The sequence below is a fragment of the Pleurodeles waltl genome, chromosome 1_1, assembly GCF_031143425.1.
Source record: "Pleurodeles waltl isolate 20211129_DDA chromosome 1_1, aPleWal1.hap1.20221129, whole genome shotgun sequence".
Classification (NCBI taxonomy): Eukaryota; Metazoa; Chordata; class Amphibia; order Caudata; family Salamandridae; genus Pleurodeles; species Pleurodeles waltl.
In genome coordinates, this window is record NC_090436.1 from 411001536 (window position 1) to 411145714 (window position 144179).

The window sequence follows — 144179 nt, forward strand, 5'->3', positions numbered from 1 at the left end:
ACATCTTTTTTTGCAGGTACCACCAACACAAAATGCCCTAACCTCACATCAAGATACTTTCAGACAGAGTCCATGGAAGGGGCTGTAGGGAGGAGGGAACCATCGCAGATGGTCGTCGTTGTAGAGCAAAGAGCAGGCCGGGCATCGCCGACAGTCATTGTTGTAGCATGATCCTGTTTTCATTGCAGACAGTTAGGCCGGACACTCACGGTGGCGCTCCACGCGAGCCTGTTGATGCTGTAGCGTGATGGGTCAGAATGCTGGAACCTCAGGCTGGTGATCAGTGCAACCAACAAAGATCTGGCATTAACGGGCCCATTCGGGGTCCCGAGTATCCAAAAACTTCAATTCAGCTCCACTGAGGCCACACCAAGGGTCCAAGACCTGAGCGGCACCACTTGGGGGTCAGGGGCTTACTCCAGCTGTATCTGGGTGCTGGTTCGGGTGGCTGGGAGCCTGTTATCTGCCTGTGGCTCTGAATAGGAGGCCAGCAGACTAGCCCTTTGAGTAACTCTAGGAGTTCTGGGTCCAGGTGGGTGCAGGTCCAATCCCTCTGACTCAGGCACAAGGGCAGCGCAGCAGTAATCCAGCAGTCCAGCAAGGCAGTCATCCATTAGAGCAGCAGTCCAGCAGAGTGACAGTCCTTTCAGAAGCACAGCAGTCCTTCTTCGCAGAGTCTCCACACATCCAGAAGTTTACTGCACAGTTGGGGTCTGATGTCCAGTATTTATACCTGCTGCCCACTTTGAAGTGGAAGAAGGTTCGAGAGGTTTTAACCTCCCTGAGGTGTCAGGTATCGCCTTCCTCCCTGTCCTGGCCCCAACTAGTTAGGGGTCACAGTAGACTACTGTCAAACCTTGTGAGAGTGCTCAGGCAGAGCCTTGGTTATGTGCAAGTGTGGTATGGGTTCTCCTCAACTCCTTAACTCAGAGTGGTCCATCCTGCCAATACCTATATTCCCTTTCTCTCACTGTGTGTGTGAGACCCAGGAACAGGCTGCAGGCACCAATTAGTTAGGACAAGAAAATGCCAACTTTGTAACAGTTCCATTTTCAAAATTGTGACTAAAAATCTGACTTTAGCATTAAAGAGGGCTTGCAATTACAAATCTTTCGACACCACTCAACCTATCTACCTGGTTCCAATTGGTAACTACAGCTTATTAGATGTAATAAGATACCTCCAATGTTATCCTATGAGAGAGTTAGGCCATGTAGTAGTGAAACATGACTTTAGGAGTTTTTCACTACCAGGGTGTGTAAAACTTAAAGGTACATGTCCTACATTTGAAATACACTGTACTCTACCTTCTGGCCCGTTCAGGCCCTACCATAAGGGTGACTTATATGTAATAAAAATAAAGGTGTAGGCCTGGCAAAAGGTTTATTTTGCCAGGTGAAATGGCAGTGTAAAAACTGCACACACACAGGCTGCAATGGCAGACTTGAAACGTTTAAAGGGCTACTTGAGTGGGTGGCACAATAAGTGCTGCAGCCTCACTAGTAGCATTTAATTTACATGCCCTCGGTACATGCAGCACCAATTTACTAGGGACTTACAATTAAATTGAATAGGCCCTTAAATTTTGTAGATGAGCAGCTACCACTGCCATGCAGTTTGAAAAGGTGTGAGGTGCTTGGTTGAAGCTGAAGGGAAGAACTTTGAATTGGTGGTGATATTTCCATACAACAAATCTTAAAAACGTCCTGTGTTTCTCTATGCTTTGACTTTGGAAATATGCGTCTTGAAAATGTATTGGACACATCCAATCTCCCTGAAGTAACTGGGGATAAATTTGGTGCAAAGCCAACATTCTGAATCTTTTTTTATCCATTTGTTTGGTAGTTTCAGATTTAATGAGTTTTACATTATGTGGCCTGTGGGCTGGTAAGGTACAAGTAAACAAATTGAAGAAAACTTTGTGTTTAACATCTTTCACGTAACTATGACTCCATCCCACCACCCAACCACCTGACCCCCAATCCTTATCCAGGAAATGACATGGCATTTGGGTAATGACCTCTGCAAAGCCTCTGTATGTCTCATCATCTGAGTTTCTCCTCCAAACATGTAGTGAGGGGTGGCCACACTATGCCTATCTTTGCCAAATATGGGGATGTTTTTGTGAGCAGCCTGGCTTGGAACACCGGCAGCTCAAGTCCCGTACAAAAATCCAGGCCTTGCTTCCACATGCCCAGGGAGAGTGCAGTTGGAGACTTCCATGAGCACGCTATATCTCTCTTGCCCGTGGTGAGGCCTAGTAAAAGAAGCACCTGTTTGTATCGATTTCCAACAATACCCTTAACAATGTGTTGGACAATTAACTTAGGATCCAGAGGGAACTCCCAGGCAAGCACCTCACTAAGGCAGCGAGTTAAGCACTGCCAGAAATGAGACAGAGAGGGGCACTCACATACAGTTTGCATGAATGTTCCATCGTCCACACCACAGCGGAGGCACAGCAGGTGCCCAACAACTCCCATTCGCCACAATTGGTGCCTGGTGTAGTATGCCCTATGGAGGAATTTTAATTGGATGAGGTGCAGCCTAGCTGAAATGGCCGCATCCCTCGGGGCTGTCAGTGCCTCAGACCAGTCATCATCATCTAGGGGAGCCAGGTCTGAATCCCACGCCTACCTGAGGGAAATCAGTGGGTGTGTGTCATTGATTAGTACTGCGCAATAGAGTGAAGAGATTTTGGCTCTCATTATGACATTGGCGGTAAATGCCACTTACTACCATGCTGACTGCCACCAACATACCGCCACCACCGCGGATATCCGTTCACCATATTATGACACACACACACCAATCCGTCACTATACAGCCAGAGACACAACTCCCCCACACCAAAGGTCAGTGATAAACTGGCGGCATCAAAACCAATACCGTTACGCCAACAGAACTACGCCCATCACATTATGATCCACAAATCACCACAGCAGACATTCAACTGCGGTAAACCACTGGCAGTACACCCCACCAAACTCAAAATATACACACTCAAACAAAACAACACCACATTGGACAATTTAAATTACACACACCTGACACACATACACACACCACACCCACACACCACTATAAAACACACACCCACATTACCCACAACCCTTCACGAATACAAATCATTGGCACCAGAGAGAGACAGCAAGACCACTCACACAACCAGGGCCACATACCACCATCACCTATACACCACACACGCACCTCACAACACACACCCCAACACATCACCCTACATACCCTCACCCACACTACTCACACAACACCCATGACACCACAACAACACCCCAGATTCTCTGAGGAGGAGCTAACGGTCATGGTGGAAAAAATCATCCGGGTAGAGCCAAAGCTGTTTGGAGCACAGGTGCAGCAAATTTCCATTGCTAGGAAGTCGGAGCTATAGGGGAGGATCGTGGACAGGGTCAACGCCGTGGGATAGTACCACAGAACAAGGGATGACATCAGGAAGAGGTGGAACGAACTACGGGGGAAGGTGCGTTCCATTGCAGCAAGACACCAACTCGCTGTACAGAGGACTGGCAGTGGACCCCCACCTCCTCCCCCCAACTAACATGGAAGGCGCAAGTCTTGGCAATCATGTATCCCGAGGGCCTGGCAGGAGTAGCAGGAGGATTGGACTCTGGTAAGTCACCTCTATACTACTATCACCCCCCCCACCTGCATGCCATCACATACCCCCACCCTCACTCCCATCACTCCACCACTACCCACACACCGCACCATCACATCTCACTCATCCCTATGCCAAGCCCTCCATGCACCACCAATGCATGGACATCACTCACAGACCTGCATGGACACCTATCACTAAAGCATGCACACTAGAGAGTACTAATCATCCCACCATGCACTAACAAACACAAGTGAAAGCTGCCAAGGCAAAAACAACCATAGAGAGCAACCCATCTATTTACAATATGTCACACACACAAACAATTACACTGTATTTACATCCTCACAGGTATCCCAGCTAATGTACCGGTGAAGAGGTGCCAGCAGCATCCAGTCCCCCCACAGAAAAGGTTCACAGTGATGACAGTGACTCTGGTCGCCTGGATCTGGATATCCAACCTGGCCCATCAGGGACTTCCGGACAGTCGGTTATCCAGCCAAAGTCACACACCCCCAATGAGCCTCCCCCTCAGGAAACACCACCACAGCACCAACTCAGAGCGCCCATGCCTCTGTCCCCAGGACACGTCAATCTGCAGTGTGTCCACCACTACAGGGACCTCAGGGCACACCACAAACCCAAGACAATCAGGGACCTTTGGTCAGTGGCAGTGGGCACACAGTTCAGAGGACAGAGGCACAGGACAACAGGGAAGCTGGGAGGATTGCTGTGCGCCACGGGGAGGACAGGCCCAGGGAACCGACTCTCCAGAAGGCACTTGCAGAGATCCTGGGAGCATACCAACATTCCCAGGATACGCTGGGCCAGATCCTGGACAACGTGCAGGAGAACAACCGGCTGAAGGAGGGACAGTACCAGGGGATGAGGGAGTACTTGAAGGCCATTAACACCACCCTGGTCACCAGTGAAGGGGTGCTGGCAGACATGGCCAACATTATGAGAGAGGCAGTCGGGCCCCTGCCACTAGCCAGACTACTGAACATCCCTCCACCTCCACTGCTGCTAGTGGACAGGAGGCCCCACCACAGGACCAACAGGCTGCCAGCACCCTTCCCCATGCAGAAGGAGAACCACCCCACAAACGTTTCCTGCGATCCAGGCAGAAACCAGAGACTATTGCCAAGACCCCGCCAGGAAATAAGACTCTCCTGATAGTCACCTTTGTGTCCCACTCTGTTACCCTGTCCACCTTGAACTGCCATTGCTCCCCTTCCTATGTCCTCATGGACAATGCACCTGTGCTACAAATAGACTGGAACTATACCCTGAACTTTCCTTCATCGTCACCCCAGCCCATTGCACTACCCCCTTTTCTTCATAGCACTGCAATAAACACAATTTGAAAGTATGGAGTATGTCAAATGATTGAAGTATGTATTCGTTTAACAAGGTTTAAACATTGCAATTCAAATGTAGAGTAAAGTTAACATAGGATAGACCTGTAGCTGGCTGCAGTCACAACACAAGGAGCAATAGTGGGGCACCAACATCTGTAAAAAGAGTTGGCAAAGGGTACAGTGAGTGGCCATAGAGGTGGGAAATCACAGCCTGCCAGTGACAATGTGAAACAAAAAACTTACAATGAAATCTGAAGTAACTCTGTATTACCTGTGTGTCATTGGAAGTATTGCCTAATCACTGAAGATCTGTTGTCCTCATCCCCTTCCTCTGCATCCTCATCTTCACTGTCCACAGGGTCCACTGCTGTCACATGGCCATCTCCAGCCTCCTCCTCCTCCAGAAAAGGCACATGGCATCTCAAGGCAAGGTTATGCAACATGCAGCACGCCACGATTATCTGGCAGACCTTCTTGGGTGAGCAGCACAGGGATCCACTAGTCAGATGGAGGCCCCGGAACCTCGCCTTCAGGACGCCAAAGGTACGTTCAATAATCCTTCTTGTTCGCCCATGTGCCTCATTGTAACGTTCCTCAGCCCTTGTCCTGGCATTCCTCACAGGGGTCAGTAGCCATGATAGCTTGGGGTAACCTGAGTCACCTGCAACTATCGAGGGAGAACTGTTAGCCATACACTATCCCTTAAGGCCCACACCATACCCATATACCAACATCCACTGGGTGGGAACGAGGGCTCACCTATCAGCCACACACGGTGCCTCTGTAGTTGGGCTATCACAATTGGGATGCTGTTATTCCTCAGGATAAAGGCATCATGCACCGACCTAGGATACTTCGCATTGACGTGGGAGATGTACTGGTCCGCCAAACACACCATCTGCACATTCATCGAGTAAATTTGTTTTCGATTTCTGGAGACCTGTTCATTTTGTCAGGAGTGGGAAAAATGCAATATATGTTCCATCAATCGCCCCATTTATGTTGGGGATATGTCCCATTGCATAGAAGTCAGCCTTCACCGTGGGCAAATCCTCCCTCTGGGGGAAAACAATGTAGCTGCACATATGTTTAGTCACAGCACCCAACGCTCTTGCCAGTACTATTGAGAACTTTGGCTGTGACATTCCTGCTGCTAAGCCCACTGTCACTTGGAAAGCACCAGTTGTCAAGAAATGGAGCACAGATAGGACTTGTACAAGAGGGGGGATCCCATTGGGGTGACAGATAGCAGATACCAGGTCAGGCTCCAATTGGGCACACAGCTCTGTGATAGTAGCCCTGTCAAGTCTGTAGGTGAGTATAATGTGCCTGTCCTCCATTGTTGCCAAGTCCACCAGGGATCTGTACACGGGGGGATATCTCCATCTCCTATTCACCCGCTGCACTCTATGGTGCAAAAGAGTGAGGTGCCAGTCATAAAATGTACACTTTAGCCCCTACAGTTCAATGCATGATGTGATTTTTAAAAGTATTACTGGCATATGTCCTGTATGTACAATTGTGATCTGTGATGCAGTTTTGTTCCATGCACTGCCCCCCCCTTGAAATTATGTCTACCTGTCCTGTATGGAGGGACAGGTGGAAGTGAGGTAATTCCGCTGACGTAGTGCGCCGTTGCGGGAGGCAGTCGGGAACCTCCGGGAAGCTCCTCATTGGTTATAATTGGGCCCTATGGGATACAGTGGCCTATGGTGATGTACGCCGGCAGAGACGGTATGCACCGCCGTGGATGTCACTGACATTTTCTATCTGTTCACTTACTTGCTGCCTGACCTTCAACATTAGCGGACCTACAGTGCATGTGCTGCTGTGACCTGTGTCTGGAACCTACCATGGCGCACATGACTTCAGGGCCCCTGCCTTCCCCTCGGCGGAGTTGGAGAGACTAAGGAGGTCATTACAACCCTGGCGGTCGGTGTTAAAGCGGCGGGAAGACGCCAACAGGCGGGCGGAAAAAAAACTGAATTATGACCGTGGCGGAAACCGCCAACATAGACAGACACTTTGCCACAGTGGTATAAACAAACAGCACGGCGGTCACCGCCAACAGACAGGCGGAGGACAATGTACCGCCCACAGTATCACAACCTACCAATCCGCCACCTTTTCCGGGGCGGATTCACCGTGAACAAAAACACGGCGGGAACAGGACTTCGAAGGGAAAACGCTTACCTCTACACACCCCACGAGGAACCAGGACGCCATGGAACCAGAGCTGCAAATTTTCCCAGCCCTTATCTTCTTGCTCCTCTACCAGGAGCACGAACGCCGGCGGCGAAGACCACGGTGAGTACTGCACCTACGACACAGGGGAGGGTGGAGGGAAAAGAGAGTGACACATACACGCAACACGCAACACCCCACCCCCACCCTCACCCACTACAACACACACACTAATACATATTGATACATCACAGTTACACCCCCAAACCCCCTGGAAGAATGCAAAGACAAAAGGAAATTAGTGTAACCATTGTAATATATTAAAATCCAGTAAGCAAAAATATATATACACTATTAACAAATATATACACTAAGAATAGTAGTCCAAGTATTGCTCCATTGAAGTCCGTGGAACACTGGGCCCACACGGCATGGGCGAGGCCCACACAAGGTACCCGAACATGATGGAGAGAACACTGCAGGGGCATCAGATAGCAATAAAACAGGCACCTCAGGGGGAAGGGAAAGGAGGGGCACATCAGCCAGTTGAGTGCACGACGCCAAATCCACGAGGGGACCCTAAGCCACTGTTCAGTCCTGGGGAGTGCAAAGCCACAGTCTCTCAAGTCTCTACAGTGGGTGGGTTGCCCACTGTTCAATCCTGGGGAGTGCAAAGCCACAGTCTCTCAAGTCTCTAAAGTGGGTGGGTTGCCCACTGTTCAATCCTGGGGACTGCAAAGCCACAGTTTCTCAAGTCTCTACAGTGGGTGGTTTGCCCACTGTTCAATCCTGGGGAGTGCAAAGCCACAGTCTCTCAAGTCTCTACAGTGGGTGGGTTGCCCACTGTTTAATCCTGGGGAGTGCAAAGCCACAGTCTCTCAAGTGGATAACAGTCTCCACTGGTTCTGGAGGGGGCTTTGTGCCCAGAGTGCTTCATCCTGCCAAGGACTGAGGTAGTGGATGTAAATCTCCACTGGTTCTGGAGGGGGCTTTGTGCCCAGAGTGCTTCATCCTGCCAAGGACTGAGGTAGTGGATGCCTTTCTCCACTGGTTCTGGAGGGGGCTTTGTGCCCAGAGTGCTTCATCCTGCCAAGGTCAGAGGTAGTGGATGTAAATCTCCACTGGTTCTCGAGGATGCTTTGTGCCCAGAGTGCTTCATCCTGCCAAGGACTGAGGTAGTGGATGCCGTTCTCCACTGGTTCTAGAGGGGGCTTTGTGCGCAGAGTGCTTCATCCTGCCAAGGAGTGAGGTAGTGGATGTAAATCTCCACTGGTTCTGGAGGTGGCTTTGTGCCAGAGAGCTTCATCCTGCCAAGGACTGAGGTAGTAGATGCCTTTCTCCACTGGTTCTGGAGGGAGCTTGGTGCCCAGAGTGCTTCATCCTGCTTGTGGCGGACACAGTAGCATCAGTGCCCTTGGCGCTCATGGGCCAGCGGTGCTTGTGGCGGCGGTGTCCTGTTCAGCGGTGCTTGTGGTGGCGGTGTCCTTGGCAGCGCTGCTTGTGGCGGTGGGGTCCTTGGCAGTGACTCAGCTGCTGACGGTCCTGTCTGGCCCAGCGGTGCTGGTGCTGGCAGTCCTGTCTGGCCCTCAACCGAAAGTTTGGATACAAACAAATCCGAATACAGCAATTTTGTATCAGTCAATAACATTTGCTTATTAGCATGCGGAGTAACTTTAAAATAGTAAGACTTAGCATTCTGTTGATTATGCCCAGAAAAATATGCAAAATTATCATAATACATTTTAGAGCTCCCCTGTGGAGGAGTCGGGCAATGTTCCAATTGCATATATTCAAATATCGATTTAGGGCTACTAGCTTTATGAATAAAGTGGTGTCCATAATAATTGTAGCAAAACATGTCACCATAATTATCTCTAAATAGGTAAGCATCTTCATTTTCATAGACAGTATAGTATTGCAATTCCATCAACATAGAATCCACTGTCTTTACATCCCAATCATCAGATACAATGCCTGGTATAACGATATCATTCATTTATAATTTGAGAACATACGGTATTTGAATTATTTCAGTGGGACCATATATATCAAACATTACTCTATCCCACACAATCCCATCTGGAATCGGCACTGCAGAAATGTTCACCAAGGATAAGTCTCTTCGAACCATATGTGATGAAAAATGTGGTTTCAACACCGTCTCCACGTGCTCAATGTCAGATCGTTCAGGAAGAAAATGACCATGTATTATCAGAAAGAAGGTAACTAGAAACCCCAGCCACAAGAAAAGAGTCATTACAGTCATAGAAAGCCACAGATAGATCCAAGTAACAACAAAGTATGTGTGTTTAAGCCAACACAGCAGCTTACGCGGACCCAGAGCTGATGTTGAAGAGGTCGAGGAGTCCGACACAGTATCATCAGTGGTGTTGAAGCAGCCGGAGGCAGTTCTCGCAAAAGGTGCAACCGTAAACATAGAAGCAGATGGTGGCTATCGCCTTGGCACGCTATAAACCACATGTTCAGCAATATCAGTAGAACGTACTGCAATTTGATTTAAAGATTCCAAATCATTCGGCGTCTGTGGAACAATCGCAAGATCAGCTTCCACCCTCCCCAAGCTCGGAGAGGAAATAGCATTGGTGCAAATCACCTGTAGTGGAACTTCTTTCCCAGTAGTGAGAGAGATTCCGAAACTACTGGGTGTCCCCCTTGGTCTGCTGTGCAGAATCGGCCACATGTTGTAACATGACATTATCAATGGAAGCAAAGTGATTTCCTTTGGCCCCTTGCAACGGTGGCAGAATTACAGTTCTTGTGCCGCTGATCCCTATCACAGGGACAGGCACTCGATAAGAAGGACCAAATTCTTTTTTTACTGCGACCTTTTCACGCACAAGATCCCCAATCCTGGGAATCCAACCAGTAGATGTTACTGGTTCATCCTTAATTCCTGTGGAGGCAGCACTTGCAGAAGAGTTTTCCTCACGGAATTGCTGTAAATCCTGCAAGACAGTGACACGTTCATTTATGTCAAAGGGCGTATCCGCCGTCTCCACACCAGGACCATCTAGATCAGGAACATACATTTGTGTTCCAAACAGGCACTCATATGAAGTACGACCCCCCAGGGACCTTCTCGGTAAGTTATTAAGTGCTCTCTGTACTCCATACAAGTGGGCTAGCCAACTACGACCCGTACCTATAACCTTGGCCGTTAAGGATTGCTTTAAATCGTGATTTAAATGCTCCACAACAGAATTTCCCTCGGGATGGAATGGAGACGAGAACTGGAGCTGGACCCCCAACGAAGCCATGGCGTCCCTGAATGCCTTAGAGGCAAAGGCAGGGCCCTGGTCCGAATGAAAAGCCGCAACTGCAAATGTATTGACAAAGATGCGCAGATCTTTAATAACAGTTCGAGCGTCAGCCGAGCGCTGTGGCCAGACCCACACAAATCTGGAGCACGAATCTACAGCAACCAATATATATTTGTATGCACTATCTGGCGTCAGCGGACCACAATGATCCAAGTACACACACTGTAAAGGTCTATTTGATATGAGAAGGGGCGTCTGCTGCGGGCGTCTAGCCGTGGAAATTTTTATTTGTTGGCGGACACAACAACAAAGAACATACTGCTTTGTCTCTTTATAGAGACCAGGCCACCAATAACGAGCCTGTAAGAGTGAAATAGTGGCAGCCACGCCCGCATGTGCAGAAGCCGCCCCCTCATGTGCTGCAGTAATTAATCGAGGTCGCTCAATTTTATTGGGCATTTCACGTACACCAACGCCTGGGATATTAACTACAGCGTTCAGCATACCACCCATACAGTAATTATATTTAGAAGGGATTCCTTTAGGATATGGCGTGCCATCAGCCGTAGCTTTTATGGCAGCCAAAATCTCTGTGTCTGGTTTGGAACTCGAACGAGTTACTGCGGCCACAGTTGCAACAGCCACTGACGATTTTGCGGCTTCATCAGCCAAAGTATTCCCAGCAACGTGTATTCCAACGCGCTGGTGTCCAAGTGTATGCACAACATGGACTTTAGGAAGCGTTTCTTTCAGATCCGCAACCTTCCCCCACAGCAATTTGTGTTTAATGGTGTTACCTTTGGAATCTCTGAACCCATTCAACCTCCAGTAGTGCAAATATTCATTGAAAGACTGAACACAGTAATAGGAGTCACAAACCAGCAATGTCAATATCGCCGGATCGCGCCATGTCGCGTGGGCTCTCATTATCCTAAATGAGACTACTGGATTTCTAGGTAGCAGGATCGTTCACGATGTGAGCCTGACCCACTTGGAAGGACCTCTGTCACCCTAAATCCAGTTTTGCTCCGGCTAACTAGCAGTGCCTCATCTCTCCCATGGGGAAGGGATGATTGGGCAGCCGAGCACATGACATCTTTGGAACCTCTCAGGGAAGTCGTGGTCACTCAGATCCAAACCAACTCTCTCATTTACAGTATGATTTCATATACAAATGACAAAGGCAGTTTAAGTTTTATATATTGTTTTAATAAAACTACTGCATTTTAGATATTAAGGCGTGAGCCGCAATAACCAGAACCATACAACACAGTAGGATTGAAATAGTCACGAGGAGAGTGAAACATAAGAATAACGCTATCATGGTGTTAACAATTTCTACTCTCTATCAGCTAGTCCTAGTTCGAGCACAGCATGTTAAGCTTCTAACTTGCCTTTCAGATTCTCTGGGAAGCCATCAACCCTCATACCTGAGCAAAGGCCTGTGATCTGTTTCAGCATCTGCTACGAGGCAGTCAGCGTCTAGTTGTGGTTCCCTGGTCGGAATCTCCCTCTTGCATGTATTGGGACAAGGAAGTGTTTTTATAACAAACATGTCAGCGTGATCACAAAATGTCCACACGCAAGAACGCCAAAGACTAAACTCGACTAAACTCCTACCACGTCTATCGCAATGTACCAGACAGTATCCTTGACTGAAGCACAGAGTGAACAGGAATGTGTTATTGAGAACTCCAGTGCTGAAGTAGGCTAAACAGTGTGATATAAAAAATAAAACAAGACCGTAGAACTGGTTATTTGAAAAATAACAGTACGAAGCCGAATAAAAAGCATGTAGAGCAAAGTTCACAGAAGCTCTAAGCTGCAAGCAAAGGAATAAAATACATCCAGGGCAAAGTGCACAAAGGCCTAAAGCCTGAAGCTAATGCGCAAAGGATACATAAAACTGACCACACTACACTCCCATCTCTTACGGCAGTGGGTGCTCCCTCTGTGATAGACCTCCAGGGTCTGGACGTCCTTGGCGATGGCACACCAAACATCCTTCTTCTGGTGGGCGCTGACCTACAGGAATTGTACAGGGGAAAAAGAAAAGTTATTACCAACTGCACCGTCACAGTCATTGGCCCCCATCCCTACCCTTGGCATAGCCCATACAGCATGCTCCCAGGGTACTTACCTGTTTGTCTGGAAGACCGGAGAGTAGCGTGTACTGGGGGAGGACCCCATCTACGAGTTTCTCCAACTCCTCCGATGTGAAGGCAGGGACCCTTTCCCCAGACGCACGAGCCATTGTCTCTTCCAGACTGAGGTCACAGCAGCACTTGCAGTGTAGGTCCTCTCTTGTCGAAGATCAGATATCGAGTGATTGAACAGATAGAAAATGGCGGCCACGTCCGCGGCGGTGCGTACCGTCACCACCGGCGTACATCGTCATTGGCTCCTGGGACCCACAGGATCCAATGTTAACCAATGCAGAATTGCGCTGCGGTCTTTGACCGCCTACCGCGACGGTGTACAACGCCAGCGCAGTTACCTCACATCCCATTGTCCCACTTTACAGGTCAGGCAGCTGCCATTTCAGGGGCCCACATGGCTTTATTTTTACCTGCGTCACACATACCTAGGCCTTGCCTCAACACTCATACATATAAATTTTGAAAGCTCTGTGTGCGTACCTATGAGTTGGTTGACTCTGTGCTCTCTGTTGTTCTTCATAGGCCCCGTCCGCTGGGACATGTGAGGAGATGGCGGCATCCTCCGGTGTACAGACCGCTGGTGGACCTGTCGAGAATGGAGGAAAGACATGTAATCATCACATACAGACTAGATTGTGCCACAATCCTGGAACTGTGTGCCCAGTTGGAGCCAGATCTGATGTCAGCTATCCGCCATCCCACAGGGATCCCGCCTCTAGTGCAGGTGCTGTCAGTACTCCATTTCCTTGCAAGTGGGTAATTTCAAACAACAGTGGCCATAGCATCAGGGATGTCCCACCCTATGTTTTCCAACGTGTTGTCCAGAGTGTTGTCTGCCCTGCTGAAACACATGCAGAGCTACATCGTTTTCCCTCAGGTGGAAGATTTGCCTGCAGTGAAAGGTGATTCTGGGACATATTCCCAACATCATTGGTGCCATTGGTGCCCCCACGCAGGAGTGAACAGGTGTACAGAAACCGGAAGAGTTACCATTCGATGAATGTGCAGATGGTGTGTTTGGACGACCAGTACATCTCCCATGTGAATGCCAAGTTTCCTGGCTCAGTGCATGACGCTTACATTCTGAGGAATAGCAGTATCCCTTATGTGATGGGGCAACTTCAGAGGCACCGTGTGTAGCTATTAGGTGAGGACATGGACCCTATACAGTGTGACTAGGTGTCTGGGTCTGGGGATATCCCTAAGAGTTAGTGTGTGTCTAACAGATTCCCCTCAACATTTGCAGGTGACTCTGGTTACCCCAACCTGTCATGGCTACTGACCCCAGTGAGGAATCCCAGGACAAGGGCAGAGGAACGCTACAATGAGGCCCATGGGTGAACTAGGAGGGTTGTAGAGAGGACCTTCGGCCTCCTGAAGGCCAGGTTTAGGTGCCTCCATCTGACAGGTGGTTCCCTATTCTACTCACCAAAGAAGGTGTGCCAGATCATTGTGGCCTGCTGTACGCCTCACAACTTGGCTTTGCGACGACAGGTGCCTTTTCTGCAGGAGGATGATCCAGATGGAGGTCTTGTGGCAGCTGTGGAGCCTGTGGATAGTGAAGACGAGGAAGCAGAAGAAGAGGTTATCGACAACAGAAACACTGTGATTCATCAATACTTCCAGTGAGACACAGGTAAGAATACATCACTGCCTGCTACATCTTACACCCTTGTTCTACCTCTCATATGTCTGTCACTTTCACCCAGTGTATGGACCCTGAGTTGTCACTTTCCCTTTCAGTTTCACAGATGTGGGTCCCACTGTGTGACATATGCTTTGTTTCCTCGTGGACTAGAGCTATGTGAGATAGGTATGTTGACAATAAAATGGATATAGCAGTTTTCCACATTTATTGCAAATACACATCTTCGAAAGCACAGACTGACTCCAGATAGTTTTGTGATTTAAGGGTGTTTATTTAAGTGCTAAATAGTGGAGGGGGTTGTAAAATGGTCAGGGGTGATGGTGGAGGAATGTCCATGGCAGAGTCCAGTCTATTAGTCTCACAGGTGCATTGTCCAAAGGGGCATAGGAAGTGGAGCTGGGGCATTTTAAGGATGGATAGGGTGGCAAAGTGGGACAGAAGGATGACAATCAGGGTGGTCCCATTGTTTGGCTGGGGTCTTGGCATTGTTCTCTATCTTTGTCCTGGATCTCAGAGACCGCTTGCGGGGTGGTTCTCCATCTACAGGGAGTGGGGTGCTGGTGTCGTGGTCCTGTGACGGTGCCTCCTGTCCACTAGCGCCGGCAGAGTTGGTGGGCAGTTCATCGTCCAGGCTAGTGTCAGGGGCCCCTTGTTGTGCCACAGTGTCCCTCCTGGTATTGACTAGTTCCTTCAGCACCCCTACAAGTGTGCCCAGGGTGGTATTGATGGATTTGAGTTCCTCCCTGAACCCCAAATACTGTTCCTCCTGCAGCCGCTGGGTCTCCTGAAACTTGGCCAGTACCGTTGCTATTGTCTCCTGGGAATGGTGGTAGGCTCCCATGATGTTGGAGAGGGCCTCGTGGAGAGTGGGTTCCCTGGGCCTGTCCTCCCCCTGTTGCACAGCAGCCCTCCCAGTTCCCCTGTATTCCTGTGCCTCTGTTCCCTGAACTGTGTCCCCACTGCCACTGCCCCCAGGTCCCTGCTGTTGGTGGGGTGGTGGGTTAGCCTGGGTTCCCTGTAGTGGTGGACACACTGCTGCATGAATTGCCCTGGGGACAGAGGTATGGGCCCGCTGGGTCGGTGCCGTGCTGGTGTTTCCAAAGGGGGGAGGCTCTGTTGGGCCTTGTGCCAGTGTGAGAGGAACCGACTGTCCTGAGGTCCCAGATGGGCCGGGCTGGTCATCTAGATCCAGTTGGACAGAGCTGCTGTCATCATTGGGGGCCTCTTCTGTGGGTAGAGTGGACATGTCTGGAACCTCCTGTCCGGTGACGTCGGGTAGGGGTCCTGCAGGGGTGTAAAGGCATGATTATTGCATCTGTGTGTGCCATGATGTGCAATGGGTGTGTGACCCTGTACCCCAGTGCTTGCATTCTTGTGTAGGATCTTGTGTGCTAAATGTTTAGGGGTGTGTGTGGGTATGTGCAGTGGCCATGCATTGGTGATGGGTGTCCATGCTTTGTTGTTGCATGCAGGGCTTGGTGTTGGGATGTGTGGTTTGTGATAGTGGGACATGTGTGAGGAGCTGGAGTGATGGGGTGAGGACGAGGGTGTGGGTATGTGATAGCATGCAGGTAGGGTGGGGGATGAAGTATTTAAAGATTTGCCTTACCAGAGTCCATTCCTCCAGCTACTCCTGCGAGGCCCTCAGGATGCAGTATAGCAAAGACCTGCTCCTCCCATGTTGTTAGTTGTGGGGGAAGAGGTGGGGGTCAGCCGCCAGTCCTCTGAACTGCAATCTGGTGTCTTGAGACCACGGAACGTACCTTCCCCCGTAGGTCGTCCCACCTCTTCCTGATGTCATCCCGTGTTCTTGGGTGCTGTCCCACTGCGTTGATCCTGTCCACGATTCTGTGCCATAGCTCCATCTTCCTAGCTATGGTGGTGTGTGCACCTGTGATCCGAATAGCTGTGGCTCTACCCAGATGATTTCCTCCACCATGACCCTGACCATCCTCCTCAGAAAACCTGGGGTGTCTTTGCGGTGCCATGGGGTGGTGTGGGTGGTTGTGGGGTGGGGTGTGTTGTGATGTGTGGGGTGATGTTTAGGGGTGTGTGGTGTTTTGTGCGTGGATGATGTGTGAGTGATGGTGTTGAGTGTCTGTGGATGCTAGTTTGTAGATGGTGGTGTCTCTCTCTGGCCTTCAGTCGCAATTGTGGTCGTAAGGGTTTGCGGGTGATGTGGGTGTGTGTTTTATATTGTATTGGATGTGTGGGAGTGGTGTGTGTATGTGTATCAGGTGTGTGTATTTCGAATTGTCCAATGTGGTTGTGTTTTGTATGTGTGTGTGTATTTTGAGCACAGCGGTGTGTACCGCCAATGGAATACCGCGGTTGAAAGACCGCCGGATGGATTCGTGGGTCATGATAGTGTGGGCGTGACGGTGGAAGTTTTGTTATTGCCAGTTTATCACTGACCTTTGGTGTGGCGGACTTGTGTGGGTGTCTGGATTTTGGCGGATTCTGGGCTGTGAGTCGTAATAGCTGTGGCGGAATTCCACAGCGGTGTGTTGGCGGTCTTCTGCACGGCGGTAAGCGGCATTTACTGCCAAAGTAATGATCCCCATTATTTCGTATCAATATAATGTACTTAGCTGAATAGGATCACTGGCATAATTTCATGGTAAATAAATCACTGTCAAAAATATTGGTTACCATATTATCATAACCCTATAAGAAGAAACGTTTCTGAAAAAAATATGGTTGACAGTATTATCATCCAAAAATAGACAAAAATGTTGATCTTTTAATATAGAATTTAAAGTAGTAAATGTTAAATATGTACGGATAGTCTAAGATAATTAACATTTATATTTTCTATCATATTAATTTGTTATGTTTAATGTAATATTATGAAAACATATCTATATGTATTAATAAATTCAAAATATTATAAAACTGAATTGCTAAAACAAATATATTTATATATACACACACACACACATATATACGTATATATATGTTATATATACATATACATACACTCACACACACACACACACACACACACATATATATAAAACATACCTACATAAAGAAAACATAAACATGCAAAACAGTTAATAAGATAAAATATATTAATGAATGTACACAATAAATAAAATATTACAAATTAAAAAAAACAAAAAGCATATTTACAAAAAAATATCATAAGCATTAAAATAGTTGTTTAAAATAAAAAAAGTAACATTTAAACAATAAAGCAATTACAGCTATAATCTCTATTTAACCAACATTATTAAAACTATTGGAGTCTGATAATATTAAATATGCTATCCCCACTCTATTTTATGCAGGTGGGAAAATATTGGCATTTGGAGGTGTAAAATGTACTATTCCCACTCCAGTCTGTGCAACAGTAGGGAAAGCATTGGATTTCAGATGGGTGGAATTTGCTATTCCCTCTCCAGTCTGTGCAACAGTAGTGAGAGCACTGGGTTTTGGAGGAATGACATTTACCATTCTCACTCCACTCAGTGCAACAGTAGAGAAAGAGTTGGCCTTTGGAGGGGTAACGTTTGCTATTCTCACTCATGTCTGTAAAACAGTAGGGAAAACATGGGATTTTGGAGGTGTGAGATTTACTATTCCCAATCCAAACTGTGCAACAGTATAGAAAGTGTCAAATTACAAATTTACTACTCCTACAGTGGTCTAAACAAAAGTAGGGAAAGTACTTCACTTCAAACACTTGTTTGAAGTGAAGTACTTTCCCTACTGTGTAAGTAGCACCATTAATAAAATATTTAAAAATCTTAATGTAAAAATTATTAATTAATATAAATTTATATATATATATATATATATATATATATATATATATATATATATATATTTATACATACACTAGAAGATGAAGGATCACAAGAAAACAACAGCCAGCCAGGGCAAAAAGTCTGGATCCCAAAGGATGCAACAAGTCACAAGAAAATGTAGTATCCATGAAAGAAGTGACTCAAACAGATGATCTCACCAAAGAACAAAAATATATTTCTACTAAAACGTTTCACCGTCTGCCTTCCTCAGGTAGTATAGTAGAAATATATTTTTGATATTTTTGTGCTTTGGTGAGATCATCTGTTTGAGTCACTTTTTCTTATATATATATATATATATATATATATATATATATATATATATATATATATATATATAATAAAAGATTAATTAATTTACATAATTACTGGTCATCAAACGAATTATCAATTAATAAAAATGTAACTTCCCACCCTATACCCTTACACACCTAGCAGCCCGTACCTAAAATATAACTAAAAATAACTAGGCATTCCATAATTTGTATATTTCTAAGTAATTAAATAATTAACTAACAATTAATAGTGTTAATGATTTTTTACTTAACTTCCCAACCTAGACCCTTGCAAACCTAGCAGCCCACAACTAAAATGTAATTAAAATTGTACATATTCCATATATTAAACATTTAAAATTAAATTAAATATTTAATTTACAAAACATAATTAGCAATAAACTAATTATTAGTTATACAACATCCATAATGATTAAAATCAATTAACTAGGTAATTAACAATTAATCAATAATTATTAACTAAATATTACTTAATTTACTTCCCATCCAATACCGCAGCAGGTGAGTGGAGGTAGGAGAGGCAACAAATTAACCAGGGGACACTGAACCATGGGTCTGACTTGGTCCTAACTGCCTTTGCACACGCTGAGCCGTGAAAATATTTGGTATGGACCTCATGCTACAAACATGATGAAAAGTATGATAAAGTCTTTTCTAAGTTCATAAAAGTGCACCTTAGTACATTGCAATATCAGTTTATCAAAGCAGTATTAAACACAGACCTACGTCAACTCAACTGATCCTGTTGCTGGAACAATTACCGTTTTGGTTAGAGTAGTAAGGAAGAAAGGAGGAAAGAAAGTGGAAGGCAGGAAAGAAAGAGGAATACCAGAAAGAACGCAAGAAAGAGCATGGCATGAAAAAAATACAAAAGAAAGTAAGGAAGGTAACAGGAAGGCACGAATGAAAGACATAAAGATAAAGGTAACAAAGTAAGAGGGCGGGAGGAAACAAAAAAAGAAATGGGAAGGCAAAAAAGAACAAGCATTTGCAATGCAACGGGTCTCGCGTATGCTCTTGTTAGAGCTGATAGCGTTGTAAACTCCTAACCCGACTATTCACCTAACGGCAAAAGTGCATTTATGTACATAACCCGAAAAAGCGCAACTAACTGTTTCAAGCGCTCGATTTCTGCCAAGCAAAATCGTGCTAGGTAAATAGAGAAAAAGTAGTCCACGACAAGGACAGTAAACAGCGAGCCTCGCATGTTTTCTGTACTTGGTGAATGCGCTTGAGGAGGGCTAGCCACTGGAAAAGGCATGACGTATGCATGCCTTCAACTAATGAAAGCAAGCAGATTTTAATAGGCAAACCCACGAGCCAATGAAAAGCACTGACGTGACGTCGACAGGGCTCCGAGCCCTTTTCTAATACCTAAAGCGTCTCGCTGCGATATGCATGCATGAGCACATGCGACGCAGGCTCGACCCTAAAAAGGGAGGCAAGAAAGAAAGGAAAAGAAAGAAAGTAAGAAAGAAAAGCTAAGCCAGAAAGAAAAGAAGGAAGGAAAAAAAGTAGAAGGAATGAACAAAGGGAAAAAGAAAGAAACGAAGGAATGGCAGGGTTGCACCTTCATGAGTAAAATTGAGCGTTAATGTGAGCTGCTGATTTGGTGTGAAAAAGCAGCATTCAGATAAAGGCCAATTAAAAAGGGATTTACAACAGCAGAAGACAGTAACTGATAAAGACGGAATGTGCCCTGTGCTCACTTCAAAGGTATTCTGCTATCACATCAGGTTCTACGCAGAAAGATAACACTAAAGTAATAATAAAATAAATACAAAAATACTGACAGATGCGCAGATGAGCTCCTGGTGAAGGGCTAAATACAGTCACTCGAACTGAAGTTAGCCAGTGGCTCAAGAAGGCTGACCCACTGCCCCACGCTGTAGCGGGCAGAAGCAAAACGTGAATGACACAAGAACAGAAAAATGGATGAAGAGAGGTGGCTGGAAGCCTATTAATGTAAGTATATTATTCATAAAATTTCAGTAAAATCAAAAGGGCTCGGGTAATGACATTGGCGCCAAAACATATTACCACACCTGGGCAACCTGGGAGCACTGGGGAATTTTGATCGTCCTTCTTTGCTATTAGTGCAGAAGATCTTTCAGAGCTACTTAGTTCAGAAAAATGTGGCTCACCTCTTGATCCTGTCCCACCTTACATTTTGGAGCACGGGGCAGAGCACATCTTCCCAGTCCTGAAGGAACTGATTAACCTTTAAAGAGCAGGGTAGTTCCCTCCTCATGGGAGCATGCAGTAGTGAAACCTGTGCTGAAGAAGCCTATCTTGGGTCTGCCACTTCCCAAAAACTACAGACCTATTTCCCTACTGGTAGGGAAGCTACTGGAGAAGTATGTGAACCAATATCTTTCGCTATTTCTAGAATCAAATAAGATCCTCCACCCTATTCAAACTGGCTTTAGGCCACAACATAATACTGAAACTGCACTATTGGTGGTAACAGAAGAACTTAAGATGCTCCTGGATCAAGAAGGTTCTGCAACAGTCATCCTTTTAGACCTAAGTGCTGCATTCAACACTGAGGTTCACCCATTCCTTACACAGAGACTTGCAAATGTGGTTGTAAGTGATAGTGTGCTACAATTGCTGTCATTTCTCGAGGATAAGAGTTTTCAAATGCTAGACAAAATGTGTTACTCAAATATATACCTCTTGAAATGTGGAGTACCTCAGGGCTCCTCATAGAGCTCGACTCATTTTAATCTCTACATGCGTCAGTGGCAGAATGAATGGCTAAGTGCTGTCTTAAACTTTATGGTAACAAAACTGAAATCATGATGGTGGGTAACAACCTCAGCAACCAGCCTTTGATTATCTGGCCATATTTCTTAATAATTCTGCCATTCCTAAAACACCTATAAAAAACCTTGCTGTCTGGCTGGACAACACAATCCCCCTGGTATTTCAAGCTAGGAAACTGTCCGCTAGTCGTTATGTGTTACTTAAGATGCTTAAGAAAGTGTTAGATGTTCTTCCTCACCCCTCTAGAAGGCTTATTCTACAGGCATTTGTGTTGTCATGTCTTGTCTATGGCAACTCCCTCTATGTAGGCACCCCTCGCTATATAGAAAAGAGGCCACAGTCCATACAAAATGCGGTGTGTCACCTTTTATTGAACATTTCAAGACATCAGCCAGTACAGAGCTCTCTGGCAGTGCTACACTGACTCCTGATTGAATAACGGGTACAGTTTAAGGCCCTGTGCATTGCTCATAGGGCTTTTCACAAAAAAGGTCCTCAGCTCTTGCAATCGCTATTGCAGCCTTAAGCACTCAGTAGGGCTTTGAGGTCTGAAAACGTACGACTAATGATCATCCCAAAAATGTGTAGGATGAGATGCGGAGGATGCTCCTTCTCTTACGTGCGCCCTAAACTATGGAATTCTCTTATGAGTAGGATGGACAAAATTGACAATTAACTTAATTAACCCCTGCTGTCACAGGGTCAAGTGGGGGGATAGAGCCTTCTCAGTGGAGGCGGACAGACTCTGGAATTCGCTACCACTGACAATTAGACAGAGACGTATTTTGTTTTTAGAAATAAAATAAAAACTTGTCTCTTTTCGCATTAGGTTGGATTTTCAGTTACCATTACCAGGGAGGGTTTCAGTCTACCTATAACTCATAAGGACTAGCGCTTTGATGCTTTTTGCCGGAATGCGCTCTATAAAAACCGCACAATACAATACAATACAATACTTTCCGGAAGACGTTAAAAGCTTGGCTGCTCATCAATTAGATTGACCCTTGGGATTTAAGTCTCTGACTCTGGGGGTCATTTTGAGTTTGGTGAGCGGAAATGCCTGCCCACCGATCTCCCGCTGTCAGATTGCAGCCAGTGCGGCCACCTTCCTGCAGGCCCCATTACAAGTTCCCCGCTGGGTCAGTGGGCACAAATGGTGTTTCCACCCGCTGGCCCAGCGGGGAACAGCCCACAACATTGATGCCTGCTTATAATGGAGCTGGCGGCAATGTTGTGGAGCATAGGGTGTAACAGTGGAGCATAGGGTGCAACAGCATAGCAGACAGTAAAAAGCGCAACAGGGCTATCCATGGGGCCTTTGCACTGCCCATTGCAAGTACATTGGCAGTGAAGGGGCCCTCCATGGAGCCCCCCGCACCCAGTCTCCACCAGTTTTTACATGGCGGTGCAACCACCATGTAAAAGTTGGCGGACAGGGGGTTCGTAATCCCCAGGGCAGTGCTGTATGCAGTGCTGCCCTGGCAGATTAGAACCGCCAGCACCGACAGTCCCTCCAATGGAGGGAAACTGGTGGTACTGGTGGTCTGAATGTGGCCGAACCACCACGGTCATAATGTGGTGGTCTGACTGCCCCCAAAGCAGTTGGACCACCGCTTTGGCGGCGGTCAGACTGCCACCGTATCCCTGGCGGTCCACAGCCATAATGACGGCCTCAGTGTTGTATTAGTGTTGGTTGGTCTTTTAGCGCTTGGAGGCCCATTGGGTAGCCAAGCACATTACAAATGGAACAGAATAGAATAAAATAGAATAGAACAGAATAGAATGGCAGACCGAAAAAAACACATTTCCACAGTATATTCATTCAGCATCACAGAGGAGGTATTTTATGTGGGCAAGAGAAACCAGGGGGAACCTTTGAAGAGGGCGGGGGTGCACTTTGGCCCAGATTTACAAGAATCTGGTGCATCAGTACTGATGCACCAGAATTCTTGTGCCACTGCCACCTAACTACACCATGGGTGCGCCGTATTTACAATACAGTGCACCATGGCACACATTAGGCCAATAGTGTCAAACTTTATGATGCAATTGTGGCGCTTTGCTGCACTAGCGTCAAAAAATGTTACTGCAAGGAGACCCATTGATTTCAATGGGTGTGTCATTTTAATGCCTGCTTTGAGAAGGCGTTATAAATGATGCCAAAAATGGCGCAATGAAATCTTGTATAATGTCCCCCTTGCATACATTATGCCTGGTGCTAGCATAATGTGGCGCAAGGGGTCGCAAAGTGGCGCAAGGGGTAGCAAAGTGGCGCAATGCATGCATTTTGTCACTATATAAATATGGTGCTGCAATATTTGCCCCGTTGATCCACATTAGCATAAAAAAAATGATGCTAATGTAGTGCATGGAGGGTCTAGGGCAGTGGTTCCCAAACTGTGCGCCGCGGCTCCTTGGTGCGCCATCAAAATTAGCCAGGGGCGCCGCACACAGTCTGGAAACCACTCGGAGGTGCTTTTAATCGGTAGCTTTTCACCGTGGTTTTGGAAACAAAACCCCCTGCATTAATTATTGTGACCAGCGGAGGGTGCCAGAGTACCATTAATAATATCCCTATGACAAAAGAAAAGAAACCATTTAAAATAAATGGTTTTCAGGAACCTGAACGAGAGAATTAAGAAGTCAAACTGTAAATAGTGTAGGTACAGGTACAGGCTGGGATTACGTTCCCCCACCCGCCAAAAAAAAGTAACATAATGGGGAGCCGTGGCCAACACGGCCAATAGGTCAAAGGAGCCGGGGATCGAAAAAGTTTGGGAACCACTGGTCTAGGGCCTTATAAATCTGGCTCTATGTGTTATAACCTCACCATGAACTATCACAATGCAACATGGAAGGCCCATGCAGAGTGCAGGATGCTGCAATTAAATATAACAGATTTTAGCTATGTCCAACTTCTTCAACAGAAACTGCTGTAGAGTGATACAAGGCCAAATGTTACCATGGCCTTGTGTTGTCAGAGCGAAAATGTACACAGAAGTTGTAATGTGGAAATTTGTGCAAGGTAGTTTTAGAATTTCAAGATGGTGATAGGCAAGTGATGTGGGAAATACAATAGACGTTGATGATCTATGCCTAGACCCAGGAGGGATCTTGTGGAATAGTGTGGGGCGGCATGGGCACAAATTCTTCCCGCATGATAATTCTATGAGATGACATGGTACCTTTCCACTTGTGAGCACATGTATAGCAGCCACACTTGTAATATTTCAGCTTCCTGTGCCAGTCTGATGATGAACTGACAGTCAGCAATACATTGAATGAAGGCCATACTTTCAGTCTAAGGGCCTCATTACCTCTCTGGCAGTTCCACACCAGACCCATTACAATGTTTCCACTGGGCCGACTGGCAGAAACCAAGGTTTCCACCGGCCAGCCCAGTGGAAATTGTGTGGTGGTGCTGGTGTCTGCTCCATGTAGAGCCAAGGCCAATACAGTCGCACAGGTGGCCCCCCAGCACCATCAGTGCAGTGCAGACAGTGTGCATTCCGATGGTGCTGGGCAGGGGAGACCCCGGCACTGGCTTTCCGCCAGCCATTTCTTGGCAAGGTTCCCACCATGAAAAGACTGGCAGAAAGTGGGGTTGTAATCAGCCAGACAGCGCTGAGTTCAGTACTGCCATGGCTGGTTACAGCCCGACTGCTGTCACCCCACCGGTATCCATGATCAGTCCATGGTGATCCGACTGCCAGTATTGTAACCTGCCGGTTGGACCAGTAGAGTGGTCCAACCGCCATCGCAGGTTTGGCAGTCCTCAGACCGCCAAACTCGTAATAGGGCCCAAAGTCCTTATGAAAGTCACCCGGTTTGAATTTTGGTGTTAGCATTCCAGTAATTTCTGAAACTGAATTAATAAAATGCAGTTTTTAATGTTATATACCATTGCATCATCCTAGGCTCTGCTTAAATGTTATGTAAACAGAAGGGATGTTTTAATGCATTAGATGCATCTGAATGTTTATATTTGTAGACATCATAGCACAGTCATGCTTGTGCTATTCATGTTTTGGCTACTGTTTTGACAATAAAGCAATAGTTGAAGACTCGTTGAATAAAGGCAAAATTTTCAATCTGAGATTTTTTTTGGTGTTGTATACGAGGGGTCAAAGGAAGAATATGGGTGACTGGGCCATAATTGTGGTGGTTAGGGTTGTTTTCCACTGGATATGCCAACTGGGCCAAGTACACCCCTTTCACACTTGACTCTAAGGGAAGCAAGGGTGAGCGGCCTAACTAAGCCTTCTCATGGAGGTGGTGTATGTGGGGGCAGTGAGGCTCGGACCTTAAACAGACAAACAGCAGCCACGTTAAATCACTGTCCAGCCCATTGCTGGTCTTCAGTAAAAAAGTACTTTAATATCACTGAAAAAACAAACCCTATACAACGAGATGTGAATGCAACTACAGGGTACATGGTTTCACCTACTGATTCTTAGTCAAGCCCTACACCCTCTATGGTGACCTCTCCCACTTTAGAGCACATTCTTGGAGATGTGGATGTAGGCAAGGATTAGTCACAGGTGCAAGTTCACTAACAATTACCACACTGGCAATTTGTAGACCAGTTCAAATAGTTTACAGTGACAAACTGCCAACTCCCCAATAACAGGATTATGGCCCTCATTACGACCCTGGCGGTTGGTGGAGAAGTGGCGGTTTTACCGCCAACAGGCTGGCGGTAAAAAATTTGGAATTATGACCATGGCAGTTACCGCCATGGCCATCGGCCACTTTTCCGATCATGACCCGGCTCACCGCCATGGATTTCATGGGGTTGGGAACCGCCATGAAATCCATGGCAGTGAGCACTATCAGTGCCAGGGAATTCCTTCCCTGGCACTGATAGGGGTCTCCCCCACTCCCCTGCCACCCCCCAAAGGTGGCAGGACCCCCCTCCCCACCCCTAACATCACATTACTGATTCACACCCGACACGCATGCAGGCACCACCAACACACATACCCGCACACACACCAACAAACATGCCAACAGCCACACACAGTCATACACACACAGCCACATTCAGACATACACGCACACATCCATACAGACATACATACAGACAGACTTGCACACATTTCCGAACACACAAACCCCCGCATGCATACACACACTCACACACCCCCTCTTCATACTCACATGCACACCCCCATGCACACACACAACACCCCCCCACTCCCCTCCCCTAATGGACGATCAACTTACCTGGTCCGTTGATCCTCCGGGAGGGGATGGGATCCATGGGGGCAGCTCCGCCGCCAGCACCCCATCAACAGAACACCACCACGCCGAATCACAGAACGTGTTTCGGTGGGTGGTGTTCTGTTGACGTGGCGGTGGAGGTGGAGCAACCTCCACTTCCCCGCCGACCGCCAGTATGGCTGCTGGCGGCTCGCCATCCAGAAAAGGACGGAGGGCTGCCAGCAGTCATAATGAGCCAAGCGGAAAACCGCCTGCACTGGCGGTCTTCAGCACGGCGGTCCCTCGGCGGTCTTGTAAAAAGACCGCCGAGGTTTTAATGACCCCCTATGTGTGTTCAAGACATAGGGCCTGATTACAACTTTGGAGGAGGTGTTAATCCATCCCAAAAGTGACGGTAAAGTGACGGATATACCACCAGCCGTATTACGAGTCCATTATATCCTATGGAACTCGTAATACGGCTGGTGGTATATCCATCCGTCACATTTGGGACGGATTAACACCTCCTCCAAAGTTGTAATCAGGCCCATAGTCTTGCTGACTTTCAAGCCCAGGTCTTCTGTTATATGCTCAGTGGAGAAGTGGCTATTCTGGCACTGGATGGTGAACTCATTAGGATTGCACGATCTGCATCTTTTCTGTTTTTTTGCTCCTGACTTGGGCTGCTAAGGTGATGATCAGCACAGCAGGCCTGCTCAATGAGTGCTCATCCTTGGCTGTTAAGGACTCCAGGAGCAAATCTTCTACTTTGGTGGCAATGATGGTTCTTGGACTGCGGGTGGCAGCCTCATTTCACTCTGGCCTCAGAGGTGATCAGCACAACAGGCCTGACTGATGAGTGTTCATCTTCAGCACTTAAGGCCTCAAGACAGTAGGACAGCTTTGGCAACAATGAGGGTTTCTTGGCAGGATATGTTGGGCAGTGGCAGCAACAGCACTAATGCTTCTGGCACACTGCAGTGGTGTTGGATTGCACACTGTTGTTTTGGCTTTAGTTTATTCATACAGTCTTGCAGTTTGGGTCACCCCCAGCTTTGCTCCCGATGACAGTCCACTTCTTTTAAGTGCTCCCCACAACAAGAACATGGATGGGATTCTTCTCCTTGACAGTCTCTCTTCCTGCAGAGCCAGGTAATCTTCTTCCCTCTATATGCAAGCAAGCAGGCTTCTCAACACTATGCAGATCCACAGCTTTTTTAGCAAGCTCTGCAGACTTCAGGTGATATCACTTCACAAGTCCAGGAGACTGGCTGCCACGCAGACATCAAAGCTGGTCTCACATCAGCTCTTGGAGTACAAAGCAGAGCACTTGATTGCTTGGTCAAGAGTAACCTGAAATTGGAACAAAGTGGGTAAGTTTTGGTCCAAGTCCTGGAAATGGTTTGGGGAGTTCCCTTTCAAATGCCATTTTCAGGCTGTGGTTAGGGGCAGCCCCTTCGCTATGGTGGAGAAGTGTTGTTCCGCTGCTGAAAGCAGGAAAATAAAGGGATAATAAAAGTATTTTGCTTTTGTAGGGCATGACAGGGCCAGCCTCTAACATGTTAAAAAGTGGAGGAGGAGTAGAGGTGTGCTTCTAAATGCACATTTCAGTTTGGCCGGCCGTCCGAGGCTGGCCAAACTGACATGCACACTTAGAAACTCTCCGCCCGGCTGTATTTTACAGCCTGGTGGAGATCAAGCACAGTGCCCCACTCCCTCCTTGAGCAGCATTTCTGCCCATTCAGGCCAATAGTGGCACTTCTTTCATGCTGTGCAACAGCATGAGAGAAGTGTCGGGATTGGTTGTGGAGGGAAGAAGATGACAGGCAGCTGGATCGGGAGCAGCGGATCACAGAGGGGCAGGTAAGTTTTTTTTTTAACTGCTCCCTGCTCTGCACCCCACCCCCTGCCTCCCTACCCGTTCCTGGCAGCAGTCGCGACTGGCTTTAGTGCAGACACATCCATTGTGGAAGGTGAATGCCCTCACAGCAGGTAGTAATGAAGCAGGCTCCAAGCAAGAGAATGCACAAAATGGTCACAATTAAATGTCAAGACTCTGCACATGGCTGTTATTAGCTTTCTCAAATACCAATCAGGAAATACCAAAACAACAGACCCTACCTAAAAATGTCCTCATCCTTACCACTGGAATCTGCTAACTTAACATCTCTCTTCTACCATCCACCAAACGGCAGTGCTCAGGAAAATCTAAACAGCAACCCCTTAATAAAAAGGTCCTCATGGAATTTTCAACAGTACCCCTGTCTCCATTCTAATTTTTTTCAGTATCTGGGTCACCAGCTTCGAGCCACAGTAATGCTGGTAATACACTTCCAGTGTCTACGGAGGCTACAGCCACCTTCCATCTTGTGCCACACTAAACTGGTAGGAATTCCAAAATGGATCCCACTGGTCCCAGTAATTATACATCTCACATGGAATAAAAACATCTACCATTTGTTTAGCACACACATACCATGAATACACTTGTGCAACATGCACACTTAGGGTCTCATTACGAGTTTGGCGGTCCTGGGACTGCATTGTTGGCAGTCCGACCACCAACTGGCTGGCAGTGTAGACTGACACATTATGAGTTTGGCCGTTGTGCGCACAGAAGACCGCCACCAAGCAGGACAGACCGTAGCAGTGGTCTGGAGGTATAAACAATCCGACCGAGACCATGTTTCCGCCGGACCTATTAGGAGACTGCACACCAACAATATGACTCGGTCTAACCACAACGGAGCGCCAGGTGGAAACGAATAGTATAAAAGGAGACACTCAGCTCCAGGAAGCTATACACGTCCGGAGCCACCATGCAAACAGAACTAGAAGTCATCCTGCTGCTCCTGCTGGCTGAAAGATAACAGAATCATAGCTGATGAGGATGACAACAATCGCAAGTACACACACTCACCTGATGCATACATGAAATGTATAAATTTGTACAATTACATAACTTAACATAGAAAGGGGGTGTGAAGGGCTGCACACACACATAACAGCATAGTGACACACACACTCACATACTGCATCAAGGACACCCACACATACACATCACACACATTTCAGCAAGCACACACACCACACATCAATACCACACATTTACGCACGGAAACACAGTACAGGCCCAGGCACACAGATTCCCATACAACACATAAACTTGTAACAACAACATAAAAACTGCACAACTATAAAAACATGTCACATACTCACAGCCAACACTGGTCAGGGATTGGACCCACATACAACACACATGTACATCCATGTGTAATGGAACACACACAACACCATCATGCAACCCAGAAACCGTAACACACATCACACACAAACACACAGCACATCGAACCTATCATGCCATGCACAATACACGCAGACACACACACAGTCAAAACATAAAAAGCGACACATCCCTACAAGACTGGCACAACAGCGATGAGAGCAGCACAATTATACATGGAAGGAGGCCGTCCTGGGACACATCTCATGTTGAACACGGCCCACAAAACATGCCCACACAAACAGGCCTCATTCAGATTTCATGGACAAGCAATCCCAACAACAAATGTAATGCACAGTCACATATATGGGTGAAGCGCAAGGCTACAAAGCATACACTACTCCAAACGCCATGCAAGACACCAGGTAGCTCTGAGGGACACACACCTAAATAGTCAAAGGCACACAGAAGCAAAGCACACTTCCACAACTCAACACACTCCATGCCTGCAATGACCACACTTCATAACACACACTAGGGGCCAGATGTAGCAAACGTTTGCGAGTCGCAAATGGCCCAAAGCGCTATTTGCGACTCCGCAAAATCGGAAATGGGATGCAAAAATCCCATTTCCGACTCGCAAAAAGCGATGCGAGCCGTTACCGACTCGCAAAAATTGCGACCCCATTTTGCGAGCCGCAAATAGGAAGTCGCAATTTGCGAGTCGCAAACCATATGCAATAGCAACTCGCAAATTGCGACAAGTCGCAAAAAGCCCATTTTGCACTTCCAATTTACCACTAACTCAAAGCAGGTGGTAATCATTACCAAAGTATAAAAGGAGACCCAGAAGGCATCTGGGTTACTCAAGATGGCGGAGATATACCTGATAGCAGTGAGGAGGAGAGCCCACGCAGACCAGCAGAGGAGGAGGAGGAGCCAGAGACAGGAGAAGATTTACAGAACAAGGCAGACACTCTTCCAGCAAACTGAGGAGGAAATATACGATAAATATAGACTTAGCAGCGCAGCTATACTAGATTTAATTGAATTACTCAAACCACAGCTAGAACACCAGACTCTGCGCGGCTGCGCCATCCCTACGCATGTGCAAGTGCTATGCTCACTGCACCTCTTGGCCTCGGGTAGCTATCAGGGGGTCATTGCTGTGGCAGGTGGGGTATCCCAAAGTGCACTATCAAGGTTCCTCAGGGCATTCCTAGATGCCTTACTCACACACATGTCCCAATACATATACCTACCCAGGAATGAGGCTGAAATCAACAGCACCAAGTTGGACTTTTACCGGATTGCCAACTTTCCCCATGTCATAGGGTGTGTAGATGGGACACATTTTCAAATATGCCCTCCTGCAAACCTGGAATATCTGTTCCGCAATAGAAAGTGTACCCACTCACTCAATATTCAGGTTGTTTGTGACGCCCATTATGTAATCACTGACATTGTAGCAAAATTTCCAGGCAGTACTCATGACTCCTACATTTTTAGGCACAGTGGGATACACCAACGCCTGGAACGTGGGGAGTTTGGAGACGGATACCTCCTAGGTAGAGCTGCATACACCTTATAGACATGCACACAGATCAATGTGCACACCAACCAGGACTTCCTAACAGTGTACTTTTGTGCCCAACAGGTGACATTGCATATGCACTACGGCCATGGATATTGACTCCGTAAATAACACCCAGCAATGAATGTGAGAGGAGATACAACAGTGCACATAAGAGGACCAGGAACCTGATAGAACAAACCTTTGGATTGCTGAAAGCACGGTTCAGATGCCTTCACCGAAGTGGAGGTGCCCTCCAGTATACCCCATAACGGCATTCAAAATAGTTGTCGCATGCGCTATCCTGCACAACATTGCCACCCGACGTGGGCTACCTCTCACCCCTGCAGACCCAGATTCTGAGGATGAAGAGCAAGAGCAACCACATCGCCATCAAGGCAGACGGGAACACATTGCAACACAATACTTTGGAAGGTAAGTGCCAACTTCTACCATACTCACCAATTGAACATACACTCCATTTGTTAAGTGGAACAAAAAAATTATTTAATATGTGCAGAAACCGAACTATATACAGTGAAAAACTGTTCAGGGACTTCAAAAAGCCCACCTGGCATGGGACACATTGCAATCATGTGCCCCAACATCAGGGACAGTTGTCAGTTTACAGTTTACAGCCTACAGCGGCCTCTGCCAGCCTGGCTGGTACCAGGTTGCTCAGCAGTGCTCTGCCTTGTACTCCCACTCCGGAGCACCCTGGTGTCACCAGCAGAGACACTGGTGACAGTGGAGCCCTCCTCGCTGTCATGTGGGGTGTCCCCTGTACCCCTGGACACCTGCCGTGCCTCAATGAAGTCTATCACCTGGGTGATCCGGCCCAGGCCCCTTGCCACATCACCCGCAAAGTGGCCCATTTTTACCTGGAGGCCTACTGTTCTCCTGGACAGCCCAGTAGTGTTCACTACCAGTCTGCAAATAGAGGAGGCCATCCTGTCCAGCCTTTGGAGCAGCTGGTGGCCCCTGCGCCGCGCACCCTCAATCTGTGTAAGCAGGCCAGCCACCAGGTCACGCATTGACAGGGCTAGGTCACCAGTGTTGTTGCCAATTACCTCCAGTTGTGCATGAACCTGCTGCATGCTGTTTTCATTGTTCCTTAAGAAGAGCTGCAGAACCCCACTAATCCGCCCTAACATTTGATTCTGCAGGCGCTGACCACGTAGCAGTTGTGCCTCTGTCGGTGTGGTGGATGGAAGCCCTGACTCTGCCTGCAGCCCTGCTCTCCTCATCCTGCGTCGCCTGCACAGCGGTGGAGGCCCTGTGATGTTTGTAGTGGCACTCCTGGTTGTTGCTGGTGCAGGCTCCGAGACCACTGTTGCAGCGGGTGTTGCCATGGAGGGGATGGTGTGACTGGTGCAGGTGGGAGTGGTGGCTGCTCCTGTTGTCTCCTCATGGGGCTGGCTGACCAGTGGCACCTGGCTGCTGTGGCTGGTGGTGGTGTCTTGTGGGAGACCTGTGGGACATGGGGAAAACACTGTCAGTGTCTACTATCTGTTGCACACTTCCTAATAAACATTTGCCTATTCACTGCCTACTTGACTACATTGCCCATAATGCATCATGCTGGTAAATGCAACTCTGAAATGGAGCTATCTTGGTTGTGCATGCCCCTGTGTACATGGTGGGTGGGGGTATGGCATTGATGGGGGTACAGGCATATCCCATGGTACTCACCGGTTAATGGTCCAGGCTCAGAGGTGTCCAGTTCTCCAAATTCTGTCACAGCCTCTGGCTCCAGGGTCTCCTCCACCCTTTCCTCCAGGGGTGTGGGTGGTGGTATGGAAGATGGTCCCCCTCCTGTGCCTCTCATCTCCCGGAGCCTTTCTGCCACCCTCTCCTTGGTCCGGGAGCAGAGGTCGTACCACCTCTTCTTTATTTCATCCACACTCCTGTGGCTGACCCCCAGGGAGTTTACTTTCTCCTGTATTTCCTGCCAAATTCTTTTTTTGGTAGAGTCTGGCACATTGAGGGCTGCCTTCCCAAAAAGCTCATCATGGTGCTCACAGCACTCCACTGTGAGCACCTCCAGCTCCTTCTCTGCAAACTTCAGCTTTCTCTTTCTGGGAGTGTCAGCCATGGTTGCTGTTGCTCTGTTAGCTGTGCTGCAGTTAAAAAGGGTGTGGTCCTCCCTCCTCCCAGGTGTATTTGTAAACTTCCTGGCTGTGATGTCATCATCATGTGCCAGGAAGTGTTTTCCAGAGTGTTCTGGAGTGGTTTCTGGAGTGTTCTGCAGCACCTGCATTCAATTTCAGCGCAGTCGCAAAAAGCGACCTCGCAAACAGCGGACTCGCTATCTGCGGTGCGACTCCGGGTGCGAGTCGCAATTTCTCCCCGCAAATTCTACCTGCATTCCAGTTAGCGACACGTAAATTGCGAGTTGCACATGCTCGCAAATTGCGAGTCGCTAATTTTTTTGTACCTACATCTGGCCCTAGATGTACACAATAGCCACATCAGGGGAAAAGGCATACACCATACAGGACCACATGGAACATCACTACAACAAATATATATCACTACAAACACAACACATTACCATGACACCATCACTTCAGCTACAAACACACACCTATCACACAACACACACCCTAACCCTGGGGGACAACAGCACTGCACGCAACCTCACATAGTGCTCAAATGATACATGTAGCAGCAAGCTGCACACACAACAAAATACTGGCACACAACCAATGTCAGTCAAAAACAACTCAAACATAGGAAAGAAAATGCAGGACCAAGATGTAACCAGATAACCAACAACTGGTTGACTTTAAAATTTAGCCAGTACAAACCATATGAAAGTTGAAGGCCACTGGCCAGTCCATAAGTCCAAAATGGTTTTGCATCAAAGGCACAATATGGTGCCCCAACTTGACTGCCTGACTGCCATGTAACGTCCACAGGTAAGGGCATCAAGGGGGCAGGCAGGCACCTCAGAGAGTATTGGAGTGTGTTTTGGGCTTGGGAGTGGTGGGTTTTTGCTTAGGTTTGGGAGGGAAACCTTTTTGGGAGGGGTGGACCTCTTTTTCGCAGGGGAGGGGCATGGGTGCTCGCTGAGGAGTTGGTAGGGGAGGCCTTGGAGGTGGAAGGGATGTCCTTGGGGAGGGAAACTGATCTTTTGGGGATGTCAGGGGGGTGAGGGGTAGAGTACCAAAAAGGTCAAGGTTAGAAAGGAAAACTTTTTAGACACACAGGGACTGTCATCAGAAAGGGAGTGGTTGTCTGACGTTGGGTGTGGATGTCTTGGGTGCGCATGTTTGTGGGAGGTGTGCTTATGTGTGGTGGGTCTCTGTTGGGTGGGTGAGTGAGGGTATTTATGTGTCTTGGGCTGAGGGGAGTGGAAGTGCTTGGGCCATGGTGGGTGGCTGTCTGTTGGGATGGTGACTGCAAGTATGGTGGATGTGCTGCATGTAGGCCCGTCAGTGGTTGTGGTGTTTACGAGCGTGGTGACTGGGGTGGATGTCTGATGGTCTGCTGGGGTGGTGTCTGCAGGTAGGACAGTTGTGATGGCTGGATCAGTAAATGTTGGTGCGATGTCTGCGAGTGTGTCAAGTGTTGTGTCTGTGATGCTGTAGGTGGTGAGGGTGTCAGGGCAAGCTGTGACTGTTGTTGTGTCTGCAGGTGGATGTTGTTTTTGTGCATGCCGATAGTGTGTCTTGTGGTGCCTATGTTTGGATGTTGAGGTGGATGCATGCCTATCTATTTGTGTGCTTTGGCTGGGTTGGGGTGACTGGCTGCCGTCATTGTGGAGGCAAGAGCCTGAAATGATCTTTGTAAGCCAGAGCCTGCCATGTGAATGCCCTCCAGGAATGCACTGCTCTATTGGATCTGGCTTGCCAGACCCCGGATGGCATTCACTATGGCTGTCTGACCCACAGAGATAGACCTCAGGAGGTCAATATCCTCCTCGCTGAGGGCAGCAGGGGGAACATGGGCTGGGACAGCGGTCCCTGTGGCAAAGGAGATGTTCACCCTCTTGGGTAGGTGGACATGGCCAACTGGGTGGGGAGCTACGGGGAAGGAGGTGATAGAACTGGGTGTGGTGGACTGAGATGGTACAGGAGTGGTTCCCGATGGGCCCACCACCACTAGGGAGTGGCCACTGCAGGAGGACTCAGGTGAAGATGTTGCAGATTCAGTCTCACCCATGGCACTCCCTTCACCCTCCGGGCCACTGGGTCCCTCAGTGTCTGTGGGGTTGTGACTGGAGGCCCCGTGACCAGAAGCTTCCTCACTCAGCTGTGCCCCATCTCTTTCACCTGCCGGTGCTGATGCTCAAAACAGATAGTGAAGTAGGGTCATCACATACACATGATAACACCTCCATTACAAATCAGACAGAAATCACATACCATCATGTCAACTGACCCCCACCAGGAAGATCCAGTAAAGTTCCAACATCATGTAACAATACAATACTTTGCATGTCCCTCAATTTCTCAACTGTCACACAACAGCAAAGCAAGCTAACAGAAACCTACAATACCATGAATGAAGTACACAAATCACACTGACCATACCATGACTAGTTGGTGACTATTCCACTTAATACAGGTGCCCTAATCACAACACCATAGTCAACCAGTAGGCAAGCAATGGATTCACAATTACACAGACCCAATCCTTACCACACAAATACATTTCCCTGATGTCATGTACCAGGCAATAACATATATTGCAAAGTAAAGGCAGGCAAACTTGGTACAAACAAGTCATACCTACATCAAGTGTCATAGATACAACCATATCACTACGGACACATACCATCAAATGACATATCAGCATGTCACACCTGCCAAATGTTGGTCAACGAGGAAGTACACATGTCACACACACATACACCAATTGTGATGTACAAAGAAGTGGCAATTAACTCAGGTCCAAGCTATCTATGAAAAATGTCTCCAGAAGACAAACAATAATAGTCATGTAAGGAACAACTAAGCTCACACCAGTGTCCCACACACACTTAGCAGTTTACTATATTGTGTATATATCCAATAGACTTCTATACTGTGCAGGAAGGAGGGAAACAGAACTTGCTAACACTAACATGAGTAAACCAATTTGTCACAGAATGAGTAGCAACATCACTACTCGCAAATCAGACATGGCAATCCTGGCTCTGTCTGGTGCACTCCCAGAGGCAAAGCATAAGTGATGCTAATATAACTGGTACAACAACCATGATCCAAGCCAACAGTCAGGTCACACTTACCAACCTGCACACAGGTGTGTATGAACTACCACAACTGCACCACATACGTTTATTGTCAAACAGGAAGTTCCCAAACACCCTGGCCTCATTTGTCATATCCTTCGTAGCTACAGCAAGTACACATGATAAATTCCAACACTGAGGTATGAAATTTGTCTTCATAATACACATGATGTTGACACAGTACTGTCTGGGTCATAGCTGTGAGTGGACAACCATTGCCTGTGTATCATACCTACACAAGTATACAATGGTCAAAATATGTGTCCAGTTTCTGCTATCAGGACATCAGCATGGCAATCACTTTCTTACATCTGATACCAACATATGTGTCCCTGTAGAAATGTAGCATATGCACACTGGTAAGCAACATGCATATTGTCAACTCTGATGGGACATCATACATGTCAATGTACATTCCTCACTTACCAAAGGGAATGACCTTGCAACAGGTGTGAAGATGGGAGCTATGTATGTCATGTGACATATCTGATGGACACCAATGCATCACATAATGCTGTTACACATCAGAAACGAACGAACACAGGACATGACTGGCCCCTACCTGACTTCAATTCACAGATAGACATACCCCCGATACATAGCAGAGCAAGAATCACACCACCTCTCTACAATGACATTAGGGAGGAGTGATCAGATCATTGGAGAACAGAAAAAACTCTCATATGTTCGCCATTCTGTGCCATAGGGCTGAGGGCCCCCCATAGTTAAGTATTATGGGGGTCATTATGACCCCAGCGGTCTGCGATAATGTGGCGGTAGTACTGCCAAAAGGCTGGCAGTACTTACCACCACATTATGACACTGGGGGGGTTGGCTGAAGCCAACCTGCCCATGTATCACTCCGACGGCCATGGCGGTAGCAGCCGCCGGGCTGGAGATAACCACCTCCAGCCCAGCGGCCGCCATTGTGCCAACTTCGGGATTATGACCCCGCCTACTGCCATGGTTTCCGTGGTGTTCATAACACCACGAAAACCATGGCAGTAGGCCCTATCAGTGACAGGGAATTCCTTCCCTCTCACTGAAAGGAGGCCCCCACCCCCCTACCTCTCCAAACACCCCTCCACCCCTCACCTCTCCCAAACACCCCCACCCCCTCTACCTTTCCAAACCCCCCCACCCCCCACATCCACGCCCCATTTACACACTCATTCACGCATACATACACGCATGCATTCATCCAATCACACACACATCCGCACGCACTTCAAAACACATGCAGACACGCATCACGATTTCTACACATACATGCACTCACACTTCCATACATTCACACATGCAATCAACACTCAACACACACCCACAATCACACACACAAATACATGCACACACCCCCACACACACACACAACACCCCCCACCCCCCTCCCCTGTCGGAGATCCGACTTACCTGGGTCCAAGGGGTCTTCCGGCAGGAGACGGGACGGGGCGCTGCTACCACCAGCAGCGCCCGCCAGCGGAAATCCAGCTGTGGTCATAATATGGTGGAGGACTGGTAGCTGCAGCGACAGTCTTTTGGCGGATGTCGCTGTGGAGCTAGGCGTTTTTTACCACCAATGTTGTAATGAGGGCCTATGTCTCAAAATATAATGAATGTGCATACCTTTTGCCAATACATGAATTGTGTACATCAATGTGATCACAGAAGATTTGTGGCACATTACACTTACCACATTGTCAGAGCTAACATCCTGTCCCTCCCTCAATTACCTGTTAAAGGGTCAAACATGTGTTTGGTATGTACTTCCTCCCTTGTGGCTGCTATGCTGCCCTCAAACGCCCATCCATCCCAGGGTAGACCACTGCCAAAGTGTGGCCATTAGGGGGGGGTCATGGTCCGACGGGCACCCCGCCCTTGTTGGGAGGTCAGCTCTTGCTGGGCTTCTGCGATCTTCCAGGCCCAGTGTCTCAGGTCCTCCCACCTCTTCCGACAGTGGGCACTCCACTGGCTGTGGACCCCCAAGGTGCGCACCTTCTTGGTGATAGCACGCCAAATCCCCTTCTTCAGATGGGTGTTGACCTGCATGGATGCAAAAGACAAGAATGAATATCATGTCCACAAGTACCACACAAAAACAGGCACAGTTAACTACAAGTTAGTCCAACAAGCCAATGACAAACTATCTTTACCATCCTGGCCACATATGGCACATAGCAGACATTGGATAGAGGGACATTACTGCAACACTCCCCACACGGGCACCCATCAGAACCAGCAGCTCAGACCTTGCACTTTCTAGGTATGAGAGAAGTGTGTGACATGAGCTATCCACATGACATTGATCAGGCACAAACTGGCAGGTGACAGCTGCACCAAATAGCAAGTATTGCACACATACATCCATAGACCCTGATGATCATAAGCTGCATATGGCACACATAGGACACAGCCAGGCTACATAAAGGCCCATATTACCAGGACAACATACAAGGGAGGCACATGTTGTGCAAACAAACGTGCAAGCCTCTACATGTGTGCACCTATGCACATAAACATGCACCCACATGCTACTTCTGGAAGTGTGGGTGTTTGTGTCATTCCAAACAAATTGCACTATACTTCCAAAAAATGCGTGTACACAAAAACTGTGTCTAAGGAAGATACACCTAGCCTTGCATTTGACATGTTCCATATCATGTCCAATACAATGGGTCAAATGTCATGGAACATCTGTTCACAACACACTGTTTGCAGAAGTTCAATGCCCAATAAACTAGGAGCATGCACAGTACGCATCAGAGCTGGATTAAGGAGCCAGCAAGGCAGAGTGATCATAGCACCTGTCAAGCACATGTAACACAAATGGTCAGAGTTGTCATGAGCACATCTGTCACAGCTCCCCATCATGCCCCCAATGCCATGACAATGGTACACACTAGGCATAGACTGAAGTCGATGAACCTTAGTAGTGAGGCATGATTATTAACCATCACAGGCTGTATATGGATACAGGGTGTGGGTACAGGCTCATACATACAGCGCAGAAGCTATACAATGGCAGTCCAGATGGCAATATTTACAGAAAGTGGCAATTGAAAGGCAACTTTCTCTGCAGGCAGAGTACACAAATCAACACAAACTACCATGTCCCAAAATGTTAGATACATCAGAATACTTCACTTATCCTATAGCCAACTGGCCTCGAGCTGTCATTGTGCAGAGCTTAGGATGACAGAGTGTCATTAGTTGGCTTCAGTACAACACTACAACAATGCCAGATGTGTCCATAGATGTATGTGCAGATACACTGAGGGCACAGGTATGTTGACAAACAACATTCATGGACACCTCCTGCTGTCATGTTAGCACATATGTCCACACATCAAGCACACTTGATGATGGGATTTACCTGGTGATGGATGGCATTACACCACAGCTAACCATGTGCAACAGTCACAAGATAGGTCAGGGAACACTCATTGAACACTCTCCACAATGTCTCACGACTCTACACCTGTCACTTCACATGGGTACATGCACAGGTACTCAATCATTTAAGCACACTGATAGTACCTAACAGGCTTTAAGGACACATTCTGACATATTGCCATTAAGCCTAGGCTAACAAATCAAAGCTTAGTCGAGCTACAGAAACATATGTGAACATGGTACTCTTACCTGCTCCTGTGGTGCACCATAGAGCAGTATATACAGGGGTAGGAACTCATCCACCAGCTTCTTCAGCTCTTCTGGTGAGAAGGTAGGGGCCCTATCACTCATAGGATGTGACATGGTTGGTCTCAGAGGCAGTACACAGCAGCTCAGTTTGTGGCGGTCTTGCTGGCAGCAGTGTCAGGAGTCAAGTGAGAGATTCATCAGGAGATAGTCGTCACATCCACCATGTACACGACTGTCACCGCCGCCGGACACTACGATTAGGCGAAGACCACCACAGGCAGCAATGTGTTCCAATGGCAATGTCCGCAGTGTTAGCATCCACCTACGGCCATGACGACTTCCGTTGGCGGTCTCACTCGTTTCCTATTGTCCAGTGTAGTACGTCAGGCAGTTGCCATTTTAGAGCCTTTTGATCGTCGGAAAAGTTACATTTATGAGGCGTCATGATGTGGGAAACATTTCTAACACATAGGCCCTCATTACAACCCTGGCGGTCGGTGTTAAACAAGCGGTAATACCGCCAACAGGCCAGCGGTAAAAAAAATGGAATCACGACCACAGTAGAAACCGCCATCATAGACAGCCACTTTAACACTCCGACTGCCATGGCGGTAGCAACAAACACCACGGTGGTCACTGCCAACAGATAGGTGGAAAACAATGTACCGCCCACCCTATCACAACCCGCCAATCCGCCAGCTTTTCCAGGGCGGTACCAACACCATCAAAAGCACAGCGGAAACAGTGTTCTAAAGGGAAACCACTCAGCTTTCAACACTCAACGAAAAACCAGGACGCCATGGAGCCCGAACTACAGGTCCTGCTGATGCTGGTGTATCTGCTAATACACCAGGAACACCAAAGACGGCGGCGGCGTCAAAAGGAATTGAGTACAAATAGTGATATTTAGAAATATGCAGATAAAGTTAACGATTGGAAAAAACAGTATATACAAATATTTACAATATGTACAGAAGGCCACTGTCCTTAGCAAATGTTTATGGCCCAGTGGGCAAAAAAATAATGGGTGAAGCCCATACTTGCCTCCTGCCTCAAAACGGAGAGAACAGTGCAGGGGCATCAGGTCGAAAACACACAGGCACCTCAGGGGGAAGGGGGGGGCATCTCAGCTGGAAGATGTACAACGCCACTGCTCCTGGAGGTGGCAACATGGACACAGCGATGTCCTGGGGAGTGCAAAGCCACAGTCTCTCAAGTGGGTGCTTTGCCCACTGCTTGGTCCTGGGGAGTGCAAAGCCACAGTCTCTCAAGTCTCTCAAGTGGGTGGTCTGCCCACTGCTTGGTCCTGGGGATGCTAAGCCACAGTCTCTCTAGTGGATGCCTTCTTCATTGGTCTGGAGGGGGCATTGTGCCCAGTGTACTTGATCCTGGCAAGGATTGGGTGAGTGGATGCCTTATTCCACTGGTTCTAGAGGGGGCCTCATGAATTGATAATATAGAGTCAGTAGTCCATGTATACTGGATATCAAATCATCTTCACAATCAAAGTAGACCAAAAAAGGTTAGCATAACTCCAATTTATTCTTGGAATAGAATATTCATCTTTTGTTAGGACAGAAAACAGCCAACACGTGTTTCGTCGTAAGAGAAACTGATCCCCGTGTCTTCCTCAGGGCTGTAAAAGATACCAATATTACTCAAAATAAAATGTAAGTCATATATTACGAAAGTAATACAAAGAAGTGATGTTTTTACAATAAGATTAATATATAGCAAGACCCACGTGACTTAGTGAGAGCAGATCACTAAGTGTCCCCAAAGTGGCCCTGTGACAACTTGTGTGTATCTAAACGTACATAAGCCACAATTTAAATTATAGATTAATTGTAAATTTACATAACAAAAATTCAAAGAAACATTCTATTGTTTAATCCGAGTTGGAAAAAGCATGAAAGCCATGACACCTGCGTGAAGAGAAAGAAAACCACGGAAATAACAAAACCCAAAAAACAAACTTCAAACTCTTAACAAGTGTAAAATCCAAATCCTAAATGAAAGTAGGTCGTGCAATAAAAGATATACCTCCAGGTTGGAGGACTTCGAAGGGAAAACGTTCACCTCTACACATCCCACGAGGAATCTGGACGCCATGGAACCAGAGCTGCAGATCCTGCCAGCCCTTATCTTCTTGCTCCTCTACCAGGAGCACGAATGCCGGCGGTGAAGACCACGGTGAGTACTGCAGCTATGACACAGGGGAGGAGGGAGGGAAAAAACAGTGATACACTCACGCAACACCCCCACCCACACCCTCACCCACTACAACACACAAGCTAATACATATTGATCCATCACAGTTACACCCCTCAACCCCACCCTGGAAGAATGCAAGGACAAAAGGAAATGAGTGTAACCATTGTAATATATGAAAATCCAGTACGCAAAAATATACATATATACACTATGAACAAATTATACACCAAGAATAGTAGTCCAGGTTTTGCTCCATTGAAGTCCGTGGAACACTGGGCCCACACGGTATGGGCGAGGCCCACACAAGATCCCCGACCATGACGGAGAGAACACTGCAGGGACATCAGATAGCAATAAAACAGGCACCTCAGGGGGAGGGAAAGGGGGGGCACCTCAGCCGGTTGAGTGCACGATGCCAAATCCACAAGGGGGCCACATGCCCACCGTTCAATCCTGGAGAGTGCAAAGCCACAGTCTTTCAAGTCTCTACAGTGGGTGGGTTGCCCACTGTTCCATCCTGGGGTGTGCAAAGCCACAGTCTCTCAAGTCTCTACAGTGGGTGGGTTGCCCACTGTTCCATCCTGGGGACTGCAAAGCCACAGTCTCTCAAGTCTCTAGAGTGGGTGGGTTGCCCACTGTTCCATCCTGGGGAGTGCAAAGCCACAGTCTCTCAAGTGGATAACAGTCTCCACTTGTTCTGGAGGGGGCTTTGTGCCCAGAGTGCTTCATCCTGCCAAGGACTGAGGTAGTGGATGTCTTTCTCCACTGGTTCTGGAGGGGGCTTTGTGCCCAGAGTGCTTCATCCTGGCAAGGACTGAGGTAGTGGATGTCTTTCTCCACTGGTTCTGGAGGGGGCTTTGTGCCCAGAGTGCTTCATCCTGCCAAGGACTGAGGGAGTGGATGTCTTTCTCCGCTGGTTCTGGAGGGGGCCTTGTGCCCAGAGTGCTTCATCCTGCTCGTGGAGGACTCAGTAGCGTCAGAGCTGTTGGCGCTCATGGGCCTGCGGTGCTTGTTGCGGCGGTGTCCTTTGCAGCAGTGCTTGTGGCGGCGGTGCCCTGTTCGACGGTGCTTGTAGCGACGGTGCCCTGTTCAGCGGTGCCCTGTTCAGCGGTGCTTTTAGCGGCGGTGCCCTGTTCAGCGGTGCTTGTGGCGGCGGGCTCCTTTGCAGTGATTCATGGTCCTTCATGGCCCAGAGGGGCTGGTGCTGGCGGTCCTCTCTAGCCCAGCGGGGCTGGTGCTGGCGGTCCTTCATGGCCCAGCGGGGCTGGTGCTGGTGGTCCTCTCTGGCCCAGCTGGGCTGGTGCTGGCGGTCGTGTCTGGCCCAGGGGGGCTGGTGCTGGCCGTCGTGTCTGGCCCAGCGGGGCTTGTGCTGGCGGTCCCCTCTGGCCCAGCGGGGCTTGTGCTGGCGGTCCTCTTTGGCCCAGCGGGGATGATGGCGGCGGCCTCTTGGGCAGCAGGGCAGGTGCTGGCGGTGGCCTCCTGGGCAGCGGGGATGATGGTGGTGGCCTCTTGGGCAGCAGGGCAGGTGCTGGCGGTGGCCTCCTGGGCAGCGGGGATGATGGCGGTCTTCTCCGCCGTGCTGCTCTTCCCAGACCTGCTAACTTTCTTGTGGCCCTTCCCCACCTTGGAAGGTGTCGCAGCAGACTCCCACCTGAACCCATGGGAGCGGCTTTGGTGGCTGGAGTCTTACCCCTCTCCCGCCGGGCACTGGCCAACTTTTGATGCTTCACAGGTGGGGGACTGTCCGTGATGTGGCTCCATACCAAACTGGATGCCCTGGTGGTCGGTGCACTCCAGATTCCGGTGACTACAGGCACCACTGGTCCCGGAGATGTTGTGGCTCAGGTGCTAGGTTTGGACCTGGAGAGTCGGGCCCTAGGAGACGGACGGGGTGGGCGAGGTTTTGGAAAGAGGTCAAGGTTGGACAGGAAAAGTTTTTTGGAGACACTGGGACGGGTAGCTGGAGAGGGTTTGGGAGTGGAGGAAGAGTGTGGTTGTAGGAGGTGTTTGTTTGGTGACTTTGGGTGAAGGTGCATGTGCTGGAGGCTGTTGTAAGGTGGATGGCTGTTGGGTGGGTGTGTGCCTGCGTTTGTGTATCTTGGTAGGGGGCATCACAGACACACTGGGAGAGGACACGGGACGTGTGAATGGTAGTGGGGGTGTGACTGCACGTGACCGGGGTGTGGTGGTGTGTGTGCTGGTGATGGCAGTAGTGGCTGTAGATGTAGTGCATGCAGGTGTGAGTGTAGACGAGACTGGGAGGGAGGAGGGAGACGAGGAGGAGGGGGATACAGTGGAGGCAGTAGATGTTGGTGTGTCTGCATGTGAGTGATGCTTGCGTGAGTGCCTGTGGGATGTGTGGTGCTTATGTTTGCCTGAGCTTTCCTTGTGTGTTGACGTGTGTGCATGCTGGTCTGAAGGTGGGTGTGCTTGGGATAGGCTGAGGTACAGGGGATTGGGTCTGGGTGGAGGAAGTTGGAGGGGGGAGGCTAGACACAGGGACAATGGCTGCCATCAGTGCTGAGGCCAGAGTCTGAAAAGCTCGCTGAAGGGCCGCCTGACCAGAATGAATGCCCTCAAGGAATGCATTTGTTTGTTGCAACTAGCCTTTCCACACCCTGGATGGCATTCAAAATGGTAGACTGCCCAACAGTGAGGGACCTGAGTAGGTCAATGGCCTCCTCACTGAGGGCAGCAGGGGTGACTGGGGCAGGGGCTGAGGTGCCTGGGGCGAAGGTGATGCCCACCCTCCTGGGTGAGCGGGCACGGGGCATAGGCTGAGGGGCTGCTAGGAGGGCGGTGTTGGTAGGACTGTAGATGCGGGAGGCACAGATGTTGTCACCACCACAAGGGAGCTCCCATCAGAGGACGAGTCCATGTCACTGGTGTCAGCTCCTGTCCCCGCTGTGGAGCTCCCCTTGCCCTCCGTCCCACTGCTGAAATCAGACTCCGTAGTGTCGCCCTCCAGGGCCATGTGGGATGCAGCTCCCTCCTGCTCCGGTGCCACTGCTCCTCTGCCTGATGAAGCTAATGCACACAAGAACAGTCAAAAAAGGGGGGGGGGCGACAGAAGAAAGACATGTTGAGTGCATGCATTTCCGCTACCGTTGGTGGACCCGACAGACACAGAAGCCCCCTGCACTACGCTGTGCACTTGGGCTCCACTGTTCAATCCCTGGGACATGGCCCACAAGGCTATGGACGACATCTGCACACATAGATGACACAGGATCATGACTAGGTGTACTTGGCAGTGTACAGAGGTGGGGTGCCACATGGCCTGCCTTATGGAGGGACCTTGCCTACTAAACTCGCCCTGGCCTAGGGAAACACACAGCCCACCTCCTCCACCCAGACACCTTCACTGCATGCAAAATCAGCAGGATGAGACTGTACTCACCCCCTTGTGGCTCATGTAATGCTCCCAAGCGCCCATCCAACTCCAGGTACGCCACCGCCAGGATCCTGAACATCAGGTGGGTCATGGTGCGACGGGCACCCCTCCTACGTTTGGAGGCCATCCCCAGCTGAGCCTTATCCGTCTTCTTGCTCCAGCGGCGAATGTCCTCCCATCTTTTCCTGCAGTGGGTGCTCCGTCTGTGGTAGACCCCCAGGGTCCGGACGTCCTTGGCGATGGCATGCCAAATATCTTTTTTCTGGTGGGCGCAGACCTTCATGAATTGTACAGGGGGAAAAGAAATGTTATTACCAAATGCACCGTCACAGTCATTGGTCCCCATCCCTACCCTTGCCATGTGGCACATGCACTCATCGTTGGTTCATGCACGCCTCAATCTCCCCCCCCACATCTTTGATCCACCCCACTCCACACAGGCATAACCCATACAGCATGCTCCCAGTGTACTTACCTGTTTGTCTGGAGGACCGTAGAGTAGCGTGTACTGGGGGAGGACCCCATCCACGAGTTTCTCCAACTCCTCCGATGTGAAGGCAGGGGCCCTTTCCCCAGACACTCGAGCCATTGTCTCTTTCAGACCGAGGTCACAGCAGCACTTGCAGTGTAGGTCCTCTCCTGTCGAAGATCAGGTATAGAGTGATTGTACAGATAGAAAATGGTGGTCACGTCCGCGGTGGTGCGTACCATCACCGCCGGCGTACATCGTCATTGGCTCCTGCAGCATTGCGCTGCGGTCTTCGACCGCCTACCGCGATGGTGTACAACGCCAGCGCAGTTCCCTCACATCCCATTGTCACACTTTACAGGTCAGGCAGCCGCTATTTCAGGGGCCCACATGGCTTAATTTTTAACTGCATCGCACATACCTAGGCCTAGCCTCAACACACATACAGGCCACTTTTCGGATTATGATTCGTGTTCTGTGTAAGCTGTGGGTACGTACCTGTGAGTTGGTTGACTCTGTGCTCGCTGTTGTCCTTCATAGGCACTGTCCGCTGGGACATGTGAGGAGATGGCAGCATCCTCCGGTGTACAGACCGCTGGTGGACCTGTCGACAATGGAGGAAAGACATGTGATCATCACCTACAGGCTTGACCGTGCCACAATCCAGGAACTGTGTACCCAGCTGGAGCCAGACCTGATGTCAGCTATCCGCCATCCCACAGGAATCCCCCCTCAAGTGCAGGTGCTGTCAGTACTCCATTTCCTTGCAAGTGGGTCATTTTAAACAACAGTGGCCATAGCATCAGGGATGTCCCAGCCTATGTTTTCCAATGTGTTGTCCAGAGTATTGTCTGTCCTGCTGAAACACATGCGGAGCTACATCGTTTTCCCTCAGGTGGAGGATTTGCCTACAGTGAAAGGTGATTTCTATGCCCTTGGACATATCCCCAACATCATAGGTGCCATTGATGGGACACATGTGGCTTTGGTACCCCCCCCCCGCAGGAGTGAACAGGTGTACAGAAACCGGAAGAGTTATCATTCGATGAATGTGCAGATGGTGTGTTTGGCAGACCAGTATATCTCCCATGTTAATGCCAAGTTCCCGGGCTCAGTGAATGACGCCTACATCCTGCGGAATAGCAGCATCCCTTATGTGATGGTTCAACTCCAGAGGCACCGTGTGGGGCTATTAGGTGACTCTGGTTACCCCAACCTGTCATGGCTACTGACCCCAGTGAGGAATCCCAGGACAAGGGCAGAGGAACGCTACAATGAGGCTCATGGGCGGACTCGGCGGATTATAGAGCGGACCTTCGGCCTCCTGAAGGCCAGGTTCATCTGCCGCCATATGACAGGTGGATCTCTATTCTACTCACCAAAGCAGGTGTGCCAGATCATCGTGGCATGCTGTATGCTTCACAACTTAGCTTTGTGACGACAGGTGCCTTTTCTGCAGGGGGATGGTCCAGATGGTGGTGTTGTTGCAGCTGGGGAGCCTGTGGGCAGTGAAGACGAGGAAGCAGAAGAAGAGGACATGGACAACAGGAACTCGGTGATACTGCAATATTTCCAGTGAGACACTGGTAAGAATAGAGACCTGCCTACTACATGTACTTTAACACTACTACCTCTCTACTGTCTGTCGTTTTCACTCAGTGTATGGTCACTGAGTTGTCACTTTCCCCTACGATTTCACAGATGTGGGTCCCACAGTGTGACATCTGCTTTTGCTCCTCATGGACTAGAGCTGTGTGACATATGTATGTTGACATTACAATTGAAAGAGCATTTTGTCACTGTAATTGCTAATACACTATTTTGAAATCACAGACTGACTCCAGATTGTTTTGTGCTTCAAGGGTGTTTATTTAAGTGCTCAATATTGGAGGGGGTTGTAAAATGGTGAGGGGTGATGGTGGAGGAATATCCATGGCAGAGGCCGGTCTATTAGCCTCACAGGTGCATTGCCCACATGGGCATAGGAAGTGGGGCTGGGGCAGTTTGAGGATGGACAGGGTGACAAAGTGGGACAAAAGGATGACATTGAGGGTGGTCTAATTTCTTGGCGGGGGTCTTGGCATCGTTCTCTGTCTTTGTCCTGGATCTCAGGGACCATTTGCGGGGTGGTTCTCCCTCTGCAGGGGGTGGGATGCTGGTGGTCCAGTGGTGGGGCGTCCTGTCCACTAGCGCCAGCGGAGGTGGTAGGCAGTTCATCGTCCATGCTAGTGTCAGGGGCCCCTTGTTGTGCCACAGTGTCCCTCCTGGTGTTGAGTACTTCCTTCAGCACCCCTACGATGGTGCCCAGGGTGGAAATATTGTTCCTCCTGCAGGCGCTGGGTCTCCTGAAACTTGGCCAGTACCGTTGCCATCGTCTCCTGGGAGTGGTGGTAGGCTCCCATGATGGAGGAGAGGGCCTCGCGGAGAGTGGGTTCCCTTGGCCTGTCCTCCCCCTGTCGCACAGCAGCCCTCCCAGTTCCCCTGTGTTCCTGGGCCTCCGTCCCCTGGACCGTGTGCCCACTACCACTGCCCCCAGGTCCCTGTTGTTGTTGGGGTGGTGGGTTAGCCTGGGTTCCCTGTAGTGGTGGACACACAGCTGATTGACGTGTCCTGGGGACAGGGTATAGGCCCGCTAGGTGGGTGCTGTGCTGGTGTTTCCAGAGGGGAGAAGGTCTGTAGTGGCCTGTGACTGTGTGAGGGGAACCGACTGTCCTGAGGTCCCCGATGGGCCAGGCTGGTCATCTAGATCCAGTTGGACAGAGCTGCTGTCATCACTGTGGGTCTCTTCTGTTGGTGGTGTGGACATGTGTGGACCCTCCTATCCGGTGACGTTGGGTAGGGGTCCTGCAGGGGTATAAAAGGATGTTTATTACAACTGTAATTGCCATGGTGTGTAATAGGTGGGTGACCGTGTACCCCAGTGCTTGCATTCCTGTGTGGGGCCTTGTGTGATGGTGGTTTAGGGGTGTGTATGGGTATGTGCAGTGGCCATGCTTTGTTGATGGGTGTCCATGCTTTGTTGTTGCATGCAGGGCTTGGTGTTGGGATGGGTGGGTTGTAATAGTGGGACACTTCATTTGTGAGGAGTTGGAGTGATGGGGGTGAGGGTGGGGGTATGTGATGGCATGCAGGTAGGGTGGGGGATATAGTAGTAAAGCTTTGACTTACCAGAGTCCATTCCTCCATCTACTCCTGCGAGGCTCTCAGGATGCAGAATCGCCAAGACTTGCTCCTCCCATGTTGTTAGTTGTGGGGGAGGAGGTGGGGGTCCACCGCCAGTCCGCTGAACCGCAAGGTGGTGTTTTGAGACCACGGAACGCACCTTCCCCTGTAGGTCGTTCCACCTCTTCCTGATGTCATCCCGATTTCTTGGGTGCTGTCCCACTGCGTTGACCCTGTCCACTATTCTTCGCCATAGCTCCATCTTCCTAGCTATGGAGGTGTGCTGCACCTGTGATCCGAATAGCTGTGGCTCTACCCGGACGATTTCCTCCACCATGACCCTGAGCTCCTCCTCAGAGAACCTGGGGTGTCTTTGCCGTGCCATGGGGTGGTGTGGGTGATGTGTGGGGTGGTGTGTGTGGTGATAAGTGTGGTGATATTTAGTGGTGTGTTGTGTGAGGTGCGTGGATGTTCTGTGGGTGATGATATTGTGTGCCTGTGGATGCTTGGTAGTAGTTTGTAGTGTCTCTCTCTGGCCTTCTCTCGGTAATTGTGGTAGTAGGGGTTTGTGGGTGATGTGGGTGTGTGTTTTATATTGTACTGCGTGTGTGGGAGTGGTGTGTGTATGTGTATCAGGTGTGTGTATTTCGATTTGTCCAATGTGGCTGTGTTTTGTAAGAGTGTGTGTATTTTGAGCGCAGTTTTGTGTACCGCCAATGGAATACCGCGGTTGAAAGACCGCAGCGTGGATTCGTGTGTCGTGATAGTGTGGGCGTATTTCTTTTGCCCTGCCTGTGGAGGATTTGTTATCACCAGTTTATCACTGACCTTTGGTGTGGCGGACTTGTGTGGGTGTCTCAATTTTGGTGGATTCCGTGCTGTGGGTCATAATAGCTTTGGCGGAATTCCACTGCTGCGACGGTGTATTGGCGGTCTTCTGCACGGCCGGCAGTAAGCGTTTTTTACCGTCAATGTTGTAATGACCCCATTAGTGATATGTTCTCACTAAGTCACGTGGGTCTTGCTGTATATTAATCTTATTGTAAAAACATCACTTCTTTGTATTATTTTTGTAATATATGACTTACATTTTATTTTGAGTAATATTGGTATCTTTTACAACCCTGAGGAAGTCACGGGGATCAGTTTCTCCTAAGACAAAAAACGTATTGGCTGTTTTCTGTCCTAACAAAAGATGAATATTCCATTCCAATAATAAATTGGAGTTATGCTAACCTTTTACGGTCTACTTTGATTTTGAGGATGATTTGATATCCAGTCTACATGGACTACTGACTCTATATTATCAATTCACGAGTGCCTTGACTTCTGTTGACTTTGCTGTTTTCTCTCTTGAGACTATGTTGGAGGAGGGGGAGATCCTCTTGCCAGGAGCACCGTGCTTAAAATTGTTTGAATTTTGTACTAGCTTGGTGAATTTTGTGAGCGCTTTTCCCTTTAATCTTCCTCCCATTGCTGTTTTGTTTGTTCTATTAGTTATTTATATGGGCAAGCAGCTCCGAACACCTTGATTTTCAGGCTTCTATACTTATCTACACATTGTGAAATATGGATCGTGACAAGTTAGCAGCAGATTTATTTGGGAATCCTGAATCAATAGGGAATATTCAGACATCCAACTCTTCTGGCACTTGCCAGGTGAAGGCAGGCTTACGTGACAAAGTTATTAAACTTGAAAAACTAAAAAAACAAGAGGTTTCAAAATGGTGGGATAGAGCCATATTGAAACATTATGTTAAATTGAATAGGATACCCAGGGGATTAAGAGCTCATATTTTCCCCACTTTTGATGATTTGGACCCAGACCTGTTAGATAGCTGGGAACAGGAACTGATTTCTAGTTCTATGAGATTGATGAACATTCTAATAGAAAATTCGGATAGGAAGGTAACCAAACTTCAGTCAGAGATTTCCTGTTTAGAGACTGAAATTAAGGATATGAACTTGGAGGAAGCAACTGTTAAAAATTACGCGATATTGAATGAGGTCATAAATCAACATCAAAATGAGGTCACACGAAGGAAGGCATGTAAACTTAAACGTGACGATAAGACTATAGGAATGGTAGAATATTTACATTCTTCCGAAAATATGACCATTTAGTTAAGGGGGCGGAGTCTTTACGCACTGAACATGATGGTTCTCTATCGTCACTTAGCACTGTCTCAGTCAGCAATAGTGACTCTAGCAATACTTCTAACATCTCAAGATAGGACGTTACCGTCCAACAGGGCACCCCGTCTTTTTTAGCAGAGGTTCAAAGGATCAGACAGGGACAATGGGAAACAAACCGGCGCAAGGAAGGCTCCGTAAAACAAGGAGGGGCAAGAGAGGGGGATCACACAGAAGTAAGGAAAAAAATGCAAACCAGGTCTTGGAAGAAGCAGAAATAAGGGACATGAATGAGAAATCAATTGCCATTGTTAATCTTTCTAATTTAGAACTTACAACACATAGTGCTTCATTATTGAGCAAGGGCCTCAGGTTTTGTCCGGGTGAGTTTGGAGATTTAAAAAAAACAAAATTGATTTATTTAAGCATATCAGGCGTTTGAAACTCAAGAACTTTTTAGTCTTCACACTGACAATAGGGACAGAGATATCCTTTATGATTGTAATAAGGATTACCATCCTCTTTCTATTAAGGATCTACATGACACAGTGACGTTGTTATCCATTACAGATTATGAACAGGATCCCACTACCGTCTCACAGATTTTGGCTGACCTAGATATTCCATCCGATACAGTGCATAGTGGGCTTAAATCTAAATCAAAGTGGATACCTACTCTCAGCGGTGGTAACTGCATTGATACTTTCTTTAAATTGGTATGGCAAGATCTTAACAAATTGGAATACAAGAATAGGACTCATCACCATACCCATCGTAGTAATTTGAATCAAGAGGAACTTGAGTTTTTGAAACACTTGCGAACATGCGATGATATTACCATTAGGGAGGCTGACAAGGGTGGTAATATTGTGATCATGAATACCCAAGACTACGAATTGGAGATCAGTAGATAATTAGGTGACACGTCTTGTTATGAGAAGATTGATTTGGATCCAATATCGAGACTTACTAATAAGTTCAACAAATTCCTAAAACATTGTCTTGATCAACGATTACTGAGAGTGGATGAGTATATGTACTTATGAGTTTTCAGACCCAGATATCCGTGTATTTATACTTTACCTAAAATCCATAAAAACCCGATTTCTCCACCAGGTAGGCCCATAGTTTTGGGTATGGGGGGCCCGACTGAGAGACTTTCTGAATACGTTGATATCTTTTTACAACCCTTTGTGACCAACCTTCCCTCTTTCATCAAAGATACTAAACATATCTTAAGTATTCTTACTGACATCAACTAGGAGCCAAGGATGATGTTAGTAACTCTTGACGTGACTTCTCTTTACACAAGTATTGATCATAGCTTGAGAATTGTTGCTTTACGCCATTTCTTACACAATAAATCAGCTAGTCTATACGGACACACTAATATGTTACTAGATATGGTTGAAATGATTCTGGAGAATAACTTTTTCCTTTTTAAAAAAGAGTGGTATCGCCAGAAAAGGGGGGTTGCCATGGGTTCCAGGTTGTCACGGCATATGCGAACCTCTTTATGGGGTACTTGGAAAAGAAGGTGATTTGGAGCATGGAAGGTAACACTTGGAATATGGATATACTTTTCTGGGGTAGATATATTGATGACTGCATCATGATATGGACGGGTGATATTAATAAACTTAACAACTTCATCACCTACCTGAATTCCAATGATCTGAATATTAGATTCACTTGGGAACAGAGCACTACTAATATTACTTTTTTGGACGTGGAACTCTTCATTCACAATGATCAGATTGAGAGTCGTCTTTTTAGAAAAAGTACAGCTTGCAATTCAATACTGCACACAACAAGTTCACAGCCCAGACACCAGATCAACTCGATCCCATATGGTGAAATGGTGCGGGCAAGAAGAAATTGTAGTTTGAACATGGATTTTATGAATTGCATTGAGGACATGGAAGTTAGGATTAAATCACGGGGCTATCCGTCACGCATTTTGGATAAAGCACGTAGTAGAGTTGTGCGCTTGACTAGGGAGGACACCCTTAGACACAAAGCCAGATCTACCAATACCAATTTGCGATGTATAGTCAATTACACACAAACCGCAGCAATTGTACGGAAATGTATGACCAAACACTGGCATGTACTAAAAGCTGATGTAAACCTTAAGAGTTTAATTTTGGATACCCCGACCTTTACTTATCGCAGGGGAAGAACCCTTAAGAACATATTGTGCCCCAGTTACCCTGTTGCACACCAACATGAAGATTGGCTTACAAGTTGTAACAAAGGGTTCTACAAATGTGGACACTGCGGTATGTGCAAATGGACTAGATCAGGAATATCTACCTTTAACAGCCAGGCGGGTGACCAATTCCGCATTATTTCAAATATTACATGCAACAACAGTTACGTTATATATATGATTGTTTGCAAGTGCGGACTCTACTATGTGGGCAGTTATATCAGATCGCTAAGAACGAGAGTGAGTGAACATTATAGGGCTCTCAGACAGAGGGACGATCGGTATCCCATTGTAATACACATGAGTCAGTGCCCCAAACAGGGCCAAACACAGAGTTTTGAATTTTTTGGCTTTGAGATTGTGCATAGAGATCCCCGGGGAGGAAATAGGGAATTAGCACTCAGGAAGCGTGAATACTATTGGATTCTCAAATTGAGGGCTGTGGAAGTGGGCCTTAATACAAATTATGAAATGGAGTATCTTTTGGGTTAACATCGACCATATTCTTTAATTTGTCCCTTGTATTGATTATATATGTGACTGGGAGTGAGTTTATACAATCATTTCTGTTTGACTTTATTCATGTCGGGTAAGGCAGAGCAGGATTATCTCACGATTTAGCACTGTATGTTGATGTAATTGAAGAATGCTTATTTGTATACTATTGCTAATTTTCCCAGTGAATGATGTTTATGTATTAATAAATATGTCATTTGTATTGTTTACATAAGTTATTATGAGCAAGCCATGGAATTAGTTTGGTAATCGTCTGACCTCATTCATTTCTGGCATTGCGATGTCAAAACTATCTCAGGATTTGACACTGTGTACTGATGTAATGGACTTTGATTTTTCTTTACACCATTGTTAATTTCTCCCAATAAGGAGTTATGTACATTTATAGTTTTCTGTGCGGAGGGCAATTCTTGTACTTTATGCAGAGTTTTCTGATTTGGAACTTGCAGTGTATGTCATGACACAAACTTGAATTGGGTAGCTTACTACATGACTGGGTACAATTGTTTATTTTTGTGTTGCTAAACGGATGCATCCTTTGATGGTTTTTCTGTCATTGTACAACTATACCGTTTGTGTACTTTTTCAATTTGGTTGATGGATGGGGATGTTTAATTTCCTATCTCCCATCTGTACTTTTCTGTATTTCATGTAACAAAGCGACCTCGGGTGCGGTATTCTGTACTTGATGCATTTAATTTATATTTTTTATTGGTTTCAATGCAACAGGTTCCAATTGAATGAGTTTTGAATCTATTTATAAATATGGAAGTCTTGTGGAATACTGACCCTAGGATTCATTTTACATACTCTTTCATTGGTTACGTTGACATAGGGTTACACTCTGCGAAAAGGTTTCATAATCCTCGTAAAATGGCACCCATAATTTTAGTTTAATACGGGGATTGTAGCAAATATGGCGATCGTGAGGATTCGAGTGTTGTCCTTTCTTGCTGTTGATTACTCCGACAGCCACCTTTAACAGCGCAAGGTAGATGGTTGCCGGCGGGCTACTTGCCGACCGGAGTTTGGAACTTGGCTCCACGACACACTATTACGTGTCCCCCCAATAACGCCAGGTAAGCAAGGGTTTTGGTTCCACTGCGATCAAGGCCAAACGCGTATTTTGGCCATTTTACATCAGTTTCTCCCGAAAACTTTATTGTATGGTTTATCTCTCTTTCAGGTAAGGTGGTGTTTACACACACACCCCTTACAAGTCTATTTGGATTTCCTTACACAGAGCTACTTTGGTAGGTGTCTGTGCTTATTGGCATATTTAACTGAATTAGGGTCACCACCTTGGGTTCGTTTCCTTTCTCATTACTCTTCATATACCATTTTGCTTCATTCACAGATCATTAATTTTAGGAGATCTCAGAGGGATTATTTGGCTACTCTGTTTCTTGAAACTTTCCATAAATATCATATTGAGGTATGTTCCTCCAATCTGGAGGTATATCTTTTATTGCACGACCTAATTCCATTTAGGATTTGGATTTTACACTTGTTAAGAGTTTGAAGTTTAGTTTTTGGGTTTCGTTATTTCCGTGGTTTTCTTTCTCTTCATGCAGGTGTCATGGCTTTCATGCTTTTTCCAACTTGGATTAAACAATAGAATGTTTCTTTGAATTTTTGTTATGTAAATTTACAATTAATCTATAATTTAAATTGTGGCTTATGTACATTTAGACACACACAAGTTGTCACAGGGCCACTTTGGGGACACTTAGTGATCTGCTCTCACTAAGTCACGTGGGTCTTGCTATATATTAATCTTATTGTAAAAACATCACTTCTTTGTATTATTTTTGTAATATATGACGTACATTTTATTTTGAGTAATATTGGTATCTTTTACAGCCCTAAGGAAGTCACGGGGATCAGTTTCTCCTACGACAAAACACGTGTTGGCTGTTTTCTGTCCTAACAAAAGATGAATATTCCATTCCAAGAATAAATTGGAGTTATGCTAACCTTTTACGGTCTACTTTGATTTTGAAGATGATTTGATATCCAGTATACATGGACTACCGACTCTATATTATCAATTCACGAGTGCCTTGACTTCTGTGGGGTATGTGCAAGGGGCTGGGGTGATGGTGGAGGAATGTCCAGTTAGAGTACAATCTCTTGGTATCACTGGTGCATTGTCCAATGGGGCATAGGAAGGGGAATAATGGCAGTTCAAGGTGGACAGGGTGACAGAGTGGGACAGAAGGGTGACAATCAGGAGAGTCTTATTTCCTGGCGAGGGTCTTGGCAATGTTCTCTGTCTTCTGCCTGGATCGCAGGGACCGTTTGAGGGGTGGTTCTCCTTCTGCAGGGGGTGGGGTGCTGGTGGCCTGTTGGTCCTGTGGTGGGACCTCCTGTCTGCTAGCGCCGGCGGAGGTGGAAGGCTGTTCCTCGGTTTGGGTAGTGTCAGGCGCCCTTTGTTGTGTCACTGACTCTTATGATCTTGCCCATGTCAGCCAGCACCCCTGCAATGGTGACCAGGATGGTGTACATTTTTGTTAGGTCCTCCCTGATCCCCAGGTACTGTTCCTCCTGCAGCCGCTGGGTCTCCTGTAACTTGGCCAGTACCTGGCCCATAGTCTCCTGGGAATGGTGGTATGCTCCCAGGATATTGTAGAGTGCCTTGTGGAGGTTCGGTTCCCTGGGCCTGTCCTCCCCCTGTCGCACAGCAGTCCTCCCAGCTTCCCTGTTGTCCTGTGCCTCTGTCCCCTGAACCGTGTGCCCACTGCCACTGATCCCAGGTCCCTGATCGCCCTGTGTTTGCGGGTTTGCCTGGGGTCCCTGTAGTGCTGGACACACTGCTGATTGACGTGCCCTGGGGACAGAGGTATGGGCCAGCTGGGTGAGTGCTATGCTGGTGTTTCCTGAGGGGGGAGGGTCTGTGGTGGGTTGGGACTGTGGCAGGGGAACCGACTGTCCAGAGGTCCCTGATGGGCGAGGTTGGTCATCCAGATCCAGGCGTGCAGAGCTGCTGTCATCACTGTGGGCCTCTTCGGGGGCTAGATGTAGCTGGCACCTGCACTCTGATGCCGTTGGGTAGGGGTCCTGTTGAGATGCAAATGCATTGTTAATGTATCTGCATGTGCCATCTTGTGCATGGGTTTGTTTCCCTCTATGATTGTGCTTTCCCTGTTGTTTTGGCCTTGAGTGAGTGGTGATTTTGTGGGCTGGGTGATTCTCTCTATTGGGCATGGTGGGGTGATGGGTGCCCATGCAGGTCTGTGATGGGTGTCTATGCATTGTTGTTCCATGCAGGGCTAGGTATTGGGATGGGTGGGTTGTGATAGTGGGGTATATGTGAGGTGGTTAAATGGTGGGGTGAGGGTAGGGGTAGGAGTTTGTGATGGCATGCAGGTAGGGTGAGGGGATGAAGTAGTTAAGATTTGACTTACCAGAATCCAGTCCTCCTGCTACTCCTGCAAGGCCCTCAGGATGCATGATCGCCAAGACTTGCTCCTCCCATATTGTTCGTTTTGGGGGAGGAGGTGGGGGTCCACCGCCAGTCCTCTCTACAGCAATCTGGTGTCTTGTAACCACAGAACGATCCTTCCCCTGTAGGTCGTTCCAACTCTTCCTGATGTCATCCCTTGTTCTTGGGTGCTGTCCCACGGTGTTGACCCTGTCCACGATTCTCCGCCATAGCGCAATCTTCCTTGCAATGGATGTCTGCTGCACCTGTGATCCGAATAGCTGTGGCTCTACCCGGATGATCTCCTCCACCATGACACTTAGCTCCTCCTCTGAAAACCTGGGGTGTCTTTGGGGTGCCATGGGTGTGGTGTGAGTGATATGTGTGAGGATGTGTGGGGTGATGTGTTGGGTGATGAGTTAGGGTGTATGCTGTGATGTGTGTGAATGGTGTATGGGTGATGGTGTTTTGTGCCTCTGATTGAGTGGGTGCTCCTGGCTTGTCTCTCTCCGTTGGGTATCTTTTTTTTCGTTGTAAGGGTGGGTAATGTGGGTGTGTGTTTATAGTGGTCTGAGTGTGTGGGTGTGGTGTGTGTATGTGCGTCCGGTTGTGTATTTTGAAAAGTCCAAAGTGGTTTAGTTTTGTTTGAGTGTGTGTATTTTGAGCACGGCGGTGTGTACCGCCAATGGTTTACCGTGGTTGAAAGACTGCTGCGTTGATTCGCGGGTCATGAAACTGTGGGCGTATTCCTGTTGGCGTAACGGTGTTGGTTTTGCTATCGCCAGTTTATCACTGACCTTTGGTCTGGTGGACTTGTGTGGGTGTCTGTATTGTGGCGGAATTCTAAGTGTGGGTCATAATACCCGTGGCGGATTACCGCTGCGGTCACGGTATGTTGCCAGCCGTCAGCACGGCAGTAGGCGGCATTTACCGCCAGGGTTGTAATGAGGGCAATAATCTTCAGTTCTGGCATTGTCCAAAGGTGTATATTTGTGTGGATTGAAGGAAAATGCTGTCATGTTGTCCTGCTAAGTTTCAGACATATACATCTTTGGTGGCACAGTCACCACCCTCTCGGCCATGGACAAAAATGTACTTTGGGCTTTTAATCACAGGCATTGATTGATGTCACTATCACATAGTGTCGCTGACAGATCTGTTAATATGTACATATTTGGACTGAGGCAAGGGGATGACATGTCAATAATGTGCCACTTTTACCATTGGTATGTGCTGTGTATCATGTTTTCACTGTATCAAATGCTATGTCACATTTTTTATGTGAGATATGTAGTGTCACTTACAAGGGACACAATGAGTGATGGGCATAACTTCTTATTTTCTCTCACATAGTTACCCTGGAATGCGAAGGGTCAGACAACCTCTTGTGTACCGTCCACTAGCAGACTTGCAGACCATGGAGGACAGACATGTCATTCAGATCTACCTCCTGAATAGGCAGACATTCAAGGATCTATGTTGTCAGTTGGAGCCTGATCTGATGCCTGTCATTTGTCATCCAGATAGCATACCACCCACTGTACAAGTCATGTCAATGCTGCACTTCCTGGCCACAGGCTCCTTCCAAAATACAATGGCACTACCTGCAGAGATGTCCCAGCCTAAGTTCAGTCTGGTCCTGAAGGCTGTACTGTCTGCATTGTTAAAACACATGGGCAGCTACATACAATGTCCACAATGTGAGGATTTTTCCCATGTGAAGGCAGAGTACCCATGTAGCCTTGGTTCCCCCACATGGCAATGAACAGGTCTATCGGAACAGGAATAACTTCCACTCCATAAATGTTCAAGTAGTCTGGCGGACCTCTACATTTCCCAAATATGTGCACGGTGTCCTGGTTCAGTCCATGATGCTTTCATCATGCATAACAGCGCTATCCCACAGCTGATGACACAACAGTACTGAGAAAGAGCCTGACTGGTTGGCACGGTACATATGCCATGTGTGTTTGTATACTATGGCCCTCATTCTGACCTTGGCGGGCGGCGGAGGCCGCCCGCCAAAGTCCCGCCGTCAGGTTACCGTTCCGCGGTCGAAAGACCGCGGCGGTAATTCTGACTTTCCCGCTGGGCTGGCGGGCGGTCTCGTTCAGACCGCCAGCCAGCCCAGCGGGAAAGAGGCCTCCACGATGAAGCCGGCTCGGAATCGAGCCGGCGGAGTGGAAGCTGTGCGACGGGTGCAGTTGCACCCGTCGCGTATTTCACTGTCTGCGCAGCAGACAGTGAAATACATGTAGGGGCCCTCTTACGGGGGCCCCTGCAATGCCCATGCCAGTGGCATGGGCACTGCAGGGGCCCCCAGGGGCCCCGCGACCCCCCCTACCGCCATCCGGATCTCGGCGGTCCGACCGCCGGGATCTGGATGGCGGTAGGGGGGGTCAGAATCCCCGCGGCGGTGCAGCAAGCTGCGCCGCCGCGGAGGATTCAATGGGGCCGCGGTACACTGGCGGGACCCCGCCAGTGGTGCCGGTCCGACCGCGGCTTTACCGCCGCGGTCGGAATCCCCATTGAAGCACCGCCGGCTTGTCGGCGGTGCTCCCGCGGTCCTCCGCCCTGGCGGTCAAAGACCGCCAGGGTCAGAATGAGGGCCTATGTCTGCAGCCAAATGTGCTGATGTCCAGGGCTCATATTTGCACGTCATGATTCCTTACAGGGGACTCTGCCTTCCCAAACTGTCCCTGGTTGTTGACACCAGTGAGGAGCTCAACCAGGCCAGGGGAAGTCCGCTTCAACGAGGCCCATGGAAGGACACGGCGTGTCGTGGAGTGGGCTTTTGGGATCCTGAAGGCAAGATTCTGCAACATCGATAAGTCTGGTGGAGCCCTCTTCTACTCACCTGCTAAAGGTTGTCACATCATTGTGGCCTGCTGCATGCTCCACAACCTTGCCCTGAGGCGACAGATCCCATACATCCCAGATGAGGGGGAACTAGCAGTTCCACCGGATGAGAATGCAGAAATGCCAAGTGAGGATGACAGTGATGAGGAGGAAGGTGGAAACATGCGGGCAGATCTCATCAATAAGTACTTCCCCGGGGTGTAAGTATGTAATGGTCTTTAATTTCACTGACTCCTTGGGGAAGTGTGCAGGTCAGGATTGTTTGAGAAGGGTCTCTGTGTGACCATCAGACAGGTCATTTGTTGCTTTGCAATATATGGCTCAAGGTTTCAGAAATTGGTGATTATCCAATTGTGTCATTGTGTTTTATTGATCCCCAGCATGAAACTACATGTGACATGTCCCTCCTCACATTTCTTTCTTATGTGTCAATAATGAGCATGAAATATATTTCAGATGAAACTACTCACATAGATGAAAAATGACTATCACAGATAGTTTATTAGTTGTGTTTATTTATATGTGCACAGGAGATTAGGATGAATGTGAGCAAAGAAATAATGTTCAAACACTGAAGGGATCAGTCATGGTGCATGTTATCATCAGAGTACCTGCCACAACATTTTAAGTCCCAAGTCCAGTGTCCTACTATCCTGATAAATTAGAAAATGGTTGTAGAAAAGTCAACAGGGTGCATCTGAGTCACAAAAAAGGGACTCTATCATTTGGGGGGTTACTTCCTGGCAGTGGTTGTTGTCTTGCCATCTGCACCTCCTGTTTGTTTGGGTGGACGTCTACGCTTGCGAGGGGGTTCTTGAGCTACAGAGGCAGGGGTGTCTGAGGCATGTCCTTCCTTTGGCAGAGCCACCATTCCACTGGCTGCCACAGATGTTGAAGGGGCTGGTGTAACTTGGCCATTGGAGGCGTTGTGGACATTCCCTGCTCAGGGTGGTGTTGATGTCTCTCAGCACCCCGTTATGGCAGCTAGCTTGGCATTTTGGGTTTCCCACTGTTGCATTACTTCGGGGTGGTTATCCCTCTGCAGCTGTTTGATCTCCCCAATCATGGCAAGTATCTGGCCCATCTCGCCTTGGGATTGTCGGTAGGCTCCCAAGACTTGGGAGATGGTGTCCTGGCCAGACGTATCCCTAGCAGCCTTATCCGGCTGGCCCACATCATCCCTTCTACACACCCTACCCCGCTGTATCTGTGCGCTTGGAAGTTTGCCCACTGCCACTGGTGCTGGGTCCATCATTGTCAGGGATTTAGAGTTGTAAATCTGGTACATGGTAGTTGTAACTGTCCCTGGGACACAGGTGTGGGGGCGACTGGTTGCCTGGGATGTATATGCAACAGGTCTGGGTGGAGACGATGTAGGCAGGGTGAACCAGGAGTGCTTGTAACTCATGGTCTGTGAAACAGGTATGTTTTTGTGGTGACACTGTGGTGGTGGACAGTGCTGTAAAAGGAAGATAGGATGTAAGTGCTGTGTGGTGAGAGGGCGACGGTTAGTAAATGATGTGTAAAGGTGTGATTTTGTGTGGTGGGTGTGTTGTAGTGGTGTGGGAAAGTTGCTATGTGAATGATGGATGGGGTCTAATCTATGGTACTGTCTCTGATTTTCTGGCTTCTGTGTGGTGCCATCGATGCAAGGATTGTGGTGTGTGAAGGGGCGTGTTCTATAGTGCATTTGGTAGGTGTGTCGGTTGTGTGGATGTGTGTCAGCCGTTTGGATTTTGAATCTATCCAATGTGGTGTTGTGTATTACTGTGGTGACAGCTGCGGTTCGCGCCTCCATTGGAAGTCCGCCATGGAAGAACTGCCATTGTGATTTGTGAGTCGCAATAGGTTCAGTGGTTGGTTGACAGGCTAGTGGTGCTGGGGGTTGGACCGCCCATTTCCACCCGCCAGGGGGTGTCAGTTTTTAGCCTGTGTTTTGGTGGTCCTGGTTGTTCAACTCATAATACAGCGGTCTGTGAGACTTCCAACATGGCAGTCTTTTGGTGGCCTCCACCATGGCGGTCAGACTGCCAAACTTGTAATGACCTCCTTAATGTCAGTGAAAACTACAGAGTGTCAAATGGAAGTGTAATGGTACACAAATGGGCATGAAAGGCCACACTCCTCTCTGACACAGAAAAAAAACTCTGTTTGTGACTGTTATCTCACACAATCTGCACATTGCCACCATGGCCTCATACCAACATCCCAAGGCAGGGACAGTAGTCCCATGTGAAGAAAAGAGTCCACTGAGCCCTTCCAAACCAGAGCCAAGGTTCTGGATTTTGCCATTACCATTGACACACCTCGTTTTCAACGCACATGCTAGCAATGTTAGCTAGGCCAAAAGAAAGCTTGGATACTAGTTTCACAGAATTTGGGTCACTCAGGGCAGGGGTAAGTGCCTATCTACTACGTTCATGCGGAGGCTGTCCCATCGCCACATATTTTCACTAAATAACTTGTGGAATTTAGGCCTATTAAAAGAGATCAAACGCTGAGATGCTAGGATGGCTCCACTGAAAATTACCTATGTCTGAGAAATTACATGTGATCCAACGCAATTAGACAGAGTATAGTTTACACTCAAGCAACCATAATCCAGGGGTAAGACCTTCCTCACCCGAATGCACTTGGTGTAATTCAGCACTGGGTTATTTTTTTACATATGGTGTCGAAGTGTCATCAAGTAAAAGACTATTGGTGTTATGCACTGCAAATGTTATCCTAGGTGCTAGGTAGTCATATTGATCCCTCAACTAAACTAGAGATGCTGAGGATAACTGAAAACCACTTTGGTAACTTTTGGAAGAATCGCTGGTGGGACTCATCACGTTTCTTGCCTAAAGAGGTCCTAATCACTATTGGAGATCTGAAATGGCTGCATTGGGAGTAGGACTGGCTGAGGAGGATGGATAGTTGTTCAATGTTGGAATAACTAATGTACTAGGCTTGAGGCTTCCCACATAAACATGGGAGAATCTGGTGGTCATGGTAGGATTACTTTCCTACTTCGTGTGGATAACTAATACTTTAACATACTCCATTATATAGTTTACTGTACTGCGCTGTACACTTCATTTATTACTGGCGGCCCTCCTTCTCCTGCTTCAGGTAAGTTCGGTGGCCTGTAGTCTGTACTCCCCCTGTTCTTCGTGCTCAGTGGGGGAGGGTGTGGTCGGCTCGCGCTATCCTGTAGCCCAGTTCGCAGTGGTGCAGGATGTTATCCCCTTTTTGGGGCTTGCCAGGCCTAATGGATCGTGCTTCTCCTGGAATTTATGCACGGTGGGGAGGGGGGGTTCCCTCCACCTCTAGGGTCCAAGAGCCAATGCAATGGGAGGACGAGGGGCTGGCTGGCTGGAATCGCTCACCACCAGTGTTGTGTTGTGGCCGGTACACCGTCTCGGAATGATTTCCACCTTGCCCACAGGTGACTTTCTACTGCAGTGGCCATGGGTCAGGGCTATGCCCATTTCTGTTGCCTGCACAGCTAACAGGTAATGGCACCACACCAGGATGGGGTTATCATCGAGACTGATGTTGTCTTGTCTCGATATCAGCCTTGGACCGGCATCCTTGGATAATCTGTGCCCGAATCTCATTTGGCTGGTCATCGGCAGTGCAGTTCCTGGCCAGTTCATGCAGGCAGGCATAAAAGTTGTCAACTGACTCCCTTTCAAGTTTGCATACTTGGCATAGTTTATAGCACTTATACTCCGAGTACAGACAGGGGTAGAAGTGGGCATTGAGAGCCCTCACGGTTATAGTCATCATCTGCACCCATGTTAGGGAGGTGTTCAAACAGCTTAAATATCCCCTCCCCCACATAATTAAGCAGCAAGGAGTCTTTGGTGGCTCAGTCAGCCTTGCTGGTGGCTCTAAAGTAATTGTTCAGCCAGCCTACATATGTCTCAGTCTGGGAGTGACAGTGGCAGGGTCCTCTAGCTCACTGAAGAGTTAACGCTCTGCCACTGGGTTGTGCTGCGGATAAGCTGTAGGTACGGGTGGACCTTAGGCACGCGCAGCACTGGCCTCATCCAACATGGTACATTGATCAAAGGGCCTGCGCAGTTGCTGCGGGACCTGTCACGTACCATGGAGAAGCTGGTTCTCTTCAGGGGAGGCCCACATATGATGTGATGGCATTCCAATGTGATAGTTGTGGAAGAGGCCCTTTGCACCACGCACACGGCATGCATTGTGTCATTGTCCAGATGTTCTGAAGTGCAGGTCACCTGTAAAAGGTAGTGAAATGGCTGCAGGAGCCGGGTGCATCCTTGTTGACAACGTAGTTGGGCCTGTCTTCCATGCCTTTGCAGTGGTCAGTGCATAGTAAAGAACACAGGCGTACTGTTGTGGAAAAAGACCTTGAGTGGTCTTAAGGCCTTTTATTTATAGCTTCTGGCTGCGTCCGGCTGGAGGATGAGATGAATCACATCCAGGTCGGGAGTCCGGCATAGTGGCCAGGTGGCTCACTATGCACACTATCCGACCCATAGGGCTCTATCAAATCAACCATACTTATTGTACCTAACTTGCCCCTGTTAAAGCCAACCATAGTTGTTGTACCTAACTTGCCCCTGTTAAAGCCACATAAATGCCATTTCAATAACTATGTATTTTGCTACAAAGTGCTAACGAGTGGACCCGATTCTCTCCCTTAAAGCTGCATGTTGGATAACTTGCAGACTGATCCCAAATGTGCCATTGTACTATAATGATAGGGAGCCGTCGATCAGTCTACAGTTCATCAAAAACCTTAGGAGATTTAAAAAAAAATAGAATGGTTTCTGAGACTTTCTATACCTTCCACAAGAGACTGGATAGTGCTTCTTTCCTATATTCTGCAACATCTTCTGAAGTGACCTTGCTTAGACCGGTGACTATTGCAGAAGTGCTCATATTACCAACATAATTCGAATGGTAAGGCTACAGATATGAAAGATAAATCAAGTGAAATATATGAAATGCTTCTGAATACTTTTGATCCATTTCTTTCAGAATTAACCTATGCCATTTGTTTTGTAACTTCATTTTCATTCAATTTTTCATGGCACAAGCAACCATACAATATTGAAGAAAAGGCTACAAGGAACCCACTGCTAAGCTGTAAGAATAAGCTTAATTAGTTTCCAACTTGAATAGGTCCCAAACTCATCCCAGGGCCTACCTAATGGAGGCCGCAGGGACACCCCAATGAGCAAGTCTCTGACCTAGCTCCCTCTTGCTGCCTGTGCTTCAGGTCTTCCCGCTCCTGCTGTTGCATTTTGTCAGTGAACTGTCTTATTCCCTGCATTGCTGTTTTCATTTTCCAGTCACTTATCTTCTGTTTTGCCTGATTGACAGTGTTATTATCTGCATTGCTGTTTTCTTTTTCTGCTCACTTATCTCTTGTTTTCCTGTTTCCTCACTGTTTGTGTGTTCATATTGTCTTTTGCCCAGTTGCCGCCTTCCCCCTTTCCCTCTTCCCCACCTTGTTAACGCTGCTCTCTCCCCACTTCCCTCCTCCCACCAGTCCCGCCCACTGCCTCCCAGAGCCATTCCCTCCTCCCAGGACCTACTTATTGGAGACTGCAGCGTGGCAAGCATTGCTGGTGCGTCAAAGGCAAGCCCGTGAGCACCTGCCAGCACCAGGAACCCTGGTTCTCCCGCCCAACTCAGACCTTGCAACAACAACTGCTGCTGCACGTCTCTACGATCACCAGTAAGACATTTCACCTGTCAGCACTGTTGCTTCTTCTGCAACACCAGAGCCCCGCAGGCATGACAAACAGCACCACGCCGACCATGGCAACCACCATGGCCTCAGAACAAGTCCACTGCATCCCCTTCAACACACTATCTCTATGCAAGTGCACCACTGAGATACCATCACCTCCCTCACCCCGACATTATCTTCCTCACCGAGACCCTGCATCCACACCGACATCTCCGCAGCTACTCCCGACAGCTACACAATAGCAAACCATGACCGCAACAAAAAACACAGAGATCGGATCACCATCATCCACAAAGAAACAATCAACTCCACCACCCTCGCAGACAACACTATCCCGACCATGGAACACCTCCATTTCTAACTCCAAACTAATGGCAAAATCACCATTGTAGGCACTTTTACCTAGAGATCTCCAGGACCATATCCCAGCTTCTGTGGCGTCTTCCCCAAACTCATCGCCCCACTCCCCACTGACTCCAAACTCGACATCCTCCTCAGAGATGTCAATTTTCACCTCCATAGCCTCTACGCCACCAACACCGCCAACCTCCTCAAAAGCATGAAAAACATCAGCCTCACCCGGCTAGTCACCAACACCGCATACAATGCAAGCCACATGCTCGACCCTATCTTCACGACCAACCACAGAGTCAAGTACAGCCATGTCACAAAGCTCACTTGGACAAACCACACCATCGTCCACTTCACCATCACCGGATCTGCCGGCATTGACACCAAGCTGGCCAGCACCTCACACCACAGCTGGAACAAAGTATCATGGAGCCAATGAACCAATGCCCTCCACACCTCCCACCCTGACACTGCAACCAACCTACAACAGGCTGGCAAGAACTTCTCCGCCTGGATCAGAGATTGCGCCAACAGTCACCCCCATCAAGCCCACCAAACTCAAAAAACACTTCAAGAAGACCAACTGGTACACCACAGAACTGAGAACCACAAAACGTAACTGCAAGCAACTAGAAAAGGAATGGCACACCAGCAAGGAGCCCTCAGACTGAACCACCTTCAAGTCAGTCCTCAACCAATACCATCAACTACTGAAGGAGATGAAAAAGAGCACCCTAGACAATCACATCAAAGCCAGCTCTAACCTCAGCATAGAACCCTTCAGCATTGTCGGAGAGTTCTTCAACCCCTAAGCCACCAAAAAAATCATCACCCCTTCTCAAGAACTCTGCAACACCAAGGAGGACTGCTTCCATGACAAGATCTACACCATCTACAAAAAGTCCAAACCTCAAACCCCCGTCAACGATACCCTCAACCCCTCTTCGGTCCCATGGATGCAAACCAGGACACAAACTCCAACCACCTGCACACCTCCTGGGACCAATTCACCACACAAAACACCACAGCCATAGGGAAGGGCCAAACCACATACTAAGAAAGTGGATTGTGAGATACAGTCCTCCCACCCAAAGATGTGGACTCATTAGAGGAGAGCTGTAGGAATTAGGAACGCCAAGAGGTGAGTACCAGAGTGACCCCCAGCGAACAGGAGAGTAGAGGTAAGTACCTGGTTTTCCCCAAAACTAACAGGAGGACAAAGGATTGTGCAAGACCAATCCAGACTGGAAGAACCCAAAGGTGGATTCTGACACAAGAGGACCTGCAAAGGAAGGGGACCACATCCAGTTTGTGATGGAGTGTCCGGTCGTGGCAGGAGCCAATACCCATCCTGTGGATGCATGATCAGGTCCACAGGGTAAGAAGAAGACCGGTTGTGCAGCGCAGGAGATGAAGAGGAGTCCCTGAAGGGATGCAGATAGTGTCCTGTAGGAGGCTGGCCTGGCTTATAGTGGGTGCCTTGTGATACTTACACCTTGTGCCAGGTCCAGTTATCCCTTATTAGTAGATTAGAGGTGTTCTAGCAGCTTAGGCTGTTAGAGGTAGCTATAGCAGAGCAGCTTAGGCTGAACTAGGAGACATGCAAAGCTCCTACTATACCACTTATATCAGTTAGAACTATAGCATAAGAAAACACAATACTCAGAGTTACTAAAAATAAAGGTACTTTATGTTAGTGACAATATGCCAAAAGTATCTCAGAGGATGTACTCCCTTAGGAGGTAAGTAATATACACAAAATATACACACACAACCAAAATCAGGTAAGTAAACACTTAGAAAAGTAGTGCAAACACTGTAGAACACAATAGAATTCAATAGGGAAAAATAGGCCTAGGGGGCAACACAAACCATATACTAAGAAAGTGGAATGAGAACCACAAATGGACCCCAGGCCTAGTGTAGTGTGTAGAGGGTCGCTGGGAGTGTAAGAAAACACTAAGGGTGTCCAAGATACCCCACCCCAAGACCCTGAAAAGTAGGAGGAAAGTTACCCTACTACCCCAGAAAGACAGTAAAGTCGAGATAGGGGATTCTGCAAGGACAACAACTGACTGCAAAGCACTGAAGGCGTATTCCTGGACCTGAGGACCTGTAAAGGAAAGGGACCAAGTCCAAGAGTCACGCAAGTGTCCGGGGGGGGGGGGGGGGGGGGCAGGAGCCCACTAAACCCCGGATGAAGGTGCAAAAGGGCTGCCTCTGGGTGGAAGAAGCCGAAGATTCTGCAACAACGGAAGGTGCCAGGAACTTCTCCTTTGGTCAGAAGATGTCCCACGGCGTGCTGGAGGATGCAGAGTTGTTTCCACACAGAAAGACCACAAACAAGCCTTGCTAGTTGCAAGAGTCACGGTTGAAGGTTTTGGGTGCTGCCAGGGCCCAGGAAGGACCAGGAGGTCGCCCCTTGGAGGAGGAGACAGAGGGAGCACTTAGCAACATGGAGAGCCCACGCAGAAGCAGGCAGCACCCTCAGAAGCACCTGAACAGGCGTTCAGAAGATCTGAGTACGACGGTCGACTCAGCACAACAAAAGAGGGTCCCACGAAGTCGGAGGCGAACTCAGCGAGTTGGGCAATGCAGGACAGAGTGCTGGGGACCTGGGCTAGGCTGTGCACAAAGGAATACTTGCAAAAGTGCACAGAAGCCCTAGCAGCTGCAGCTACACAGGATTACTGCCTGGCGTGGGGAGGCAAGGACTTACCTCCACCAAATTTGGACAGAAGGGCCTTTGGACTGTCGGGGACACTTGGATCCAGCTCCTGTGTTCCAGGGACCAGGCTCGTGAAGATGAGAAGGGACCCAGAGGACCGGTGATGCAGACGTTTGGTGCCTGCGTTAGGAGGGGGAAGATTCCGTCGACCCACAGGAGATTTCTTCTTGGCTTCCAGTGCAGGGTGAAGGCAGACAGCCCTCAGAGCATGCAACACCAGGAAACAGTTGAGAAAGTAGGCAGGATGAGGCGCTACAATGTTGCTGGTAGTCTTCTTGCTACTTTGTTGCAGTTTTGCAGGCATCCTGGAGCAGTCAGCGGTCCATCCTTGGCAGAAGTTGAAGAGGGAAGTGCAGAGGAACACTGGTGAGCTGTTGCATTCGTTATCTGGTGAGATACACACAGGAGAGACCAGAATAGCCCTCAGAAGAGGATTGGCTACAGAGAAAGGTAAGCACCTATCAGGAGGGGTCTCTGACGTCACCTGCTGGCACTGGCCACTCAGAGGTGTCCATTGTGCCCTCACACCTCTGCGTCCAAGATGGCAGAGGTCTGGGACACACTGGAGGAGCTCTGGGCACCTCCCCTGGGAGGTGCTGGTCAGAGGAGTGGTCACTCCCCTTTCCTTTGTCCAGTTTCGCACCAGCGCGGGGCTGGGCGGATCCCTGAACTGGTGTAGACTGGCTTATGCAATGATGGCACCATCTGTGCCCTTTAAAGCATTTCCAGAGGCCAGGAGAGGCTACTCCTCTCAGGCCCTTCACACCTATTTCCAAAGGGAGAGGGTGTAACACCCTCTCTCAGAGGAAATCCTTTGTTCTGCCTTCCTGGGACTGGGCTGACCAAGCCCCAGGGGGGCAGAAACCTGTCTGAGGGTTGGCAGCAGTGGTAGCTGCAGAGAAAACCCCGGAAAGTTAGTTTAGCAGTACCCGGGCTCTATGCTGGAGCCCCCGGGATGCATGGTATTGGGGTGACAATGATCCTTGACATGTTACTGGCCATGTTCGGAGTTACCATGGTGACGCCACATATAGGTATTGACCTATATGTAGTGCACGTGTGTAATGGTGTCCCCGCACTCACAAAGTCCGGGGAAATTGCCCTGAACAATGTGGGAGCACCTTGGCTAGTGCTAGGGTGCCCTCACACTAAGTAACTTTGCACCTAACCTTCACTAAGTGAGGGTTAGAAATATAGGTGTCTTATAAGTTACTTAAGTGTAGTGTAAAATGGCTGTGACATAACGTGGATGTTATTTCACTCAGGCTGCAGTGGGTGTCCTGTGTAAGACCTGTCTGAGCTCCCTATGGGTGGCAAAAGAAATGCTGCAGCCCATAGGGATCTCCTGGAACCCCAATACCCTGAGTACCTAGGTACCATATGCTAGGGAATTATAAGGGTGTTCCAGTGTGCCAATCAGAATTGGTAAAATTAGTCACTAATAGTGACAATTTTAAAAGCAGAGAGAGCATAAACACTGAGGTTCTGGTCAGCAGAGCCTCAGTGATACAGTTATGCACCACACAGAGAACACAACACATATAGGCCACAAACCTATGAGCACTGGGATCCTGGCTAGCAGGATGCCAGTGACACATATCAAACACACTGACAACACAGGGTTTCCACTATGAGCACTGGGGCCCTGGCTAGCAGGATCCCAGTGAGACAGTAAAAATACCCTGACATATACTCACAAACAGGCCAAAAGTGGGGGGTAACAAGGCTAGAAAGAGACTACCTTCCTACAGTCCCACATCGGCTGTCGGGTTGCAGTGGGTCAGTGGTGCCAGAGAACCACCAACAAGCTTTGGCAAATGCAAAAGAAGATGAAGAAGAGTTGCAAGGCTGAAGAGGACCAGCAAGGCCAAGGGGACTCGACCCAATGAGAGTAGTCCGGGGTGACCCTCAGCAGTCGAAGAGCCACTAGAAGAGGATTCAGCCCCCACTGGCAGCAGACACAGCAAGTTACAGTTGCCTGCCCGAGTTGGTCAAGCAGCAAGAGGACATAAATCTGTTTGAAGGGTGGCAGCAGCGGAGGCTTCCCGGAAAACCCCAGAAGACTGGTAGGAGCAATACTGGGGGTCCTCTAAGGAGCCCCCAGAGTGCATGGAATCATACAACCAATACTGTCAACAATATTGGGGTATGATTCTGACATGTTTGAGACAAAACATGCCCAGGTTTGGAGTTACCATTATGTAGTTTGACACAAGTAGTGACCTGTGTCTAGTACATGGGAAAAATGTCTTCCCCGCACTCACGAAGTCCAGTGCAATGGAACTGGAGTTCGTAGGGACACCTCTGCTCATGCAGGTGTGTCCTCACATACAGGGACCTGCACCCTGGCCTCTGGGCTAGGAGGGCCTACCATAGGGGTGACTTACAGTGACCAGGTGCAGTGACCTATGGTCAAAGGATGTATGCACCTTTTCACGCAGACTGCAATGGCAGGCCTGCAGACACATTTTGTATGGGCACCCATTGGTGGCACAATACATGCTGCAGCCCATGGGGGACCCCTGGTGCCCCAATGCCCTGGGTACCAAATTAACATATACTAGGGACTTATACTGGGGCATTAGTATGCCAATTGTGGCATAGTTAGAGGGAGAGAGAACAGTCATTGGGGTCCTGGTTAGCAGGATCCTAGTGAAAACAGTCCAAGCATACTGACAGCAGGCAAAAAAGGGGATAACTATTCCAAAAAGAGGGTACTTTCCTATGAGTACCCACGTACCCCTGTCCCCACCACATTTTCAACCTTGGGAGCAAGACGATCAGCAAAGAAATCACCGCCATCTTAAACTCATCCATAACTATGGTCACCTTCCAGGATGAATGGAAACATGCAGAAGTCAGACCCCTTCTCAAGAAACCATCCTCCGACCACAGAAAACTCAACCTACCGTCCCATCTCTCTGCTCCCGTCCCATGGCAAAGTCCTTGGAAAGCTCATCAACTGCCAACTCACAGAGCACCTGGACAACAACAGTTTACTGGGCTCCTTCAAGTCTGGATACCACACAAATGACAGCACTGAAACCGCCCTGATCGCCGCCACTGACATCAGAGCCTTCCTTGACCGGGGAGAAATGGCAGTCCTGAGCCTCCTCAACCTCTCAGCAGTATTCAACACTGTATTACACCACACCCTTATCAATAGGCTTCATCTCACTGGAATCCAAAGAGATGACCTCAAATAGATCACCTCCTTCCTCACCAGAAGAACCAAGAAAATCCACCTATCTCCATTCACCTCGGAACTCAAGAACATCATCTGCAGTGTCCCGCTAGGCTTGTCCCTCAGGAGTACTCTGTTCAACATGTACATGACTCCCTCCACTGCCAACATTGATAGAACCCATGGACTGAACATCATATCCTATACTTATGACACCCAGTTCATCCGCCCTCCAACTTCTGCAGATCTATGATGGGCATCGCCAACTAGATGAAAAACAACTGCTTAAAACTCAACACAGACAAGTGCTGATCTTTGGAAACAACACCTCCCAGGGGAACGACTGCTGGTGGCTTTCTGAACTAGGATCCGCACCAACTCTGACAGACCACACTTGCAACCTCAACATCATCCTGGTCAGCAACGTCACAAGGAAAAAACAGATCAAACTAGTCTCTTTCATCTGCTTCCTCACTCTTCCCATGCTCTGTAAGATCTTCAAATGGCTCCCCGTCAACACCAGAAAAACAGTCACTCATGCTTTAGTCACCAGCCGGCTGGACTAGGGCAACGCACTCTACGTAGGAATCACCACGCATCTCCTGAAAAAGACTACTAACCATACAGAATTCTGTGGCCAGACTCCACCTCAACCTCTCCAAATGGACCCACACCACCCCATCTCAAGAAGCTTTACTGGCTCCCCATTGAGAAGAGATGTTAATTTAAGATGCTGATCTACACTTACAAAGCCCTTTACAATCAAGGACCAGCAAACATCAACTTCCGCCTGAACTTCCACCAAACCTCAAGACACCTATGCTCCACTTCACTCTCCCTGGCACACCCCCGCACCTGCCGAAGAAAGAGTGGAGGACACTCCTTCTCCTACATCGCAGCGAAATCCTGGAACGACCTCCCCCTTCACCTACGGACTTCATCCTTCCGCTGACTTCATCCTTCCTTCTGGAATTCAGGAAAGGACTCAAGACTTGGCTGTTCAACTGAGCCCTCCAAGCAGCAATGTTTTCAGCACCTGGAAACTGTTGCGGGAGATTCACTGCACTCCATAAAGCCCTGATTGATTGATTGATTTAATGCTCATTCTCTAAGAGAACATGCTTCCCAAAAAGAGGGTGCATATATGCACCTTAAGGGAGTCTAAACTTTAAAAGCAGGTAAGGCAGAGTAAAAGGGAGGTGGATGGAAAGGAAGGGTCAGCAAAGGAGAAGGAATAGGGTATGAAGAAGTGAGTGAAAAAGAGCCACCAAGCATGCAAGATGAATGAAGATAACTCAAAAAAGTTGATAGTGCTCGAATGTGGATTTACCTTAAAGGAATGACATGACAAGAGGCATTTGGCAAAACAGGAACAGTTGTTGCTTTAATTAAATGCAACAGTCGGGGGAGTGCAGTATAGAGTCGGGATCTGACGACTGTCTCTCAAAGTTACAAAGTTCTGAGCGCCCTTTATACAATTCTTGAAGGGTTATAAAACAATTCTTTGTGGAAAGGAATCTGGGCCTAGTTGTGGAGTCATAAATATGACCATTTGGTAAAGTGCTCAGGTGGGTCTGGACCTTGCGTTGACAAAATGCAGACCAGTAGGTAACATGTCCAGATGTCCTGCATGTTGTGTGTGTGTTGTGTGCTGACTGGCTGAGTGTTCCTAACCTCATGTGGCATCTAACTTCTATGGTGTTTTGGGAATGCACGCCCCTCCGGCCTAATGTGTTTTATTGGCGGTCAATCTCCTACGACTATTGTGGTGTCGCTACCTATTTGAGGGATCTATGTTTTTCCAGTTTGAGCCTATGTCTATAGGCTACGTGTCACTCCACCTATGATCTGTCAATCAGTAGCTTGAGGCCTAGGTTGCAGGGCTTGCCTGACCACATATTTCTGACACGGGGTTGATGGGGAGGTCATGTCGGGTGAATTCGACAACTGGGATGCAAGTTCGTTGTTATGCTGGCACATATAATGGTGTACATTTACACCATTTTTTAGGCATATTAACGTTGACATTGAGCTTCTCCCATTAAAGCACCCCGTGGACAATTAATTCACAATGATACAACCTCTGCCGCTTAGGTCTCTGAAATATATCCAGTCCATTTCCCTCAAGGGTCTCTTCCCCAATAGGGCATCCCTCAACTTGAGGTGCTGCAACTCACGCAGCTAGTATCCCAAACAAGGCAACATTCCTCCAGTGTAGCTCAATAGTACACCCTTTTGTATTATGGAGCTATTATCTGTGATCCATGTGCACACCATCCATCACCCCCTCTGCTCCTGCTCCAGATCAGGACCCATTTCATGGTTAGTGCAGCACTGGCAAGCCAAGGGCATGCCTGTCTACACCCGTTCGAGTCTGGACCACATCCAGCACCAGGAATCCTGGTCCTTTCCCTACCCACTGCTACCATGCCACACTCTTCAATATTCTAAATCCTGATTGCTGCTCGCTGCTCTGCTGCCACACAACACAACACGGAGAGCATGTTTACATGCAAATCTTGCAAGTTCTCATGCACTATCCCCCCTCCACCTAACACTTCAGCACCAACAGCAACCAGCAACCCACTCACTGAAACCCAGTCAAACCAGCCACCTGCTGATGCTCACAAAGACCAACCACCACCCACGAAACACAGCACACATGCATGCATGCTAAACACCAGCTTTTTCACCAAACATGTTGCAGAGATATGAGTCCTACTGCGCAACCCCATTCAGGACCTGTTCTTCCTACTGAACACATGACTAAATCTAGCCTCTGCGCCGGACATCTCAACAGCCACCCCTCCCTTGTTACAAGATTGCCAGGGAAGACCGTCAGCCCAAGTCTGGAGGTGGAGTTGCCGTCATATTCAAATATACCTTCATTTGCACCACCTACAAGGCCACCCCACCAGTGACATAGAACAGCTCACATTCAAGACAGGAATCACAGCCAACTTCTCCCTGGGCGCAACCCTCATGTACAGACCACCAGGACCCCACAGACCACCAGGACTCCACAGACCACCAGGACCTCACACCAATTTAGCCAGCACTCATCAACATCAATGCCAGCACCTTCATCCTCAGAGACCTTAACTTTCACTTAGACCTCACACACGCAAAATCCATGTCCCTTCCAGAAAATCTCAGATTCACCTAGAATGTTACCAAACCTACCCACACTGCTGGACACCTATTGGACCCAATTTTCTACTTAACCTGCAACATCATAGCTGACGAGCCAGCAACTATGACCTGGAAAGATCATATCCTTGTCAGTTTCAGTGTACCCATCCCTCACCACCACAGACCAACCACCGTCAGATCTGCCCGTCTCAGATGGAAAAGCATCACAGAAGAGGTCTGGGTTTCCCCTCTCTCCATGCATATAAGCAACTTGCCAAAAGCCATCTAGAACCTCCACAGCTCAATCACTGCATGTGCCGACATCATGGCTCTCGTCAAGCCCAACCCAAAGGAAAGAGCCTGACCTTGCGTCAGCTGGTACACAGAGGAACTCAGGGATGACAAAATACCATCTATCAGAGCTGACAAGCAAGCAACTATGACTTCAACAGACTATGCCTTCGTCAGTTTCAGTATCCATCCAGCATCACCACAGACCTATCACTATCAGATCCATCCTGTTGCAGCTGGAAAAGTACCACAGAAGAGGATTAAACTTCCGTCCTCTTTGTGCACTGGCCCAAGCACTCCAGCAACTTGCCAAAAGCTATCAAGAACCTCAACAGCTATCTCACTGATACCCTCAAGAGCAACCCAACAGAAAGATCAACGGCCAGCTGGCACAAAGGGAGCTCACAGTGACAAAATGCCAATGAAAACAACTGGAGTGCAAATGGAGAACAAGTCAAGAATCCATGGATAAAGACATCTACAAATTTACCCTAAGTCGCTACCATGTGCAAACACAGAACATCAAGTGCACAGCTCTTGCAGACCGCATTAATGCCTGCAGAAACAATAGCAAGGGAATGTTTGCTATCATCAAAGATTTCACTGTGCTTCTTGCCACCTGCAGCAACATCATCCCTTTCACGACCTTTGCAACAAGCGCTCAGAATTCTTCTGCAACAAAATCACCTCCACATATGGCAACTTCAACCCTCATCCAGACCCCATCACCACCGCAGCTCAACTTCCCATCAAGGCCAAAGGAACCCTGACCTCATGACCAGCTGCCACCACCATCAAAAACTTCTGCTACCATGAAGATCATCCACTCTGGAGCTCTATCATACTCTTTCCCCTACCATGACTTCCTCAAGGGACTCCTACCGATCAGCGAAGCACAAGCCCCCATCCTCAATGGATTTTAGTGACTCTGACGCATTTTTGGACAGCTGAAAACATGTCAAAATCACACTGCTGATCAAGAAAACATCCGCTGTCCCAGCCACGCTCTCCAACTACACACTCATCTTCCTCCTACCATAGCTGGCCACGGCCTGACCACCTCAGCAAGGACCAGCTCCTCAACAACATTCAGTTTGGTTTCAGGCCCAACTACAGTACAAAAGAACAAGTTACTTACCTTCAGTAAGGCCTTATCTGGCAGAGACTCTATCTAGCCACAGTTCCTTACCTTAGACTTATCCAAAGTTGTCTCCCCAGATAAGCTGCAACCATACCATCACCTTGGTGAACATCGAAGGAGGGCTGGTAAGGCCAAAGCAGAGCATGGTGAACTGAAATTGCTCCTGACCTACTGTTCTTGCAGGGAATGTCTGTGTGCAGATAGGATGTGGATATGAAAGTAGGCATCCTGCAAGTCCTACGCTACCATCCAGTATCCAGGGTAGGCAAGACTTGAAGGGGCATGAGCAGGTTGAATATCTCCTTCTTCAGGAAGAAAATAAGAGGGTGCAGGTCTAGGATAGGCCAAAGGCCTCTTTCTTTATTGGGCACCAGCAAGTAGAAGGAACAGCAACCACAGCCTACTTCTGATGCTAACAGTCTCTTTAGCGCTCCCTTGGTCAAGAGAGCAGCCACTTCCTGGTGGAGTAAGGAGATGTCGTCCTCCATCAGCCCTTTGGACAATCTGAAGAACCCAGCGGTTAGATGTTATCGACCCCCAGTGTTGCAGGTGATGGTGTATCCTTCCTCCCACAGAGTGCCCATGATGTTCAGAGGCCAAACTAAAGAGGCTTGGAAGCTGAGGCTACCAGGGGAGTGCTGAAGTGGCTCACCATCTGGCAACCTGATCCATGAGGCCTGTGGGTGTTGCGTCAATGGCCACAGAGGGGCTGGAAAACGTGTGTGCCATGGTGGCTTGGCACATAGAAGTGTGGCTAGAAGGAGCAAAAGGTGGACTGGGGTTGCCAAGGGGCCATGGAAAGTCCCAAAGACATGGCCTTAGCTTTGCTCCCCTTGAAGTGCTCTAGCTCTGAGTTCACCTTGTCTCCAAAGAGATGGGAGCCATCAAAGGGCATGTCCATGAGCAAGGCTTAGACATTCCCTGAAAAGCCAGGGGTTCTCCACCAAGTGTGTCACCTAGGGGCCACCGAAGATGAAAATGCTCTGCCTAGAGAGTGGGATGCATCTAGTCCACAGCCTAGGGCCTCCTTGCAGACCAGAGGCAGCACCTGCACAACTGAGTTCCAGAGTGAGTGGGAGTATTGGCCCAAAAGACTCGCATTGTTCACCAACGGAAGTGCCAGGCTGGTTGAAGAAAACATCTTGTTTCCTAAGGTATCCAGCCTTCTGGATTCCCCATCTGGTGGAGTGTTAGGGAATGGACAAGGATTTTGTTTTCGAGGTGAAGGCTTGGATCACCAAGCTCTCAAGCGTGGGGTGTTGGGTGAGGAAGCTGGGGTCCCCTGGGATGTGGTGATGGCAGTGGACTATTGTCCTATTTACAGGTGCCCCTGTACAGGGCTTGTACCAGGCCCCATGTAGGACGTCAGTGAGGGCTTTGTTAAATGAGAGAAGAGGTCCGTATCAAGTGACTCCCGTCTGAAGCACCTCTTTCAAGCCATTTGCCTTGACAGCCACATGGGTACCGTAAGACCCTCTCCACCACTACAAATGAGGCTCTCTCCTCGGTAGCCAAGGCAGAAGGAAAGACCATGCTAAGATCTGAGGAGGTGCCCAGTCTGCTGGCATCCGCCAAATCTTCACACCAGTAGTTATTGTTGGGATCTAGGTGTTGGTATTCATAAGGGTCAAGCGGCTACTTCCAATCTTTCTCAAGTCTTGGCCCATAAGAATAGGGCTCAGACTCTGGCCTGGAGTGAATGGCACCGGAGTTGGCACTGGACGGAGGTGGGGATAAGAATGGGAGTGATGCCACCAGTGAGTGCTGCTGACATCAGCAGAGGGACCAGCGTCGGGAAAGGTTGAAATTGCTCCAGATCCATCCATGGATCCAAGGGGCCCGGCTGGCACCAGAGGGGAACCTGCTGGCAGAAAACCAGTAGGCCCCCTCCCAACCATGTGGGGCCCAAACTCATGCCAATGGGGATGGGCCACCCAAATATGAGGTGCATGGCTTCATAAAACTCACAAAGTTGGGCAGTGGTTACTCTGGCTGTAGGAAATTCTGGGAGGCACAAAGATGGCCCAGGCTCACCCCGGAACCAGGCCTTCCCTTGTCTCGCTGGATGATTTCAATGGACAGAGCGAAGTCAGACTTACCCCAACGTCTGGACACCTTCAACTGCAACTAAGATCAATGGCTCTGCGAACGATCCCAGGACCTCCCTCTAGACTGTGATCGAGACTGTGGTGGCATTGCACGTCAAGCGGCAAAGAGCTTGAGGACTAGCTCCCTCAAAGCCTTGTGGTGCATTGTGCAACAATCGAGGCAGGTCTTGGTGCAGTAGTTGCGCTCAATATACCAGAGGCAGGCAGACAGGCAGGTGTGGGCCTGTCACCGACATCTACTGGTAACAGGCACCACAGGGCTTAAAAACAGCCTTCCTTGTGGACATTCTGTCACACCAGGAGACAAGATCCCAAAAAGTCTTTGACAGAAGGTTGAAAAAGGTCAGCCAAAAAAGTGACTAGGGTAGCCCTTCTCCAGATGTGCACTAATTGTGAAAAGAAAAGTACTGACATCAGTGAGCCTGGGTGGCACCTGTATAGGCACCGCACACATCACTTCCAGTGCGGACGATGCCAGGCACAGCCGAACATCGCCACCTACTGGAGCACAGAGGTACTACTCATGAACATTTTCTGGATCCAGTCTGACGCCTGGGCATAATTCTAAGGTAAGGAGTCTGCATCTAGAAGTGTCTTTCAGATAGAGCACTCTTTGCTGCCACAAACAAGATCCCCATGATACTTGACAGAGGAGACCCATCAGCCCTCATTCTCCTGTACCTCTCTGCAGCACTTGATACAGTCTCACACTCCATCGTCATCAGGCGCATGCAGGAGATTTACATCCACTGACCCATTCTCCACTGGATCTGCTTCTCAAGGGAAAGAATGCAAGCTGTTCGCCTGGCACCTTCCTCCTCAGAAACCCGCAAACTAATTTGCGAAGTGTCTCAAGGTTCATCACTCAGCCCCACCCTCAATGAGGCACACATCATCCTTCTGACTAATATCATCCGCACACATGACATCAACATTCTCTCCTACGCATATGGCATGCAACTCATACTTTTCTTCACGGATAAGACCCCCAATACAAGAAACAAAGTTACCACCTGCAAGACCCACAGGGTAGAAGTAGTGACATTCCACAAGAACACCTCACCATGTGACCCCCAACTAGTAGTTAGCCAAACTCTGAACCACATCCACATCCAGCACCCACGCAGGAACCTTAGAATCCTCATCAACACCAAATTGAACATGACTACAAAAATCAACGTCATTACTTCATCCTGCTTCCAAACCCTAAAGAAACTGAGGAAAATCTTCAAATGGCTCCTAAGCAATAACTGAAAAAAACATCACTCATACCCTAGTCACCAGCAAGTTGGATCATGGGAACACCCTCTATGCCGGAATCAACAATCAACTCACCAGAAGACTACAAAACACCCAGAATTCGGTAGCCAGACTAATCATCAACCTCCCCTACGGAACTCACTTCTCACTACATCACACTTCAAGGAGCTCCACTGGCTCCTGACTCACAAACACACTAATTGCAAACTCGTCACACACACATTTAAAGCACTACATAGCTTAGGCTCCACCTACCTGAATAACCACATCTCCTTTCATCAACCTCCTAATAGTGCCATACCAGATCTTGATGGGCTCTTTGGTATCTTTAGCTTTCGCTACTGGGGTGTGGGCGGCCTCCTTCGTGGTGTAAAATGATGTTACTTAACCAGCTTCTATCCGTGAGTCCTGGCATTATAGGTACTTTTACATACCTACAATTAAGGGACTACTTTAGATTATCTAGGTATTGTGATGAGAAAGCAGCACCCATTTTTTTATGCCAGTGCAGAACAATCCCCACCTAAAATATCAATATTCTACGAATTCTTTATTGAGCCATAAGAGAACTGGATCATTGAATGGGCTTTGAGAAAGCTGAATAGATTGGAACCCCAGTCTAAAAGGAAATGTTTCTGAATTCAATTAGCTCCATGCAATGAGCTTCTAATACACTAAGCTTCTAAATATAAACTTCAGCGCTATCAAACACTCTTGGACATTTACATGACACCCTAAAATATTATAATGTGATGGAACTTTTATATTGATGAAAGACAGGGAAGTGATACCTCTGAGTAGATTGCTGGTAAATTTAAAATTATTGACTCAGATCTGAGGTGCACATCCAATGGTTGGCTATTATACAAATGCATAACTTGTATTTATTCTCCAGCACACAGGAAGATAGAGAGGTCATTCGCTTGCTGTAAAGATATGTATTCCTAAGTCTTATAAAGATTGTAGCAATATCATTCTGAATCCGCTCCACGATAACCATAAATCTTAACTTTAAAACCAAGAGGAACGTGAATACTAGTAGGAGACCACAGATCCTGAGCAGCTGTGTCGATACTTAAATATGCATGACCACTGGAAGAGCAAGTGAGCTGTCGCAGGACAGGCTAGACCAGTCAAGAGAATTAGTCAAACTACATCACCGTACATTACTGTGAAAAAACAGTATCTGTGATAGCACCAGCAGAATGTGAAGTAACTAATACAGTTGTCTTTAAAACAGAGACTTCCCGTTGAAGGGCCCTCCTTCACAGGCGCACATTTAATGGACAGTCGAATAGGCAAACGTTTAATAAGACAGTCGAGGTGAAACATTTTGTTTGCGCATTGACATACAACCTAAACATGCATGCTACAAAGTTGCAGGCGTAGGGCTAGAGTTACCAAAGTTGCAAAAAAGCTTACTTGCTTAATTTTGGTATTTAAATATCATGTTCATGTCTTCATTTTCTAAATCTGAGCTGATACTTTTGTGGCTTTCAGGTTCTTGAAGGAACTTGTTTCTCTGGCAGAGAAAGCAATAAGACATGCTTCATATCTAAAATATCTACCAGTAGGAAAACGACTTCAGTAAAATTGTGGAAATGTATATTTAAAAGCGAAACCTGAGGAAGAGAGCCTTTTCCCAAAATGACTCCAACAAATTTGCCTGTTGACTTTCAATAGACATCTTCCGTTTTGAGAACATGCTTAATTTATAATATATACATGTAGGGAATACCCTCGTTTTGGCATGTTACCCACAATTCCTGCCTGATAGCAGTGTGATTTTGACTGTGTAACTGGGATACTGCTAGCCAGGACCCCAGTGCTTATGGTTTGTGGCCTGCTTGTCAGTGTGTTTCACTGTTTTTTAAATTGTCACTGGAGTCCTGCTAATCAGGACCCCAGTGCTCATGCTCTGTTTCCAAATGTGTACTTACATACTGGTAACTCAGTATTTCACTCCAAATTGGCATACTGGTGCCCCCTTATAAGTCCCTAGTATATGATACCTAGGTACCCAGGGCATTGAGTTCCAGGGGATCCCCATGAGCTGCAGCATTTCTTTTGCCACCCATAGGGAGCCCATGCAAAGGCGTCTACAGGACTGCCATTGCTGCCTATGTGAAATAGTGCATGCACTATTTCACAGCCATTTTCACTGCACCAGGTCACTTATAAGTCATCTATATATCAGGTCTTCCAACCCTGAAGGCTGGGTGCAAAGTACCTGTGTATGAGGGCACCCTTGCAGCAGCAGAGGTGCCCCCACATCGTCCAGGCCCATTTTCCCAGACTTTGTGATTGCGGGGATGCAATTTTACACGTGCACTGGGCATAAGTCAAAACCTATGTCCAGCTTCACAATGGTAACCCCAAATATGGCCATGTAAGGTGTCTAACAACTGGAAATTGTACCCCAATATTGATTCTAGTATTGGTTGCACAATTCCATGCACTCTGGGGGCACCACTATCGACCCCTAGTACTGTCATACCAGCCTTCTGAGGTTTTCCAGGCAGCCCCAGCTGCTGCCACCTCACAAAGAGGTTTCTGCCCTCCTGTTGCTTGAGCAGCTCAAGCCCAGTAAGGCAGAACATAGGATTTCCCCCAGTCCCTGCTCTGGCACGAAACTGAACAAAGGAAAGGGGAGTGACTACTCCCCTGTCCATCACCACACCCTGCCCAGAGCTCCTCCAGAGAGTCCCTGGATTTGGCCGTCTTGGATTCCAAGGTGGTGGGGCATTCTGGGAGCATCTGAGCGGCCAGTGCCAGCAGATGACATCAGAGACCCCTCCTGATAGGTGCTTACCTGGTTAGGTGACCAATCCCCCTCTCAGGGCTACTTAGGGTCGCTCCTCTGGATGTTTCTTCAGATTCGGATTGCAAGACTCCAGCAGGAATCCTCTGCATCCTTTACTTCATCTACTACCGACAGAACAGCCGCTGACCGCTCCAGGAACTCTACAAAACTGCAACAAAGAAGCAAAGACAACTTCTGCAACATTGTAACTTCAGTTTCTGCCAGCAACTGCAACAGTTTCCAGGTCATGCATCCTCTGAGGACTGCCTGTCTTCAGCCTACACCAGAAGAACTGAAGGAATCTCCTGTGGCGTGACGGAGTCACTTTCCTGCTTCAGCAGGCACCTCTCTGCAGCGACGATCAGTGGCTTGGGTCCCCTCTCCAGATGACAGGCACGGATCCAGCAACACGGGTGGTGGACTAAAGTGACTTCGTCAGTCACAACGTCCAGCCGTCCATCTTTGGTGGAGGTAACAGTTTGCCTCCCCATGTAAGACAGTACCACCGTGCACGTCGTGACTTGCAGTTGCCAAAAGCTTGTGTGGGACCTTCCAAGACATTTTTCATGCACAGCACAGCGTAGGCCCCCAGCACTCCATCCTGCGATGCACAGCTTCCTGAGTGGTTCTCCGGCGGCGTGGGAATCCTTTGTCTCATGCTGCGCGGGCCTCCATTTGCACCTTCTTTGTCCCCGTGCTGTGGGACTCCTGTGCGCGCTGCCTGGCCTTCTGAGGGGTCTCCGATTTGCTTAGAGCCCCCTCTGCCTCCCCCTCCTGGGTAGAGGCCACCAGATCCCTCCTGGTCCCAGGCAACGCCATTTTCCGCTAACCGCAAGCTTTGCGTGTGCCAAGGCTTGTTGGCGGAATCCATCAACACAACCCAGACTGCATTCATCTGTCTGGCGTGGGACATCGTCTGCACGAACCAGAAACCTGCATCTGTCTTCTATGGAGCAATACTGACTTTATCTTCTCACTGGTGGTTCGACTTTTGAACCTTCATCCGGGTTAGCAGGGGCTCCTGTCCTCCCTGGACTCTTCAGTGCTTCTTGGACTTGATCCCCTTCCTCCACAGGCCTTCAGGTCCAGGAATCTATCGTAGGTGTCTTGCAGTCTCTTCTGGTTCTTGCGTAATCTTCTATCACAACATCTTGTGTGTTTCAGGAAACGTACTGTGATTTACTCGTTTTCCTGGGCTCTGTGGGGGTCTATTACTTACCTTTTGTGTTTTCCTACACTCCTAGAGCCCCTCTACACACTACACTTGCCTAGGTAGGAAACCGACTTTCGCATTCCACTATTTTAGTATATGGTTTGTGTTCCTCCTAGGCCCATTGCAACCTATTTTGATTTTCACTGTTTGCACTGTTTTCTGACTATTTACTTACCTGCTTTTGGTTACTAGTGTATATATTGTGTATAATACTTACCTCCTAAGGGAATATAGGCCCTCATTCTGACCTTGGCGGTCGGCGGAGAGACGGCGGTCGGACCGCGAACAGACCGGCGGTATTAAAAATGGCATTCTGACCGCGGCGGTCACCGCCGCGACCGACCGCCACTTCCTCACTCCGACAGCCACGGCGGTCATGACCGACGGGCTGGAGTCTGCGCACTCCGGTCCGGCGGTCGACCCAAGACCGCCAACGGTATCATGACCCTGCTTACCGCCGCGGTTTCTGGCGGTCGGGAACCGCCAGGCGAACCATGGCGGTAGGCACTATCGGGGCCAGGGAATTCCTTCCCTGGCACTGATAGGGGTCTCCCCCACCCCCTACTGCCCCCCCGAGTCCTCCCCCCACACCCTCCACCCCCCTGCCACCCCCCAGAGGTGGTATGAACCCCCTCCCCACCCCCACCCCGACATGCACATACACGCACCCCGACATGCACACACCCCCTACATGCACATATACACACCCCCTACACACACACATACACAACGGGGACACATACCCGCACACATACATGCCGACATGCGCACCCGCCGAACTACACACATTGCCCATAGGCACAGCAGCACTCCCCGCCCGCATGCACGCACTCACACACCCCCTCTACACACTCCCACGCACACCCCCATGCACGCACACATCACACAACACCCCCCCACCCCTCCCCTCACGGACGATCAACTTACCTTGTGCGTTGGTCCTCCGGGAGGTGACAGGAGCCATGGGGAGGTGACCGCCAACAGAAGACCGCCAACAGAAGACCGCCACACAGAAATGTGGGTCGTAATTCTGTGGGCGGTGTTCTGCTGGCGTGGCGGTGGAGGTTGACCAGTCTCCACTTTCCCGCCGACCGCCAGTGTGGCTGCTGGCGGTTTTCCGGCGGAACGCTCCCAGCGGTCAGAATGCGCACAGCGGCATACCGCCCCGGTCGGCGGTCTTCACCGCGGCGGTAACTCGGCGGTCTTGCGAAAAGACCGCCAAGGTCAGAATGAGGGCCATAGTCTCTAAGGTATTTTTGGCATTGTGTCACTAAAATAAAGTACCTTCATTTTTGTAACACTGAGTATTATCTTTCATGGGTGTGAGTACTGTGTGACTACAGTGGTCTTGCAAGAGCTTTGTTTGTCTCCTAATCAAGCCTTGGCTGCTCTGCCTACAGCTACCTCTAGACAGCCTGGTTTCTAGACACTGACTAAATTTCACTAATAAGGGATAACTGGATCTAGTATAAGGTGTGCGTACCTTTGGCACTCACTACAAACCAGGCCAGCCTCCTACAATACAATTATAAAGTGATGCTGACCTGCATGATCCACTTGATTCACGGAAATTCCACCTTTGATGAGAGTTTTAACCAAAGCCAGGTCTCCTTTTCTTACAGCATGATGAAGGCGGGTTTCCCCTTTGGCATTTCTCTTGTTTAATCGAGTTCTCTCTCCTAGAACAGGGTTATCCGTTACATCTGGATTATGTGAAAATAAAACAAATAAAAGCAAATCAGGAAAAATAAGAAACAACATAGGTGCTGTTAAGCGACTATGATAGTGTTGCATATAATGATACAAGCATGTAATTAGCTAAAACAAACCCCTACTGAACTTATATATTAAGCTTTTACTGCTAGAGAAATCAAAGAAGAAAAAGTCCATTCTAAAATAGTGAATTGTAGGGAATCCTGAACTTCGCGTAAATTTGACTCACTATAACAAGGAAAGTCCCTGAATATTTCTCCTGCAGTTCCATTCATACCATTTTAGGTCCTTCCTACACATAGCTTTACTTGTATGTTATCAAGATCTACTGTCATTAATATTTTCAAATACAAATATATATACATACCATATATGTATATATATATATATATATTATTTTTTTCCATGAATGAAAAAAATCAAAAGTGTATAAGGAGTTATACAAAGTGTAGGAAAGTACCATCTTGCCTGGCATGTTACCCCCATTTTTACTTGTGTGTCAGTTTGTTTTTGCCTTTCTCACTGGGATCCTGCTAGCCAGGACCCTAGTGCTCATAGTTTGTGGCCTGAATGTGTTCCCTGTGTGGTGCCTAACTGTGTCACTGAGGCTCTGCTAATCAGAACCTCAGTGCTTATGCTCTCTCTGCCTTTAAAATTGTCACTGCAGGCTAGTGACCATTTTCTCAAATTCTAATTGGCACACTGGAACACCCTTATAATTCCCTAGTATATGGTACCTAGGTACCCAGGGTATTGGGGTTCCAGGAGATTCCTATGGGCTGCAGCATTTCTTTTGCCACCCATAGGGAGCTCAGACAATCCTTACACAGGACTGCCACTGCAGCCTGAGGGAAATAACGTCCACATTATTTCACAGCCATTTTACACTGCACTTAAGTAACTTATAAGTCACCTATATGTCTAGCCCTCACTTAGTGAAGGTGAGGTGCAAAGTTACTAAGTGTGAGGGCACTCTGGCGCTAGCCAAGGTGCCCCTACATAGTTCAGGGCAATTTCCCCTGACTTTGTGAGTGTGGTGACCCCACAACTCAGAATATGGCCATGTAACATGTCTAAGACCGTGGAATTGCCCCCCCCATGCCAAATCTGGTATTGGGGTGCCAATCCCATGCATCCCCGGGGCTCCAGCAAAACTGCCAAACCAGCTCTCTGGGGTTTTCACTGCAGCTACCGCTGATGCCAACCCACAGACAGGCTTCTGCCCTCCTGGGGTTTGGGCAGCCCAGTCACAGGAAGGCAGAACAAAGGATTTCCTCTCCCTTTGGAAATAGATGTTAAGGGCCTGAGAGCCCATCTTAAAACTGCTGACACTCAGGAGCCGCTGCAGTGTAGCTCTCTTCAGTGTGCAGCCCTACAGGGCTGGCAAGAGTTGGGTAAGTTTTGCTACAAGAGTAGGGGGCTCTCTCAATGCCGTTTGCAGCCCCCGGGGTCAAGGATTCATACAGGATGGCATTGGTTGGTGGTCCACCAGGTGGGAGCTCTAAAAATTGCATCTTACAGCATCAGCAGTGGGCCATGCCACCATAAACCAGTTAATTTTAAAATGTCTGTTAAGATTTTACTAAAAGCATGGATGATCCAAAATTGAGAGAGGCATTGACAACAGCGAAATGGCTGAGCATTCCTTTGCATATGTAGAGGAATTACATAAGGATAACATTTCCTCCACTGTGGTCACATCTGTTGACATCCGACTGAAAATGCAAATGAAATCCAAAGATTTTCTCAAAGTGTTGCAGAATGGTGAAAGACTACGGCAGGGTTAACAAAATCACTTCAGATGTGGTACTACAGCTCAGTGATGATTTCAACAGCATTAATGGTGGCCATCCCTCTAATACTGTTTCTCTAAAGTGTTAAAATGACGGTGGACTCAAAGTCTTGTCTTGCTCTCATTTCTGATAGTGATTATTAAAAACATGTAAAGGAAGAGTGATTTTATTGGCTCTTGATGCCAGACTCTACAGTTATGTTCTCATGATGTTCTCATGACAGCGGAATGTTGAACTGTTGCAACCTGTATTCCTACCATTGATCCTAATTGGATGATGCCCCTTTAGCGTAATATGAACTGACCATGGTGACCAACTGGAACATTTCATGTGGATTGATATATCGTTTGCTGATCAAACTTTGATCTGAGCAGAAGCAGTCTTGTCTTGGCTTTAGAAAGACACTCTCCTAATGCTTGCTGACCAGATGCTTTGCTGATGAAGATTCCCTGAATGCTGTAACCCTTGCATATCCTCTCTGCCATTTGCCCTTGCCTCTTAAAGAGACCCTTTAGTTTAGACTCTCCACCGTGCTGAAGCTTAATTTATTTTTTCTTTTAGTTAGTGTCCAGTAGAATGTTAGTCTATTTTTCCAAATTATTTTTGTGCCTTTTTGTATTTTTGTATTTGCCCTCATGTTTACTCACCACACATGTATTTCCCGAATTCCATCAGCTGTAGGGATGATCTATGTCCAGTCAATGATATTGACTTAATTTATTTTGAATTGACTAAATGATTGTGAAATCTGAGCACCGCATGAATTCTGTCTCTCAGAAATTTCTATTAACTTTCTGTATTATTCTTCTTGAATTCTTAGTTTTGCTAATGTTAGTACGCCTAAAATTATTTCGTCATCTTGGGCAACCTTTAGTGATTATGTATCATTATTACTTGGTTTTGCACATAGTCTACATGACTTTGAGCTTGTGTTTGTAATAAAGCTTTGAACTATATTCCTGTTTAGAGTTTTCCTTCCGTGGCCACATTGGTCCTGGTGTCTATATTTTTGGGGTGGTGTTGAAGTAATTGTTGATGGTTCACCACACAAAGGTCCGCCAACATAAATTGTGCATTTGATTCCTGTGAAGGATGAAAAATGCATCCAGTTTTGTTAGCAGAGTTATGGTTTTGCTCCATAAGAAGAGGGACCATATTTTTGTTTAGTGTTAGGTAGATAGGATTGACCTCATGTCATTGCCCAGTCCAACAATTGCCCACCCTGTAACTCGTCTCATTGTCGTTCCAAGAACTGATGAAGTTCCAGTGTTGTGACTACAAGTGAAGTGTTGCATGAGTATAAATAGGGATTTGCGCTTGCAATGCTTTTTGCTTGAAGTGTGCAGTTAAGTGTGCTAGTGAGATGTGTTTTGCATAGTCGTCGTACTCGAAGTGATTGTGACGCTTTGTGCTAAAAATAATTCCCTGGTTGTTGTTGATGATGGGATGAGGACTAAGATCCCGGGATAACGCACAAGTTTAGAAGACACTTGGTTCATTTATTGTCTGCAGCGAGGTGCTTGTCATGAGGCACCATTGACAGTGCCCGTAGTTTTCCTTGAGTAAGTTGTGGTTGATATTTAGTGAGTCCTGAGTGCACATGGAGGATCTATATTAACCGGACTGAGAATTGCTGGTCATGTTTCACTCATTATGTAAGTGTGAAAGCCACAGTCGGAAGTGTAGCTCGTACAGCTTTTGAAGTTCCTACTCGTAGTGTGCCGGCAGGTTGTTGGTTTTTGCTTGCAATATTTTGCATTAGGTATGAGTGAGCGATTGTGTGAGAGACAATTAAAAAGTGACTGCAGGTACTGAGAGAAGTGAGTGAGATGTCATTTTGTGGTGCCCTGGTATAAGTTGGTTAGTGTGAAGCCTCACTGGTACTGGTGGACAGTACTGTATTGCTATTGGTTGAGAACAGTTAGGGAAAAGGATTGTGGGATTGAATTTACTTCATGGTTTAATCAAACATTATGGTTAATTGAATTTGTTTAAAAATGAAAAAAGAAGTGTGTTAGGAGGAGATGTGTTTATTCCAGTTAGAAAGGGTGAAATGGTAGCACCCAAAGGAACACCAGCTTATGAAGTGTCAGAAACGAGAGGAGATTCACCATGCCTATGGGTTAAACAATGGTGTAAAATAACTGAAAATTAGGGTTTGTTAGCTTCATGTTGTTATGGATCATTGAATCTGAGAATTTAAGAACAATTTAGGAGAATAATGTGTGAATTAAATCCTCCTTTAAGACCTGCACAATTTGAAGACCTTGCTATTTGGGAACTTGTTGCAAGACAGAAAGAAACAACAAAATTTAAGAACAGAATGCGAAAAGCATTTACAACATTAGTGGAAGCTAGATGGGATACAGAACAAAAAAGGTAGAGAGCAGAGATATTAGATAGAGTGGGAATGTTTCCAGCCATTACAGATGAAGATAATGGGAGTACAAAACCTAAGACAAGAAAGAAACAGACAGCAAAGACAGATCAGACAGCAGAAGATGAGGGTAAAAAGACAGGTACATATGAAAGTGATTTGGAAGATGAGTTCCTAAATCAGCTTCTGATGAATCGTCCCACACTGTATCATTCAGTCGTGGAAGAAGTACAGAATGTAGTCCCAAATGTGCCAACTACTCCAGTTACACAGACCCTGATCCAGACAGTTCCAGGTACACCTGCAAATTCAGTAAAATAAGTGCCTGTGGTTTATCCACCAGTTCCAACTGTTAATACAGCACAGTCCATTACAAGTACAGTTGTGAATCAGATAATACCAAGTCCCAATGTGAATCAGACTTTGCAGTCACCTATTGTGACTACACCTGTGCAGAACTGTAATTAGAACCAGACTATGCCTATGTATTCACCAGTACAGACAATGTCAAATGTTACCCCAAATCAAACAGAGAGAGACTGTTTTAAAAGGTCAAAGTAATGGATTGCAATTTCCACAGAATCAGACAAATATGATGGGTTCTGATGCACTAACAGTTCCTGTGACTATAGGTCCAGTTGTTCCATTCTATGCATCAAGTAACCATGGAAGTGATGCCCAGTCAATGAATGTTTCAGAAGTGCCTAAAGCGCTAGCTGTGTCTGCTGGGATATCACTAATTGATATGCAGAGATCGGTATATTCAAACAACTCAGAGATCGAAATAACAGCTTTGTTTGTTTCAATTTTGATCCGTCACAAATTGCAGAACCTAACCAGATGTTAAATCAAGCAGGACCATTTCTTGATGTGAGGATTCTTCAGGGAACATCATTTCCTTACGTGCCCTCACCAGACCAGATTACAAATGTACATTGCAGTAGCCTGTAAAATGAGCCACAGAGAAATAATATTAATTTACAATGTCTCTCAGCACAGCAGTTAACTTATTGGTTAAGCAATCTGAGCCCACTTTGAGGAGTGACAGGTGCAACAAATGGTAACGTTAGATCAGAAGAGACGCCAGAGAGAGACAGAACAGTGAATGTGCCCAAACTGAAATTAGAATTTAATTAATTAATCATACATCGAAGATGAAGTGCAATTCCTGCAGAAATATGTTCATCAATGTGCGGGACTGACTTATGAGAAGTTAGCAGAGTTGGCCGAGAAATATAAAGTGAATTTAGAAAAATCTAAACCTTTAAAGAGAAGGAACAGATTAGAGTTCAGTACCAAAGATATTCATAACATGAGATCACCTGGACTGAGAATGCCCATTAAGGAATTAATTGCATACATCCAAACATGGGGAGCATTAGATAAACTGGAAGGCAAATAGGCAAAGAAAAGCGATCAGAAGAAAGCACAACAGAATTTGTCTCCCGCTGGAGCAAATCAAGCTGAAGACAATGTAAAAATGATACTGATGAGAGAAATACCAGGTGGAAGTCAGGTGCATGTACCTTAGAGTAGGAGCGACATACTCTCATTCACAAATGATTACCCGAGACATAGAGAGAAACCAGTGGAGTGGTACAAGCAGACAGAGAGATATGTGAAGCTTTCAAAATGCCTGTAGGAAGATTTGAACAAATTATTTGACACTGTGGTTCCAGCTGATTTGTGGACAGAGTGCAAAAGATACGTTGATTGGCCAGATCGTGAGCCTCAGAGAAATCCAGTGACAAGTGCGCCATCTGAAAAGGTGATGAAAAAGTATAATACTGTAATTAAATTCCTGAAGAACAAAGTTTCCCCGAAAGTCATTGATTGGCAAAACAAATTGGCAGGATAGCAAAGAAAACTAAGGAGTCTATTCATGCTTATTATGAGAGATTGTTGCAAGCTTTCAAACAGCAATGTGGTATTGAGCCGAAAGATATGGGTCATTTTGTGTTTAGATTTGTGCAAGCAATGAACTCGAGATTAGTGCAATGATTCAGCAGCATTTAATTTGTTGGCAGAACAAGCCCATTGATGAGCTCCTGCAGTATGCAAGGTAATGTAGCGATGAAACTGAATTGAATCAGAAAAGGTTGATGGAGAAGTTGATGGTGACGCAATTGAACGCTGCAAGTACAGGAAATCAACATCCACTGATAACGGTGAATGCAAATGGAATGCAAGGAGTGCAACAGCACATTACCAATGTGGTATAGCCTAGAGGTAGAGTAGAGGATGTGGTATTCATGTAGATCAGAATGGAAATTTGGTCAATGGTCAGCTATTGAAGAGAACAAGTCCACGTCAAGCATGCAGAAATTATGGTTATTGGAGGAGGAAATGTCCCTATCATAATGTGAATAATTTGGTACAGAATGCTGGAGTTGCTCAAACTCAAGGTAACAATGAGATTCAAATTCAGAGAGTCCAAAGACCCCCAATCCCAAATGTACAAATGCCCTGGTACAGCAAATGCAGGTTTCACAAGCCCCGATGACACAGCAACAGGTGGTTGTTCCTCAGAAAAACATGAATCAGATGGCAAGAGTAAACACAAATCAATTGGCAAATGCAAACAGAAACCAGATAGAATCACAGTTTCCCTTAATTGACTTAAGTGATAAGGAATTCTTAGGAACATTCCACAATGATTGTTCTGATGATGAGGATTGCATGTTGGCCGCATCCTTAAAGGTAGATCAATGTTGTGCCTATGTAAATCCCGGTTTTATGGGACACGATGTACTATTCTTGGCCGACACTGGAGCTACATGTTGAACTGTCAGAACAGCAGATATACCACACTTGCCCCTGTCAGGAAGAAGAATTCCGATTATATGAGTAGCAATTAAGCAATTGATGGGGGGACGCCAGAGAGCCCACGGCAAGATGACCGCACATTAGTGCAGCTTATACAGGCCAAGAACGGAGATTTGGAGGCACAATCTGTTTGAAATGACCTCCATATTGTAGACATCTCTGATTCCAACAACAAGGGCAAACTAGAACAGCACATGGAGAACATGCTGGTAGAAATATTTGGAGTTGAACATCTGACTGTGTTAATTGTGGAATAAGTGCATCACTCACTGACGAATGGACCGCCCTCTGGGGCACCTCCACGCCCCATCATCACCAAGCTACTAAATTACAGTGACAGAGATACAGTCCTTCGGCTGTCCAGAGAGAAAGAGCAGATACAATACCAGGGAAACACTATCACCTTCTATCCGGATTTCACAGCAGCAGTGCAGGCGGCCCACAAATAATTTGTACTGGTTAAGAAAAGACTACAAGTCAGAGGAATACCATACGCCATGTTATACCCAGCACATTTATGCACAGATCATCATGGAATATTAAAGATTTTCCCTACACACAAAAGAGCTATGGACTTTGGCAAAGCACTGCAGAAATCACACCGGAGCCCCTTGGGACACAACTCGGATGCTTCAGACAACTGAGTAACTCATCTGGGAGGTGTCTGATATGTTATGCAAAGTGTCATGCGTGGTTCCTGGTGAGTTGTGTGCCGTCATAGCAAATGTGTATTGCTAGCATGTCCCAACGTGCTCCTCTGGAGTGCGGCTTCGGTGTGGTGTGGTGTGGTCAGCTACACTGGTTAGGTATATGCACCATTTTTCTCATAACAGGCCCTCTAGGAATTATATCACTGCATACTTCTTATACTTAATAATCTCCCAGTATGCATATTAGTCCTATTTGCTTCTAATGTGATGTTACTGGTCCCCTCCTTTACTCCGGAGGTATCTCCTAGCCTCTAGCTGCCCCTCAAGGGTGCGCCCGCATGTTCTTATTCCTCTTTTGGTCACATTGTTTTCCTGCTATGTATTATGGGATAATATTGTGGTTTTGGTTTTGCTTTCTTAATTCTCATAAGGATGTCTTTAGCATGATTGGGATGTTGAAGCAGGTGGGGCGGGGGGTTGACTATTATTCACAAAGTCATTGTTGTGTTCATGTCTATACCAGGTTGAGGTTGCGAGCATTCATTGCACGATGGAGACTCCAAGCGTGGGTGGCACAAGTGCCCAAGAGCCCTTAACCAAAAGGAACCTCTCCGTTCTCAAATGGAACGTGGGGGTTCTTTATAACCCACGTAAGACACAGCAGGTCCTGTAATATGTATATCGATACAACCTTAGACCGCTCCGCCACTACAGACTGGCCAGGGAAAAAGGCGGTTCCGGTTCTGCGGGAGGGCATGGAAGACTATGGCCTTCTTGATTTATGGTGCCTACATAATCCAGGTGGGAGGGAAGGAACGTTCATATCTACGGTGCATGGGTCGTGATCAAGATTGGAATACTGGTTGGTAACGTCACCAAAATTCACCATTAGAGGAGCATGTTTGGTCTACTGGCAGGTGCTTTGAAAGCTATCCACTCTCGCCTTGAGTTAATAAGAGTCTAAACTCAGAGTACTGTATGAGATCACCCCAAGCTGCGCTAAATTAGCTGAGATTAGAGAACGGGTTACTGATTATAATGAAACAGTAGTGCAGGAAGTGCTGCACCTTTCCAGGTGTCGCAAGACCTTATGGTGAGGCGGGCCGACCAGGTTGTAATCTTGCTACTAAATTGAAAAACCCTGGACGTAATTGCACATAGTGGGCATAACCACTTCAAATAGGACACTTTCCCAAGATGCGATATCTAACCTATCGGCCTTGTGGACTTCTACATGAGCCTGTATGCAACCCGTGTCTCTGCGTCCAAGAGGGAGGTGGCAAAATACCTAGAGGACGTTGTGCTGGCATGGCTGATCCTGAAACAGCGGGGATATCTAGTGCAATGCATCCCCACTGACAAAATAGAAGACGCAATACTCACACTCCCAAACAGGAAGGCCCCTGCTATATGGTTTGCCAAGTGAGTTTTACAAAACATACGCGGACCTACTAGCACTCCATATTCATGATATGTTCGCAGACTCCTATGATAAATTGGTGCTTCCTCCCTCAGTGAGGGAAGACCTCATAATTGCGCTGCTGAAGCCTGCTAAACCGTTAGAGAGCTGCAAATTATACTCTCTAATTAACACTGATGTCAACGTTTTAACCAAAGTGATAGCGACTAGACTTCAGCCTTTGTTGACCCTCCTGGTTTTGCCAGACCAATTGGGCTGTATCCCTACACGATCTAAGGCACAAAACTTGTGTGTGCTCTTCGCAATTCTGCATTACTTGGACCCATTGGTTCAAGCTGCGGTGGTGCTGCTGGACCCCGCTAAAGCATTTGGCTCCATACAGTGGCAGTACATGTTTACAGTGCTTCACAGTATGGGAATTCCACAGGCCTATCTGCGCTGGATCTGCTTATTATACACCAAGCCGACGGCCAGAGTGTGTAGTAATGGGCACATGTTATCTATACTGCCTATATTTTGGGGGACATGGCAGGGATGCCCCTGTCCCCAGTATTATTTGCGCTAGCCTTGGAGCTGCTTGCATGCATAGTGCGGGAGAAATATGCAAGTGTTGCGCTACGCTTTCGTCAGAAACCGCTTGTCATGTCACTATATGCGGATGACATGATTTTTTATACTTGAGAGCCAGCTGCACCAATCCTTCACGAATATGTAACATACAAGTGGTATTTGGGCCTGCATATCAATTGGTCATAAACTACCATGTTCTCTCTAATACCACACACGGTTCCGCCTCCTCTGGAGTTTCTGTTTGAATGGCACACTGATTTGGTTAAATATTTGGGTATCTGGGTGCACAGAGACCCAGAGCTGGCTCTTAGTTATAACTACGGCAAAGCAATTTCAAAATTGCAGGATCAAGTGGTTAGATGGTCTAAACTACCATTAAAAATGTCTGATAAAGTGGCAGTTATGAAGAAGATGGTGTTACCCCAGTTTCTGTACATGTTCACCAACATACCCATCATCCTGACACAGGCCTTTTTCAACACCCTCAAATCTCTCATGGTGTCATTGGCCTTGGCGGGTACGCAGCCCAGAATTAGCTAGTCGACACTCACACTCATTGGCCTGGGTGGGTAAACACCCCAGAATTAGCTGGTCGATGCTCACACTCCCCTTTGACCTGATGAATTCAGTGCCCCTGGCTTGCAACTCTACTATCTCTGTGCACAAGCTTAATTTGTGCATTCCTGGTTCTACACCCCCAAATATACACTGCATGTGGCGATAGATAGCGATGTTGTCCACACCATCCCCTTAAAGACCTAACTTACACACACGCATGGCGGTCCCGCGTTCAGAAATAAATATAGTACATTGCACCACACATGCCTGGCAAATGCTCAGCACCCGTTCAGCCAAGACACCATTATACGTGACAATGTTGCCCCTTTTGCACCATCCGAATATTTCCGTCACACAGGAGCCAAAGGCAATGTCTTTACTAGTAGCAGCAAGGCTGACAACAATGGGAGATCTTTACTAAAAGGGGTCATTCATAACACTGGTAGAACAACCGACTCCACTACTGATTTTTACATATCACCGCCTCTGTGCAGCGATATGGGCATTATAGCCGCAGTTCCCTGATGAATCTCACACAGTAGGTCCTTGCTCACCAGAAACATGCGACGAGGACTCATCACTACTCCGTACATGGCTTCTCACAGAGACAGGCACGCCACATCGTTGGCCGCGTTGAATAAGTGAAACTCCCTCCTTGCAGAACTCCTGAGCCAGGAGACTGGGCATATTGTTAACAGGCTTGCTGACATCTAACTGTAATCTTAGGATCATTCATTAAAAAAAATTGCAAAAGCTAGGGTGTGGCCTGGCGCGCACTAAGATGGCGGCACACTGAAGAGGATCCCATAGTTAAAAAACAAATTCCTCCACCATCCGACATTTATCCGGGCGCAGCTGGGCAGGAACTCTCCCTGTACAGTAAAGGGAGAGTAAGGAACAAAAGGAACATGCAGTGGGGGGCCTCCAGACCCCTGGAGGCAATCTGAAGGCAAGAAACGGAGTGGGGATGGACCGACATGGCCCTTGGACGATAGCCTAGCGGGACCTGACATTGGGCCCAGGAGGCGAGACCGGACCGTGCTGACAGCGGACCTGGCCAGGAAGGATGGGAGCTAATTGAACCACCGGGGGAGGAAACAGCGAGTGGAGCCGGTGGTCGGCCGGGGATGGCTGTGAGCGATTTTGCCGGGAGACCTCAGGTGGCGACAGAGAGGGTCAGAAGGAGGCTCAAGGCCCCGGGATTGAGCGGAGGTGAGACCAAGACGGAGTAGGTGTGCGCAGGGTCAGCCGCGCTCACGTGGAGATCTGTGATGGTCCGCCTCTCCTGGTTACAGGCCTGGTGAGGAGACAGGGGAGGCCAGGGAGTGACAGTACGACCTGTGGCCTGGAGCAGATATGCAGCACTGGCTGAGAGACATGTGCGGTCGAAGAGCTGGTAAGGCAGCACACTTGGACAGAAATAGGCAGGCCTAACGAAGAGACAATGCACAGCGGTTTGAGTGAAGAACTGTACGTGCCCCCCCGCCCCCAGAGGAGGGGAGGTGATGTTGGCCCCCCTCCATCCCTCAGGAGAGCCCCGCTGCAGTGGTGGAGACGGCCTAAGAGAAGGTGCAGACAGAGGCTGGATCAGAGGTGAGGAGGCCTCGGGTTTGGCGAGGCGGTGGGGGAGTGGCTGCAACTAAGGGACTGAGCCTGCTCCCAGACAGAGATCGAGGCCCTGGCCCATAACTAAAAGTAAGGGGTGCTCCTTTATCCCCCAAAGCAAAGAACAAGAAGACATTGAGGGGCTTAGAGACGGAGGCCGGACTCTGATGGTATCTGCTGGGAAACAAGAGAGCGCCACATGGAATAACGTGGTAGGGCATAGATAAGATAAAATCATGTGGACAGTCAATTGGAGCGCCGCAAGAGCTGCGATGAAACTAAAAGGAGGGGGGGCGGTTCAATCAAATAAAATGGACAAATATGCTACACCCAAGACTCCAGGAGGACAGATGGGGGGGGTGCTGGATGACTTGGGGAGGAACGAAGCCATCGCTAGGGGTGATAATGATAGCAATCCAAGATCTAAAGACCTCCTTGGAGCCCAAACTAGACGATGTCACGGTGGATGAGTCCCTGCTGCACGCTGACGTTCAAAAGATGTCGGAAAAGGTCACCTCGATGGAAACCCATATTAATTTACTACAGTCAACGGCCAAAAAGCTAGAGGAACAAGTACAATATCTTACACGGCAGCAGGAGATAATGGCGGCACGACTAGAAGATCAAGAAGGCCGAGCATGGAGGAATAATCTTCGAGTGGTGGTGGTCCCGGAGGAAGCACAGGGATCGAGCTTTGACCTATTCCTGGAAGACCTAATCACTAATACTCTCTGCCCAAGGTGATTATCAAAGTTCTTTTCCATCGAACAGGCACACAGGGTGCCTGGGCTGCCGCCGAAACTGGGGGCCCCATCTAGAACTATTATCACACAAGTGTTCTATTATAGAGACGGAGATGCTATCCTTCAAGCAGCCCGCTCCAATGGAAACATTAAGGCCCTCATTATGACATTGGCGATAAATCCCACTTACCGCCATGCAGACTGCCACCAACATACCTCTGCGGCGGCGGATATCCACTAACCATATTATGACACACACACACAAATCCGTCACTTTTCAGCCACACACACAAATCCACCAGCCCAAAGGTCAGTGATAAACTGGCGGTATCAAAACCCACACTGTTACGCCAACAGAACTATGCCCACAACATTATGACCCACGAATCACCCTGGCGGACATTCAGTGGCGGTAAACCATTGGTGGTACATACCGCTGCGCTCAAAATACACACACTCAAACAAAACAGCACCACATTGAACAATTTAAATAACACACACCTGACACTCATACACACACCATACCCACACCACTATAAAACACACACCCACACTACCCACAACCCCTCACAAAAAATAATTGCCAGCAGAGTGAGACAGCAACAGCACCCACACAACCGGAGCCTCATACCACGATCACCTATACACCACCCAGGCACCTTACATCACACACCCCAACAATAACCCTACACATCCTCACCCACACCACTCACACTACACTCATGGCACCATAACAACACCCCAGATTCTCTGAGAAGGAGCTAAGGGTCATGGTGGAGGAAATCATCCGGGTAGAGCCACAGCTATTTGGATCACAGGTGCAGCAGATATCCATTGCTAGGAAGATGGAGATATGGCGGAGAATTGTGGACAGGGTCACTGCCGTGGGACAGCACCCAAGAACCAGGGATGACATCAGGAAGAGGTGGAACAACCTACAGGGAAAGGTACGTTCCATTGCAGCAAGACACCAACTCGCCGTACAGAGGACTGGCGGTGGACCCCCACCTCCTCCCCCTAAACTAACAACATGGGAGGAGCAAGTCTTAGTCATCATGCATCCTGAGGGCCTGGCAGGAGTAGCAGGAGGACCGGACCCTGGTAAATCAACTCTCTATTACTATCTACCCCCGTACCTGCATAACATCACATACCCCCACCCTCACTCCCATCACCCCACCACCTCCCACACACCCCACCATCACAACCCACTCATGGCAATGCCAAACCCTGCATGCCATACCAATGCATTGACACCACTCACAAACTTGCATGGACACCTATCACTACAGCATGCACACTAGAGACAATCACCCATCCCACCAAATAACAACTCACACAAGGCAAAGTTGCCAGGGCACTAACAACCATAAAGGACAACCCACCCATGCACAATATGTCACACACAGAAACAATAACACTGCATTTACATCCCCACAGGTACGCCAGTCAATGTCACCGGAGAAGTGGTGCCTGCAACATCCAGTCCCCTCCCCAGAAGAGGCCCACAGTGATGACTGCAGCTCTGGTAGCCTGGATCTGGATGACCAACCTGGCCCATCAGGGATCTCCCGACAGTCGGTTACCCAGGGACAGTCTCACACCACCACAGAGCCTCCCCCCTCAGGAAACACCACCACTGCACCCACCCAGTTGGCCCATACCTCTGTCCCCAGGACACATCAATCAGCAGTGTGTCCACCACTACAGAGACCCCAGGGCACACCACAAACCCAGGACAATCAGGGACCAGTGCTCCGTGGCAGTGGGAACATGGTTCAGAGGACAGAGGCACGGGACAACAGGGAAGCTGGGAGGACTGCTGTGCGCCAGGGGTACGATAGACCCAGGGAATCGACTCTCCAGGAGGCACTCACCAAGATCCTGGGAGCATACCAACATTCCCAGGATATGCTGGGCCACATCTTAGACAAGATGCAGAAAAACATGCGGCTGCGGGAGAGACAGTACCTGGGGATCAGGGAGGACTTGAAGGCCATTAACAGCAGCCTGGTCTCCATTGCAGGGGTGCTGGCAGACATGGCCAACAGCATGAGGGAGGCAGTGGCACAACAGTGGGCCCCTGACACTAGCCAGACTACTGAACAGCTCTCTACCTCCGCTGATGCTAGTGGACAGGAGGCTCCGCCACATGACCAACAGGCCACCAACACTTCTCCCCCTGCAGAAGGAGAACCACCCTGCAAATGTTCCCTGCGATCCAGGCATAATCCAGAGACTATTGCCAAGACCCTTGCCAGGAAGTAAGACTCTCCTGATTGTCACCCTTGTGTCCCACTCTGTCACCCTGTCCACCGTGAACTGCCATTGCTCCCCTTCCTATGCCCCTTGGACATTGCACCTGTGCTACAAATAGAATGGACTCTAACCTGGACTTTCCTCCATCATTACCCCAGCCCATTGCACTTCCCCCTTTTCATAAGAGCACTGCAATAAACACACTTTGAAAAAATACAAGTATGGAGTATGTTAAATGATTTTAAAATGTAGTAGTTTAACAAGGTTTGAACATTGCAAATCAACTGTACAGTAATGTTTACATAGGAAAGACCTCTAGTTGGCTGCACTGAACACACCAGGAGCAATAGTGGGGCACCAACATCTGCAAAAAGAGATGTCAATGGGTACAGTGAGTGGGCATAGAAGTAGGAATTCACAGCCTGCCTGTGAAATGTTCTTTTGCCCTTGTCCTCACAGGGGTCAGTACCATGAAAGGTTGGCGTAACCAGAGTCACCTGCAAATATTGAGGGACAACTGTTAGCCAAACACTATCCTATATGGCCCACACCATACACATACACCAACATCCACTGGGTGGGAACCAGGGCTCATCTATTAGCCACACCTTGTGCCTCTGGAGTTGGCCCATCACATTTGGGATGCTACTATTCTGCAGTACCACCACAGAGCCTCCCCCCTCAGGAAACACCACCACTGCACCCACCCAGTTGGCCCATACCTCTGTCCCCAGGACACATCAATCAGCAGTGTGTCCACCACTACAGAGACCCCAGGGCACACCACAAACCCAGGACAATCAGGGACCAGTGCTCCGTGGCAGTGGGAACATGGTTCAGAGGACAGAGGCACGGACAACAGGGAAGCTGGGAGGACTGCTGTGCGCCAGGGGTACGATAGACCCAGGGAATCGACTCTCCAGGAGGCACTCACCAAGATCCTGGGAGCATACCAACATTCCCAGGATATGCTGGGCCACATCTTAGACAAGATGCAGAAAAACATGCAGCTGCGGGAGAGACAGTACCTGGGGATCAGGGAGGACTTGAAGGCCATTAACAGCAGCCTGGTCTCCATTGCAGGGGTGCTGGCAGACATGGCCAACAGCATGAGGGAGGCAGTGGCACAACAGTGGGCCCCTGACACTAGCCAGACTACTGAACAGCTCTCTACCTCCGCTGATGCTAGTGGACAGGAGGCTCCGCCACATGACCAACAGGCCACCAACACTTCTCCCCCTGCAGAAGGAGAACCACCCTGCAAATGTTCCCTGAGTAATGTTTACATAGGAAAGACCTCTAGTTGGCTGCACTGAACACACCAGGAGCAATAGTGGGGCACCAACATCTGCAAAAAGAGATGTCAATGGGTACAGTGAGTGGGCATAGAAGTAGGAATTCACAGCCTGCCTGTGAAATGTTCTTTTGCCCTTGTCCTCACAGGGGTCAGAACCATGAAAGGTTGGCGTAACCAGAGTCACCTGCAAATATTGAGGGACAACTGTTAGCCAAACACTATCCTATATGGCCCACACCATACACATACACCAACATCCACTGGGTGGGAACCAGGGCTCATCTATTAGCCACACCTTGTGCCTCTGGAGTTGGCCCATCACATTTGGGATGCTACTATTCTGCAGTATAAAAGCATCATGCACCGAGCCTAGATACTTAGCATTGACATGGGAGATGTACTGGTCCGCCAATCACACCATCTGCACGTTCATCGAGTGATAACTTTTTTGATTCCTGAAGACCTGTTCATTTTGGCAGGGGATAGGGGGTGTCAAATGCTGTATGTTTTCCATCAATTGCACCAATGATGTTGGGGATATGTCTTATTGCATAGAAGTCAGCCTTCACTGTGGCCAAATCCTCCACCTGGGGGAAAACGATGTAGCTGCACATTTGTTTGATCAGGGCAGACAATACTCTGTTCAGCACTATTAAGAACATTGGCTGTGACATTCCTGCTGCCAAGCCCACTGTCACTTGGAAAGAACCAGTTGCCAGGAAATGGAGCACAGAGGGGGGACCCCAGTGCGGTGACGGATAGCAGATATCAGGTCAGGCTCCAATTGCGCACACAGCTCTGTGATTGTGGTCCTGTCAAGTCTAAAGGTGAGGATAATGTGCCTGTCTTCCATTGTTGCCAAGTCCACCAGGGGTCTGTACATGGGGGGATGTCACCATCTCCTATTAATCCATAGCGGTTGCATTCTATGGGGTAAAAGAGTAAGAAGCTCGTCATTATCTGTACATTGTAACCACTACAGTTCAATGCATATTGTGATTCTTAAAATATTTTGGTGGCATATGTCCAGAATGTGAAATTGTGAACTGTGATGCAGTTAGGATCCATGGCCTGCTCCCCCCACCTAAAATGGCGTCTGCCTGTCCAGTATGGAGGGACAGGTGGCAATGAAGTAATTCCGCTGACGTTGTGCGCTGTTGCGTGAGGCGGTCGAGAACCGCCGTGCAACACCTCATTGGTTATCATTGGGCACTATGGGTTACAGTGGCCAATGGTGATGTACGCCGGCGGTGACGGTATGCACCGCAGCGGACGTGACCGTCATTTTCTATCTGTTCACCCACTTGCTACCTGACCTTCAGTAGGAGAGGACCTACATCGCAAGTGCTGCTGCGACCTGTGTCTGGAACCTACCATGGCTCATCTGACTGGGGAAAGGGCCCCTGCCTTCACCTCGGCGGAGTTGGAGAGACTGGTGGATAGGGTCCTACCCCAGTACCGACTGCTGTATGGGCCTGCAAACCAACAGGTGAGTGCACTGAGAGCACGATGCATGGGGAATGAATGCATGGAGTGGTGTGTGTGCAGGCCTCGTGTGGGGGGGGGGGTTGGTGGATGTCCCCTGGGCAGCGTGCAGCATGTATGCAGGGCCATTTCTGTGCTAATGGGGATGTGAAGGGGCATGGTGGGCCATGAGTGTAACAAGCAGGACGGTCTGACTAATACCTTTCCCTGTGTGCATTTCTCTGCAGGTTAGTGCCCATCAAAAGAAGAGTATATGGCGTGCCATCGCCAAGGATATGCAGACCTTGGCGGTCTACGGCAGGCGGAGCACCCACTGTCGCAAACGGTAGGAGAACCTGAGACGCTGGGCACGGAAGATGGCAGAGGCCCAGCTGGAGATAGCCTCCCAACTAGGAAGGGGTGCCCATCAAACCCTGACCCCCTGATGGCCCGCACATTGCCGGTGGCATATCAGGAGCTGGATGGCCGCTTGGGGGCATCACTGCAGCAACAAGGGGATGAGTACAGTGCCCTTCATTACAACTTACGCCTGGTGGTGTGGTATCCCGGTGGGGGATGTTTGCCTGTGGGCGCTCCTAGGCCTGGCCTGACATTGCAAATTAGGTCCCCTGTTGGGCAGGGTTCTGATGTGAAATTCCCCCACCTAGCTAGTAGGCATCCACTAATGGGCAGGGGTGTGTGGGATTCCGGTATGCTGCAGTTGGCGGTATGTGTCCCTACCCATGGCCTGGTGACTAGCATTGTAACTGGTAGTGCATTGCCTAGTGCGTAGGGCTGCCCCCTTTGTGTGAGTGTTCTGTGTATGCCAACAGTGGTGTTGGTGCCGCCATTGACCAAGTGTATCCTTGGTATCTTCCCCACCCCTTTTTGTTTTGTCATCCTGTTCTTATGTGCATTAGCATCATCTGGCAGAGGAGCAGAGGCGCCAGCGAAAGAGGGAGCTGCATCTCACAGGATCCAGGAGGCCGAGTCCGCCGATGGTGTGGGCACCAGTGGGACGGAGGGCAATGGGAGCACCACGGTGGAGACTGGAGGGGACAGTTCGGACACGGATACCTCCTCCGATGGAAGCTTCCTGGTGCTAGCGGATACCTCTGTGCCCACCCCAGCTACAGGTCCTGTCGCCACCCCTCGTACCACCACCGCCCTCCCAGCAGCCCCTCATCGAGTTTCCTGTGCCCACTCACCCAGGAGGGTGGGCATCCCCTTTGCCCCAGGCACCTCAGGCCCTGCCCCAGTTAGCCCTGCTGTCCTGAGTGAGGAGGCTATTGACCTCCTGAGATCCATCTCTGTTGGGGAGTCAACTATTGTGAATGCCACCCAGGGGCGAGCAGCCCAGATGCAACAAACCAATGGATTTCTGGGGGCATTCACACTGGCTTGGCGGCACAACAAAGATCAATCCAGGGTCTGGCCTCCTCTCTGATGGCAGCCATTGTCACTGTTTCCAGCTTTCCCCCTTCACCTTCCTCTACCCAATCACATTCCCCTCAACCCCAACCTATCCCAAGCACACAGGCAGACGAGCATGCACACAGGACAATACACAAGAGTCGGCATGGCAGCGCAAGTACCACATTTCATCCCACAGGCACTCACACAAACACCATCCAGGTGCAGACATACCAACATCCACTGCCTCCATTGTGGCCCCCTCCTTCTCGTTGTCCACCTCCCTCCTAGTTGCATCTACACTCACACCTGCATGCACCACATCCTCATCCACTACCCCCATCACCAGCACACCTATCAGATCACACACCAAACTGGCAGTCACCACCCCTACATCCATGCACATGTCCCCTGTGTCCTCTCCCACTGAGGCTGTGCCCCCTCCTCCCAAAGTACACAAACGCAAGCACTCAGACACCCAACAGCCATCCACCTCACAACAGCATCCAGCCCATGCACCTGTACCCAAACACAGCAGACTGACACCTCCTACAACGACTCCCTCTTCCTCCACTCCCAAACCTTCTCCCTCTTCCCGCCCCAATGTCTCTAAGAAGCTTTTCCTCCCCACCATTGACCTCCTCCCTACCCCTCTCCCTTGTCCTTCATGTCAGGCCAGGCAAGCACCTCAGCCACCCAGTCCATGGGCACAGTAGTGTCCCCAGCAACTCCAGGTGGGAAAGGATCCCAGACACCAGCCAGCCAGACGGAAAGGGTGCCTGCCCCAAGTGCTGCAGGAAGGAATGGCAAAGAGCCAGCCCCAAGTGCTGCAGAAAGGAAGGGCAAGGAGCCAGCCCCAAGTGCTGCAGGAAGGAAGGGCAAGGAGCCAGCCCCAAGTGTTGCAGGAAGGAAGGGCAGGGGGCCTGCACCAGCAGGCAGTAAGGACAAGGGGCCCGGTGCTGGGACTCAGTCGGAGACCCCACCACCAACGATGATGGTGCAGCCGTCCGAGGCTGCAGGGGATGGTCTGGAGCTTCCCCCCACCACTACCAGCAGCAGTAGCACCACTCCCAGAATTGGGCAGCCATCCGAGGCTGCAGGGGATGGGCTGGAGCTTCCCCCCACCACCACCAGCAACACCAGTGGGCAGCTGTCCGAGGCTACAGGGGATGGGCTGGAGCTTCCCCCCACCACAAGCAGCAGCACCAGTGGGCAGCCGTTCGAGGCTACAGGGGATGGGCTGGAGCCCCCCTCCTTCCCCACCACCGGCTCCGCCAGCAGCACCGGCACCAGCACCACCACCAGCACCAATGCCTCCAGCACCAGTAAGCAGCCGTCCAAGGCTGCAGGGGATAGCTGGAGCTCCCCCCCCCCACCACTACTACCAGCAGCAGCAGCAGCAGCACCACCACCAGCAGCAGTGGGCCTGGAGCCTTCCCCCACCACCACCAGAAGCAGCAGCAGCAACACCACTGCCAGCACTGAACAGCCGTCACCGCTGGAGGACATTCTGTAGACCTGTGTCCATGGCTGTTGTGCGGCCTGCCCCCTGCAAATCCAGTGGGTATGACATCCACCTGAGAGACTGTGATCTTGCACTCCCCAAGATCTGCATCACAGGGCACAATGCCCCCTCCAGAACCAGTGGAGATGCCATCCACTCACCCTATCCTCCCCAGGATGAAGCTCACAGGGCACAATGCCTCCTCCAGAAACAGTGGAGATGCCATCCACTCACCCTATCCTCCCCAGGATGAAGCTCATAGGGCACAATGCCCCCTCTAGAACCAGTGGAGATGCCATCCACTCACCCCATCCTCCACAGGACCAAGCACAGGGCATGTTGTCCCCTCCAGATTATGTGGGCAAGTCACCCACCTAAGAGACTGTGTGCCTGCGCTCCCCAGGATCAAGCACAGGGCATGTTGCCCTCTCCAGAGCCAGCGGACAAGTCACCCACTTGAGAGACTGTGGCCTTGCACTCCCCAGGACCAAGCACAGGGCATGTTACCCACTCCAGAGCATGTGGGCAAGTCACCCACTTGAGAGACTGTGGCTTTGAACTCCCCAGGATCAAGCACAGGGCATGTTGCCCTCTCCAGAGCCAGTGGACAAGTCACCCACTTGAGAGAGTGTGGCCTTGCACTCCCCAGGACCAAGCACAGGGCTTGTTGCCCCCTCCAGAGCAGGTGGGCAAGTCACCCACTTGAGAGACTGTGGCCTTGCACTCCCCAGGACAGAGTAATGGGCATGTTGCCCACTCCAGGACCAGTGGCATTGTACCATCTGCCAGCTGAGGTGCCCCCCATTCCCTATCCCCCCGAGGTGCCTGCCTATTTTCGAACTGATGCCCCTGCAGTGTTCTCTCCGTGTTATTGCAGGAGTAAAGTGGGGTCTTGGACTTTGTAATGTGGCCCTGTGGCCCACGACCACTGAGGACTGGGCAGTGTCCCTAAATTTGTAAATATGTATATACTTTTTTATTTGGATGCACGTATTTCTACTATTTTATTTTATTACACTCTTTTTACTCTATTGTAGTTGCCCTTGCATTATTCCTGATGGGTACCGGGTAAATATGTTATGTTGCTGCATCTGCTTGTGTGTATCGTGTTAGGGGTGGGGGTGTTGCGTGTGTGTGTGTCACTCTCTTTTTCCTCCCTCCCTCCCCTGTGTGCTAGGCGACTGTACTCATCGTGGTCGTCCTTGCCATCGTTGGTGTTCGTAGTGGAGCAGCACGTAGAATAGCACTGGGAAGACATGCAGCTCAGGCTCCATGGCTGCGTGGTTGTTCCCTGAGTCTCCACAAGTGAGTCGTTTCCCTTCTGTGCAGTGTCTCTGCCAGGCTTTTGATGTTGTTGGTACCGCCCCGGAAAAGGTGGCGGATTGGTGTGTCTTAATTCAGTGGGCGGAACATTGTCTTCCGCCTGGCTGTAGGCGGTTACTGCTGTGGAGGTTGTTGTTTCCACCCTGGCGGTCGGTGTGTTAAAGTGGCTGTCTGTCTGAGCTGTTTCCGCCATGGTCATAATTTGGAGGTATTTACCGCCGGCCTGTTGGCGGTATCACCCCCACTTTATCACCAACAGCCATGGTTGTAATGAGGGCCTAAATATGAGAATGCAACGATCCGGTTCTTTCTGGATTTTACGCCGCAGGTGCAATGGAAACATCGGAGCTTTGATGAAGTCAAAAAGAGTTTGAGCGCCAAAGACATTAAGTACATGATGATCTTCCCTGCCCAATTACGGGTCGTGACAGAGGATAGATCTTGGTTCTTCAATACGCCGGGCGAGGCCTGGGATGTTGGCGCACCACTGGAAGGAAAGCACCAAGGGGACTCCAAAGGAATGGTGGAGGAGCAATTGGAGACATTGGATCACCGGGGCAGCAGTTGGAGTAGGGGCTGACCCAGGAGGGGACAAAGACCAGTTCGGAGGCGCTCAAGTGGAGAAGGCCCAAAAAGCCAAGAAGTAAATTAACTGAGTTTATAAGATTGTACAAGTGGTGCCGACATGGGGATTTAGTGACAAAGAGAAGGCTCCTCAGCACTACTTTAATTTTGACTGCTGTACAATCACGGCAGATGTGCACTATTATATGTGAAAGAAGGGGTATGATGTATTTCTGGAAGAGTGTTAACTTGATTGGCGAAGCAAGTCAACCCTACTTTAATTAGATTTTAGAAACGGGGTGATAGGCACTCTGCGAGTTGGGGGGTGGGCTATCTTATGCCTACCGTGCAGGGTAGCAGGGAGGGGGATGGTGGGAGAGGGAGAGTTAGCTCTAGCAGTTGGGAAGTTGTTCATAGGCTCACGATGCAGGTATTGGAGGACACTGGAGGTAGGGAATCAAAACAAGGGAGGGATACAGACGGGCAAGACGGGGAGGCGACCACATATTGCATTGATGATAAATAAGCGAATATGTCTAGATACAATGCAGAACTAAAGATAATGTCCTGGAATGTAAATGGCCTGGGGAATAAAATCAAGTGCACAATAGTCCTCCAATGCCTTCACAGACATTCACCTGATTTTGCCCTTCAAGAGACCCACCTGAAGGGCAACAGGTACAGGGCACTCAACAGGTTGGAATACTCCCTGCGGGTGCACTCTGGTTTTACTGCCAGTTCGAGAGGGGTAGGGATCATGGTAAAATTAACAGCCCCCTACATCCCTTGGGAGACCTGAATGGACCCATTGGGGAGATTTGTGGTGCAGACTGGAACATTTGGAGGGCGAACGATCAACCTATGCTGTGTATATGCTGCCAAAGCTGCATGCGGAAACCTTGAGGGAGCTAGTGGAGGTGTTGTTAGCATTTCCCGTGGGAATATTGGTGATGGGGGAGGGACATGAATGACACAATGGACTCGCAATGAGACAGACTGACTGGCAGCAGTGGGGGATCGGACACGGGACCACTGAGAGCGTTTGTTGACGCAATGGGTATGGTAGACTTGTGGCAGGCATACCATCCAATGGACAGAGAGTACACATACTTCTCGCATGCACATAACAGTTATTCTCGACTCAACTACATCTCCACCCAAGCTACACAGGCGGCACAGTTCAGTGGGGTGAATCATCTCCCACAAGGCATATTGGATCACTCCCCAGTGGTGGTTAGATTAACTGGCACGGGACCAGGGTCAACCCTGCCACACAGGATAGATGCATGGCACTTTAAAGACAGATCCTTCCAGAGCAAGATGAGGGAAAGGGCAACACAATATTTCCTGGAGCATTGACTGGGGGTGGTAAGAAGGAAACAAATTTACAATGTACCATAATGGAAAAAGAGATAGCTGGATTGGAGGCAGAGGCTTTGGAAGAGGGAAGACCTAATATAGAGCAGAGTCACCGAATCAAAGTGAAGCAGCAAGAGTTGCAAGATTTGATGGAAAATAAAGCAAGGGCCCAAACACTGGCAGTGCAATATCGCCTCTATGATGTAGGAGACAAGGCGAATAAGCTCATAGCCTGGCTACAGCAGAGGGACAGAGAGAGAAGCTGGGTGAAGACAATGAGAGATCATGAGGGGAGGAGCACTGTAACTGGAAGGTCATGGCCGAGGTTTTGGCCACCTATTATGAATGCCTCTATGTGTCCTGGTCCACATACACAGAGGAAGATTGTGCGGACTTGTTAAAAGATGTCTCACTTGAAAAGCTTTCCGGGAGTGCCAGGGAGGAATCAGAACTCGGTCTGACAGTGGAGGAGGTCGGAGATGCAATCAGGGCCATTCAAAGTGGGAAGGCGAAAGGTCCCAATGGCATACCCGTAAAACTGTATAAATGTATGGTAAAGGAAGTAGCAGAACATATGGGGCAATGGTCTGGGAGAGCAGAAGGGAGGGGAGTCTCCCGGAAGACCAACGCATGGCCACAATAGTGGTGCTACTGAAACCGGGCTAAAATACAGAATCTTGAAGGTCATACCGACCCATTTACCTCTTGAATGTAGAGGCTAAGGTGCTTGCACAAGTCCTAGCTAACAGGCTATGTAAGGGCATAATGTCTCTGGTCCACCCGGACCAAACAGGTTCTATACCACAAAGGGGCACCAGGCTTAATCTGAGGAGGCTGTTCGGGGTCCTGCATATGACGGAGGCGTTGGACCATGAAGACGCGTTCCTGATGTCTCTTGATGCCCGTAGAACATTTGATAGTATTGAATGGTCCTATCTCTTTGCGGTTGTGGCTAGGATGGTGTTTGGGGCCTCTTTCTGTGCATGGATTAAGCTTCTCTACCGGGCCCCACTGGCAAGGGTTCCGGTCAATGGAGTTCTATCCCACCCCTTTACACTGCGAAGGGGTACAAGGCAGGGTTGCCCCCTCTCCCTAATGCTCTTCGCCTTAGCGCTGGAGCCACTAACCACTTGGGTTAGGCATGATCCCTTGGTAACAGGCATAGAGAGTGCGGGAGGATGCGAAGGATGCATATCACTCTACACAGACGACATCCTGTTGTATGCTACTAGACCATGCACCACGATAGACAGATTACTACATATTTTCCAGATTTTTGGTTCTTATTCAGGGTATGAAATTAATTGGGAAAAATCTCTGATCTTAGCCCCTCCCCTCCCAGAGGGAAGTAAAGCCCACGTCGTATGCGAGGGCTTCAAGTATTTGGGTATCTACTTTACCAGAGCAGTAGATGTTTTTGTGCGGGACAATATATACCACCAGCTGGATCGCTCAAAAACAGATATGGAGCATTAGCGGAAACTGCCAGTGTCCTTGATGGGCCAAGTGGTCCTCTTTAAGATAATGACCCTCCCGCGTTTACTATATGTCCTGCAAAATACTCCCCATCTGGTGCCACCAGAATTGTTCAGACAAGTAAATGGGGAGCATCGTCGGCTCCTGTGGGATGGTGGGAGTATACGAGGGGGATTAGCTATACCAGACATGCGCGATTATTATTGGGCAGCTCACTTAAGTATAATTAATGAATGGGTCTTTGCAAAACAGGACGACCCGGCATTTCGGGTGAATAGAAAAGCCCATTATGGGGCTGGGGGGGAGAGAACAAAGACCGCAACATACTCAGACAGTGGTCCGAGTTTGGAGAGAGGCTAGCAAGTTTCTTTGCTGGGAAAACAAGATAACCAATCGAACTCGCCTGTGGAGCAACACAGTGCTGCACGAGGTGGGAAGGCTAACAGGAGTTAGGCAATGAACACTCATTGGAATTGAGTATCTGGGAGATGTATGGAGAGGAGGGACGATGGTACCCTTTACGGATCTGGTGAGGGAGTACAAACTAGCTAACTCAGAACAGATCTGATATATACAACTGAGACATGCCCTGAGGAGTCATTTACTGGAGGGGGAGCAGCTTTCAGAGTTGACACCCTTGGAAGATAGACTTTTGCTGGATCCAATGCCAAGTAGAGACATCTCATTACTGTACGCAAAATTTCTGAATAACTCACCTGATATTCTACAGCACCTTTGATCAGTATGGGAGGGTAACATAGGCCTGATAGAGGATGATGACTGGACAGAGGCTACTTAGAGCCCCAGGTAGATTGCTATCAGGGCGTGATTCAGGTTGTTACAGTTGAGAGTCCTCCACTGGGCGCACTTCTCAAGGACACTTTTCCATAAGCTGGGGTGGTGTGCCAACGACCTGTGTGTTAGGAGCTGTGGTATGACCGTTTTTTTCTCCATATTTTGTGGAAGTGTCCACGGACACAAGAGTTTTGGAGGAGGATTATACAAATTATGTCACAAGTTATGGCTACACAGATCCCACTGGAGCCTAGATAGGTCCTGCTACATAACTCCTCGGACAAACCATGGCCTAAGCACATGAAAATCTGGTTAAATGCGGCATTGGGAGTGTTAAAACGTAACATAGCGAGATCGTGGGGGGCGGACGAGACACCTGCGGTCCTTCAGTGGCAGAGGCATCTGGACTGGTGCCAGAGGGCCGAGAAGGTGGTTTATCAGAGTCGGGCTGTCCCATGAAATACGAGAAAATATGGTCACAATGGTCGTCGTTTAGAAGCTATGGGGAGTGAGAAGGGGTGGAGGGCCCAATGGAGGGGGGGTAGGAAGAGGTAAGGGCAGCAACAGTGGGGACAATGTTTGAAGGTCTTATGTAATTCTGTAGTTAAAATGATGTTACATGATGCTAATAAGTATTATGCCTGTACTCAGGAAATCCTGCTACATCTGTATGCACTGCACGCTGAGCCTTGTTTCAGTAAAAAGAGTTAAAAAAAAAAAATTGCAACAAATGTATTATAACCCCGCTATATTGTATAGGTTTGGTCTCTGGGCAGATGTTCGATGCACATGTTGTAGGGCCCCTGATGCGCTTGGGCACGCGCTTCCATCTGTCAATTTTGGGAGCATGTGTTGCAGGAGATGTTTGACATGGTGATGGAGCAGGTTGAATGTGCCCCTCAAGTGTGCTTACTTGGCCTTGTCACCTCTCTGCAGCCAGTCAACCAGAAGCTGGCAGTGATAGCTTTGCTCCTAGCGAACGGTATAGTGGCAATCCACTGGGGTGAGCGATCATCATCTAAGGTGTACCACTGGCTGTGGAACGTAGCATACTGCAGAGACCAACTGGTACTGTATGCTGAAGAGCTCCCTCAAGCTTCAAGGCCGAAAGATATCTGGGGACCGTTCACTGCGTATTTGCTGTCTAGGCCAGTCGGGCATTCAGGGTCCCCTATAAGCTTTAATATGAACTCAGTATGATCACTATTGACTGCTTGATAACATGTATCTGATATGCATCAGTGTAATGATGTACCTGAATATTACTGAGAAACAACATGGTTAATCGTCTGTTATATATGTTTGATAAATCTAAAAAAAAAAAAATTCCAATGACAAATCCTGTGACTGAATATGTCCCAGTAAAAATAGGTTAATTTGAAGACAAGCACCAATTTGTGGTTTGTGATTCGAGTCCAGTAAACTTAATAGGGCGTGATCTGTTGTGCAAGTTAAACTGTTCTATTAGCTGTACACCCAAAGGAATCGAAATACAGACAATTGAGGGAGAAGATATCCTTTGTAAAATTGTAGAACAGTACTCATTTGCCACACTGTAAATGGTGATGGCATATAATGATTTGCCAGACACATTGAGATAAACAGTTATTCCTGACGTTTGGGATTTTTCAGGAAAAGATACAGGTCTCATAAAAGGAGTTGAGCCAGTCAAAATCACAGTGAGGCCAAATAAAGTGTATCCGAGAATAACATGTTACAGCATGACACCCGAAACAGTTGCAGGAATAACCCCCTTGATTGAAAGACTGATTGAGCAAGGTGTTCTGGAGGAAATTTTGGGAAGCCCATCTAATTCCCCTATTTTAGGATTGCGGAAGCCCAATGGAAAATACAGCATAGTTCAGAATTTGAGAAAAGTCGTTCCATGTTGTCTTGTGGTACCAAATACCGCTTTGGGTTTATTCCAGATTCCTTGTGAAGTGGAGTGGGTTATGGTCATGGGCTTGTGGCAAGTCTTCTTTTCCATTCCCCTCCAAGAGGACAGCCAGTTCCTTTATGCATTTAAATTTGGCAGTCATATATAAACATGGTGCCATACTATTCAGGGGTATGTGCAATTGCCATCAATCTTTGATCAGACTTTTGAAGAACTTGGAGGCCCTTAAAATGCCCTACCATCCAGTTGTGGTGCGTACAATACTCGAGAAACATGCAGAAGAGATGCCATAGCTCTCTTGAATAATTTGGGAGAAAATGGACATGAAGTTTCCCCAGTAAAAAGGAAGTCTGAAACTTAGGTCACCACATACAGAAAGGTGCTGAAAGGTGTCCCAAGAACAAATTTCAGCAAATCATGCAGATTAGTTACTCAGAGGGAAGCCAGAATCTTCCTGAGAATGGTTGGCTACCGCCACCAACGGATTCTGAATTTTTCCCTTTTGGTCAAACCCTTACAAAAAATGACACACAAGGATGTTTCTAATCCGGTGCCATTTGGTTATGAATGCATGAAAGCCTTCACTGAGCTGACAGGAAGCCTGTGCCAAGCCCTAGCTCTGGGAATGCTAAATTACAGCAAATGCTTCTCTTTGTTTTGCTGTGAGAGGGACAGGTGTGCTCTTTCTATTTTGACACAGTTACATGGAAGTGCCAACAAGCCTGTGGCCAATTTTTCAGCCACACTTGATCCTGTAGCTGATGCATTGCTTGGCTGTTTAAGAGCCGTTGCTGCGCTAAGCATCAGTATTGAGCCGTGTAAAGGCATTGTTATGGGGCATCCACTTCAGTGGAGATTTTGCTTTACCATGCCCAAACCCCACAATATTTAACACATGCTTGTCTGACCTGCTATGGGCAAGTGATCCATGGTTCTGCAAACATCAACATTAAGCAATCTAATGTTTTAAATGTTGCAACTCTATTGCCAGATCCTTTTGAAAATGCAAGCAACCGCTAGGATGATGTTGAGCATGACTGTCTTGATGTGACTGGACTGTACACCAAACCAAGACCTGATATTCACGATGTCCCCTTGGATGAAAATGACTATGTCCTTTTAGTTGCTGGCTCCTATTTACGAGATTCTGAAGATGCCCAGGGAGCTGGTTTTGCAGTTTGCACAGTCTCAGGTGTGATATAAGCTTCTATGCTTCAAAGAGTTTTTTCTGCCCAAGTAGCTGAATTGATTGCGCTTGCTCGAGCATGCTGTATTTCTGAACAACTCAAAGTGATCATATTTACTTATAGCCAATATGGGTTTGGTGTCGTACATGATTTTGGACAGTTGCGGTCCCAGAGAGTCTTCTTGACCTCTTCTGGATAACCTATCCAAAATGGTGACAATGTTTACCAATTGCTGAAAGCATTACAGTTACCTGTGGAAATTGCAGTTGTAAAATGTGCAGCTCACCAGAAATCAAATGATTACATATCCCTACGAAATACCTATGTTGATGAAATTGCAAGGTGTTGTGCCTTGCTTTGCACTTCGAATTGAGCCATGGAAGTGACGATGAGTCAAGTCAAAATTCCTTTATGACAGCTATTAATACTTGGGAAAAAGTCAAAAGATTACAGGATGAAGTGACAGATGAAGAGAAACAAGATGATGTTAAGGTTTCGAGTGAGAGTAAAGCAGTTTTGCCAAATAGTTTATTGTACCCGATGGCAAGATACTACCGTGAACAGGCTCACATTGGTAGAGATGCAATGATTAGAACATTCGGACAGACATGGCACAACTCTCAGGCTGGTTGCTGAAGCAGTGTGGCATACATGTGTAACTTGTCATCATCATCATCACTTTACTTTATTTCGGTAAAAAAACATACCATAAAAGTACAATACATAACGATGCGAAAAGGAGGTTTTAAAAGGAATTACAATAGAATAAATAGCAAAATAAAACCAAGATAAAACAGACATATAAAAAAGATTTCTTTCTCCGATAATATAATACTTAAAACAAACATCCAGTCCCGGAAAATGTCAAGCTAATAACATACACCTAAATACAATAAATATGCATTATAATACCTAAATCTAGGAACAACTACCTAGTCTTATTCTACAAGATCGCTAGTGTAAAACGCCATATCGGATCAAGAAATTTTGCCACAGGATAGACTATTAAAACAGATGAATCAGATTTAAAAATTCTCTCAGCAAGTAAACAATTCCTAAAACCTATTTGTTTGCATAGGGGATTGATCCAAAAGGCCCTCTGTTTGTCATATGCACAGCATTGAAAAAGAACATGTAGAACAGACTCTTCGTTCTTACATCCCATCGGGCATAACTTGGACTTATTGGTGTAATTAGACCATTTATAAGATAAAGAACACAGAGGGAGGGACCCTAGTCTGAATCTAATGAAAAGGGCACGCGCAGATGGAGAAAGTGCTATGTCCATAAAGGGCTTGAGCTCATAATGGCATTTGAATTGCAAAAAGCTATCAGACATAGAGAACAGCACGACTTCGGCCAATTGAACAGTTTGAACTTTGAGCCAAAGAGCGTCCTCCAATGTCTGAACAGCATTTTTAGGAATAGAAGAGGGATCCTTCCAATAGGACCCCAGACCGAGATGCAATAAGGACCGTTCAACATAGGCTCACCAATTGATTTTAGTATTGAGGTTAGGGCCCACCAGATTGTGCAGCCCACATCTGAATGGAATAAGGGCATCTGATGACCATAGCCTAATCCAAAACCGGAGAGACTTTAAAGCAGCAATCTGGTTGATAGGAAAAGATTTAAATCTATTCGGATGGGCAAAGACGGGGTGCTAGAGGGAACTTTTAACAACATCTTCAAAAACAGATTTTCCACCCTGGCCAGATTCTCAAAATTGCAATGACCCCATAACTCAGCGCCATACAAACCCCCCCCCCCAATCCCTGCCCCCGGATTGTGATTTGTGTATTTCAAGAGCAGGAGTCATAGCAAAACTGGGGGATCTGGTTGCAAATATCACAATGCCCACCGCCCTTTGCTTCAGGCACATTGGTCTGGCAAAGGCCCTGGACTGGATCGCCTCCTTCCTCTCAAACCGTTCCCAAAGAGTTTACCTCCCTCCATTTCGCTCAGAACCCACTGAGATCATCTGCGGCGTATCTCAAGGGTCATCACTCAGCCCGACACTCTTCAATGTCTACATGAGCCCCCTCGCCAACATCGTACGCAAGCACGACATCATCATCACCTCCTACGCCGACGACACCCAACTTATACTCTCCCTCACCAAGGACCCCGCCAGCGCCAAGACCAACCTACAAGAGGGTATGAAGGACGTCGCAGATTGGATGAGGCTCAGCCGCCTAAAGCTGAACTCTGAAAAAACGGAAGTCCTCATCCTTGGCAACACCCCGTCCGCCTGGGACGACTCCTGGTGGCCCACGGCCCTCGGCACCGCACCGACCCCCACAGACCACGCCTGCAACCTCGGCTTCATCTTGGACCCTCTTCTCACCATGACCAAGCAAGTCAACGCCGTATCCTCCGTCTGCTTCCTCACCCGCCGACACTAGAAAAACCGCGACCCACGCCCTCGTCACGAGCCGCCTGGACTACGGCAACACCCTCTACACTGGGACCACAGCCAAACTCCAAAATCGCCTGCAACGCATTCAAAACGCCTCGGCCCGCCTCATCCTCGACGTACCCCGCAACAGCCACATCTCCGCACACCTGAGACACCTGCATTGGCTCCCAGTCAGCAAAAGGATCACCTTTCGACTTCTCACCCACGCACACAAAGCCCTCCACAACAAGGGACCGGAATACCTCAACCGATGCCTCAGCTTCTACGTCCCCACCCGCCTCCTCCGTTCCTCTGGCCTCGCTCTCGTTGCCGTCCCTCGCATCCGCCGCTCCACGGCGGGTGGGAGATCTTTCTCCTTCCTGGCGGCCAAGACCTGGAACTCCCTCCCCACCAGCCTCAGGACCACCCAGGACCACTCCGCTTTCCCGGAGACTCCTAAAAACCTGGCTTTTCGAGCAGCAGTAACCCCCTCTTTCCCCTAGCGCCTTGAGACACGCACGGGTGAGTAGCGCACTTTATAAATGTTAATGATTTGATTTGATTTGGTGATTTCTGGCGATGGGCGTGCCAATGATGTGAATATTCTAATTTTACACCTGAATAGTCAAAAGTGCCCACTCTTTCCAAAGAAACACCTTGTAAATAAACAGGTCTCTTCATTTTCTGCTTTTTGTCCCCAAACACCATGTATTTCATTTTTGCTGAATTGATTTCCAAGCCATGATCTTTGCAGAACTCCATGAACCTTGCAAGCAAGCTTGAAAGGCCCATGGCTGTTCGAGAAAGTAGTAAGGTGTCATCAGCAAATAAAAGACATGGGAGCTTCTGCCCTCCCATACTAGGGGCATCACCAGAACAATCCAAAAGATAGGGAATACAAGCATTGATAAATAGGAGAAACAGGGTGGGCGCAAGAACACAACCCTGTCACACACCACGAACAGTGGGAAATGCTGGAGTCAGATCACTTGCCGGGCCCCATCGTACTTTGGCACAATTGCCAGAGTAAAGATCTTTAATTATATTGAGCATGGAGCCGGGGACTCCAGCTTTACTCATAACTTCCCACAGTTTGGGACGTGGGATAAGGTCAAAAGCGGATTTCAAGTCAACAAATGCCACGAAAAGGTGGCCAGAATCCACATCTACGATCTTCCACTTTATAGTAGTAAAGCGGAAGATCTGATCGATGATACTGACCTTGTCTCTGAACCCTGCCTGAAGATGACTTAATACTTGGTTTTCCACTATCTAATGCTTCAGCCTACTTAACAGCTGATAGCAGAATATGTTTTGCAGATTGTCTAGTAAACTAATAGGTCTGTAATTCCCTGGGAGATTTTTCTCTCCTTTCTTGTGAATGGGCACAATCATTGCCTCCTTCCAGGAATCCGGGTAAGACCTGGTAGACAAGGCAATATTCGATATCCTGTTAATATACCGGGTCCATGTGGGCAAATCTGATTTATACAAATCTGAAGGAATGCCATCTGGCCCAGAAGCCTTCCCTGATTTTTGGGCAAGAATTGCCAACTCAGTTTCTTTTAAGGTAAGGGGAGGCATCGCAGGGCAAAATGTCAAAGTCTCTCCGGGGCTGGTGGTGACGGATTCCAGAGTGAAGCCATACAATTCCCTGAAGGGAGTAAACCAGATATCAGCATCAATATGGCATTCTGGGACAGATGAAAGAGTTGGGTCTCTACGTGAAACCAGAAGCCAGAAAAGTTTAACATTGTGGGTCCTAGCCACCTCGGCAGATCACCCCATATTCTTTCCTCATGCTTGAGTTTGCATATCTTACATGTGGAGACATAGGGGGTCATTCTGACCTCGGCGGTAAAAGGCCCTTACCGCCGGTCAGAAGTCCGCCATTCTACCGCCGCGGCCGCGGTAAACCGCCACGGTCATTCTGACCACCAACTGTGAATCCGCCAAAAACCCGACATCCAAGGAAGGCCGCCTCATCAGCGGGCCGCGGAAAACTGGAGATGACCAAACCTCCACCGTCACGCCAACACAAACACGCCCATGCCATTCTGACCCACGAATCCACGCGGCGGTCTTTCAACCGCGGTATTCCATTGGCGGTACACACCGCCGCTCTCAAAATACACACACAGCTCCAAAACACAGCCACATTGGACAATTCGAAATACACACACCTGATACACATACACACACCACTCCCACACACCCATTACAATATAAAACACACACCCACATCACCCACAAACCCCCAATAGTTGGAAATCGGAGCGAAGGCGAGAGCAAGAGAGATAGAGATAGAGAGAGCGAGCACAGCAATAGAAAACCCCAACACACACAGGAACCCAACTTCATCACCCACACCACATCCACGCACACATCACCACATATCACCACGCACATCACCACAAACACCACCCCACACCTCATCCACACCACCCCATGGCACCCCAAAGACACCCAAGGTTTTCGGACCAAGAACTCCGGGTCATGGTGGAGGAAATCATGAGGGTTGAGCCCCAGCTCTTCGGCACACAGGTGCAGCACACCACCATAGCAAGGAAGGCTGAGCTATGGCAAAGGATCGTAGACAGGGTCAACGCTGTGGGACAGCATCCCAGAAATCGGGAAGATATCAGAAAGCGATGGAACGACCTACGGGGGAAGGTGCGCTCGATGATCTCCAGGCACAACATCGCTGTGCAGAAGACTGGCGGCGGACCCCCACCCACTCCACCCCAATTCACAGCATGGGAGCAAGAGGTGGTAAACATCCTGCATCCTGATGGCCTCGCTGGAGTACACGGAGGAATGGACTCTTGTAAGTCGAATCTCAACTACTTCACCCCCCCACAACCACCAGCATGCCAACCCCCCCCCTCACCCCCAATCTCAACCCCCCAGCACACAACCTCCCTGCCAATGTCTCACCAGCACAACCCACCCTAAACAACACCAACCCCTGAATGCCAACACAAACCATAGACAGCCACCACCAAAGCATGACCATTGCACATACCCATACACCCCCCCCCCCCCCAACCCTCACAACACCTCCCACAAGGGAATGTCAGCACTGGGGGACAAGGGCACTCAAAATGCACACCATGGCACACACAGAAACAATAACCATACTCCTTTACCCCTGCAGGGCCCGAATGCCAACACACCGCCACGGAGGGTCCAGATTTGTCCATCCCACCCCCAGAACAGGCCCCCAGCGAGGACAGCAGCTCTGTCGACCTAGAACCTGACGACCAGCCCGGACCATCGGGGACCTCTGGACAGTCGGTTCCCCACACACAGACACAGGCCACAGCAGACCCAAACCCCTCTGGGAATAACAGCACAGCTCCCACCCAGCGGGCCCATGCCTCTGTCTCGCGGACGCGTCAATCAGCGGTGTGTCCGCCACTACAGGGCACCCAGGCTGACCCAACACCCCAACAACAACAGGGACCTGGGGGCAGTAGTAGTGGGCACACCGTCCAGGGGACAGAGGCCCGGGGAAACAGGGCAACTGGGAGGGCTGCTGTGCGACAGGGGGGGGAGGACAGGCCCAGGGAACCCACTCTCCAAGAGGCCCTCACCACCATCATGGGAGCATATCATCACTCCCAGGAGACGATGGCGACGGTACTGGCCAGGTTCACCGAGATCTAGGTACAGCAGGAGGAACGGTACATGGGGTTCAGCAATGAACTCAGGAACATCGCTACCGCTATGGGGACCATAGTCCAGGCCCTCAACCGGATAGAAACCACATTGCGGGACCATGTGGCACCGCAAAGGGCCCCTGTCACTAGCCAGGAACAGCCTACCACCTCCGCCGGCGCTAGTGGTCAGGAGGCCCCCACAGAACGACGGGCCACCAGAACCCCACCTCCTGCTGAAGAACAACCACCCCGCAAGAGGAACCTGAGATCTCAAAGGAAGACAGAGTAGGATGCCAAGACCCCCGGCAACCTAATATCCCCCCTGATGTCATCCCACTGTCCCACATTGTCACCCTGTCCAACCTTGAACTGCCCCTGCTCCATCCTTCCACAGGCATATGGACAATGCACCTGTGCGACCGAGAACTGGACTCTGCCATGGACATAACTCCACCCTCACCCATCACCGTTTTAATATCATGTACCAATATCTAGCACTAAAAATAAATCACTCATTGCACTGAAATCATTCTGGAGTCAGCCTGTATTATTGACAAATGTATAACACATTACTTATCAATAATGTTCTGTAATTTATGTGATGACAACATACCGATGTCAATAAGCATTAGTCCATGGGCTAACCAAGCAGAACTCACGCAGTGGGTCATACAGCACTGAAAAGGGAAGGGAAAATCAAACATCAGTTTAAAAGAACTGGGGGGAAATACACAAAGTAAAGATGCAGGGGGCTTTCAGTAAATGTTAAATGGTGTGGCTGATTCCTACCTGTGTGCTACTGAAAATACTGTTGGATAACTCTGTCCCTGTTGTCTGGGTCGTCCTCTTCGTCTTCCTCCTCTTCACTCTCCGCAGGCTCCACAGCTGCTTCAACACCACCATCTGGACCATCCTCCTGCAGGAAAGGCACCTGACGTCGCAATGCCAGATTGTGAAGCATACAGCAGGCCACGATGATCTGGCACACCTTCTTTGGTGAGTACATCAGGGATCCCCCTGTCATATGCAGGCACCTAAACCTGGCCTTCAGGAGGCCAAAGGTTCTTTCAATGATCCTCCTAGTTCGCCCATGGGCCTCATTGTACCGTTCCTCTGCCCTGGTCCGGGGATTCCTCACTGGGGTCAATAGCCAAGGCAGGTTGGGGTAACCCGAGTCACCAATTAGCCACACACGTTGTCTCTGTAGCTGTTCCATCACATAAGGGATGCTGCTATTTCGCATCACATACGCGTCATGCACTGACCCAGGGAACATGGCATTCACATGGGAGATGTACTGGTCAGCCAAACAGACCACCTGGACGTTCATCGAATGGTAACTTTTCCTGTTTCTGTACACCTGCTCATCGTCTTTTGGGGGTACTAAAGGTACATGGGTCCCATCAATGGCACCAATTATGTTGGGGATATGTCCAAGGGCATAAAAATCACCCTTCACAGTGGCCAAATCAACCTCCTCAGGGAATACAATGTAGCGCCGCATGTGTTTCGTCAGGGCAGATAACACTCTAGACAAGATTTTTGAAAACATAGGCTGAGACATTCCAGATGACATGGCCACTGTTGTCTGGAATGAGCCACTTGCCAAAAAATGGAGGACTGACAGAACCTGCACTAGAGGGGGAATTCCTGTGGGTTGGCGGATGGGGGACATCAGGGCTGGCTCCAGCTGGGCACACAGTTCATGTATAGTGGCTCGGTCAAGTCGGTATCGTAGTATTATATGGCGTTCTTCCATTGTCGACAGGTCCACCAGCGGTCGGTACACGCGAGGATTCATCCTTCTCCTCGCAAGTCCCAGCGGACGGTGCCTAGGAAGGACAACATGGCGCACACAGTCAAGCAAATCACAGGTACGTTCACCACTGCATGCATAGCACACGATTATCTATGTATTGAAATGCGTGTAAGTGTGGCAATGCAAGGCCTAGGCCTGTGTGACGCAGTACAAATTATGCCATGTGGGCCCTTGAAATGGCGGCTGCCTGACCTGTGAAGTGGGACAATGGGATGTGAGGTCAATGCGCTGGCGTGGCACACAGTGGCGGTAGGCGGTCGAAGACCGCTATACGAAGCCGCATTGGCTAACATTGAGGCCAATGGGTTTCAGGAGCCAATGACGAGGTGCGCCGGCGGTCGCGGTACGCACCGCCGCAGTACGCACCGCCGTGGGCGTGTCCGCCATTTTCTATCTGCTTAATCACTCGAGACCTGATCATCCACAGGAGAGGACCTATACTGCAAGTGCTGCTGTGACCTCGGTCTGGAAGTGACAATGGCTGCTGCGACTGGGGAAAGGGCCCCTGCCTTCACGTCTGAGGAGTTGGAGAAACTTGTGGATGGGGTCCTCCCCCAGTATGCGTTACTCTACGGTCCTCCAGACCAACAGGTAAGTACACTGGGTGCACATTGAATGGGCTATGCCTGTGTGGAGTGGGGGGGATGTAAGTTGGTGGGGTGGGGGGCGAATGAGGAGTGCAACGCACGACAGATGAGAGCATGTGCCATATGGCAAGGTTGGGGAGGGGGGGCCAATCGCATCTAACATGCAGAAAATTGATGATTTTTCCTTCCCACCCTGTACATGTCAAATAGGTCAGCGCCCATCAGAAAGTGGACATTTGGCGTGCCATCGCCAAGGAAGTCCGGGCCCTGGGGGTCCACGTCAGACGGGGCACCCACTGCCACAAGAGGTGGAAGGACATCCGCCACGGGACCAGGAAGACCGCCGAGTCACTGCTGGGGATGGCCTCCCAACCTAGGAGGGGTGCCAGTCGTACCCTGACCCCCCTGATGTCCCGGATCCTGGCGGTGGCCTACCCTGATTTGGATGGGCGCTTGAGGACATCACAGCAGACACAAGGGGGTGAGTATCAGCACATTCTGCTATCTCTCTGCGCAGTGGAGGCGTCTGGGTGGGGGAGGAGGGTTGTGGATGACATTAGGCCAGGGCGCTTTCTGTAGTGTAGTCCTCACCTTTAGGCATGGCCCTGTGCTCCCGGCCCCCACCTCTGTAGGGTGACAAGTGCAGCTATCGATGGTCCAGCATCACACATGTGCGCCTTTTTCGTCTCTAGACCTGTTGTCCTAGTCAGAAGTACTGAGTAGTGTACCCCGAATGCGCGGCTTAGTGCATGAGGCTCCTGTGTCTGTCCTCTCCGCCAACGGTGTTGACATTGCATGCACTCAACCTGGTCTTCGTTTTTCCCCCCCCACCCTTCTTCTTCATCTTCTTGTGCATGTGTGCATTAGCATCATCAGGCGGAGGAGAATTGGCATCGGAGCACGAGGGAGCTGCAAGTCACAAGGCCCCGGTGGGACCAGGAACAGACACCGAGGGCACCAGTGATCCGGAGGGCGAGGGGAGCACCACAACGGGGACCGGTGGTGACACCAGCGACAGCGACACGTCCTCGGATGGGAGCTCCCTAGCGGTGGCGGCAACATCCGGGCCCCCCGCCTCTACAGGTACAGCCGCCACCCAGCACACCAGCCCCGCCCTCCCAGCAGCCCCTCAGCCTACGCTCCGTGCCCGCTCGCCCAAGAAGGCGGGCGTCTCAGGCCCTGCCCCTGTTACCCCTGCTGCCTTCAGTGAGGAGGTCATTGACCTCCTGAGGACACTCCTTGTTGGGTAGACTACCCTTTTGAATGCCATCCAGGGGTTAGAAAGGGAGGTGCATCGGAGCAATGCCTACCTGGAGGGCATTCATTCGGGTCAGGCTGCCCATCAACGATCGTTCAATGCTCTGGCCTCAGCACTGACGGCAGCCATTGTCCCTGTTTCCAGCCTCCCTCTTCTGACTGCCTCCAGCCTGTCTCTGTCTCCTGTTCCTCAGCCTATCCCATCCACACCATCAGACCAGCCTGCACACACCTCAACACCCAAGGTCAGCTCATCCAGACACAAGCACCACAGATCCCACAAACACTCACCCAAGCAACATCCAGATGCAGACATGCCAACAGTCACTACCACCTCTGTGTCCCCCTCCTCCTCGTCTCCCTCCTCCCTCCCTGTGACGTCTACACTCCCATCTGCATGCACACCACCATCAGCCAGTGCTTCCATCACCAGCACACCCTCCAGTCCAGTCCGCACACGTGCAGTCACCACCCCCACTACCATTTACACGTCCCCTGTGTCCTCTCCCACTGTGTCTGTCACCCCCTCTTCCAAGACACACAAACGCAGGCAGACACCCACCCAACAGCCATCCACCTCACGACAGCCTCCAGCACAAGCACCTGCACCCAAAGACAGCACACCTGACTCTCCTACAACCACATCCTCTCCCTCCACTCCCATTACCACTTCTCCTACCTATTACCTTGGTCCTAAGAAAGTTTTCCTTGCTAATCTTGACCTCTTTCCCTCCACTGACCCACCCCCTCCATCTGCAAAGAGTCCCAAGAGCACCTCAGCCACCACCAGCCCAGCTTCGAGTGTCACTGTGGTGCATGGGTTCTGGAGCCCACCCTTTGCCAGCAGTGACACTTCAATCAGCAGCAAGGGGACAGGCAGCCCCCCACCAGGCAAGAGGACCAGGAAGCTAAAGGGCCGCCGTGAGAGGACTGACACGGCTGCCCCCACGGAGCCAAGTTCGCCCACTTCACCAGCCACAACATCTAGGGGAAGCAAGGGCCCGAGAGCCCCATCTAAGGAGCGAAAGGGCAGCAGGGTGGAAAAGTCAGCCAGCAGGAGCGCGGAGCAGGAGGGGCCCACAAGCCCCATCCCGGGTGTTAGGAAGAACACCAAAGGGCCCAGGACTCCGTCACCGAAGGGTCCAGCAACAGCACGGTCGGAGGGCGACTGAGCAGGGAGTCCAGGCCAGGTCTGGCTCCCTTGACCTACTGGACGAGCACCGCTGAAGAGGGCCCCGCCGTGCAGAAGAGCCCCGCTGAACAGGGCCCCACCGTGCAGAAGAGCACCGCTGAACAGGGCCCCGCCGTGCAGAAGAGCACCGCTGAACAGGGCCCCGCCGTGCAGAGGAGTACCGCTGAAGAGGGCCCCGCCGTGCAGAAGAGTACCGCTGAACAGGGCCCCGCCGTGCAGAAGAGCACCGCTGAACAGGGCCCCGCCGTGCAGAAGAGTACCGCTGAACAGGGCCCCGCAGTGCAGAGGAGCACCGCTGAACAGGGCCCCGCCGTGCAGAAGAGCACCGCTGAACAGGGCCCCACCGTGCAGAAGAGCACCGCTGAAGAGGGCCCCGCCGTGCAGAAGAGCACCGCTGAAGAGGGCCCCGCCGTGCAGAAGAGCACTGCTGAAGAGGGCCCCGCCGTGCAGAAGAGTACCGCTGAAGAGGGCCCCGCCGTGCAGAAGAGCACCGCTGAAGAGGGCCCCGCCGTGCAGAAGAGCACCGCTGAACAGGGCCCCGCCGTGCAGAGGAGCACCGCTCCGCTGGGCCCCGCCGTCTCAAGCAGCGCTCCGCTGGGCCCTTCCTGTCAAGCACCGCTCCGCTGGGCCCCGCCGTCTCAAGCACCGCTCCGCTGGGCCCTTCCTGTCAAGCACCGCTCCGCTGGGCCCCGCCGTCTCAAGCACCGCTCCGCTGGGCCCTTCCTGTCAAGCACCGCTCCGCTGGGCCCTTCCTGTCAAGCACCGCTCCGCTGGGCCCCGCCGTCTCAAGCACCGCTCCGCTGGGCCCTTCCTGTCAAGCAACGCTCCGCTGGGCCCCGCCGTCTCAAGCACCACTGGCACAATGTCAGTGCCGGATCTGTCTCGAACTACTGTTCACGGTTCACTGTGCCCACCATGCCTCCTCCTTGACCGGTGGAGACTGTTATCCACCTGATGGACTGTGGCTTTGCACTCCCCAGGATGGCCGAGTGGGCAGCCCACCCACTGTAGAGACTTGAGAGACTGTGGCTTTGCACTCCCCAGGATGGCACAGTGGGCAAGCCACCCACTGTAGAGACTTGAGAGACTGTGGCTTTGCACTCCCCAGGATGGCACAGTGGGCAAGCCACCCACTGTAGAGACTTGAGAGACTGTGGCTTTGCACTCCCCAGGATGGCACAGTGGGCAACCCACCCACTGCAGAGACTTGAGAGACTGTGGCTTTGCACTCCCCAGGATGGCACAGTGGGCATGGTGGCCCCTTCGTGGATCTGGCGTCGTGGACTCATGTGGCTGTGGTGCCCCCCTCCCCTTCCCTTCCCCCTGAGGTGCCTGTAGTTTTTTCATCAGATGCCCCTGCAGTGTTCTCTCCAAAGGACTCAGGTCTCCTGTGTGGGCTTTGCCCTTGTGTTGATACACTTTGGCCCACGGACACTTTGAATATCGTTAGATGTGCAGGACTTATTGCCTCGGTTTATCGTATGCACTGGATATTGAATTGTTTTTTTTAAATTGTTATTGCTATTTGACCGTGACTTATCAGTGGTTTTTATTTCCCATAAATTTCGAGTCACAATTTAAATATGTCCTTGCTTTTTTTACGGGGGTTTGGGTGGTGTCACTGTGACTTGTTGCTCTGCATTGGTGTGTACATGGTTTGGGGGGGTGGGTGTATCGCGTATGTGTGTGCACGTAACCTTTCGTCCTCCCCCCTCCCCTGTGTCGTAGGTGCAGTACTCACCGTTGTCGTCTGCGCCGGCGTTCGTACTCGTGGTGGATGAGCAGGTAGACGAGAGCAGGTAGGATGTTTAATTTGGGTTCCATGCTGTCCTCCTTCCTCATGGAGTGCGTAGAAGTGCGCATTTTCCCGTTCGTAGTCTGTTTCCGCCGTGTTTTTATCGGTGGTGCTCCCGCCCCGGAAATGGTGGCGGATTGGCCGGTCATAATAGTATGGGCGGTACATTGTCTGCCGCCTGTCTGTTGGCGGTGACCGCTGCGCTGTTTGTCGGTCCCGCCGTGGCGGTCGGAGTGTTAATGTGGCGGGCTGTGTTGGCGGTTCCCGCCAGGGTCAGAATTCCATTTTTTGGACCGCCGGCCTGTTGGCGGGTTGGCCGCCGCTTTATCACCGACCGCCAGGGTTAGAATCACCCCCATAATTTCTTCTTGCTCTCACAATGGCTTCTCGATCCTTTGACTTTAATGCTTTAGTCAAAAGACTTTTGGCCTCATGACACCTCTTATCAAACCACTTGCTGCTAGATGGGAGGGAGGAATTCCTTCGATTTGTAACAGTTTTAGTAAAAAGCTCCTTAAGGGCCACAAAAAGGACTACGTGAGAAGACATGACTTCCAGTGAGGTTAATGCAAAATGATCATCAAAAAGCTGGTGTCTAGAGACTAGGGCACACAATTTGTCCCTTGACATGTTGGACGTCTGGAACGAAACCCATCTCACAGCGCGCCTATTACTGGACAACGTCAAAGCTTCATGAGCATTAGAAACAAAGGGAGATGGAGCTCCTGCAAAAAGAGTTCTGTCATATACAATTTGTATAGGTGCATGAGCACTAGTATGCCGTGGGCCCACTTTCACATCTATTATGGAATGTCAAGCCCTTAAATCAAAGATGACATAATCCAGTGTACTACTATATAGGCCCCTAAAAAAAGTTGGTCTGGCAGGAGTGTCAGCAGGAAACCGACCATTACCAAAGCGAAGGCCATGTATTACTGTGAGATCTATTATCTGCGACGCCCTACGACAGGCAGAGAATGACACTGGTTGGGTTAAAAAAGGGGGAATATTCCACACTTCGTCTTCAGCCTGCGTTGCCTCAGCAAAAGCCTAGTTAAATTAAATTTGCCCATTGAGGTCACCTGCAATGATGATACGATATTTAGAACGAAAATCTGATATAAGATTATGCAGGAGATCTATAGTGGCAGACCGATGATTAGGAGGACCTGGTCTATTGTAGATATTAATACATAAGACTGGAGTGCCTGAGTTTGGCAGTATTGCTAATGCCAAAATATCAAGGGAATCTACAAAGATCTCCTTTGCTTCCCCCACCTCAGTCATCTTAACCCAGGTACATAAGCCCCCTATTGCCCTACCCATGGAAGACTGCATAGCATTTTTAGTAAAGGAACAAAACCCTTGCCTGTACACACTTTCTGTAGCCCACGTTTCCTGAAACATACAAATGCAAAAGGGTTCAACATAAGCCCCCCACTCAGAATCAGCTAGTTTACGTTTAATGCCTGCCACGTTCCAGGACAAGAACTTCCCTGTAACATATACAGTACTACAGGTAGCTTCACAAAAATCAACATCCGGTGCGGGAATAGAGTTCGCAATAAAAGCGATTTGAGGATCCCGTAAAGTGTGAACGTCCAGACTTGGCAAAGTTCTTAAATGTGGTAAGGTCTGTGAGTCAAGTCCAATACTAAAATTACAAAGACTGGGAGGACATAGTCAATCAACATCTGAGGTATCCCCCTGAAGCACAGAATCACAGGCACTAATATGTTTGGAAGCAAGGCCCATATCAGGCTCAACAACCGAACTGAATGGCAGGCCAGAAGAAGCAACATGGCCTGTTACATTGGATGGTACCGACTTAATCATGCTTGGTCGAGACCTGTAACTTGTCAACAGATGAATGTAGGGAAATGCACAGTTGTTGCAATGAGTCATATAGACAGATCATGAAGACCATTCAACCAAATGCAACTTGATTTCATTGAATTGCCAGTGTGCAATGGGCTGAGATATGTGTTGGTGGCGGTGTGTGTTTCTCCCATTGAGTGAAGGCATACCCAACTAGAAGAAATGCTAGCCTGCCAGTTGTAAAACTGCTATTGAGGGAGTTGATATTGCGAATTGGTTTAGTGACTTTTCTGGAATCAGTCCAAGGAACTCATTGCAACAGTGAGATCCTTAAATTATTATGTGCGGCATTACAAGTTGAGCAAAGATTGCATTGCAAGGCTGCTTTGGAACTGAACTTTAAAATCTCATTGCCACTCGATGAACAGAGACACTATTTGCTGGAAGTACTAATTAGCGATTATCAGATGGTTTATTTTTAGAGATATTTGAACTTTTAGCTGGAACCTTTGAATTTTGTAAATAAGAGAGACACTTGATGAACATGTGAATTTTTAATTTTTGTTTTTTAAAATAGTGTTTTTGAATTTGCTTTGCTCTTATAAAGAAAAGACTGAAAGAGACAGTAAAATAATTGAAAGCTGCTTTTGCATTTTGATTTTATTTTGGAATTTGAAATATCCTGTGGACTGAGTCTAGACAAGTCATGAGTTCTGATCAAAGTAAGAAGACTAAGGGCCGTATTTATACTTTTTTTAGCGCCGCATTTGCGCCGCTTTTTGGCACAAAAACGGCGCAAACCTACAAAATACAATGGTATTTTGCAAGTTTGTGCCGTTTTTGCGTCAAAAAACGACGCAAATGCGGCGCAAAAAAAGTATAAATACGGGCCTAAATGTAAGTATGTGTGTGTAGGTTTAGCAGTAACATGTGATTGGTATCATATTGATGATTATTGGATTGAGTTTGCATGTTAAGGATGAGAATGTGAAAACTTCAGTCACAAGTGCACCGGATTTAAAAGATTCACTAACAAATCAAGGTCCCCTATATGAGGATGAGAAACGTTTACAAACAAATTGTTCTAAGGGAGATTTGACATCAAATGTATTATACAAATTATTATATGTGTACATTGAAACCTTGGAGGTGCATAACTGCTATGTCTGTACGAAAGCCCCTTCATCAGTACAGGGAGGAATCACTTATAACAACTTGCCCCTAACATATGACATTTCTTGTAGTTTGTTACTAACATAGCGGTATGATCAGGAGTGTTACCAATATTTCTATTCAAAATATGATTTAGTATTTTCTTTTGTATCTATCATGAAGCACCTGAGTAGTATTGCTAAAGTGCAAAACATTGACATTGTGGGAGAAATATTTGAACCTACCTTGACCTTTGGAATAGCATATGCACACAAGAATATTTTGACCTGCATACTTATGTCAGTAGAAAAGGAGTTTATTGGACTAGTTGATGACAGGAGGGCAAATAAAGCCAAAATAGAAAAGGGAGTAGTTTTACAAAATTGGGAAAAAGATGCAACACATTCAGTGTCTGAAAATCAAAGTTTCTTACCTTTGGATTGGTGACATGTAGGAAACTAATGTGTATATACAGACCAAAGTCAATACGTTTTGTATGAACTAGTGAATGTAGACATGTTTTTGTGTTCACAAGTACATGGACCTATACGTTAAATGGACAGGATCCAGCAATAGCAGGTGTTTATTTTATATGTGGGAAGAAAGCTTATTACAAGCTGCCAAAAGGCTGATATGGAGCTTGTTAACTGGGAGTAATTTTTCTGAAAATATATCATGTGGACAGCATTAATGAACCAGTCTGGAATGAGAAATCAAACACCAGAGTTAAAAGAGGAGCAAGTGCCTAAGAGATAGTGGGAGATATATTTGGTGCCATAATTTCATCAGTGGAGTTATCTTGAATGATCTCAAGATTAGGAAGTTGTCAACAAATCTGCAGGAGCTATGTTATTAATGGACATGGAGATGGTTGCTGTGAGATCAATGGTTGACAGGACTGTACAACTGACCAAGATGCTTAAAGAGAAAAGAGCAAAGAATAGGAAGATGAAAGAGGAGATAGAAATGGAAAAGAAGTAGAAGCATTTAATATTGTAATCTCAAGAAAATGGAGAATTACAGCAGACCTTATCAAAATAAGACATCATCGTAATTTCGTCATTAAAGGAAGGACTGGTAGATTGTATGTTTTAGCTCTGTCCCTCGTGTGACTGAAGTCAGTAGACTATGACAAGTTTAAGGTCATAAGCAGAGAGAAAAACTATTGTAGAAAGCTGTACTGATACGCATTTTAAATATGCTATTTGCTTGTATTTCACAGTTCGACATAGGTGCCTTTTCAATTAAATCACATGCAAGAATGATACAGTTGATGTTAAAATATAATTTAGACTCTAAACTAATAGCTGGTGTCAAAACAAATTTAGATTTCAAGTGTTTTATGAAAGATTTATGACTGAAAATATGCACAAGTGAGAAAAATGCACTTCTCTGGTACATGTAATGTAATGCAATACCAAAGCTTTTCCATTTTACATTAAATGTTTTACTTATACTGATGAAATATTATTAATGCTGAATTTATAAGTTTGCATATTATGTGTGTTATATTAACGTATTTTCTTGTGTTAGCATAACTGAGGCCTACAGAGCTTGCATTTTGCAGTCATGTAGACGTGCTGAATTGTTTTTTTCATAACATGCAGTCTTCTTTCAGATTTTGTTCTCACCAGACGCAACGTCCCATTTTTAAAACATTTAGGTCCAGATGTAGGAACGAAACATTTTGCGACTTGCAAATAGCGAGTCATAGCGACTCGCTATTTGCAACTCGCAAAATGTTATGCAGTACGGTGTCTCAGACACCGACTGCGACTCGCTATGGGGTCGCAATGACCCACCTCATGAATATTCATGAGGTGGGTCGCAAATTGCGGCCCCATAGCGAGTCAAGGCACTCGCAAACATGGAGGCCTGCTGTAGTCAGCAGACCTCCGTGTTCGTGACTGCTTCAAATAAAGCAGTTTTTTTTTTTTAAGTGTAGCCCGTTTTCCTTAAAGGAAAACGAGCTGCACTTAAAAAAAAAAAACGAAACCTTTAGTTTCGGTATTTTTTCAGGGCAGGCAGTGGTCCCTTGGACCACTACCTGCCCTGAAAAAAATGTTTGGGGTCCATTCACAAACTGGAAGGGGTCCCATGGGGACCTCTTCCAATTTGCGAGTGGGTTACCATCCACTTGAAGTGGATGGTAACTGAGATACGATTATTGCATTCCACTCAGACTCGCAAATAGGAAGGGAACACCCCTTCCTATTTGCGATTCTGAAATGCATATTGCGAGTCGGTACCGACTCGCAATATGCATTTCTGAATAGCAAAGAGGCTTTTGCGCCTCGCAAACGGCGATTTTTGCCGTTTGCGAGGCGCAAACCCTTTGCTACATCTGGCCCTTAGTGTCTAACTGTAAAACAACCTGGCGATTAAATCTTTGTAATGCAGGAAAATGGACTGAAATTGTATGCATTTGTTCCGACTGTTTGAAGTCACACAGAAAAGAAGATGTTCTCATGACAGACCTGAGAGAATGCATCAACCTGAAGTCAGACAACTGATCCTAACTGGATGATGCTCCTTTAGCTTAACATGAACTGATCACAGTGACTAATTGGAACATTTGCTAATGTTAGTACGCCTAAACTTATTTTGGCGCCTTAGGCAATCTTTGGTGATTATGTATCTTGATAACTTAGTTTTGCGCTTAGTCTACATGACTTTGAGCTTGGGTTTGTAATAAACCTTGAACTATATACCTGATTGTAGTTTTCCTTCCGTGGCGACATTGGTCATGGTGTCTAAATTTGTGAGGTGGTATTGAAGTAATTGTAGATGGGTCTTTCTGGGTCAAAAAGTCCATCGACCTCGTTATGAATTTGCGAAGGACGAAAAATGCGTCCACAGCTTTGCTGTCTATCTATACTTTTGAACTCCTGATCTGATTGTTTTTCTCACTGTTCTTATATTTGTTCTGCTCAAGAGCATTTAGGTCTTATTCTCTGATGTATCTTCCCTCTTCTGACATCAGACCTCGCAGTGCAGTACATGTGAGAGACTCCCTTCTCTCCTTCTCTCTCTCTGTTCCCGATTCCCCATCTCTTTTAAGTCCCTAAAACCCTCCTTTTAACCCTCTCCGTTTGCCACCCCTCATCCAGCGTCCTTTTGCCTTATCTCCCAGCCCTTCTATTAATTTATCCTGCCTGCTGTGCTGTTGGTGGGCAGCGAACTAAAAATATTTTTTTCACTGTTTCAAGATGCCCAACTAAAGTGCACATACCATGCAAACACAGTCGACATCTTTAAATGGCTTTATTTTATTATTAACAAGTAAGTCTCTTTCAAAGAAGTCTTGCTTGTTAGAATAAAACGTTGGCAATGGTTGTATAATTAGCTCATAACTCTCATTTTGCTTTAGTTTCTTATTTAAAAGACACAGAAATATGCAATTGTTTTTCCTATGTAATCTTTTCCATGTGTGGTTTCAGGAATGTCTGATCTTTATATTTTGTTCTGATTGTTCTCAGTTTCAGCATTCTGAGGAATTAAATGACTGCTGTTATGAATCATACAGATGAGGCTGGTCGACTAAACAAGCTATATGTCAGGCAAAGAGTCACACAAATGAGACATGTCAAGACTATAAAAAAGTCACTGAGGTAGGTCTATCACGACCTGAGGTAGCTGAGGAAGCAGCTCACTGAGCACTTAGTCAGGATTATTGAGGTGATAATATAGTCACATATGTTAGCTCATGTGTCAGATTCAAAGTGTGTGAAACCTGAAAGTCACATATTGGATGTTTCTATTAGAGAGCCACCTTGCATATAGTCAAACTACGATTGCAGAGCAGAGGATATTGGGTGCCACTGATCACAAAAGTGTTGAAAGACTGGGATGAATGTATCTTGGATTAGATTAATTTACAAGGAAGATTGTAGGAAAACTTGTAGTTATGCCTCAGCTGTCTATTTGCAGACCTATTGTTTCCAGAATACATTTAAAGTGGACATTCAGTCAGCTCCTTGCTCATGACTGGAGGCTCTGCTGTCTGTCTCATATGTTAGCTCTCTATTCTTGCATATGAGCATTTCTGTCTCCAAGCATTCTGACTGAATGAGTTGAATCTTTCCACTGCTGACTTGAGCAGACTCTGTTTCTTTTGTATTCAGAACCCTATCGGAGTCTATTGTTTTCTTGCTCCCTCCCTGATGTACTTCCTTACACGCTCTTTTTCCTTCTCCATGTTACATTTTTTAATTATTACTTTTTTTCTGAGAACCCAGCAACTGCAATGCCATGTTAGAATAGTAAATTATACTGCATGCACACAAGTGCGCCATGACATAACAGAACACCCATTGCAATGTTTCCAGTAATTGGTTTGCATGAAAACAGCAAGGAAACAAGCACTAGCAAAGCCATTATATCTACCTTTTTCAGCTGAGACGTTAAATTCCAATTATTGTTACAACAGGTGTTGACACCCTTCTTTCTATTTTGCTGAATACACAAGAAGAGCAACACAGTAGTCATTGAGAATCATGCATAGTGCTTTTCAAATAATCGATACTCAACCAAAACTGGCAGTTACAAATTACAAGGCTGTTCTTAGGTAAGATGTCAGAAACCACTTTTATTACATTTCACAAATGTTTTTGCATGACATAGTGCACATTTGGCCAATTAGATACTTTCCCCGTTTCATTTTTCACTGGGCAAAATAGGATATGTTTTATTTCGTACTTTAGTTGAGACTATTCTTGTGTACGTCTGTTACCTTTTAATATTTTTAGGTCTGGCTAGATGCAGTTTTAGCTATTTCCATAGCTCAATTAATTGCAAACAAGAGCTTAAAAAGTATTGTGGGAGGAGCTTTGGCTTAGCTCCTTGTAGATCATCTTCCTTATGGTCCTTTGATAGGTTGGCAAATATATTATCCCCCTTATTTAGTAATTTCACTCCTGATAACTTATATTGACACTGTTAATACAGACCCCTGGTCAAATATAGAAGGGAGGGGCTTTGAGTGGTATATCACTCTGGCCAATACAGTATAAAGGCATTTCACACTATGTAATCTTGGATAAATGCAATAGGATGGCGTTTTACATTGTGACCTCTGAAACAAACAAAACAGGATTGGTGTTTTTACGCTGAACTCTGTAACAAACACCACGGCAAGGGTTTTATACTGTTTGACAATTAGAGATATCTTACACAGATATCTAGCTCAGGAAGGGCTAAAAAAGTCTAGCTTCCGTTCTGTACTCTCCTAATTTTAACGACGTGTGAATTAACGTATACTTTCCTTTATAAGTAAAAGGTCTGGCTGGGCACTGATTTTTTAAGGAGTACTGTAGTGTGGCCAGGCGTTGGCATGTGAAGACACTGCTCTGATAGGCGCCTAATAAAACAGAACACCAATGACCAGGAATTCCAGCAAAGGGGAATAAGAAAAGATAACCCTTGTAGTGCAACAGCAGTTGGAAATGACAAGAAGGGAGTTGGATGAACTATGACCCTTTGAACCAGTGCACTTTGGTGGGCATTCTGGACTGTATCAGTTGACAGCAAGATCAGCTGATAGGAAAGGAGAATGGTGTGATTCATTGGACTCAGTGAAATCTTGAGAATGGGAGGAGCCAACTTGGGCAATAAAAGAAACTTACTAGAGAGATTCCCTTCCATGTTAAAGGCGGCTGGACCAATATCCAGGGTTGACTGAGGATGAAGAATAAACTCAGTATGACAAAACAAAGTGGGAAGTGTAGTAAATCATACTTAGTGATAAGCCCTCTCCTTATCACCAAGTATGTGTGTGTGGTAGAATGGTTGTTTTTCCATTACAACATAAGTGGCTTTGTAACATGTTGTCTTTTGAATTGGCTTGCTCGTGGCAGTTCTCGGGCTTCCAAATGCATCTGACCAGCAGTTGCGGACGGAAGACACAGGACGAGGACGCTACTCTGTGGGCTCTTGCAATCTTTCTAACTAAGTCCTTCGAAATATTATCTACGTTGTTCCTGCTGCCTTCTTTCACCATTATGCTTCATATGGCGACGAGCGTGTACACGAAGTGCTTTTCACAGCAGCTCACCAGAATATCTACTAGTTCCTGTTTTGGCTTGGTAAGCATCTACGGAGTTCCCGCTCGCTTCCGCACCTCACCTATCTGATCCCTTAGGCTGTTCTGGTCTCTGCTCATTGGACTGTGACCCCGATCTTGCCAAGCTTCGTGATCGCCCTTAATTACTCTGAGAAGTTACACCCTCTCCCTTTGGAAATAGGTGTTAAGGGCTGGGGAGGAGTAGCCTCCCCCAGCCTCTGGAAATGCTTTGAAGGGCATAGATGGTGCCCTCCTTGCATAAGCCCGTCTACACCGGTTCAGGAATCCCCCAGCCCCTGCTCTGGCACGAAACTGGACAAAGGAGAGGGGAGTGACCACTCCCCTGTCCATCACCACCCCGGGGATGGTGCCCAGAGCTCCTCAAGTGTGTCCCAGACCTCTGCCATCTTGAATGCGGAGGTGTGAGGGCACAATGGAGGCCTCTGAGTGGCTAGTGCCAGCAGGTGACGTCAGAGACCCCTCCTCATAGGTGCTTACCTGGTTAGGTGGCCAATGCTCCTCTGAGGGCTACTTAGGGTCTCTCCTGTGGGTTTCTCTTCAGATAGAGAATGCAAGAGCTCACCAGAGTTCCTCTGCATCTCCCTCTTCGACATCTGCCAAGGATCGACCGCTGACTGCTCCAGGACTCCTGCAAAACTGCAACAAAGTAGCAAGAAGACTACCAGCGACATTGTAGCGCCCAATCTTGCTGGCTTTCTCGACTGTTTCCTGGTGGTGCATGCTCTGGGGGCTGTCTGCCTTCACCCTGCACTGGAAGCCAAGAAAAAATCTCCCATGGGTCGACGGAATCTTCCCCCTGCTAACGCAGGCACCAAACGTCTGCTTCACCGGTCCTCTGGGTCCCCTCTGATCGTGACGAGCGTGGTCCCTGGAACACAGGAGCTGGATCAAAGTGACCCCAACAGTCCAGTGGTCCATCTGTCCAAATTTGGTCGAGGTAAGTCCTTGCCTCCTCACGCCAGACAGTAATCCTGTGTACTGCGTGAACTGCAGCTGCTAGTTCTTCTGTGCACTTTTGCACGGAAACCTTCGTGCACAGCACAGCCCAGGTCCCCAGCACTCCATCCTACATTGCTCAACTCGCTGAGTTGACCACCGGCTTCGTGGGACCCTCCTTTGTAGTGTTGAGACGACCGCTGTGCTCAGTTTTCTTGAACCCGTGTTCAAGTACTTCTGCGGGTGCTGCCTGCTTCTGCATGGGCTCTCTGTGTTGCGGATCGCCCCCTCTGTCTCCTCCTTTAAGGTGCGACCTCCTGGTCCTTCCTGGGCCCGGGCAGCACCCATTTTCTTCAACCGCGACCTTTGTGCTAGCATGGCTTGTTTGCGGTCTTTCTGCGTGGAAACAACTCTGCATCCTCCAGCACGTCGTGGGACATCTTCTGTGCAAAGGAGAAGTTCCTGGCATCTTCCTCAGAATCTTCAGCTTCTTCCACCCGGAGGCAGCCATTTTGCACCTTCATCCGGGGTTTAGTGGGCTCCTGCCCTCCCTGGACACTTTCGTGACCCTTGGACTTGGTCCCCTTGCTTTGCAGGTCCTCAGGTCCAGGAATCCGTCTTCAGTGCTTTTCAGTCAGTTGTGGTCTTTGCAGAATCTCCTATCACAACTTTAGTGTGTTTCTGGGGAAGTAGGGCAACTTTACTCCTACTTTTCAGGGTCTTGGGGTGGGGTATCTAGGACACCCTTAGTGTTTTCTTACACTTCCAACGACCCTCTACACACTACACTAGGCCTGGGGTCCCTAAGTGGTTTGCATTCCACTTTCTTAGTATATGGTTTGTGTTGCCCCTAGGCCTATTGCATCCTATTGTATTCTACAGTGTTTGCACTACTTTTCTAAATGTTTACTTACCTGATTTTGGTTTGTGTGTATATTTTGTGTATTTTACTTACCTCATAAGGGAGTATATCCTCTGCGATATTTTTGGCACATTGTCACTAAAATAAAGTACATTTATTTTTAGTAACTCTGAGTATTGTGATTCGTATGATATAATGCTATATGATATAAGTAGTTTGGTAGGAGCTTTGCATGTCTCCTAGTTCAGCCTAAGCTGCTCAGCTAAAGCTACCGCTATCAGCCTAAGCTGCTAGAAAACTACTAATCTACTAATAAGGGATAACTGGACCTGGCACAAGGTGTAAGTACCACCAGGTACCCACTATAAGCCAGGCCAGCCTCCTACAATATGCATGTGCTAGATGGTGCGTATATGTTAGGGGGGGTCTGGAGTGTGGGGGTGGGGGAAATTGGGAGAGGGGCGCGGGGAAGACCCCTATCAGTGACAGGGAAGGACTTTCCTGTCACTGATAGTGCCTACAGCCATGGTTTTCGTGGTGATAAGGAAGCCACGAAAACCATGGCAGTAGGCGGGGTGATAATCCCGCGGTTGGGCTAGTGATGGCCACCTGGCTGGAGACTGAAGTCTCCAGCCCGGTGGCTGTTACCGCAGTGGCCGACGTAGTGGTACGTTGGCGGTTTGGCTTAAGACAAACCGCCAATGTCATAATATGGGGAAATGTACCGCCAGCCTGTTGGCAGTACATTTCTCCATTTTACCGTCGTCCGCCAGGGTTGTAATAAGGACCTTAGTAAATTTATGGAAAGTTTTGAACATCTTCAAATGGGTTGGCATCACTCTAGTTCTTGATAAATCTAAACGTTTAACAAACAACTTGGATTATCTGGGTCACTCCCTTACTTCTAAAGGGATCAAACCCAAGTTTTCTTTCACACAAGCTACCACAGAAGTCTCTCCTCCAAAAGATAAGGATACCCTGAGGTCATTTCTATGGCATGGCAGAACATTACTCTCGGTTTGTACCCGGTGATGCCCACGTAATTCAGCCTCTGCGTTCTTTACTCAAAAAGGATATACCATTTAATTGGGACATCTCTTGTGATAGAGCTTTTAGTGATGTTAAACCATTGACTGTAAACGTTCCAGTATTATCATCTTATATTTTAGGTGAAAAATGTTTCCTCACTATTGATGTCAGTCAACAGGGACAGGGTGCTGTCCTTTGTACGTGTGTCTCTGGGGAGGAACATACTATAGGATTCACTTCCAGGAGTCTTAAACAGGCAGAATATCACTATAGTATGAATGAGAAGAAAGCTCTTGCCTGTTTCTGGGCTGTTGAGAAATTCAAAAACCTTTTGTGAGGATCACAATTTGAAATTCTCACAGATCATAAACCTTTATTGCGTCTTTTGAATCGCAACGGAACAGGCAAGGCTTCTTCAAGACTAGTTAGGCTTCTTTCTCGAATGGAAGAATTTAATTTTGTGACTAAATATATTTCTGGAGGACAAAATGTCAGGGCAGACTGTCTTTACAGAATGCCCTTACAAAATGTCATGCAAGATGATAAACATGAGGAAGTAGAGTGCGTAGTTGCAAACATAGAGGATGTTTTAGAATCTGTTGGAATAATACAGTACAAAGATTGGTTGGAAGGAACTAAAAAAGATGAATTTCTACAGACAGCAATGGATTTTGGTAGAAAGGGATGGTCAAAAAAATGTTCTCTTCCCACCCCTTAAAACCTTTTGCTCAAGTACCTACAGAACCTTCCTGATTAAGGCTGCACATGAAGGACATTTAGGGATTGAAGTTACATCTAGAATTCTAAAAGAATACTTTTGGTGGCTCTCAACGGATAAAAATGTATCAGAATGCAGTGACACATGTCAAACATGTTTATCTGATAAAACTTCACAGACACCTTTACACAATGCCCCAATTCCTTGCAAGACTTGGAACAAAACTGCTTTGGATTTTGAACTTTTGCCTCCAGAACAAAGGTTTCTTTTGGTAATTATAGATTACTATTCCAAATGGACATACTTGGAATTGACCAGCACACCTAACACTGCAGCAGCTATAACATTTTTACATAGGATTTTTAAAACTGAAGGTGCACTCAAAGAATTGGTAACCGATAATGGTTCACATTTCACCTCATCTCAAATGAAAAATTGCTTAGAATCTCATCATATAAAAACATCTCAAGGTTGCATTGTATTCCCCTTCCTCAAATGGACTTATAGAAAGAATGAACAGATTCATGAAGGAGGGGATACAAACAGCGCTTGCTGTTAACGCGCCAGTAAAAGATTTCTTGAGAAAGAAGCTTTGGTCTTATTTGATTGCTACGCCCTCTACTACTGGAGTTTCTAGTTTCTGACTTTTGCGCAAAAGAGACCCAAGGTCTATGGCTTGCCGTGATTGGATTAAATATTTTACAGGACAACCAAAATGTCACGCATTTTTGGACTCAAATAAAATGAGAAATAACAAGAATTAAACAAGGTTTGCAAAAACACATTTTGATTCAAAACATCACGTCTAAGACCATCATTTCTTTATTGGAGATTGGGTATTAACCAAAAGTCCCATCAAGGTTAAAAAATGAGTTTGTAACTTGAAAGTGTCTAAAGGTTCCTTATTATTGGATAAAAAAGGATGGTGTAGTAGAAAGTGTGTAGTCAAACTGTCTCATGATCAGGCAACACAAATCTATAGGAAGATGATTTACAGGGAACATTTGTTTTTTTAATGATAAAGTAAATGATGATAGAAATAATTAGTCTATAATGGTTCAATCGTGCCCCCACACTGCTTCCCAAACTAGTGATGACTCAGTGTACACTCATTCCAACTCACATTCTGATTCACAAACCACTGGGGTGGTAAATTCACAGTTTAATGTTACTAGACAGAACCCATTTTCTGCAGGCACTTTGGTTGATGCTAATGAAGTTGGTTACTTTCATGATAAAATTAGCAGACTGTCATGCAATGCTTTTGCACCTACAAAGTATAAATATTTTTTCCTTTATTAATGTTTGCGAGGTAAGGTACTGATGTTTGAAAAAGGGAAAGATGGTGGTAGTGAATCATACTTGGTGATAAGCCCTCCCCTTATCACCAAGTATGCACCTGTGGTAGAATGGTTGTTTTTCCATTACAATATAAGTAGCTTTGTAACATGTTGTCTTTTGAATTGGCTTGCTAGTGGTATTTCTGGGGCTGTGGATTACAAACGCATCTGACCGGCACTTGCGGACTAAAGGCACAGGACGGGGACGCTAATCTGTGGGCTCCAGCAAACTTTCTGCCTTCTTTTACCATTACGCTTCAAGAAGTGAACAAAGAGAATCCAAACTTGCCAGGAAGCCACATTGAGGGCAACAAAGAGATATGACTGCTTTTGCAGATCAGCAGTTGAAAACAAAACTGGAGGATCATGCAGGGCTGCCTATCCCTTGAATTGGTGAGCTTCTGTCCAGGAGTGAGGAGACTCCTTTGAACACAGTCACTGCTGCTAAAAGGAGAATAAGCTATTGTACCACATATTGGGCTCATAACCCAATGCTCCAGAGGAGCCAACTTGCAGGGAATACAGCAGGTAAAAATAAAGACACTCGGTTGTGGTAAAGGATGTTGTGGTGTACCTGAGTCAAGTGACAGGTGAAGGCGAGCCGTGAGTGACAGAAAAAAAGAGACTTACGGGGGCAGATGAGGATCCATGAATCCTGCTACCTTTCTGGGGCCTTAAAAGACAAGTGAACTGAAAGGAGCGCAGCCCACCCCTTGACAGCGGTCTGCTCTGAGTAACTGCTCAGCATTGCAGAAACCTGGCAAAAGCGGCAGGAAAGATGTTTTGAAAGAAATAGGCAAAACCAGACCATCAATGGAAATGCTTATGGATTCTGTGGTGAGCAATATCAATCTGGTGAGAGCAGACTTAAAGAAAGTGATGGAATGGATAACACTGGCACAGGATTTGAAGGTAGAAATAGTGACTGACGCTTCACAATCCCCAACAGAAGTTAAGGAACTGCAAGCACTGATAAAAAATACTTTAGGTGAGGGCTGAAGATGCATAAGTGAGATCCAGGTGTAATAACATTCAACCAATAGGACTCCTAGAGTCACTTTAAACTAGTCCTGTCCCTACCTCACAGAAGAATAGCTGATACCTCCTCCAGGTCGTCGCAGAAGAATGGAGCACCAGCTGGGTCGGGCACAGACAGCGAGAGAACAAGATAAAGTGGTGTAGGAGGTGGTGCTCCTTAGTGCGAACCCGTTTGCGCCACTTGACCTTGGCCACTCTTTAGAGGCCAGTTCTATGGCCGATAACTCAGAGACACCATCGAGCACTGGAATCCAGGGCCCTGAGCTAATGGATGATTTGCTGTAAGCGGTGTTGCTGAGCACCTTTCATCCTGCTCCTGGTCACCTGGAGAACTAGACCCACTACAATAAGAAGAGGGGGAGGAGTATGCAGGCCCGGCGTGACTACTATAGTTACTGGCGGGCAGAGAAGTAGGCCTGGTGCCTGCTGGAGAGTGCCACGCCTCCGGAGAAATAGTGATTTGGATGGAATTTATACCTAATGAAAGTCAGACTCTATTTCTTTTCATTAATGTTGACTTGGGGAGATTAGGCCGGAGACTCTCAGTCTCACCGGCGAGAGGGGGGATGTTCAGTTTTCTATGTTTGCTTTATCTTATCTTTCTTATCTGTATGCTGTAAGTATATCAATGCAATGTGATACATGGGACCATCGACACATGTTAGGAACACTGTTGGGGGTACTACATTACTGCTGCAGAGACATAGGGCCTCCAATCCCGAGGAGTGGAAGTGGGTTTCTGGTCTTTATAATTAGCGGTCCGGTGGGACAACAACAAGGTAACACACTCAAACCAATCCATGGGTGAAGTTACACAACTTCCATCTCTCAGCATAGGTTTCTAAGATGGAACGTAAGACGGATGGCCAAAATCTCTAAACAATATAAAATACAGTTGTATCTTAAACGCCACCATGTGTACAAGTAGCAATATTACAGGAGACACATATTGTACAACCCACACTAAAAACCAGATGGAGGTGTCAGATATTTGGCACCACAGCGTCTGCTTATGCAAATGGAGTGTTGATCTGGATCACTCCCAATGTGTCGTATGTAGTGAAAGTGGCAAAGATTGACCATGATGGCCGATATGTGATTTTAGAGGGACACCTTGATGGCATTCCATTAGTGATTTGGGAAATATATGGCCCAAATGTTGGACCAATGGCGTTTCTTGACACTCTAATGCCTGCGCTGCTACAAGACCATCAGACTCCAGGTGTCTGGGGTGGTGATTATAATTGTGTGCCTGACATATTAATAGATAGATCGGTTCCCACTTTACAGGGTTCAACATGCACCCGTGTGACATGCCGATTGTAGGAATGGATGTTGCAGCACCGCCTCTGCAATATTTGGCAT